The following is a 144,179-nucleotide window of genomic DNA, read 5'->3' as shown; positions in this document are numbered from 1 at the left end:
CTGAGCTCCTGGCTAATTGTAACCAATTAAGGTAGCTTCATGATGGCAAGGTGTCTGAGAGACTTAGATCTATGGTGGTCAGGCTCCTTCTTGAAAGCATTCCTAATGCTCCAATATTCTCTTTAGTTACGGATTGTGTGGTTGCCTCTCAGCAGTCATTGAACTGCAGTCGGATAAAAGCATTGGCACACCATAGCCATACAGTTTGAGGGCCTAAAGGCACAAGGAGTCACTGCAGAACAGCCAAAAGATACATTACAGGTAGCGTAATAAATTTAAAGTTACTCAGATGTAACACTTTGTGGTGAGCAATTAGATGGGATATTACCCGAATACCTTTCCTAATATCACCACAAAGGAAGAGATGGACATCTAGAGAGGGCTGGTGCTTCATGATATTCTTGAAGTGGGGGGATCTCCTCACCCCTGGTCCATGTGGCTATGACCCTGGGCTTTGATCAATTACCCTCTGCAATTGGCAGGCACAGCCAGATTCTTCAGTGGCTTCTGAAAGCTATCTGCATGGTTGGAGAGGGGTACAAAAGAGCAGAATATCCCTTGGAGCACTTTGCATAGTAACAAAAGATCACGAGGCACTTGTCATATAGAATGCAAAGGTAGAGACCGTGCTCGCTGCCTCTGATCAGGCCAGTGAGAACCAAGATGGCAGCGCTGACTCATGGCAAGTGAGCCCTGACAGGAGTGGGGATCAGTCAGAGAAGACGATGCAGTGAAGGGCCCCTCAATTCATGATTTGGGCTCATGATGCTATTGGGGTGGTCACACATGTTCTCACTTTCAGTATTGTTTGCTCCAGCAAAAGTTTTGAAGTAGGCACACTGCTTCATTTCCATTCAGTGTATACCAGCTCCACCTGGTACACAGACTGAGACCCTACCTGCCAGACTGTCTCGCCAGAGTGGTACATGCTCTAGTTATCTCTCGCTTGGACTACTGCAATGTGCTCGATGTGGGGCTACCTTTGAAGGTGATAAAGAAACTACAACTAATCCAGAATGCGGCAGCTAGACAGGTGACTGGGAGTGGCCACCGAGACCACATAACACTGGTCTTGAAAGACCTACATTGGCTCCTAGTACATTTCTGAGCACAATTCAAACTGTTGGTGCTGACCTTTAAAGCCCTAAATGGCCTCGGCTCAGTATACCTGAAGGAGCGTCTCCACCCCCTTCGTTCTGCCCGGACACTGAGGTCCAGTGCCGAGGGCCTTCTGGTGGTTCCCTCACTACGAGAAGCCAAGTTACAGGGAACCAGGCAGAGGGCCTTCTCGGTAGTGGCACCTGCCCTATGGAACACCCTCCCACCAGATGTCAAAGAGGAAAAACAACTACCAGACTTTTAGAAGACATCTGAAGGCAGCCTTGTTTAGGGAAGTTTTTAATGTTTAACAGACTATTGTATTTTAATATTTTGTTGGAAGCCGCCCAGAGTGGCTGGGGAAACCCAGCCAGATGGACAGGGTATAAATAATAAAGTATTACTATTATTATCCTACAGCTTCATTCTAAAACCCAACCAATATTTATTTTTGTCTCATTTAAGTCACTCAGTAGCCCCTCCAGATAGCAATAATGTGGCACCATTAAATCCACCACTCTTATTGTGTCAATAACATGTTGCAGAATACATCTGCCAAAAAAACCCCTCAACACACAAATTTTGAGAGGCCCTTAGATGCACAAAACAATTTGCTCTACAGTGAAGTGTGCTCTTATGTTCCAGCCACTCAGACCTTTGTTAGCTGGTTTCTGTAGCTGGCTTCCTTGAAAACCAAGAGATTCGTAGGATGTTTAACATTCACAAGGATGTGCTGTCTTGTACAAAATTCCCTTAATCCTATGATCTAAGTATATTAGTGTTTGGTTTGGGAACAAGGTAAGATGATTTCTGTGGGATAGCAACCAGGTACTCACCGCTAGAAAATATTTTACCCCCTCTTTTCCTAAATTAAACAAAAGCCTGAGGCATTTTGTTGCACTGTGGTAGATTATGAACAGATTCAGAATTGTGACAGACCAGGAAATTTGAATGGAATAGATTGCAAAGTCAATGATTTATCTTCTTTGCGGTGTCCCACATTTAACAAAACTAAGATCTGAAATTGTCACTTTGAATTTGCTTTCAGTTCTTTCCAATTCTAAGACTGTTTTGACTCTAGCGCTTGGCTCTAGGATTTGGAGACATTAAAGAATATTCTGTATGACAATTATAAAATATTTTCCCATATTTTATCAGTCAATGGGCACATAACATGTAAAAAGCAACTGACCATCTGAAAGTCGTTTGGTTTTGAAGCTCTGGAAGCTGTTTGAAAGCTCTAGAAGCAGTGCTGTTTTCTGAAGTTTTATTTCAGTGTTTAGCTATCTGTCATCCAGAAGTGCAATGTTTACTTAAACGCTACAACTTCAGTGTTGCAAATTAACAGGCACTGTCGTAAATTAGAAGCGTTGGCTTTAAACAGTTGCGTTGAATGTTATAATTAAAAACAGCTCCACAAATGTTTTTCTCTTTGGGACCAAAATTGCAGAAATATCTATATTTAAAAAGTCCCCAAAAGAAACAGTCAATATGTACAATGCTAAATGTCCAAAAGGGTTATATTATTGGCCAGAGAAAAATGCCGAATAAAATTTAAAGTGCTGAAAAGTTTGAGGATTGTTACAACTTTTGTTCTGAGTTTCTCTTTGGATTGCAGAGATGATGATGATGATGATGATGATGATGATGATGATGATGAGAAAGATGCTGCTGCTGCTGCTGCTAATAATAATAATAATAACAACAACAATAATAATGGGATATCTTGGTAGAATTAGTTTTTAACTGATGTTTTAGTGTGTAATCAGATAACCATGCCAATTATTTCTCTTGAGTCCTGACCTAGGGATACTTGTATGCATTGGTTGAAGTATTAGAATACTCATTGTCATTGACACTGAAAAATGAATAGCAATGCACACCTTCATCGATACTGGCTGTCACACTGAATGGATGTTTGTTCATCCTTTCCTACTGGTCTGAATGCACACGCGTATATGTCTTATAGAAGATGTTCTCTGTGAAATGGCATTTGCACAGAGTGCTGCCTTAGGCATTCAGAAGGTGGACCTATAGGCCCAAATTTCCTCCTTGGTAGGGTGGGATCCTCTACTTACGTAAGTGGAAAATTTATTCCATACATGCAATGTTCATTCCATGCAGCTGAGGCAATTCCTGGATAGGCATTTGGATGATTGAACAGCCTTCTACATGATGCTCAGGTTGCATACACACTAGGACATCTGTAGCAGAAAATTATATATAGTTTTTCTTCATTTTGGAATTGTTCATCCTTGCCCTCAACATGTTGGTTTCAGTCTAGATTGATTCTAGATCTAGATCCTGTTGGATGGTGGTTTTTGGTTACTTGATGCATTTTTGAAAACTCTGCCCTTGATTATATTATTCTTTCTTTCTTTTTCTCCCTGTGCATGTCCCAAGTGGATGAAGAAGGAAGCAGGGACTGTCATCTTGCTCACCCACAACATCATTGAGAAACTGGGCCTGCCTCCATCTGTGTTAATCTGTTTTAAAATGGACACACTGTAGGGAAATGCAGAATCATTCTGCAATGAGATTTTGTTTTCACAATGTAACCAGCTTCTCAAGAAGCGCTTAACCGGAACAAAAAAATCTAGATTATGCATGGACTGAATAGGGGGGGAAAGTACTCAGTCTCCATTGATTCTCTAATAAAATGTCATATGTATGCAGCTGATGGGTTTTGTTTCTACATAATGATTAAGATATCATATCTAGCTAAATACAATAAAGCCATCAAGTGTGGCTTACTATGTGGCCACATGAAGTGATTTTAAATCAGCCTCCATGTGGTAAGCATCACGTGTAAGCCAGCCCTACATCACCACAAGCTAACTTTAACATGTCAGTTTTAAACCATGGCACATATGTCATCCGAATGTACCTCCACAGGGTGATATACCTTATGTAGTAGGGCAGCTCAAAGCCATGTTTTCAGTGTTTCATCCTGGTGTGTTAAATGACAGATCTTATATTCAAATGAAGTATTTGTTTAGCATATGTGTTTCACATGATAAACTATCCTATAGTGACTACATTTAAAGGGTACATTTGATTGTAATCATCAGCAGGGAGGAAAATGAGGTTTAGCAGTGAACGCAGAAGAAATATATTTGATTTAATTTCTACTGATTTGATTTCTGTACTGCGCAGCATTACAAATCCTTGAAACAGTTTACAACATTAAGAAAGACATGAAAATGCTATACAAAGAGCAAATACCATGTCAAAGAGCCAGTTGTACATGTCAACCATCTTCCAACTGTACTTCCTCTAACCATCTGGAAAGGACCCATTGGTGCTGCAATCAGTGAGCAGCTGCCCCGTGTGGTGAGTCACTGAACTGCAGGTGTCAGCTTCTCATTGAAGGACTATATGACTTTTGACTGGTTGGTCAACTGGATCCTCCTGGACAGAAAGTATTGTAGCTCTGTGAGGGGGGGGGGGGCGAACTACCATTCCCAGGATTCTATGTGGAAGATGTGCTTTAAATGTGCATTGGATGTGCTTTAAATTAATGGCGTGGATCTATCCATTATGACTCTGAATACTGATTGCGGGCTATTGCCTTCATGTCCTGCTTTCCAAAGGTATGTGCTTGGCCACTTTGAAAGAAGGGATGCTAAGCTAGATAGCCATTTTTTGTTGAATCCTGTTGGGAAACCAACTCATCCACCCACTAGTTTTGACTTTTGTTCATGCCAGTGATTTGTTCAACCCCCTTTCTGGTTAAAGGTAAGCTGATTAGATGGGGCCTGGCGTTCTTGGTTCCCTTCACCACAATAGGACAATTCAGACAAACCTCCTTGTGTGATCAAAGAACACAGGGGAGGCATTCTATCCTTGATGTATTACAGATGTGCAAGTTGAGTGTGCATTGGCTTGCTCTGCAGTGCAAAGTCTACACAATCAGGAATATTGCAGCAGGTGGAGTTACTGAATGTGTGTTCAGTGCTAATATGCATATATAACTGAATGTGTTATAGGCTCTGCTCAGACATGAAGCATGGGGCCAAGGGGCCAGGGGTTTGCCCTTGATCACCCTGCAGATTCCATAGTGTGTGTCAAGTACAGTGGTACCTCAGGTTAAGTACTTAATTCGTTCCGGAGGTCCGTTCTTAACCTGAAACTGTTCTTAACCTGAAGCACCACTTTAGGTAATGGGGCCTCCCACTGCTGCTGCGCCACTGGAGCACGAGTTCTGTTCTCATCCTGAAGCAAAGTTCTTAACCTGAGGTACTTTTTCTGGGTTAGCGGTAACCTGAAGTGTATGTAATCTGAAGCGTATGTAACCCAAGGTACCACTGTAATGTCTTTATCAATACAGACAGCCAAGCAAATTCATGGCGGAAAAGCTTATCACTTGATGAGTCATTTATTTGTTTGGGACTGATGTCAAAGAAGTATCTATGGTTTTGTCTTAGCATTTTGCCCGCAGTTATCACCATGGTGTCTCGGGCGCTTCAAAGATATTGTGTAAAATACACAAAGGCATACTTTTTCTTCTTCACTTGCAAATTATGTGTTAGAGGTTTGGGATTGTGGATATTTTTAACTTTTTATTTGGAGTAGTTAAATTTAATGGATGGTAAAACCCATGGTCATTCTCAGCTCCTGAAGAAATGAGTTCCATACTCAGTTTCTCCAATTACTGCACTTCAAGTTAGCTATAAATTCTTATGGTGAGATTCCTGTTTTTGGTGGAGGAAAGTTGCTTCAATTAAATGATCAAACTGAGCTGATGGGGTGAGTGTCTTACATTAAATGTGCAATCAGAGAAGTCACCGCCATGTGTTTGTTGTACTTTTTGGGGGGCGGGTAGGTCTTTTCTGTTTTGCCGCCCACCTTGTCATTATGCAGAAGATTGGATCAAAGTCTGGAGGGTTTTGACAGGAGGCAGCTAAAACTTTTGGAACTCTGAGAAACACAAGAGGCATGGAATGTGGAATGTACAGGCAGGTTAAATCTTTCCCATAAAATGATAATGATTAGCAGCAGAGGAGGTAGGGTCAATATCTGCATTCCTGCTATTGTTAAAATTGTCACCTTTAACAGTCAGATTACAGTTTGTCTTTCTGCAGGTTCAGGAAGGCATTGTTGCTTTGGCTATATCCTTTGTACAGGTAATACATGGGTTAAAAAAGAAACAAGTACATAAAGCATCTGCATTTTAAAATTTTGAAGTCACATCATAGTGCCATTATGGCCATAGGAATAAAATGGGAAATGTTTTTTACTTGAGAATATTGTCAATATTACAATATTACAGATATTAAGGTAAAGGTAAATGACCCCTCGATGGTTAAGTCCAATAAAAGGTGACTATGGGTGCGGCGCTCATCTATCTCATGTGTGACTAAACAACTTTTGGCGCAACAGAACACTGTGACAGAAACCAGAGCACACAGAAACACCGTTTACCTTCCTGCTGCAGTGGTACCTATTTATCTACTTGCACTGGTATGCTTTTGAACTGCCAGGTTGGCAGAAGCTGGGACGGAGCAATGGGAACTCACCCTGTCGTGCAGATTCGAACTGCTGACCTTCTGATCAGCAAGGCTCAGTGGTTTAAACAACAGTGCCACCAGCATCCCCATCAACCTCAGTATTGTCTACACGGCCTGGCAATGGCTTTCTGGGCATGAGACATGAGATGCTCCCAGCTTTACCTGGAGATGACAGGAATTGAACCTGAAACCTTTCACATGCAAAACATGTGCTCTATCACTGAGCCATCTCCAAAAGGATGTTTGCGTGACCTGCTGGGCACTTTCATGCCTGTTTTTGACTGTATGATGTTGCTAGGCCTCTCTGCCACTGCCCTAGTTACCTGCTGCTCTCCAGGTGGCCATTGGGGGGGGGATGTCCCATGCCCTGTGGGACCCTGGACTTCTCACCTGAGGTCCAACCCTAGTTGCACCATTCCTACCCTTCCTTGAGGTGCCAGACATTGAACCTGGTACCTTTTACATGCAAAGTGAATGCTCTACCATTGAGCTATGGTCCTGTTCCATGCATTAATCTGGAAGTATAAATTAGGTTGGTTCACTTAGAAATGTGGACAGAACAAAATTACCCTGGTAACAGCTTTCAACTCTTTTAAAAGCTCTTGACTGTCTCCAGCTTGTCTAACTCTTTCCCAATCAAACTGAGGAAGGTTTGGTTCAGAAATTTCTGCTTCCTGTCTGAGGGGTGGGTGGGAAACCTACCACAAAATTTCTCACCTAATCATTTCATAATGACCCATCATGAAGTCTTCATCTTTTTCAGAGAGCGGAACTGACCTGAGGACCATTGTTTGAATAAAATCGACAGACTAAAACTACAACGCAGCTTCTTTTACAACTTGTCCCTTATGCTTCAGTTATCAATAGGAGCTGATTTAAGACAGCAGGCAAATGAGAAACATGCGTGCTACATTGTGGTGAGTGTGGTGCCAATTAAAATGCCATCCTTTGTGAGACTTCAAAGATAACAATCCGTTCCCAGCCCACAAAAGCATTATTAGAAAATAGAACTGAAGTCTCACTGAGGGGCTCATTGAGATGGAGGCTGGGACAGACAAAATGGCCGCTTCAGGACAGCGGCTTTCAATATCTTGGCTGATCCTTCTGCCACAATTTATGTTTGTTTGGTGTTGATGCTGTTGGTTTAGATTTTGTTATTTCTTTTTAAAAATGCTAAGATAAATTAATTTAAAAACAGTATATGATTTGCTGTGCCCAGGGCCATATTTTAGACCTCAAAACATGTAAATTTTGAGAGGTTGCATTCTAAAATAAACACAACACAAATTATGCACAAAGCTAATTGAATAATTAGCATTTTCAATTAGAAGTGCAAAGAGAAGGCACCTGCCAGATTTATCTAGGATGGAAATTGCATAATGAACTGTTTTAGTCCTGTTTGTCTTGTCCAGTGCAACTAGACACTCTGAAGTCTGAATCTTATTTACCACACATTTTTGAAGTGCTTTTTTGAGGTCTAGGACAGTCCAAAGAAGTAGACCGAATGTCTCCAACTTCAGAGGGGCTACTTCACATCCCATATGTGGAAGAATGGAGAACAGTTTCACTACCAAACTCATGACAAACAAGTATTATGAATAGGAATTTTTTTTTAAGAGAACATTACCCCAAAATCTAGTTGTCCATGGCCCACGCCTTGAGCTGAAATTATGTTTGACAAATGGGTAAGGAGAGACAAAGGACAAGTGCTTTTGAAAACAACTCCAGAAAATTTAGATGCATAGAGATCAAAGCCGAAGAAATATATCCATTGCCCAAGCATCGGGAGTTTGTGTTCTCTTTTCAGAACTTGAACATGTGTGGCAGAGTGTGGTTAAAGCTTTTAAGAAAAGCAGAGGACTCTTTCCAAACAGTCCTTTTATGGAGGAAGGCAGTCGCATGAAGCTTGCTCTGAAGAAACCCAGACGCACCAGGGTCAAACCACATAGGATGCTCAGTTGCATGTAATCTCTCCTCAACCACCACCCTAATATTTTCTCTTTCTTGTTTTATCTCCTACAAAAACCCTTTTTGCAAAGGCCGCAATCTGCAGTGGAAGATTGGTGTGGGGCGTGAAGGGTTTCCTTTAACCCTTTCCCCTCAGCCCCATCTTTTGATGTGAATCGCTTCTCCCAAGCTGTTTTCCACGAAGCGACAAAAACACCAGGGGACCCATTATTTTACATGAAGGGAGGCAAGTAGCTTGTGTGGGACAGGCAGTGATTTTTAGCTGCTTTTCCATTGCAGGTCATAGTCTCAACATCTGTGTCTTGTGAAAAAGAAAAGAGCACAGCAAGACAAAACCAAGTGACTCATTTAGCTAGATCATCAGTATTGCTACTTTGGTCCAGTACAAAAAGTACAGGGTCCAGAGGCTTTACCTTGTGCCCGCCCCCTGCCAATTTTTGCCAGTCATGCAGCTTTCTAAAAACAGGAGCTTATGAAGCAAGCCCCAAAGAAATGGGGATATCTCTCCCCACTCCCACCCCTATAATTCAAGTACTGTTCCAGTGCTTGGCAGTCTTTATGTAACATGGATATTGTGCTTGGTAGCACATAGGAAGCTAACATATACTGAGTCTGTCCACTGGTCCATCTAGCTCAGAATTGGGTCCACTCACTGGCAGCCAGATTTCAGTCAGGGTCTCTCCCTGCCCTACTTGAAGATGCTGGGGATTGAACCTGGAACCTTCTGCATGCAAAGGCAGATGTTCTCTCACTGAGCTATGTCCCTTCCCACAAGTGGAAGGGGATGTTATGTCCCTCAGTCTTTGCCCATCTTCCATGCAGATACATTTTCAGGACTCAGCTTTACACTGAGGGTCAAGCTAGAAGTGAAGTTAGTTCATATCATTTTGGTGATGTGAAAAAGCAGCGATGGGGCAGCCTGAGCAACCTCAATACAGCAAGGATAGAGTGAGCAGGGCTGAAAACTTCCCATGAAATGGCCATAGCTATTTTAGAGATGAGACTTGTATGGGGGAGAGAAAGAAGAAGAGTTTGGATTTGATATCCCGCTTTATCACTACCCGAAGGAGTCTCAAAGTGGCTAACATTCTCCTTTCCCTTTCTCCCCACAACAAACACTATGTGAGGTAAGTGGGGCTGAGAGACTTCAGAGAAGTGTGACTGGCCCAAGGTCACCCAGCAGCTGCATGTGGAGGAGTGGAGACACTAACCCGGTTCACCAGATTACGAGTCTACCGCTCTTAACCACTACACCACCCTGACTCTCTAGAATGAAACTTACTCACTCCACCATGGTATACTGGAGGAAGGCGAGAAGCATCAGGGAGAGTGGGACAAAAACCTGAAGTCTTAATTCTCCTGGTGCTGTGAGCATCATTATCCCACTGCTAACACCAAGAGAAGGAAGCCTGTATGGAAGCTGAATGAGAGAAGCACTTTTTCCCTTTTGTGTCCACCCCAACTCAACCGACCACTGTCAAGAGAATGAAGCCTGTGCAGAACCTCAGCCGGGACAGAGCCTGGCAGTCAGGTGGATGACTGAGTGGCTCCACCTTGAGACCAGGAAGCTTCCAGCCCTCCTGAAACTGCAGAACCACCTGGGAGGGGAGGGAGATCTTTCACTTTGTACGACCCTCATGGATTGGCTGAGACTTGCTTGTGAATGGAGGAGGCACAGTCCCCTAGGCACAACAGCATACACGGCAAGTGTCTCATTTTAAGTGGGACATCCCAGATCACATAAGCCTCTGTTTGGATCCCAGATTGTCCTGGTTTTTTGGTCCAGTGCTCTGGCTTGGGTCCTTCCAGTCCAGCACTCTGGTGATCATCAGCAGGGTTGCACCAGAGCACTTTCTTTCCAGTGCTCTGGGATGACCCTGCAGACAATCACCAGAGCACCAGATCGGAAGGCATCTGCCCATTTGGGGGATGAAAATATAGGGGGGAAATATGCATCTGAGGGGCTTATTCTTGAGGAAACAGGTGAGGCAGTGCAGAATGTTGCTTCTTACTGCAAAACTTTTAGCCCTGGGTCCATTGAGCTGGATCAAGGAGCATCAACTCAGCAATGCTGCTATCAGCTGAATTGGATACTAGTTTTTGGGTATGTTTTTAAAGTATTAGTTTCCTTATGCAAGGTAGGAGCTCTTTCACCCCATCCCATGCACGACTATTTCAGTGATCACAGGAGCAGACTGTCAGCCAGTTCTACTGTCAGCTGAATGAATAGCTGCTGCTTCTCTTTTGTGCGATTCGTGGGTCCAATTTCCAAGGAGTCGATAGTAAGGCCAAAGGAGGAAGGTGGGAATTCTTAGAGTCTAAGACTAAGACCCTGCCAATGTCACTCAGTTTTCAGGCAACCGAAAGCACGGAAATTACAAAAAGATGTTCTTACAAGCATAAGGAGATAGTGCCAAAATTACACAGTCAGCATAGCAAATGACTGTAATGGATTTTGACACGAAGGCTACTCAATCACTGCTTCACCAATCAGGAAGGAAGAAGAATGGGAAACTTCTGCATGTTTCGGGAGATGTTCACTACGTTCTGTGAAAAAGAGGGGCTGGGAGCCCCACACCGCTGACATATTTATGGCTCTTTGTTTCACACATGTGTGGATATTGGCCCATAAAGCGAGGCTGTATGTGCATGTGTGCAATTTATCTGGCTTCTGGTAAACAAACAAATAGGAGATTCCTGTAGCTTTATCCCTTGGCTGTGATCCACAGAGGCAGTGGTCAATGGGGAGTGGGGACTTAATCTACGTAATGGATCATTGCCTCTCCCCCCACCGATAAATATCTCTCTGATTGCATTCACTATGGAGACAAGCAGGAGTTGGAGCAGAAATTAGTTATGCTGAAAACATGCGAGAAATGGAGAGCATCGAACCATTAAGGCAGCCCTTTCCATTTAAAATGGCCTGCTTAGGGCCCATGTATAAATGAATTATATGACTTAAGGGAGTTAGTACATTTAGATATCGGTTCCCATATACATATTGCAGAGAAGCAAAGAACTCTCTCTCTCTCTGTCTCTCTGAACTGGCCCTTGCAGAAGCCCCCCCTTTTTTTTAGGGAAAACAGACATCAGCCTCATGGATATGCAGTGGGTAAGGAAGAACTGTCAAACCATTTTTAATTCTTAAAGTCTTCCCTTGAAAAAGTAGCCATTTGACCTCGACTGTAGCAGGAACATTCTGAAGTGTGAGGTAATGGAGTTACTGTCATTGAGACTGGAACTGTTTTAGCTGTTGTCGAACAGCAGATATCTGAAGCACCTTCATTTCCCAAAGAGAATAGCCCTGACCAGATTGATAGGAGGACCTCCCATATGAAATGAATATGCAGAACTGCCATGTACTGACTCAGAATATTGATCCTCTGTGTCCAGAGTTTGGGAAGCTATGCCACTCCAGATATTGTTAAACTACAGCTCCCATCATCCCTGACCATTGGCCATGGGAGTTGGAGAGTCACATAGCTGGAGGACCAAAGGCTTCCCAACCCTTGATCTAATCCAATACTGGCTAACCCAGTGTGCTCAGGGCTATTTTTCTAGGAAAAGAGGTGCCAGAGCACCTCCCTAGTTCTCTTGGATTGGCAATGGCACACACCTGAGAGCCACAACTGAGTTCCAGCAAATTCTGGCTCCAAAAAAGCCCTGAGTGTGCTCCCACCACTGGTTTGGGAAGCATTATGACTTCAGAACTAAGTGTGTGGAATTCTTGTTTCAAATAAATTGCATTATCTGTTTAGGGAAGCTTTTAATGTTTGACAGACTATTATATTTTAATATTTTGTTGGAAGCTGCCCAGAGTGGCTGGGGGAACCTAGCCAGATGGGTGGGGTATAAATAAATTATTATTATTATTATTATTATTATTATTATTATTATTATTATTACTATTAGATCATATGAAGAGCCTTCTGGTTCAAGCCAATGGCCCATCTAGTCCAGCATCGTGTTCTCACATGCTTTGTTTCTTTACACCTGAACTGACCACCCTGAACTTCTATTCAATGAAGCCGTCATCTGCACATGTGCAACAGCTGTCTGAAATGTATACACCCCAGCTTAATCACAGCTTGCATTTTCAAACTGGATGGATGCTGCTTTGAAAGAAAACACATCAAACTTCAACATTTCTCAGAAAACTGCAAGGTAGATATGGATTGTGGCTAACAGCATGTGTACTTGGCCTCAGACACCAGCAGTGGGAATGCACTGGAGCTGGAGTAAACAGTAATGTGTACACAACCAAATGCTCACTCCCAACACGTGACCCATCACTGAGCATTAAAAGCAACTTAGCTGCTTGCTGAACCAATACCTATTTGTGTCTTCCGGGATGAGGAATTAGGCAACAATACCATGGGAACCCCAAGGCTGGGAAATAGCATTCTTTTTTTTTTTTTTTTTTTTACAAGAAATGTGATATTTGACATTTAAAGGAAATGCACATGGAAAACAAATGCTCAAAGCCCAGACACACGCCATACTGATTATTATCATATTGGACTAGTCATCTACAGTTTGTTTATTTTAGGGGGAAGGTACAGAGATTCAGTCACATGTTATTGTCGCACATTGAAGCCAGAGCGGAATAAATTCAATGTGTCTAAAATTGAGTGAAAACCACACTGGCCAACAATAACAGCAGAAAAGAATTAGGACTGATCTGGGGCAGCAGAATGGTGGAACTGACTGCCTTGTGGAGGTGCCCTAGCGGTGATTTTGTACAGCTCTGTAACTGCTGGGTGTTGAGGAGCACTGTGAATGGGCCTTTGCGAAACGCAATGACCAGCTGGTCCTTGGCACTTGCAGAGTGCTGTTCATGGGACTATGCAAGATTTGATGATCGGCTGATGGCTGGAGTCTGCAAAGTCCCATGCACAGCACTTATCTTCACGGGCTGTAGCTTTGCCTGCACAGTTCGATCGCAAATTGTGTGGACAAAAATGAGTTGCCTGACGTGACAATGATCTTTGGTGATTTACAGGTGGGTGACTCTGCCCACCTGTCAAGCATGGCCCACAGTGGGTAGGGGAATTACAGGTAGGTAGCTGTGTTGGTCTGCCATAGTCGAAACAAAGTAAAAAAAAAAAATTCCTTCCAGTAGCATCTTAGAGACCAACTAAGTTTGTTATTGGTATGAGCTTTTGTGTGCATTCACACGTATCTGAAGAAGTGTGCATGCACACGAAAGCTCATACCAATAACAAACTTAGTTGGTCTCTAAGGTGCTACTGGAAGGAATTTTTTTTAGTGGGTAGGGGAGACAAGGATTCAGTCTGCTGACCAGATTCGGTTCTCCACAATAGAGATTTTAGGCTAGGGGTGGTGAACCTATGACCTAGGGGCCCAGGGGTGGCACATCCCGTTTCACTGCTTGAGGTGAATTGGAGCCTTGCCTTGTTCTGCTGCTGCCACCACCTTTTCCATACTTGCCACCATACTTGCTGCTAGTGCCACCTTTTCTGCCCATCCTGCCACCTCTGCTACTGGTGGAGAAATGGTGCTGGCTTTGACACCAATTTTAGGTGAAAGGTGGCAAGGCAGGCAGAGCTGTCACTTGAGGGCTTCTGCCGCCTGAGGCAACCTCCTCAGTCTGCCTAATGGCAGAGCTGGCTCTGCATGGGTCCTATCCAGCTAATTCCATTTGGCTTTTGGTGTTCAGCAGACCCCAATGTCACACCACGTGCTTCCTCTGCTCATCCAGCCTCAACCCATAGGAAGGCTGGGTAGGGGGAGGGTGTGTTGGTTCCTGTTGTCTAAATATGCTCCGTGTGTTCTTCGAGAGCCAGTGTGGTGTAGTGGTTAAGAGCGGTAGTCTCGTAATCTGGGGAACCGGGTTTGCTTCCCCGCTCCTCCACATGCAGCTGCTGGGTGACCTTGGGCTAGTCACACTTCTTCGAAGTCTCACTCACCTCACAGAGTGCTTGTTGTGGGGGAGGAAGGGAAGGAGAATGTTAGCCGCTTTGGGACTCCTTCGAGTAGTGATAAAGCGGGATATCAAATCCAAACTCTTCTTGGAGAAGCCAATGTTTGTTCCCTCCCACACCAACCTTTCAACCTGGAAAGGCTTGACTAGAGGAGGGCATATTGGTCACCACTGCCTAAAGGCACTCACCTCTCCAATGGGTAATAACACCCAAACATGTGTACTCCCCCTCCATGACTGAAATCCAAATAAAAGGCTGGGTGGGAGGATGGAGATGCCTTTGAAAATGTGGGTTGGTCCAATGTCAGCCAGCCCAGTTTGCTCGTTCAAATGCCTGGATTGCCCCGAGTCCTGCTTGAGGTGGGAAGGAGAGAGGTGGATGGGATGATAGGGAGGGAGGGCAGTGGAAGCCTGAGGAGAGCTTTGAAGATGCAAAATGAACCAGCTGACCCTGTCAATGGTGTACATCAAAGCCAGCCAGACCCTGACTGACTGTGTGGCCCCCGATTGATTTTAATGTGGCTTAATGGCCCTTGTTAGGAAAAAGACCCCCTAAGTCTGCTTTAAATTACAATCCTGTAAAATGTCATTTCATTTCTCTCTTTCTTTAAAGCAACACAAGTCTTTAGTCTTCATGGCTGTAGAGCAAAGCTGAATCACATTATTTTGATGTGTTTTCAAAAGCTTTCTCATAATTCTCAGGCACCGTCTTATGATTTTCAACTTTAGAGTAGATCTACTTTCCTTGCAGCTGCACACCTCCTTATAAAAGGCACTTCTGTTGGTGTCACAAAGGGCCACAACCAATTCATCAGAAAATAAGTACTCTATATTAATGATACTGAAAGTCAAACTAGATATGAGGGTGGCAATTCCCTCTGTTTACATACAATGAGTAGCAGCAGAAAGGGTGATGGGTGAGAATCCTCCATACGTCCGTTGTTGCAGCTTATTTTGCTTCGTCTCTGCTAATGGAGCAATTAGGTAACTTTAGAAGCAATTCTGACTTCCATCTGGGAGAAGTGGAGTGAAGTGGCAGAGCTACCACCACATTCAAAACTCTGTTGCTAGTGCGAACCAGAATGTTTCCCCCTCATTCTTTGCTGTGCCATCTCCAGGCTAGTGCAGCAGATGAACCTAGATCAGGCCCATTGCCGGTACCTGGACAGGCTTAGGAGCCAGCAGATCCTTGGCTGGACCAGGTCCACCTCCTCTCCACTTCCATGATTTTGGAGGTTTACACTGGTTACCTGATGGCAGCAATCCACCTTCACACCTCTTCTGCTGTGAAAATTGGACCCCAATTTCTTTCGTTGTCTATGCAATCAGGGCAGTTGCACATTTAACTTTGAGGAATGACCGGGCAGCTGCTCTGCTCAGATGCTCAAGACCATTCTACAGTGCCTCCATATGATGAGATGCTTTGAAAATGGGAGATAATGGGCTTCAGATGGAAATGGATAGGTGCTTCCAACCAGGTAGACTTCAACTCATTTGTCTGAAAGTCCGTGTTAATTATGCATGCATGGGATGTGTCTTCCTGGGCCGAGATGCATTTGTAAGGCAGCCAGCAGTGATGGATGAAATGCAAGAACAAGATCTAAACAGCCCCATTAGATTGCTTCTATCAGATCGTTTCTACTCTGGGGTGTTTGGAATGTGGGCTCTGGCTCAAAACTTCTGCTAGCAGTCCAAGCATATGCAGCTCACAGATAACTTTTAGGAAATATTGTTATATACCAACAGGTAATAAAGAAGGGAGAAAGGAACATCTTGAGTCAATCAGACATAGCTGCCCCCCCATATCCAACATGTGCCAGCATCTTCATGTGTGTGCAGTCTAAAAATATGCAACTGTATGTTCATAGTTTTTCCTCCCTGCTAGTGGGGAGAAAGCACTAATTGTTTACAGTCATAGACTCATAGAATTGTAGAGTTGGAAGGGACTATAAGGGTCATCGAGTCCAACCCCCTGCAATGCAGGAATGTTTTTGCCCAATGTGGGGCTCAAACCCATCACCCTGAGATTAAGAGTCTCATGCTCTACCGACTGAGCTACCCTATATAGGCTCTATCTCAGGACAGGGGAACCTTTGGGCCTCCAAATGCTATTGGACTTCAGCTCCATTCATCCCTGACCATTGGCCATACTGGCTGGGGCTACTGCTGTGCTGGAATCTGTCCTACCATTTTCTCAAAAGGTTCCCTCTACTCCAGGAAAAAGGCTTCCATTATCCTGCCTCATTCTCAGGACAATTGGGGATTTCTTTAAATTTCCAATGGATTCAGGGTTTCACTTACTTTATCATGCACAAGGAAAAAGCTGGTGGAGTTTTTTCCCCCCCTTTCCAGCAAACATTTCCCCAGTCTCACTGAAGCCTTCCTGGCTGCCTGCACTTCCTGATCTGAAAAAGCCCCACAGGATTGTTGGAAGTGCCACAGCAGGGATCATTCAGTCTGCAACTTAAGGGTTATTTTTGTTAATGTTAAAAACTAGCCCATAGGGGCAGACGTGCTGCTAAGCAACCAAGCAGAGTGGAATGACTTTCACTGAGGCACCATATTATAAATACACAACCAACCAACCAACCAACCAACCAATAAAATAATAAGCAAATTTGAAGAACCCTCTTACAGTATGTAGAGAGATTTGGTAATTTGTTTAATGACAGAATTTTAGATGATTTTAGTCACTTTCGAATAAGGACCCTGGACTTTTTTTTAAAAATGCTACATTGTACTGTTCTGTTGCTTCCTTGTAAAACAAAATAAATAAAGTTAAGAAATCTGATAAGTATACCCCAATCCAAATAAAGCATGGCTAGCTAGTGATTAGTGGGTCATATTTGTCCCACAAAATGATTTGTCCTGGTCCCTGGGAGGTGTTTCATAGCACCATTTTCATTCCATGATGATAAGCTGTTTCCTCCTCCAAGAACAAAGGTGGCTAATATGGTGCCCTTCGTTGTTGAACTCTTACTGCCATCAGCCCCAGCCAGCATGGCAAATGCTCAGGGATTATGGGAGTTGCAGCCCAACAACATATGGATGGTCTCATGTTGGCAGCCATTGTTCTGCAGCAATAACCTCTTTCATGAGTTCTTAATGGAATGATTCCAACCCGCTAGGGTACCACTCCTGCCATCTCTGTCTGGGAGCATGAATGAAGAAGCCATAAGCAGCTGGATACTAAATTACGTTTTCTTCCAGGCTTGGGAAGTCAGCTCTCTCAGAGCCAAGCCATTCATAAGAACAGTCAACATCACTGGACCTGCCAGAAGATAGTTAAGAGGGGATGCTATGAAAAATGGTTGTTCAACTGGACAGGTCTGATGGACGATTAGGGCAAAAAAGAGGAAATACATGATATAAAAGAGGGCAAAAATGGACACAGTTTTGCATGCCATCTGCATGTGCTAATTTATATAGACGGGTGCGATTTCTGAAATAATTCCTGTAATTTAAATAGGAATAAAATGGCGTAGACTGGAAGACTGACCTGGTGATCGGAGTGCCTCCTCATTCTGCTGTTCACGGGCATCTTCTGGTCTCCCTTCACCTATATTTAAACTGAACCTGGGCTAGGAAGCCCTTTAAGCAGGACACTGTCCTCACACAGTCCTCAAAATAGATGATGGCCTCTGTAAAGTAGAACACATGACAGCCCTCCTACTGGGAATGTCAGGGTACACCATGTCATTCAGATCATTCCTTTAGAAAAACCATTAGCCTCTGCTAAGCAAATCCCTTTTGAACCCCATTTTACTTTAAAGTTGCCAGTCTGATTAACCATGGTCTTTGACAGTCGCTTGGATGTTATACCTTGGAATCCGTTTCCCCCGCACTTGTCACAAACATTTCAGTTAACATTTCTCAAGGAGGCGGTCTGGATTTATCATAGTAGGCAGACATTCCTAATTTGTTTTTCGGTGGGATGTCGGCAGCTAATTCCTGTCTGATGTATTACCTAGCTATCTGAACAAGGAAAAGGAAATGGGTAAGATTTGTACATTTTCTGTTCCTCTTAATTGCGCTGTGGAAGCAATCTATCCATATATATTTACCACCAATTATTCAAGAACATTAATGTGAATTACAGCCAACTAAAATACAAGTTTATTAAAATCAGTATAATGGACTGCAAGAAGATCAAACGCATCCATTCTTAAGGAAATCAGCCCTGAGTGGTCACTGGAAGGACAGATCATGAAGCTGAGGCTCCAATACATTGGTCACCTCATGAGAAGAGAAGACTCCCTGGAAAAGACCCTGATGTTGGGAAGGATGGAGGGCACAAGGAGAAGGGGACGACAGAGGACAAGATGGTTGGACAGTGTTCTCGAAGCCACAAACATGAGTCTGACCCAGTGGCGTAGCGTGGGGGGTGCAGGGGGGGCCGGCTGCACTGGGCGCAACATCTGGGGTTAGGGCAAATCCACAGGTTAGGGGGCGCAAATCCACGGGTTAGGGGGTGCAAATCCACGGGTTAGGGGGCGCAAATTACATGCCTTGCCCCGGGTGCTGACAACCCATGCTACGCCACTGGTCTGACCAAACTGTGGGAGGCAGTGGAAGACAGAAGTGCCTGGCGTGCTCTGGTCCAGGGGGTCACGAAGAGTCGGACACGACTAAACGACTAAACAACAACAACAACAACAACAACAATGTTAAAAAACCTATAATAAATGCATATTAATAAAAACAACCATGACTCTTAGCATCCTGAACAAACTACAGTTGCCAGGATTCCTTGGGAGAAGCCGTGACCTTTTAAAGTGGTATGATGCTGCTTTAAATGTATAGTGAAAATGGGTACTTATTATTTTATGCCGGAGGACCTTTGGCTCTCCAGATATCGCTGAAGTATAATTCTCATCAGCCCTAATAACCATAGCCAATGGCTGAGGCAAAATTGTAGTCCGATTTGTAGTCCAAGAGCACCTGGAGGGCCAAAGCTTCCCCACTCTTGCTTTAACACAAAAGAGAAGGCAATGTGTTATCAAACAGCAACGCTTCTATTGGCAAGGAGTTCCACAGGGCAGAGCATGCCACACTGAAAGCTTGGCCCTAGTAAAGGCCAGCTGAACTACAGGGTCAAGTGAGACTACCAAAAGTGCCCCACCAGAGGACCTCAGCAATCAAGGCAGGACATAAGGAATCAAGCAGCCCTTAAGGAACCAAGTTGTTTAACACAAGAGTAAATTAGTAGCCAGTGTTAAGTGCTTCTAGATGTCATTTCTGCATGCCGCCTCCAAACATTTCAGTATCAATGTGTATGGTATTCAACTGTAGTCCTACTCAGAGTAGACTAAGTGAAGCTAATGCACATTACAGTCATACCTCGGGTTACAGGCACTTCAGGTTGGGTTTTTTGGGGTTACGGACCTACCGGAACGGGTTACTTCCAGATTTCGGCAGTTGCGCATGTGCAGAAGCGCTAAATCGTGCTTTGTGCATGCGCAGAAGCACTGAATTGCAACCCGCATGTGTGCAGACACGCCGCTGCGGGTTGCGAACATGCATCCCGCACAGATGACGATCGCAACCCGAGCGTCCACTGTATTAGATTAGGTTCACTAATTGCAGTGGGTCTCCTCTGAGTAGAACTTGAACCTACTTTGCTTATACTGGGGGGAAACTGTATGTGTTTCAATGAAGACAACAACCTTCTACGGCAAAGTGCTGCAGCAATGAGGGGCTTGACTGCAGACCTCGCACAATATCCTTTTGTGCTCTTTCCCAGAATAAATCTAACTACTTTTTGTGTTAAATTCAGTGCTTTTCTTCTAGGAAAAAGGTGCTGGTACTGCATACCCTCGAGTACCCCCAGGGAAAAAAAGCACTGGTTAAACTGTATGTTCTAAGTGTGTGTGTGTGTGTGTGTGTGTGTGTGTGTTTTATAAAAGAAAAAGAATTGTTTCCTTTAACAGCAACAGAAAGCCTCCTCTCCGTCTGATATTAACGTTTGATGGCGGCTTAAGATCACACAATAAAAGTCAGGGTGGGCTCCATCAGAAAAAGTTGCGTTTCACAGAACATTTGCTATTGATATGTTGGGAAAGTGGCAGACTTGGTGGGGTGGGGCGGGGTGGGGGCTGCTGGGGAGAGCTTGCATGATCCATTAATAAGAAACAGTTTGGCACACTAGATTACTAAAGCATGGCTAATCTCTCAGCCAAAACCCACGCATTCTTCATTTGTGTTTCCCAGCCTTTTTTGAGTGTGTGTGTGTGTGTGTGTGTATACACACACATACAATACAGAGGAACTGGCTAATTAAATCTTGGAAAGTAAATTCAGGTTTCTTTAGTCATTTCTGAAAGGGAATTAAAAACACAGTGGATTGGATTCATAGAGGATGTGCTTTCAAACAGCAGCGCAGAAAGAGGAAGACAATTGCTGTCTTTGTTACGAGAGTGCATGTTTGTAGAAAAGTGAGGAGGTGTTCTGAAATATGATGAATATATGGATATATACTCTGGAAACAATCGAGGACATTTTTGTGTTTCAACAAGCTTTTCCAGCTGGATGAAAAGGTCTTTGCCTTAGATGTTCATTTTGTATTGTTTTAAAACCTGTCTTCAGATATATATATATATATATATATATATATATATATATATATATATGAGAGAGAGAGAGGGAGGGAGGGAGGGAGGGAGGGAGAGTGGGAGAGAGAGAGAGAGAGTTATAGATGGGGGAACCTGCATAAATCCTAGAAATTAATACCGTAAATGGTAGGATTTTGATTATTTGTAGTATTGAAGGGAAGATTGGAGGCCAGTGGAAAAATACCAGCTGAGCTTCCTTCCAAGCAAGTGCCTCACCTGGGATAGAGGCAGTGCTATTTTTATAGAAAAAGAGGTGCTGGAACTTACCACCATGAACACCTCCCTCATTCTCTTAGAATTGCAATAGCACCCACCTGAGAGGTGCCAGAACTGAGTTCTGGCAAGTTCTGGCTTTTTAGAAGTCCTGGATAGACACATTAACATGACAAAAGGTGTTGACACCCCATCTAAGAGGAATCTTGGGCCTGGGCAGACAGAAGTTGCCATGGTGATGGGGGGTGTGGGAAAAGAGAGTCTTTAGAGAAAGGTGTGTTGGGAAGGAAAGGGGGGGAACAAAAGGAGGGGATCCATCTTGGGCAGACCAGCTGAAGGCTGGCTGGGAGAGATGCTTTGCAATCCAGTGCAGAACTGCTGTGGAGAACAAGTCCCTCTCGAAATGACCGTGCTGTAAGATCTGGACTCCCTCCATGCAGACTGAAGGTACAAATATGTGAATAAATCCTATTTCTTAAAATTATGACAGCCTTCACACCACACCTTCAATTCTCCAAAGGTGTACAAACTCTAGGTATTCACCTGGAACCACCTGGAACCTTGCTATCGCTTGGCAGAGAGTGGCGTGGCACCCAACTTCTATATTTGTAAATCGTTTTGATGCACGTATACAAGGTGATCCATAAATGTATAGTTATTGCTAATAATATTGATGATAATAGTTTGCTGAGTTGCTGCTCACACTCCTTTCTTTGTTCGCTGACCTCAGTTTCTTTCATATCAGAAGAGGTGTTTGTTGGCAGCTGGAATTGAAGCTATCAGAACCAACCATCATAATCAATCAGCATTTTCCAGGGACGACAGGCAAAAACTGACCAAATCGCTGGGTTTGGGCTGGAGACCATTTTTTATGACAGTTCTCCTGCCTAGAATTTGTGTTTTCAACATACTGTGGTGTTGGGTGGAAACAGAGAGCTAATAAGCATTTGCTTTGCTTGGTTTAGGAGCAATTGCCATAGTGTAGAGAGAAATTGGTGGGTTGGCGGAGCAGAAAGCGTATTTCCTCATTTGTATTTCATAATGTTGGCATATATCAAGGCATGATACCTTACTTACAGGCTTCCCTTCCCCAGGTCTTCCATTCAAATGAATTACTGGATGTCTTTGTTTGCCATAAGAAGTTAGACTTCCATGAAACAACTTTAACATGATTTACAGAAGCATAGCTATGTTAGTCTATTATAGCAAAAACAATAGAGTCCTTTGGCATCTTAAAGACTAACAGATTCATTGAGGCATAAGAGTTTGTGAACTAAAGCCCACTTGGTCGATCGGGGGCCATGGGACTCTTGGTTGTTGTTTTCTCTTTTAAAAGTTGACATTGAAAACTTGTCTTGTTCTTTTTGGGGCTTCTGGGTTTTAGAGATGTAAGTCTTCAACTTAAGCCTTCCATCCTAGGGCCTTGCAAAGGTTTTGGACTCCAGATCCCATCACCACCAGCCATCACGGTCAATGGTGAAGGATCATGGGAGTTGTAGTTCAAAACATCTGGGCAGTATCTACCAGGTTGGGGAATGTTGGTTTAACTGGTTGGGAAGCATTGTGAAAAATCACATCAGATGTATATTGCAAGGGTATTGCTTTGCAGTTTCTTTGCTGTTAGCCTTTGCATTTCCCAAAATCCGTAACGGTTTGTTTGGTGCCTGTAGCAGAAGTCAAGCTTGCCAATATGAAGGTGCAGAGTATCAAGTGAATGTTCTCTGCCAAGCGCAAGCTCAGGTAGCAGGGTTTATTTATTTATTTATTTATCTATTGCATTCACATTCCCCACCCCACCCCACCCCCAAGTTGCTCAAGGTAGCATATGTAGTTGTCTCCCACCATTTTTATCCTCACAACAACCTACACAGGGATCCTAAAGAAAGAACATGGAGGTGTGGGAGGAATAGTACTGTGGGAGCAAAGAATTTGGGAAAATAAAGGGAAGGCATAAGTTCTGTCAATATAATAGAAAAATAGGATATAAACATACTGGTATCCAACTTGTTTTCCTTTTCTTCAGTGTTTGAGTGGTCTACTAGTCTCATGGACTCTCTGGCAAGTTTCCTGCATTCAGCTTTTTTTAATTTAAGGGGAAAAAATCGTATTGTTCATTTTTATGTCTTTTTTTAGCTGGTTACACCAAAAAATTCCCTCTTGACCAGCTTTTTTATAGGTTTCCCCCCACCCTTTCATTTAACTTGCCAGAGTTTATGCTCCCTTCTGTTTTCTTCATTTGGACTTGACTTCCAGGATATATATATATATATATATATATATATATATATATATATAATTTGCTCTAAAACTTCTAGTAACACTTCAATTTGCTCCTAAACCACATCTTTCTAGACTGATGTAAATTGGTCCCTTTCTCCCTGCTCATATGGGTCATTTCCCCAAACAGGCAATTCAGACAGCCTTCCCCGATGTCTCGTTCGTTTTATTCTTTCAGAGGACTGTGAAGAGCAATGAGCAAGAAAACATGGAAAGATGTACTAGAAGAAAGCATGCAGAAATGCGGAAAAGGCGAAGGAAGTGTAAAGGGAGAACACAAGGGAGATATTGCAATAATATTGTCCTCTCAGGACCCAAATCACTGCTTGACTCTTTAGGCCTCATGCCTAGATCTTTAATGTTCATTACTCTCAGGCTGTTGGCTGAATGATGTTAGGAGACCTGACCCATCTTCTTGCTTGGCCGGGTTATGCCATGATACAGGTCTCATTCACACACAGCCCCAACATGTTTCCCAACATGTGGTAGGCACTGAAGAAAACCTTCAGCTCATCTATATTTCTGCTATCACCCTGCACCTTTAATATGAATTGGAGTCCATATTTAATATGTGTGAAGGTTCTGCTAATGCAGTCCACCTACTCTGTAGGTTGGGTGGTATCTGAAGAAGAGCTACTCTGGTAGACACTTTACTTGCACTACAGCCTTCTAGTTGCATTGAAGTCAGAAGCAGCTAATGGCCTGGTGCTATGCATGTTTATTAAGTCAAGTAAGTGTGCAAGAACTGAAATCCATAAGCAACTCGATTCAGAACACTCCATGGTTCGGTCCATTCCCTTCAATACAATAAAGACTCAGAGTGGGCAACAGCACACCATGTGCCACATTCAGCCCTTGACTTACTCTGTGTGCCCCCAATGCTCCCCCCTCCAACATCTTCCAAATCTCCCTTTGATCAAGTACCAGCCGACATGGCAACTGAGCTGCCTATGGAGAAATAGGTTGCCTTGTTCTTGCTCCAGCAGATCACTTTTCTTCCCTGCTAAGCTCAGAGAAAGAGAAGCCTCTTTTTCTGCTGCTAGGATGCCAGTGGAGAAACAGATCGTTCTGTTCTTGCCCTAGCATCTCACTTTATTTCCTTGCTAGGCTGGGGGGAAATGGAGCTTTGATTCCCTCACTCATCATGGAAGGAAAAGAGAATGGGAATTATGTGATTATGTGAATGGGTGGGAAAGAAAGTGTGGGATGGAAATGGATGATGCTCAGTCAATAGAGCATGAGACTCTTAATCTCAGGGGTGTGGGTTCAAGCTCCAGATTCCTGCATTGCAGGGGATTGAGCTAGATAACCCCAATGGTCCCTTCCAACTCTACAATTCTATGATTCTATGAATGTGTGTGTGAATTACCGTATTTTTCGCCCTATAGGACACACCGTCCCATAAGACGCACCTAGTTTTTTGGGGGGGGAAATAAAGGGAAAAAAATTATTTCCCCCCCAGGCGCGGGGCTGGGGCGGGGGAGGCCTGAGCTTCCCCCGACCCCAGCCCCCAAACAGGCAGCTCTCCGCAAGCAGCGGGAGCGCTCCCGCTGCTTGCGGAGAGGTCCGCGAAGCCTGGAGAGCGAGAGGGGTCGGTGCGCACCAACCCCTCTCGCTCTCCAGGCTTCAGCGAAAGCCTGCATTCGCCCCATAGGACGCACCCAGATTTCCCCTTCATTTTTGGAGGGGAAAAAGTGCGTCCTATAGGGCGAAAAATACAGTAGTATGAAAAAGAGAAATGGAGAGAGGGAAGGGGGTGGTGAAGAGAGAGTCTGAGGGAGAGAAAGAGAGAAGATGCTTCTTTTTTTTTTTACTGTGCTTTGTGTGATGATGATGAACTGTGGAGTTTGTATATATGGCTCTGTATTTGTGTGAATGTAGATGGATGGATGGATGGTAAAAAGGTAAAGGACCCCTGGCCGGTTACATCCAGTCAAAGGCAACTATAGGGTGTGGCTCTCAACTCGCTTTCAGGCCAAGGGAGCTGGCGTTTGTCCACAGACAGCTTTCTGGGTCATGTGGCCAGTGTGTCTAAACTGCTTCTGGCACAATGGAACACCATGACAGAAACCAGAGTACATGGAAATGCCATTTACCTTCCAGCCACAGCTGGAATTTATTGACTTTATTTATTATTTATTGACTTGCACTGGCATGCTTTCAAACTGCTAGGTTGGCAGGACCTGGGACAGAGCAACGGGAGCTCACCCCATCGTGGGGATTTGAACCGCTGACTTTCTGACTGGCAAGCCCAAGAGGCTCAGTGCCACCCGCATCACCCATGGATGGATGGATGGATGGGAGTGAGAATGAGTGCATGTAATGGCTGGATGAATGAGAGATGGGGTGCTTGCCAACTTTTGACACACCTACCACTACTTTGCGTCCCCTGGCCACTTTCCCTTGAGGGTACACTACCCCAAAAGCGAAAAAAAGATTACCCACTCTTGAAAACACTGTGATCCTAAATGAGTCCCAACAGCAGCAACAACAAAGCTTCCATTTCCAAGTTAGCATTTAAAACTAATGTTTAGTGCACTCATGCTTAGCTGGCTTATAGAATGGACAAACTTCAGCATAAGTATGGCAGCCTAAATTATGGATTGCACTATGGTTAAGATGCATAGTCAGTCAATGCACTACTCCTGTTAGTAGAATGACATTATGAAGCCTTGCCTTTAAATGTTTGAAGTAATGTTACTGTTTTGTTAGACACAACATTTTTGATGCAAATAATTGCTTTTGTGTGTGGGACAAGTGTCATTGATTGTATTTGTCAGAAATTCCTAGTTTCTGACCAGGAATGATGGCAAGAGAACAATGCTGCCTAAACTGTCCCAACCATCCCATTTTTTGTGGGTGTTGTGGAAGTTCCTAATGACAAATCAATATCCATGCCCATAACCGAGTGACACACATCAGGGAGAATCAGGAAATTGACCATCTTTTTCATAGACTGCAGTGTGAGTAATGTGGCCTGATTCAGAAGGCTGTTGATTAAGGAAGCCATTTCGTATGAGCCATAAATGGAAACGTATCTGACATGGGTGCAGTAGGAAAAACGGGGAGGCAAGCACAACAGATCCAAAAGTAGATGTTTCTTGGGCTGCTGTTAAATAACTCAGAATGCCAATAAAGAAGTGGGAGTCCTGATGGTAGTTTGGTCTGGCTCCAGAGGCAATGAGGCTCACCAAGGAGGCACAGGTGATGGAACTGGGCATCCCCCTTCCCCAAACTTCATTCCAGCTTTGCTAGTCACATAGAAATTTCCTTCCTCTTCCCTGTAAGTAACCAGGACTTCATACTCTCTTCACACACTTTGCTTGGTCCACTGTTATTATGGACAACCGGGGAATGTCTTTATGACCTACAATATATTTTTCAATTGGTAATTAAATAAAACTGCGAAGGGAGCACTTTGGGGAGAATACGTCAAGGGATGAGCTCTTACTATATATGGCTTATAAGAGTTGCTGAATGGGATGTCAGAAATTCATTGCAGCTGGAAAGGAAAATTGTAAAAAAGACCTTCAGAATCACTGAACAATACACCTTTATTTTTTTATACAACGTCTTTCATTCAGTCATTGTCTCTGAAACTTCACAGAGAATGAAAAACAGATTTCATTTTTTAAGAGCAGGTAATGTTGTTTATTTAAAGGGGGAAATATGCAGGATCTGAAAAAAAAGAATGACCTCATGGTTGTGTAAGTCAGGTATGGTTGCATTTAAATGATTTGACTTCCTAATGGTAATGCAGCCTAAACCAGAGTGAATCAACAGAGTGATCACCAACATTAGTCATACTCTGAGTTGGCCCGCTTAAATGACTGGACCATTGATTTCAATGGGTCTATTATGACTATGATGTTTGAATACACCCTCCCATGAAGATGTGTGTGATGCTGAAGTCCTATGGTGGTATGCTGGGCAGGGAACTTCAGACCTGGGGTAGGTGAGTGTCCACTGTATCTGGCCCTCAGAACTTTCCAGGACAACACCCTCTCTCTCCAAGGCCACACTCCTAACCAGTCCTGCTTTTCATCCTCCCCTAGTATTTGCCTGCCTGGAATTAGGAGAAGGATTTGATTCAGTTCACTGATCTAATTCACAATTTTTTTTGAGACCAACCATGAACCAAAACACAGCCATCCTTTGAGATTCACACTTCTCTAAATGTTGTAGTGCAGTTCTCAGGCCCGCTAACGTGAGCAAAAACACATATACATGAGTAACTTGTGCATAAGGTAAAGGTAAAGGGACCCCTGACCATTAGGTCCAGTCGTGGCCGACTCCGGGGTTGCGGCGCTCATCTCGTTTTATTGGCCGAGGGAGCCAGCGTACAGCTTCCGGGTCATGTGGCCAGCATGACTAAGCCGCTTCTGGCAAACCAGAGTAGTGCACGGAAACGCCGTTTACCTTCCCACCAGAGCGGTACCTATTTATCTACTTGCACTCTGACGTGCTTTCGAACTGCTAGGTTGGCAGGAGCTGGGACTGAGCAACAGGAGCTCACCCCGTCGTGGGGATTCGAACCGCCAACCTTCTGATCAGCAAGTCCTAGTCTCTGTGGTTTAACCACAGCACCACCCACGTCCCTAACTTGTGCATATAAAGCATATATTAGTGAAAATAACATATAAAAACACACACTTTACGTTGGGGAGTGGAAAAATGAGACATTGGCATACTGTAAGTTGAAATTGGCAGATTTGCCCATCCCCATCTGAAATGTGTCCTTGAACTGAGATGTTGCATCTTACTTGCCTAGATAGAAGATAAAGAGATGTATGTTGTTGTACATGTACAGAAGCATCTGTGTTGCTAAAGCAAAGCCTATTATAATAAAAGACATGTCCCATCTGACCACAGACATGTGGCCCTTGCAAAGTTCCCTTGGGCTGAATATGTTTCATCACTCCACTTCAGGCTGCATAGGAGGCATTCAATTTTTGAATGTTCCCCCGAAAAGGAAAAACACCCCAATGCATCTCTTTATAAGTAACAATCTAACATATCAAGGGGAAGACTATACTGAATTCTTCTCCCTGACATGCTCATTTCCTACATGCAGGAAGTTGTTTAATGTAACAGTAATTCAGAAATGGTATTTCACATCTGTACCCTGAAGTGCAGCCTATAGTTCAGAGACTATCTCTGTCTCACCTGAGTCTGGTCTGCACATGCAGGAGGAGAATGCAATGATTGAACAGGGATTAGAACCCAGATCCCGTCAGGCCTGAGTCCAACTCTTTCTACACTATATGTGTGTGTAAAGATGGTAAAGGTAAAGGTAAAGGTACCCCTGACCATTAGGTCCAGTCACGGACAACTCTGGGGTTGCGGTGCTCATCTCGCTCTGTAGGCTGAGGGAGCTGGCGTTTGTCCACAGACAGCTTCCGGGTCATGTGGCCAGCATGACTAAGCCACTTCTGGTGAACCAGAGCAGCTCAAAGAAACACTGTATACCTTCCTGCTATTTATCTACTTGCACTTTGATGTGCTTTCGAACTGCAAGGTGGGCAGGAGCTGGGACTGAACAATGGGAGCTCACCTCATCGTGGGGATTCAAACCAGCGACCTTCTGATCAGCAAGCCCTAGGCTCTGTGGTTTAGACCACAGCGTCACCCGCGTCCCTTATGTGGGTGACAAATGTCAATTTACCAGTACTCAGCTCGGAGGCCTTTTCTGATCCCATTCCACCTCCTTCTCAGCACAGCCTGCATCTGGCTAGGATTTGCTGCTAAAGTTTTCAACTGTTTCCCTGTAGCATCCAATAATGTCGATCTTCCTCCTGATCCAATCCCTCACACTGTCTTAGAAATTTAGAATGCCACCCCACATTCAGAAATACTTAGAAAGCATTACTTTGTAAGATGTTTCTTACAGATGGTCAGATGCTCTTCAGAGGAATTCACCCTCCAGAGCAGGAAATCCTTTCTGGAGGAAAAGGAATTTTAAGGCTCAAGGACTCTTGGGAAGCTACTTAATCTGCTGCATCGTTTAGATCTAAGCGCAGAAGAACATAGGTGCCTATGGAGGGCACTTGGGCAAGTGATTAAAATTCACTATTGGGGTTCCATTTCCACCGCTTCTCGGAGCTGAAGTCTTTGTCTGAAGAGAGTAGATAGAGTGAATGAGATCAAAGGAATTCACAGTCTTTAAGTCCAGAAACAGTGTAAATAAAATGGGGTAGCATGCTTTGGACACTTCTTTATGGACAACCTCTTCTGGCAGATATTTAATAGAATCACAGAATTCTAGAGTTGAAAGGGACCCCAAGAGGCATCTAGTCCAATCCCCTGCAATGCAGAAGTCTCAGCTAAAGCATCCATGACATGTGGCCGTCCAACCTTTGCTTAAAAAACTCCAAGGAAGGAGAGTCCACAACTTCCCAAAGGAGACCGTTCCACTGTCAATTAGCTCTTATTGTCAGAAAGTTATTCCTGATGTTTAGTTGGAATCTCCTTTCTTGTAGATTGAAGCCATTGGTTTGAGTTCTACCCACCAGAGCAGGAGAAAACAAACTTTTTCCCTCTTCCATTTGACAGCCGTTGAGATATTTGAGGATGGCTATCATATCTCTTCTCCGTCTTCTCTTTTTGAGGCTAAACATATCCAGATCCTTCAACCGTTCTTCATAAGGCTTGGTTTCTCAGACCCTTGATCATCTTGGTTGCCCTCCTCTGCACACGTTTCAGCTTGTCAGAATCCTTGTGCCCAGAAATTGTGGTGCTCAGAATTGGACACAATGTTCCAGGTGTGGTCTGACCAAAGCAGAATAGAGTGGTACTCTCACTTCCTAGTTGCAAGGCATCTTTTGAGTGGCTTTGCTCAGTTTTGATGAGAAGGCTCCTTTGGTGGTGGAAAGTGGGTCAGCCTTCCTTTTTTTCAGGAGCTCCACTCCAGTTCCACTCACTTCCACTCAACATATATGAGACACTAGGTGATATTATGGATAGCTATGGAGCGCTTGCCACTGCTGTGAGCCAACTTTCATCTTTTCTTAACACCCAACCCACTACCCTCAGTTCTTAGACAGTGTCCATGGCCGTCACTATTTCTCCATGTCTGGGAACTTGCTGTATCCCAGAGGTCTGTGATCCTGTGGACTTTTTCCTGTGACCCTCTGAGGCCCTCCTCAAATCTGTCCATTAAAAAAGAAGTATTTAATTAAATTGAATTGCTGCTGTCATAGCAATAAGTTAAAACAATGATGCCCAAAGGGGTTTCTTCCCCAATTTTCCAATTTCTTTTCAAATTTTAAATATTTTATCGATCACTTCCATGTGCCCCCTGCTGTGATTCTGTGATGCCAAAAGGGTATTTGTGACCTGTCATAACCTCCCCATCTTGAAATTTAACATCTCCATGCAGAATATAAGAATGATGAGAACAGCAACCATGTAGAATATTGAAACCATCACTCACATTTTGGTGTGGTTTAGATTTCACAAAAGCCTAAAACTAGTGAATAGATTTGCATATATCTAAGCCAAGTTGTTATGAAAATGTTTCTCGATCTTCCCAGGCCAAGTACACTGTTTACTACTAACTAAGCAAACTTTAGCTGATACTCCCTTTTCTGTAAATAAATACATCTGTCAAATATGAATCAAACATCCTTGTCCTTCACTATGAAGCCAAGGAACTTTGAATAATTAGAGGAAGTTGCCTTACGCTACTCAGTCTGCTACACTGATTGGCTGCAGCTCTGCAGGGCTTCAGAGGCCATTTTGGCTGTGTGTCCTGGAAGACCTGCTCCCTTGTGTTGCAGGACTTTCTGCAGCTGGTCTGGAAGGGCAGGGCCCTGACTCCAGCTGCAAAAGCTGAGGACTCTGAACAGACTGTTGGGCTGTAATGTTGTTTAGTTTGCAGCTGTCATTGATACTACTATGCTGTTATTGATACCCATAGCATAGGGGTTGTTTTTTTTAGCAATGGTATCAAAGAACTTTTTTTTTTGGCGGTGTGTGTGTGTGGAGTAGGAGATGAAATATATGCAAAGGTGTAGGGAACATTTGATATTCCAGATGTTGCTGGAATGATGAGTCCATCATCCCTGGCCATTACTCCACTTTCTGGGGCCAGGAATTGGCTATCTTTTGCCTGGTAAAGAGGAGACTGAGAAGAGATCTGATAGCCTGGAGGGCTGTCTCATGGAGGATGGAGCAAACTTGGTTGCTCCTGCTCCAGAGGCCAGCATCCGGACCAATTAATCCAAGTTACAAAAAATGAAAGTCAAACGAAACATCAGGAATAACTTTCTGAAAGCAAGAGCTGTTCGACAGTAGAACAGATTCCCTCTGGAAGTGGATTCTGCTTTCTTGGAGGTTTTCAAGTAGAGGTTGGATAGCCATCTGTCATGTATGATCGAGCTGTGATTCTTTCTTTCTTTCTTTCTTTCTTTCTTTCTTTCTTTCTTTCTTTCTTTCTTTCTTTCTTTCTTTGGCGATCACTGGTAGCCAAGTAAGATTGTCTTCCATAAACACGGTTTTAACAGTGAGTCCATAGGTGACTGTGGAGGCCAATTCTGGATCCACACATCCTTCCACAGTGGTTTCCAGTCAGGAGTTGATCCCTCAGGGTCCCTTCCTACTGGACAAATCTATTATTCTTCTGGCTTACACAGGGAGCAGATAATGGGGGACATCAGATTTCTTGGTTACAGGGAGAGTGTATGGATTTGTACTACTTCAGACTGCTGGACACATGTTCTCAGTACTCCCCAGCTGTGTTAGCTGGGACTGATGAAAGCTGTAGTGCCAAACATCTGGAGGGCACCAGGTTGGCAAAGGCTGCTGGAAAATCTCCCACCCCCGCCTTGAGGAAGATTACATTTCCCCAGGCCTTCCGTGTGAACTTTTTCTGCCAGTCGAAATCTTTTCCACTCGATCACAGCAGGAAGACTTGGAAGTAAATCCCAGTGACTTCAGCGGAATTTACTCCGAAACCCCATCAAAGAAAAACGTCGAGATGTCCCTTGTTTGTACATCGGCGCTCGAGTCTCTGCCTGGCTATCTTCCTTCCTGTCGGTCTCAGCTGGAAAGAGCCCCTCAAGTTATCAGTCCTCTTCTAGGCAGATGAAACATTTCCTTTTCGTCTTCAGAAGGTGTTGGTTGTGTGAGAGGCGCCTACACACAGAGAAGCATAAACTCCCAGATAAGTAGAAATTTTTGATTGTGTTTCGGGGCAGGAACTCCGGAGCGCCACGTTCCGCATAAATCTTTGCAAAAGGATCGCGCCCCTTAGTCCTCTTTCCTGGGAGTAAAGACCATGACCATAGAGGCACTTAAACCTAGTCTGTCTGACACGTGTAAACCATCAGTCCATGGGACTACCTCAAAGGGTGTCTAAATGCCCCCCCCCCCAAAAAAAGGGGGATTGGCACCTGGGTCCTTTTCATAGAATCAAAGAATTAAAGAGTTTGAAGGTATCTCAGGGTTCCTAGTCCAACCCCCTGCGTATCTCCTGCGAAATTTAATAGAACTTTCTTCTCGCTGCTTTTATGCTGCAAACCAATACCCATTTTCTTGGGAGTAAGCCCCGTTGAACTCCGTGCACCATCTTTCTGAGTAGGTACGCTCTCAGCCTTCTCTGGACACGATCCCATGCGTGTTTACTCAGAAGCAGATCCATCCCGAGCAGATCCCATGGGGAGAAGAAATTTGATTCAGATTCGCTGCTTCTGGTTGATAGCAAATTTCTTGCGCCCAGGAATGGGGGGGAAACCCGTTGAAAGCTAATGTTCAGGACCATGGAGCCACCTCAAAAGCACCGTCCTGCGAGGTTGTGTGTGTGTGTGTGTGTGTGTGTGTGTGTGTGTGTGTGTGTCCTCATATCCTCAGATCGAGATTTCCTGGATCAAGAGGATTCCTATGCTGCCACTTCCCTGAAGCAGGCGAATCCGGAGGAGACCTCCAATGCCCGTAGCTGTACCTACTCAGAAGTAAGTCCTGTTGAAAATGAGGCGTACTCTCAGGTAAGTGGGGTTAGGAGGATACCCACTCACTTCTGAGCAAGACACCTATAAGGTCGCACCCTTGGTGCCTCTTTAGACAGGTAGGAAAGAAATTGACCAGAAAATGCAGCCTCTCCGCTCCTTCTCTGGGTGATCTGAAGTAGACCGGCAACAAGATTTATGAGCCTTGTTGCTTAACAAAGGGCCACACACACTCCGTTAAAAGAAAGGACTGAAATGAAGAAAGCTGGAGCGGATTTTTGCGTGGAAGAAGGACTTGAACTCAGCTCAGTTCTGCAGCTCTTATTCCTCGGATCAGAATACGTTCGTCCCAATGGATGTGTCTTGCACCTGGCTCCATTTGGGGGATCTAGTAAAAAAGAAAGCAGCTGGAGGCTGAAGTCTGCCCGCCCTCCTCCGGATCCCATCCCACTCCATATCGCAAGGACAGTAATCTCTTAGAACATATATTCTTATTGATTTATTGCGTGTATATCTCATCTTTTCCTCTAAGGAGTTCAAGGTGGTGTACATGGTTCTCCTCCTCCGCATTTTATTCCCCACAACAACCCTTTGGGGTAGGTCGACCTGACAGGCAGTGACTAGCCCAAGGACACACAGGGAGCTCTATGGCCCAGCGGGATTTGAACCCTCGTCTCCCAGATCCTCGTCCGACAGTCTTAACCACTCCACCATCGCTGCCTATAAAGATATTTTGAGAGAGAGGAAGAGGAAAGAACTTACGGCAACAGCAAGCAGACAGGTCAGTCCAATGGTCCTTCGGACCTCAACCCCCTTGAACTGCGGAGTCTATTATATTTGTTGGGACTACTACTCTACAGCTGCTTACCGGATGGAAGAGGAGCGCAGCGTTATAGCTCTGGGCAAAGGTGTCCTTGACTTTCAGAGATCCAGTATCTTTTGCTGCCTTGGACCCAACCGTGGTACACGTGAAACAAGCGGAAACTCCAAAACCTGAAGTTCACCAGCCAAAGATGCCGCAGAAAGCGAGACAAGAACTTATCAGACAAGAAGTTTCGCAAAGCAAGAGATGGAGGGGGCCAGGGTTTATTTTATTTTTTTAAGTACCAAAATTAGAAGGGTGCTGTAGCATGAGATCGTCCAGGCTCTGAGAGAGAAGCGTGTTTCTCTGAGCACATGCAGAGAGCCCTCCCCGCCTGGACAGGAGAGCTCCCCGTGATTAAGAGCTCAAAGAATCATAGAATTGTAGCGGTGAAAGGGATCCGAGGGTAATCTAGTCCAACCCCCTGCAATGCAGGTCGGGAATATATTAAATAAATGCCCATGGGGCAGTGAGATAACTTTCTAACAAGGGCTCCTCAACCTGATCCATACAAGCCCGCCGAAGCAAAGAATGGAAGCGTTTTGAATTCAGCTCAGCCAAGAACAGGGGAAATATTTTGATGGATTCGAAATCGTGGGTGGTGGGTTCTTTTTCAGGCAATGGGTGGGGGTGGGGAGAGAGGCTCAGCTTGGCTGCACCCAGCAATAAAAGCCAAGGGTCTCCTCTGGCGTCAGAGACAAGACCCAGTCCCGTCGGTTCTGTTGCAGCAGGAAAGAGCTACAAGGAGTTTGGTGGCCAGCAGATTTGAACGCAGCGAAAGCTTCGCAGGGCCGGAGCGCACTTTGCACGGCATGTATGACTGGCGAGCCTCGGTTGGTGGTTGATATCGAAATATGCCCTTTGCAATATCAGGTGGAATGCGAGCAATACTGCCAAGTCCTGCTGATGTGAATTGCCCTATTGCTTAAACTTGGATACATTTTACAGGTTGCAAAATAATGGCATAGACTTATATCATTTGTATTTCATGGAGGTCTGGTCTGACTTAGAGCGCTCTCTCTCTCTCTCTCTCTCTCTCTCTCTCTCATCTTCCTCCATATGTATATATGGCGAGTGATCGCCAAATAAGAAGGTATATATACTATGAAACGCGCCAGGCAAACCTATGAGTTTCTCAGGTGCCTCCAGTCTCCAGACGCCTAACAGTTTAAGCGCAACTAGAAAAATCCTCACGCCCCACCCCATCCGTTTCGGATTCCGGAGCAAACTGTGCAGTGTGTTCGCTGGCGAGAAAATTATGTGTCCAAGGTTCGCAGGCTTCCGGTCTCGCACAGAGCTCTGAGCGCAAAGCGGAGAAGCGTTCTGTGCCTCCCGATGCCTGCCAATCCTGACCGGTCCCCAACATTTCTTAGAGGCGGGGGGGGGGGGGTTCCATTCCCAAAAGAAAACGAGGGCTCTAACCTCCCTAAAAGCCCTCTTACTATGAAAAGAAAGGGTTTTTCTCTGGGGTAGGGCGAAGAAAGATCGCATCAGAGATGAGTGCGAAGGCGGGAAGGTACTCTAGACCCGGACAGAGACAGGGCAGACCGTTTTATTTATTCCTTCTGTACTCCGAGGGCTCGAGAGGAGGAGGAGGAGCAGGAGGAAGGCGCCGGGTGGGACTTGGGAGGAGATGTGGGGAGTGGGAGAGAGGAGGGCGTATGAGTCAGCTTCCCTCCCTGTCAACTCGGCTCGGCTTTTGGGGGGCGGAGGGAAAACTGCGCCGGGGGAAGCTATAAAAGCGAAGGGGGTAGGAGGAAAGCTAGGCGAGTTGCCGGGGACCGGGCTGGAGCGCGGACCGACGGGACGGACGAGGCGCTTGAATCCATTTCTGCCCGGCTAGGCGCGCTGGGTCCTTCTCCCCCAGCCACCCACCCAGGACTTTCGCCTGGCCTCCCCTCGGGATGTCCGGGACCAGCTAACTACAAGCGCGAAGGAGGCGAGCGTGTGTCCCTTTTTCCCCGACGGAAGCGCGAGCGAGAGGGCGCTAAGCCCGCCCGGCCAGCCATCCAGCCTTGCCTCGACCGGGAGCGGGTCGCCTTGGAGTTCGCCCCGCGGGCTGCTCCGGCAGCAGCTAGAGGCGGAGCAGGCGGGCGGCGAGCAGGGACTGCCTTCCTTTCGCTCCCTCCTTCTCCAGAAGCGCAGCCGCTGCCGCAAGGACCGAGCCGCCCGCCAGCCCGCCCCCTCCAGGGAGCGCTTCTCGCGCCAGGCTCCTCGGAGTCTTTTCCAAAATGCCATCTGGGGGGCTTTGATGTGCATCGCCTGCGCTTCCGTGAATGAGAAGAACATCACAATGCAATAGAAGCAGAAGCAGCAGAAGGTGCTTTGAAATATCCATATAAAACGCACCAGTCAAGCCAAGAACAAGACCCACACCCCAAACCCCGGAAAAGAAGCGTCAGCCTTCCTTTCTGGGGCGAGGGGAGATGATCATGCTGAGCTGGAATCAGTTCTCCACGTCGCGCCCTCTACTCTTCCTGGCCGCGCTCCTGGTGGTGGAGAGCTCCCAGCTAGACGGCACCAAGGTGAACTCTATCAAGTCCACCCTAATGGGCGAGACGCCGACGCAGGCGACCACCAACAGGTCGACCACCTTCCACCAAGGATTGGCTCTCGGGAGCAGCAAGAAGGGCAAAATCTTGGGCCAGGGGGGCAAGGGGCTGAAGCATTATCACCGGCAAGGCGAGGTAGGACGCCATCCCTACCTGCTCCCTCCTTCCTTCCTTCCTTCCTTCCTTCCTTCCTTCCTTCCTTCCTTCCTTCCTTCCTTCCTTCCTTCCTTCCTTCCTTCCTTTCTTCCTTCCTTCCTTCCTTCCTTCCTTCCTTCCTTCCTTCCTTCCTCTCCCCCCCCCTCTCTCTCGGTAGGATACCTGCCTTCCTCCTTTCCCATCCGGTTCGCGCAGCCCGCTCCTCTGCTTGCGACCAAATGCTCTGTATCAGCCACATGATGCTTCAGGAACTTAGCTCTAACCCTCCTTTCTTAAAAACAAACAAACACCAGTTTCAGGTTTAGGGGGAGCTCCTTCCCCTCTCAGGTCCGTCCACAGCATTCAGAGATAGACTGCTCCTGAACGTGGAGGGTCTCTTGTCTAGGGATCTCTAGCTAACAGTGGGTTGCAGCCAAATGCTGGTCTTACTCAGAGTAGACCCACTGAAATTAATGGACTTAAGGTACTTGGCTGATTTGAATGGGCCTACTCTGCGTAGGACTTGCACTGCACGCAGCCCAAAGATAAAGAAATAAAAACATGGCAACCAAGTAATGATTGCCAGCTCTATCACAGTGTTTTCTCTCTGTTGTGTGTGTGCACACAACACTTCGCAGGGGTGTTGTGAAGATAAAATGGAGGAGAGTGGGACTCATGAATGTTGCCTTATGCCCCATGGAGGAAATGTGAGATGTATTACATTTTACACAGTAGTAGAAACAGTGGGCGCTACTAGGAAGAATGATAATTTCTCATTGTTTTGCTATTTGTTGTGTGGCATTAGTGCATCCAGTTGGCAGAGGTGCAAAACTGCAAAGTTGAGCATGAAATCAGAACAATGTAAGACAGTGATCCTAAGCCGGCTTGATTGAAATCAGTGGGACTGATTGCTAAGTGCTTAAGGATCAGGACATAAATGTGTCTCCAATTATAGGAGAATAGTGGTTGCTCTCCTAAGTGAGGCTAAGGGCATCAATGCTCACTCTCATAATAGAGGCCAATAGCTGGAGAGCCCAGGAAACAAATTCAGCTCCCTGACAGAACAAATCTCCACCACATACACTCACAGTAAGAAAGACATTAGTAGCTGTGGAAAGAAGACTGGTTTCTAGTTTATCTGGAGGGGGGGGGGGGTTGATACAGGAGCTGCAACTCTAACTTCCATTCCACTACTGAAGTGTCCCCACACCACCAGATCAGTTGCTAGCCAGGGTTTGGGAGTCAAAACGAAGGTAATTCTGGAGATCTGTGATCAGATCTACCGAAACTGCTCCCCTCCATAATAGCTGCTACTAGTTCCACCTCTCTAAGCCCTGGTGCAATTTGTATACACCCCAATAGCTGTTTTTAATTTATTTATTTTTAAGTGTGGAGATCTGATAATGGATCTCTTGCACCGCATCTGTTTTGGCCCTTAGATGTTCATAATGGAAGTTGGCATTCTTTTTGGTCATACCTGGTGTGGTAAGCACAGAGGAGGTGCTAACTGGGTGGTAACCCATCCAAGTTTGCTAACTGGGTGGTAAGTTTGCCTGACAATAAGGTTTCTTTTCCTCCTGTCCCATCTTCCCAATACTCAGGAGATTATTAGGGACATTGTACTCTTATTGAGTCATGGGATTTCTCCCCTTGCCTCCTGACTTGAATAACTTTGGTGTTCTGCATTGCACAAAAAAAGCAAAGGGCATAGAAATTTGTGTATTGGTGGTGATCTGCCCAGACAGTATTTGGCTGCTAAGGTAAGGCTGTTTGATATGAGCCACAAGGAGACAGACAGTGCAGCAACTGGACCGCTAAGATTCAGTCAACAATGAAAGGGGCACTGGGTACAGTCCCTCTTTATCCTTAACAGGCTTTTTAAAAGAAAAGTTTGCTAAGTCACTTCATTTGCTGACCAAGTGACCGGCTCTCCTAACATTTTAACGGTACCTTCTGAATAATAGGATGTACGGTAACAGTTTATGATGGAATATGTGGTTACCAGGTAGGAAAATTTATAATATTTGGGGAGGGGGTGAGTCACAGATTCATTGTCTGAATTTTGACCCCTTTCCTCCATTCTGTTAACTGCAAACCCGTTGGTTAAAGATGTTAACAAAAGATGTTACAGCAGATTACATTTTAATGAGATGGTATGAAACATCTGCTGCCATTCACAACTGAGTGTAATTGACAAAGTGGTATCCTCAAGGAAGGAATCTTTCGCCAGCCTCGGATTTAAGATGGATAGTAAGTGGAGACAGGCACTTCTGCCATGAGGGATTGTAATGCCAGCTAATGGGAGAATTAATGAGCATTCTGGCTTGTTTGTTTGTTTTTACCCATTGAGAATGTCGGAAAACAATGCTGGAATTTAGCCCAGACTATAGACAGTTACACTAGATCAGTGAATGAAGTTGTCACCATGTATTTGTGATCATTTGCTTTGCAAGGGTTCTGCTTCATTGGTGGATTAGGTAGCAAACACAGGTATTGCAAAAATAGTTTGATCTTGTACCACCCTAATAATATGCACTATATTGATAGGATTTTCTCCCAGTGGGGTTTCCAGTGAAGTGTGTTTTATAAAATAAAACCCCCAAATAATATAAAGAGGGTCAAAGCCATTGAGCCATCCCCTCCCTTTTCTTCTTCCATTTCTATCTCCATGCCTTATACCATGCTGCCCCATGTGGTTGGATTGATCTCCTTTACATTCAGCAAATGACTTATGAATATTGTAAGCGACATTATACAGAGTCAGTCCATTGATCCAGCATGACTCAGTCCATCTGCCCAGAATCTTCAGGGCCAGACAAAAGAAAATTCCAGCTTTGCTACCTGAAAATCCTGCCAATCGAGGTCTACCTAAAATATCGCTCATTCCCTTTAAGCTCTTCACTGATAATTAATGTTGAGCCAAGCCCTCTCTAAAGTTCCATCTTAGCCTTACCCTCACTTTAACCATGAGGGTCTTCTATTCTATTCTAATCCCCTGCAATGAAGGAATTTTATGCACCCTGCACATTATTTACAGTGCGCATAATAACAAATAAATGAATACCCAGTACAGCACAGTAGTTGGGACAGAAGTAAGAGCTACGGCCAAGGTTGCTTTTCATTCTGTTTAGTCACTGTCTTTTCATTCTATGAAAGTCAGTGTCTGGGATGCCATTGAACACGATTTTAAAGGGTCAAATAAAAAGACCTAGAACGGCATGACATGCAGTTTGATGAAGTTCCACAATAATAGCGGAAAACTCATTTGCTACTAAAAATGAGGATGGCAAAAGCCTTGCCTTCAATGAACTCCTGTAAACCCTTTTCCATTTGCTTTTGCCTGGAATTTTATTTTGAAATAGTTATAAATGCAGACAATGAAAAGGAAGAATGCATTTAACAATACAAAAGGTCCACTAAATTAAGGGAAATTGACTGATTGCACTCCTTAGTCCATCATGGGACGGCGAGAGTAAAACAGCCTGAGGAGAGGCTGATTAACTATCAAGAGAGTTTTCATGTGTAAGTTAAGTAGCTGAATCACGGAGTGGGGCGAATATACAGACATCCGTGATCTGCTTGATAGATCCTTGAAGGTCTTCCATTTAGATGATAAGTGAAAACCATAGTACTGTAGCATCTTTTCCTTTCAAGTTGAGTTTCCTTGCTTGTTGCAGTTGCTGATATTTTTGTCATCTCACAACTTCACCGCTGTGTACAATTGCCTAAGAAGGTCTTTATGCAGCAACCAGGGTTGCTTGGTTTAAAAAGGTGATGCGAAAGTCGCCTTTAATGTACAGCATCCACAGGCGTTAGGTTTAAAATAATGCCATGCAAGAAAACTTTAGTACATGACAATTGCCAAACGTTATGATTTATATGATCATTTCAAAGGCGTTCTTCTCCTAAGGAAACACTGTTCAAGTCAGTGCTGTTTTGGAACTGGGGTTTCAGACAGTGAACAAAGATTCTAGCTAATGGTATTGGATCTCCCTATCATTGATGTAAACTGGGGTCAGTTCACCCAACAAAAGTAAGTGGCAAAGTCTGGACTCTTCCACGAAAGGCTTCAGGAGGGATATGATTCATTTCATTTCTTTATTTATTTTAAAACTGTATTGCCTATTTCTCAAGGGAGACTCAGTGAGGTTAAAGGTAAAGGAACCCCTGACCATTAGGTCCAGTCAGGGATGACTCTGGGTTGCAGCACTCATCTCACTTTATTGGCCGAGGGAGCTGGCATACAGCTTCTGGGTCATGTGGCGAACCAGAGCAGCGCACGGAAACGCCGTTTACCGTCCCGCCGGAGCGGTACCTATTTATCTACTTGCACTCCGTGCTTTTGAACTGCTAGGTTGGCAGGAGCAGGGACCGAGTAACGGGAGCTCACCCCATCGCAGGGATTTGAACCGCCAACCTTCTGATCGGCAAGCCCTAGATATAATCACTAAAATGTATACATTCAATTTTTTTTAAAAAATTGAATAGTATCCAATCCCAGCACAGCACAAATGCAACAGAACTGAGCCTGCACAATTAGGCAGTTATGCTGCCTGAAGCGGCAGGGTGATGGAGGCTGATAAGCCTCATTTGGCAAGGCATTCCATAGATCAGTGGTTCTCAGAGGGTGTGGCAGATGCAGATTTGGGGAGCACGACTGGAATGCTTGTATTGGGCGCCGAGGCAAGAGGGTGCTGCAAGAGGCACTGCAACAATGACTTAGAATGGAAGGCAAGAGGGCACCAAATTTTGACACCTCGCAGGGCGCTGCTGAAATTTGAAAGCCCAACATCTGCCGCTGGGTGTGGTGCATCACTCTGGTGTGGCAGGAGAGGATGGCAAGCGTGGCGGGAAGATTCAAGGACAGTCAAACTCAATGAGTTCTTATATACTTATGGTACATATCTAAGTGGCTTGTTTATATTTTGGGAATGATTCATGTTCTTATATAGCTGCATTTTTTTATCCTTCCTGGATGTCCCATGATCTTATTATAAAGTGGTTGTGTTCTGTGTTGTAAATCAAGCATGGCTAGGAGCTGTTTCTTTTGGTTTTCCTGCATATTTCTTATCAATGAAAAAGTTGGTGTGGCAGGAGCAAAATTTTATTCTCAGAAGGCACAATGGAAAAGCTTGAAAGCTTCTCCTCCAATGAATACCCCCCCCCCCGGTACCTACAAACCTAGCATGCCAGTAGAAAAGCTCATTCCACTTTCTCCTTGCTTTCCTCTCTTTCTATGTGCAGGGAATTTTCTCTTTGACATGCTGCTTTTCAGTGTGCAGAGAGAGCATTTAGACATTATCCTGAAGCCTGAAACCACACAGTCTGGAAAGAACATAACCATTTGTTTCTGCTAAACATGTAAGCTATCCCTTTATCTCCGCTATGAAGCAACTTATAGCAACAGAGCGGAAAGCAGTAGGGGCCTAGAATGATTATACAACGCATCAATTTTATTATGCCTTGTTAACATGACTTGCCTAATCACACAGACCACTTACTTGAAAGTAAGTTCTGCTGAAATCAGTTGGGTTTATTTCCTCGAAGTTGTAGTTCTGAAGCCTAGAAGGTTCAGAAAAAGGTGGACAAAACTGTCAATGGGATGTAGCAACTCTGTGAAGAAAGGTTGTGCCATTTGGGGTTAGGAGGTGACGTGATGGAAGTTTTCAAAATTCTGCACGGGATGAAGAAAGGGGGTAGAGAAGAGTTTTTCTTCCTCTCTCGTAACACTAGAAATCGTGGGCTTCCAAAGAAGTTGAATGTTAGAAGATTCAGGCCCAGGCCCATGCAGAGTGTGTGCCAGGGGCAGCCAGGTACACTTGCCCCCAGGCCTTGGAGAGTTAAACTGGGGTGGGGGCTCCTGCCAGGAGCCCTTTGGACTTACACCACCATCCCAAGAGTTTATAACCTTATTCTAACAAGACTCCTGCCCCGTTCACTGTTCAGGACAGTGAAAAGAAAATATGTCTTCACACAACTTGCTCCCGCAGAGGGAGTGATGCACACAAACCTAGAGGGATTTAAATGAGGATTAGAGAAATTGGTGGAGAGGGCTACTGAAGGCTATTAGCCATGATGGTTATGCTCTGCTTCCACAGTTGGGGCAGCAATACGTCTGAATACCAGTTGCTGGAAACCGCGGGAGCATGAAGTTTTCTTGTACTGAAATCTTGCATGTGGGTTTCTCACAGCTACTGTGAGAACAGGATGCTGGACTAGGTGAGCCATCCAGCAGGCTCTTCTTACGCAAAGGACATTTCCAGAGTTGCCCATGGCAAGAGGGAGAGCCTGTGATGGGACACAGGAAATTCATTGTCCCCTACAGAATTATGGGAAGTAAGTTTTATAGACAGACTAGAAAGACTAGTTTGGAGGAGCCAAGGAGTAGCGAAAGTGTTTATTATACGAGCAACTATTTAATCTATGCTATTAAGACCAGACCGTAATATACCTTGGCTAGGATCTGTGTTTTGGGGGTTCACCCTAAGGTTTTCCTGGGTTCCATCCTTGTATGGCTTGACACTCCTTCAAATTGTGGCCAGTATGTTTAGCCCTGCAAGTATCTGCAGTCATTATCCTTTTATGAACTGATAATGATTTTCTTCTTCAGCTGATCATTTGCTTTGATGGCATTAACGATTTCAAAGCTAGAAGTCTTGCCTTTAAGAAGAGCGGTGTCATATATCCTAAATAATTAGCACATAACAGTCAAATATTTTTTGTTTTAAATGAACCTTTATTAGATTAGTACTTCTCCCTGACTTGTTTAGACTACAAAATATTGTTTGGAGGAACACAAAACTCTGTTTGTTAAAAGAACAAGGCTTCCTTTTTTTTTTTTCATTCTCTCTCTCTGCCCACTTTCTTTTCCTTTTCCTTTATGACATTATATTTCTTTGATACGATTAGTTTCTAAGATGGTTGCCTCCTTTCATAAAGAGAGAGAGAGAGACTTTGGAAAAAGAGGCAAAGGCACAAAACGAATGGCATAAAGTGGCTTTGTTTGCTACTTGTAGCTATTAGAAAGCTACCAAAAGCGATCCCATTGTAAATTAATGGATCGCAGTTGGAATGATTCTGCCTTGCACATTAAAAATGATTCCAGGCTACACAAAAGAACAGTGTCCAATGTGTGTTGGGTTAAGCCAATTAACCAATTTGCCTTCAAAATACCTCATAAATAAATAAATAAAGGCTTCAATCTTATGTGCACACTTCTTGGAAGTAAGCCCCATTGAACTCAATGGGGCTTTCTTCTGAGTAGACATGGAAAGGACTGCACTGTTAGGGTGTGTCCAGAACAGCAGTTTTTCCATGTGATTTGCTACTGGTTATCCACATCAGAGCAGGCCAGTTTGTAGTGCATTCCGTTATAGTTTGCATTCCTGTTGCACACAAACGTGTGGGGGCCATTTCATGCCGTGTGCAATGAGACAAATGGGTTTCCCACCAAGTGTATACACAACCAGGAGCTGCACTCAATTGTGGCTTTCTAGAAGGTGTATCTGTATCATGCAAGAGTTTTCAAACTCCTGCTTGTCATATCCATACGTTGCATTTTTAGGTGTAAACTTTGCAATCCAGGCATACACCTTGAAAAATAACATGTGCTTTGGCCATGCCTATTTTTGAAAAAAAAAAAAAGGCCTGAGTTTTTGCACAGCTGGTCTAGAGACTGGACTTGTGGTTCTTCTTTTTCCTGGCAAGCGGTGTGTGCTCCATTACACAGCGCTTTGAATTTTTTGCCAGAATCTGGTTAAGGTTTTCAAGCGTACCCCTCCTGATTCTTGACAACAGAGAACCATCAGGTTGCCCTGAAGGAAGTGCCAGCCTGGGCACTGATTCCTTAGTCACAAAACCTAGAATCATAGAGTTGAAAGGGACTCCTAGGGTCATCTATTCCAACCCCCTGCAATGCCTAAAACTTGTGTGTCAGCAGGATAGCATAATGTGCTCCAGTGTAACTCTGCCCCAGTCACTCTGGGGAATGGCCATTGCTCAGTGGTACGAGGTCCCAGGAGAAAGACTTCTTTCTGAAATCCTGCAAAGCCAAAGCTGGTTAGAGTAAGCTGGACTGATGTGGCTTACAGCAACTTCCGGTGCTCTACCACAAGCAGAGTGTGCAGGATATGGTTAATATGCCTAAAGGGTGCTTGGGTGGGGAGTGTTGCACTCCCTGGTTTGCTTCTGTTACCTCTGCCACCTGTCCTCAAAAGTCCCTTTTCATGCCGCCAAGTTTGATAGTGGACGCTACCCAAGCTGGGAGAAAAATGCTGGCACCACCATTGGGCAAATGAGGCATTTGCTTCAGGCCGTTGAGAGTGTGCGCATGTCACCTGCCATGCCCTTCACCCTCTAAGCTAGCCTGCTGACTTTGGATACAGTTGAGGACCCTGTCTCATTGCAACCAAAGCATAATTGAGCTTCCAGTCTGGCCAACTTCTATAGGTGGATGGGTGAAGGCAGTCCTGGTGGGAAGGGACCAGAACTTCTGCTTGTGCATTCATTATGTGCATTAAATCACATCCCCATCTTCTGATATTATGGAGGACTGCATTTGAAGTCGGGTACCTGTTTTTCTTTACAGACAACAGTCTGATTTAGGCCCGGTTTAATAATACAGAACCAGAAGATGGGAGAGCAGCGGTCTTGAGATCAGCACCTGGACAGCAGACTGAACCTGATCACAGTATCACCTGATCACAGTATTCCTCACTAGAGTGATACACATCGTATTTCTATTTAAATTATAGCAATCAATTCTAATTTTGAGGTCTGGGCTGAATGCAGCTATTCCACTCTTCAATGGTGGGACATTTATTGAGACGCTCCACCCTGGGAGAACGATGGAATCCAACGGATTCCTGAATGCTCTGGAGGTATTTCCTCTGGAGGTATGACCTGCCTGGTGTTCCCGTTGAGCCTCTTCTCTCACTCTGGAAGGGTGAGATGGGAAGAGCCATTGACATAATTGGTCCTGAGTGCCCTTGTCATTGCTTTGGAGCATGTAAGTCACCTTGGTACTCTAGTGTCCTATGTGAGATAAGACAGTAGGATCAGCAGTTAGAGCACAGGTGGTGTAAATCTTGGTCCAAAAACTGACCAAACATGGATGAGATTGCACCAGTGTGCCTACCATGTGTTGGTGGCAGAGAAAGCTAACTTCTTCACAGCCGTTATATCTGCAAGTAGTTGTCCAGAAGAGCATTTCTGAGTGGTGAATGGGCTTTTGTCACCTGGCGAAGAGAACATTGCTCTGACACCCTTGGAGGTCAGATTTGGAGAGATTTGGAGGCAACCAGCAGAACCATCCATAGTATTGTCTGTACCATTTGTACTGGATCACTTTCAGTGATTGTGGCATGAGGAGGCAGACAAGCTCCTTGAAGAAATGAAACCATTCACCTGTCCCTTGCCCATCTTGGCTTCTTAGAGCTAGTTCTCTGTAGACATTGACAATGTTAGGTAAAAACCAAGAAAATATGTGATGCAGTATTTTGATGGGGTATAATCTGAGATCCTCTTTTACATTTATCAATCACTTGATTATCGTTGCAATTATTATTTATTCACTCGGATTTCTAAGGAAGCTCCGTGGGTGGAGAATTTAAATCCAAACCAGAACATTTCTGTTTGGGTCCTTTGTGTACAATTTCCCCCCTGGGCTGGAGCATACCATTAAAACTGAGCTTGTCACATCCCGAGAAGAATCCCTAGCTGAAGTTTCATACCAGTGGGCAAATAAAACTGTACAACACTGAATAATTGACCACAGTATCCTGAAGGCACAGCCATAATAGGCCCTCTTGAACACCAAACATGTAACCACAGTATCTTAAATAATTAGTAACCCAGAGAATTCCAAATCCTTAACCATGGGACCTCAGCAAAATTTCACTATGCAAACCAGAAGCAATTGCAGTTCTGGACGAGCAGTGAGAGCTGTTTGCCATTGTGCTTTGCTTTATAAAGTCTTAAGTGTTTATTACGATGAAGCTTCCTTGCTTACTGTTGGTGTTCCTATTCGCTTTTCCTTCCAGGGATTTCATCTTGTCATGTGGAGGCTCCTTTGATTTACTGCATTTTTAATATGGCAACTTGAAAGAGGGGAAAATACCATAATGTATTTTATTATCTCTACTATAATAAGCCCCAGCCTGTAGTCGAGATGAGCCATGTACAAAAACCCACCAGGATAAGAGCATCCTTGATTGGATGATCTTGTAATTCAAACCAGTAATACAGCGAAGCTAGGAAAGCATTGGTATGATAATGATTTCCCCTGTATAACGGCCCTCCATATTTAGAATGCAATTCCACAAGGGGATGGGCGGGCGGGTGATGGGACAGGCATAGACAACCACAGCCTTCAAGCTTTGATTGCATAGATTAGTTTTGCTATGATGTCAGATATGGATGCTGGTCTTGTTGGTAAGCATTGTTGCAGGACCTCCTATGGTGCACCTCTTGACTTGCACATGCAGATGCCTCCTAATGCTGGAGGTTGATGGGTCAACATGTATTTGGTAGGAGATCCCCCCCCCCCCCGGGAGCTGAAACTGCTTTGGCCACACCACCATTATGGATTGTATAAACCAGGGATGGGGCATCTCAGGTCTGGGAGCCAAATGTGGCCCTCTAGGCCTCTCTATCTGACCTTTAGGATTCTCCTTAGCTCACAGCCTATCTTCAGCCATACCCCTGACCTGCCTTGCTTTGCATCCAGTGTTTGGCTAAAATGTGTTTTTGAACTCCGATAATGCCTCTTGCCTGAGAGGGAGAGAGATGTGCGAGCAAATAAACATTAGTTGCTCAACCAACTTTTGACCCACCACCAGCATATGGTCCCTGGAAGGTTACCCAGAAGGGAATATGGCCCTCAGCACAAACAACATTCCCCAGTTGTGATGTAAGCACTCATTTGCACTGTCCATAGTGTTCCAGAACTTGCAGCATCTAGAACTTGCAACACTGAGTAGATGCATGGTGACCACAGTATAGACAGCCATGTTGTTGTTGTTGTTGTTGTTTAGTCGTGTCCGACTCTTTGTGACCCCATGGACCAGAGCACGCCAGGCACTCCTGTCTTCCACTGCCTCCTGCAGTTTGGTCAAACTCATGCTGGTAGCTTCGAGAACACTGTCCAACCATCTCATCCTCTGTCGTCCCCTTCTCCTTGTGCCCTCCATCTTTCACAACAATCTGTTGTCCTGTCTCTAGCTCTTTTGCAAACAGTTATCCATCCAGAAAATACTTTGCTCTTGCTAAAGGTTCTCCAGAAAATTATTATGACAGAACTGATTTGAGAATTCACACCTAAGAAGAAGACAATATGTTAAAGAAACTGCTCAGCTCCCGCTATTTCTTTTAGAGAATTAGTACCCAACTAAGGAAATGAAGGTTTATGGAGTACTGAATAAAGAGATCTTGGAAAAAGAGGGAAAATGTATATTTTGTGGTGGTGGTGGTGGAGAAAGTGTATAAATGAGATGAGGGTTTTGTATGGGACATTAAGCAGGCATGGCAGGCAGATTACTCTCCAAGGAAACAGAGCAACTCTGCAAGCCCTGAGAAATCATTTCATAAATATATGCACTGTACCATTGTTGTAGGATAATATTATTAGTTATGTGTGAACATATGGAAGGAGGCCTTCAGGTGTACAGAAATCCCAGATGTCTTGCAAAAGAAGAAGAAGAAGCTCTCTCCCACCACACGCACACATTTTGGCACGAGTATTTATTTAGTGTGCTGGAAGTTCTTCAGCCAGTCTGGGAGCAGATGTTACACCACATGACTGCAGTAACCAATGGGAAGCCCCCAGATGCTGAGCCTCAAGTAGATGACATACAACAGTTTACTATTCACTCATGGGCTGAATGCTTTTTCATCCAAGGTTTTTGGGGGATGCGTGCCAATAACAAATGAAACAGTAGAGATCAGGATCTGGTCACGAAGGATCTGGGGACTCCATTTGTAACAAGCATTATTTACAAAGAAACAGTTCAATTAGCATAGCACTGTTCTGAGAGAGCTTGTGCTGGGCTATGTATAGGGTGTGCATTTGTAGGGAAACCATGGGTTGTCCCCCCCCCCCCCCACAGAAGTGGCTTCCAGACAGCTACAAAGCAAAACTGGCCACCAGCCTTCCTTTCTATGGTTCCCAGAGCAAATCCGAGTGATACATTTTACCTCATGTGCGTTTTGTTAAGGGTAATGTGTTCACTGAAGCAGAACAGCTGTCTGTCAAAAGCTAAGTTAAAAATTCACTCGATATTAAAAGTTTCATTGGAAGGGCTCCTTAACTCAGTAAAAATGTTTTTTGGGTGTGTGTGTGTTTTTGGGGGTTTTTTTTTTGCAATTGTTTGAATTAATATAATGCTTCCAAAATGCTTTTTAGGAGTGCTTGTAAAATTCTGGGCTTGTTTCCCCCCCACCTTTGCTATCTTCCAGAACTTCCCTTGTAAGGAAATGGCTTTTTAACCAGAAGAATCCTCTTGAAATTATAATATTTTTTTTCTTCCAAAGGGGTCCTCGGCACAGCAGCTGCAACAAATTGAAAGTGAACTTTACTCTCAATTGGTGTTTCAGATTTAAAAGTATGAGTGACCAAGTAATTATGATTATTATAACCTGCAAGACAACTTATTGGGAACTGGATCTTTTTTAAAAACAAAAACAAAAAACCCACCCCAGATTCTATTAAAATAAAGCAGGTAATACAAACAAAACAAAAAGCAGCAAGCATACATAAAAAGCAGTGCAGGGGGTTTTGAGAATAGTTTATCAATAGAAAAGTATTGTACTTGAGTCTATCAAGTTAGCCAGATTTCACATTCTATCGCAGAGGGAGTCTTGTGTAGCTATGTTCGAAGTATGCAAGATAAAATCCCACCAAATAGCACGACATTTTTCAGGATTATCTGAACTCTTAGGAATTGGATCTTTTGATACAGAATTTACCAGTGAAACAGAACAACAGGCATTATTCACAAAACTATCCCTGATATCTGATGTCTAGAAATATGAGGGAGATGCATCTCTCAGTAGAATTCAGGGTTATTTGCCCCTGTTTTGAACCTCATCTTCTGTGAGATGTTCATACATTTATATTTCCCAAAATCTATCTTTCTTTCTTTCTTTCTTTCTTTCTTTCTTTCTTTCTTTCTTTCTTTCTTTCTTTCTTTCTTTCCCCACCCTTGCCTGTCTCATAATAAAGCTCAATGTGATTTAATACAAGGGAATGAAATCATAAATGTATTGTGATGCTTGTTTCATTCTGAGACACGACCTTGCCACCTGGGGCACTTTCACAAGCTCTTTTGACTCCATAAGGAACATAGAAAGCTGCTTTACATTCAGCTAGACCAGGCATGTCCAAAGTCCATTTTGGGGGCCTAATCCAGCCTGCCGGTAAAAAAACTCAACAACTTCAATCCTAAAAAAGGTTAACAACTTTAACTTTGGCTGGCCCTTTGGTCGGCCCTCACAGCCCTTCACTTCATCAAATCTGGCCCTCTTTGAAAAAAGTTTGGACACCACTGAGCTAGACCATTGATCCATCTAGCTCAGTATTGTCTACACCAGGGGTTGGCAACCTAAGGCCCATGGGCCACAAGTGGCCCACGGGGGTTGTTTAACTGCCCCCCGAGTCACCCCCGAACCAAACCGCCAGCTTGGCGAGTCTCCACGCATTGTGCTAGACCGGCACAGCGTGGCGTGGGGACTCACCAAAAATCGCATCTGCATAGACGCAGACACCGGAAATCGCATCTGTACATGATCCGGCCCATGGAGGGATATCCGCTGGAGTGAACCGGCCCAGGCGAGGTAAACCTTGCTGACCCCTGGTCTACACTGACTGGCAGAGGCTCTCTAGGGTTTCAGGTGAGGGCCATTCCTGGCCCTACCTGGAGATGCTGGGGCTTGAACCTGGAACCTTCTGCATAAAAGGTAGAGGTTTTACCACTGAGCTATGGCATTTCCCCCACTGCAATGTGCTGTTAATGTTGCAGTGCAGCACTATGAGAAGAGACTGCTACTTACAACCTCTCTCTCTCTCTCTCTCTCTCTCTCTCTCCCTTGTGCTTTCCTTAAGCTCTCCATTCTGTGTCACTTTATGCAGAGTCATTCATACATTCCCAGGAATTTTTATGTAGATTACGGTGATGCTTTATATGTGTATTCCAGACGATTGCCAGTCTGAGGCCTGTAGCCATCATTCAGTAGCAATGAGATCAGCACTGCACTGACAATCTGAGAGACAACTGCTGGGCAGGATGCATTTCATCTGCATGAAACAACCCTTTCACCAGCAACCCATAATCCTTTATTCCTACACTGATCTAATGCTTTCTATATAAAACTGGACAGGGATGCAAGGATGTTACAAGCAGAATTGTGCCTTTTTCTTTTCTTTAATGAATCCCTTCCTGGCCTTGCCGACGTTTAGAAGACAAACTGGTGCCCCATGTGTTCTGCAGCTGGGAGAGCCGTGCCAATTCAGATCGGCAGCTCTGCATGTCTGTTTTGATTTTGCCCTTCCAGAAGCTCAGGCACCGCGTTGTTCCCCAGAAAAGCATCTAAGCGATTTCCCATTGACCAGGAATATGGTGCTACTAGTGGTAGAAGCAGTGTGTGAGGTGAGACTCCCTAAATTCAGAATGAGGAGAGCTCTCTCTCTCTCTCTCTCTCTCTCTCTCTCTCTCTCTCTCTCTCTCTCTCTGTGTGTGTGTGTGTGTGTGTGTTAGATGCAGACTTAACTATGGCCAAAATTCTGGTTTTGATTTTCCCTCTTTTGTTGCACGGCATTTCTGCCGCTCACCTTTCATCAATCAGCATTTTGGCTGCCTGATAGGAAGGGCAGAAGGTCAGCAGCAAAATACAGAGGGATCCTCTCTATAGAAAACAACGGCTGTCAGATGAACCTGGTATATCATGTATTATTAAGACATTTGTGCCTCACTCACTTACTGACCCAGAGGGTATCAATAAATTGCTGGAGCATTTCCCCACCAGACAGAAAGCTGTAATTTGGCACACATGCATTCCGAAACACTGCTGCTTTGATGCAAAAGTCTAAAAATGGAACATTTTTACATCCTCTGTTGAATACCTGCAATGTGAGGCTTTCTCCATAATAACGGGCAGAATTCTAAGTGTATTCCCAATTCTCTCCTTCTTTCTTTACAGCCCTGACTTTAGCTGGGGCAAAACAAAAAAAATTCCTTCCAGTAGCACCTTAAAGACCAACTAAGTTAGTTCTTGGTATGAGCTTTCGTGTGCATGCACACTTCTTCAGATACACATGCACACGAAAGCTCATACCAAGAACTAACTTAGTTGGTCTTTAAGGTGCTACTGGAAGGAATTTTTTTTTGTTTTGACTATGGCAGACCAACACGGCTACCCATCTGTAACTGGAACTTTAGCTGGGGCAGCCGAGGAAGGTTCCTGGCAGCCATGGATTGAATGCAAGACGCAGATTCTTGCCCCAAATGGGGCTTGCAGTCTGCATTGAATTTAATGTGCAAATCTACTTTGGCAGAGATCAACTCTACTCAGGGGTTCCATTCAGAAGTTCCAGAGTAGAACAAATCAAGTGGGGTTAGTATGAGGCTCTAAAGATGCTGGGTCCACAATTGAGAGCACACTTGTTCCTGCCCTACATTTGGTGTTTTTTTGGGGGGCGGGGTGAAACCAAAATCTTGCTTTAGGCCACTGGGAGTCATTGGTCTCAGTACATGCATTAATAATGTCATTCATTCATTCATTTCTGCATGTACGCCTGGCCTTTCTGCTGAATGGAACCCAGAAACAAAACAAATAGGATTTAAAAAAAAATTGAGATAAAAAGCAGAACTTAGCAATTCACCAAGCAGTGGACTGAATCTACAAGTCAAACTAAACATGTGAAAATAAAATGAAAAGCAAATAATAATAATAATAATAATAATAATAATAATAATAATTATTTCTACCCGGCCCATCTGGCTGGGTTTCCCCAAACAATACAATACATCAGGGGTTTCCAACCTTCCTGTGCCCCTAAGCACATCTGGAATACCCAGTAACTGTCATGGGCATCACAACATGGGCAACACCTGATGCAGGACACCCATGTTATCCAGATCAACTCTGGTAGAGAGAGAACCAGTTCACTCAACATCTCCATGGATATGAATGAAAGGAATCTCTAGTCCCAACCTTCACAGGTGGATTGGAAGCTCTGAACAGAGCCTATATGTATACAAGTTGTAGAAGCATTTTACATGGACCTTGGTTGGGCAAATATTATGTGCAAAATCTACAGTGTGTGTGCATCAGGCTAGGGGTGTGGAACCATTTATCTCTCAAGGGCTGCATTCCTCAGCCTGGGAATAAATTCTGAGGGCCAATAGTGGGTAGGGTCAAAGCCAGTGCCATTCTCTTTTCTCTCTCTCTCTCCTCTTACCCAACCAAGTAGGCTTGTTGGGAAGGAACAGGTCGCTCTTGTTATAGACCTGGACTGCCCACTAACAGAGAACTTTCCCCCTTCCATGCTTCCATCACCTCATCCACATGGGCTTCCCCCTATTTCCCTTCTGGTCCTTCTCTCTTTGTGGTCTCCCCCATCCATGTGAAGTTGTAGGTTGCCCTTGGCTAATCTAGGCTCTGTTCAGAACTCTGGATGAAGATATGAAGGTGGGTGGGTGCAAGTACAATCCTGCTCCTGCCAATCTATGCTTCCATATACAAAAGGAGTGGCTCATCTGGTGGGATTGAGCCACAGCCAGAGCTCCTGGCAACAGTGTCACAGTCACTTCCCAAGACAGGTGAGGAGGCAAAATGAGGGCTCGCACCAGTGGAACCAATCTGGCCCTCCAACAACATTTCTGCACAGTTGTAAATGCACCACCAGGCCGCAACTTGTCCTCCTGGTAAGCTGCAGTTGTGTTGCTATCATGAAAGGCTGTTGCCACAGCTCTGACCCACCGGAGCCTCGTAGGGTGGGAGTGGCAGCAAGGCAAATGGCTGACCAGGGCATTGGCCGGTGAGATAAGTGAGTTGGGGTGTGTAGGGTGCTAACTGGCTGCCTTCTGTCTCCACTGTTTGAGGAAATTGCCTCAGTTTGCCTCACAGTAGCACTGGCCTTGCATATGAATGGGACTATTGAGGTTTCAGTGCATGAGGACAGCTCTCACATTATTGAGGGATTTGGGAATTATCTTCCACACATGAGGAATGATATGTGGGAGGAAGGGGGTGTGAAGGAAGCATGCCTCAGTATTGTTCCCAATCTCAACTCATGTGGAAGTATGTCTGCTTCATGGGGAATGTTGCCCAAACTGATCCCCGGAGCCAGAAAGTTAGGTGGGGAGGGCCTCTCCTCTATTTTTAATACATTCTTAGGGAGCCTTGAAGAGATTAGAGCCTGAGTAATATGTTTATTTTGTGCTGGGTAGTCTCTTAACAACACATCTGTGGGGACAGAGTTCTTTGTTTAAAGAGACTCTTGACGGGGATACAGCAATTTCAACCACACCAATGAAACACGCTCCAAATCAGAAAGGCATAGTTGACCTCATCACAACTGCCTTGGGAGCAGACTCGGGATTCGGCTTCATTGAATGACCCTGCATATTCTCCCTCTCTCATATAATACTCCAGTATTATATAACCCAGGGTTATCCAGCAATTCAGAGCAGAGGGGAAGAAGTATTTTTTCAGACAGTTAAACTATTGGATCCGCTGCCACGAGATGTGGTGGTGCCCACAATCTTGATTGGCTTTAAAAGAGGAATCAGACAAATTCATAGAGGATCAATGGCTAATTTATTTATTTATAGCAATATTTATATATATCTCAAAAATTCATTAAAAAATATCAAAGTGGTGCATAAAACCATACAATAGAAACCATATATATATGAAAATGAGAAATCAAGATAACTCTACAGCTCTGTGATTCTATGATTGTGAAGGTTTTCAGCAAATGTCGAAAATGTGACAATGTTGGGGCTTGCTTCAGTAGTAAGGGAAGTGAATTCCGGAGAACTGGTGGCACAGCAATAAAAGCATGAGCTTGAGTCGCCACATGCTTTACCACACAGGCATGTGGCATTGCCAACAGATCTATAGCCACATACCTGAAGAACCAAGATGGGATGTAGGGAGAGAGGCCACTTCTCAGATACCTTGCAAGCTGTAGCACAGTGGGGAAGCCACATGTGTTGCATGATGAAGGTCCCATGTTCAATTCCCTACATCTCCAGGTCAGACTGGGAATGTGCTCTGTCCAAAACCCTGGAGAGCCTCTCCCAGTCAGCACAGACAGTGGTAAGCTGGGGCGACTAATGGTCTTACTTTGATAAGGACTTACCGTATTTTTCATAAGACACACCAGACCATAAGACGCACCTAGTTTTTGGAGGAGGAAAAAAATATATATTCTGAATCCCAGAAGCCAGAGCAGCAAGAGGGATCACTGCTTTCACTGCGCAGCGATCCCTCTTGCTGTTCTGGCTTCTGGGAGAGCTGCACAGCCTGCATTCGCTCCATAAGACGCACACACATTTCCCCTTACTCTTTAGGAGGGAAAAAGTGTGTCTTATAGAGCAAAAAATACGATACTTTGCAAGTCCTAAGTTCCTATGCAAGTCCTGCTTTCAAGCTTCGCATAGGCATCTGTGGGAAGAAGGATGCTGGGGTCACTGGACCTTTGGTCCAATTCAACAGGGATCCTCTATGTTGTGTGCACCAAGTTTATCCCTGTTCTCTGCTTAAGGTTCATTATGGCCCTGGATTACATGGGTTCCTCATGGGATACAAGGGGATTCTGGGGGAGGAGGCGTTGCTGTCTTGAGCCAGGACTAAATGGTCCAAGTTCCCTTTCAGGCCTATTATTCCATGTTTTTTTACTTAAAGCTGCTAGAGCAAGCATGCAGGAAGTTTAAGAATGCTAATAAAAGGTTACTATAGATTTGAAGTAGACCTTTTGTCCACTTTGATGTTGAATCAGAAAGGTCTGGCTTCCTATGCCGGGTGAAAGCAAATGCTTGCATATGGTCTGAAGAAGGGGGAAAAAACCCATTCTTTTCATTCCCTCCCACAGCTGCAGTTTCCTGTTACAAGTTGTGATTTAATAAATATATTTAATAATGATTTTTCTTTAAAAAAAAATCATTTTCTACAATGCCCTTCCCTTCCAGCTGGAGTCACGATAAATACATATGTTAATTTCTTCTTCTCCCCCTCCCCAAAGAAACTAATAATCGCCATTCCACCCTAGAATCCCTCTCCCCCTCCCCCCGCCAACATCCCAGCTGCAGATTTCCAGCCCCATGGCATTTTTCCTTCCAGCTTTTATTTACAGAAATACTTCATTGAAAAAAAGGGAAAAACCCAAACTCTCCAAGCATCTCTCCCAAGTGGTCCTCCGTTGCTTTTTTACACTGCTTCTAACTGCTTCCAAAACAGGGCAGAACAGTTGGGGGAGTCAAAAAAATCCCCTAAGGGGACCTTCTTGGATGGTAGAAACAGTCCCCTGGTGAGATAGACAATAATAGTGTTGCAAATTGTAACAAATGTGGCAAGACCCACAGCTTTCAACTGCGTTTGATGATCGTAACTCATGGTTTCTATCACACACATACAATACACCATGCCTCCTACGTTGCTTTGAAGATTCCTGCTGGGCTTTGGGTTCCTCTGTCCCAGAGTACAAAAAGAACTTCTCATCTTAGGGCATCGGCTGACCTCTCTGTGTGTCTGTACAAGCAGGGAGTTCTGCAACGCTGCCTGGGGTATAGCCAAGGATTTGATCACTAGCCTCCTTCTGCCTGTTAAAATGTGTTCAATGGCTGATCTCTGAGGGTTGTTGCTTCGTTTTCCGAGTCAGAAATAAATATTCATGTGGAAGTATGGGAAATACATTTGAATTCATAACCCAAGAGCCTTATGGTAACAACGGATTAAGGAACAAACAGAAAATACCCATTAAAATGCAGTTATTATTCAATTAAATGCTTTAAACCATAACAAATGTTCTGCTGGCTTCAGACCAGCATCCCAAAGACAGGCCTAGACACCATTCAGTGGGAACACCTTCAGTAGTTATTTAAATTATTGTTTTGTTTTTACTCACCTGGCTGGGCACCGTTGGGATTGCTAGTTTTATTAATGACCTGTGCTGGTTTTGCTCATAGATACCCAAAGGAAAATGTGTTGCAGAAGTTCTTACACACAATAGGCTTTTCCCACAGAGGTGCAGTTCCATTAGGGTGGCAAAGAATACATCATCTGGGTGGACAATACTGGGTCCAATGCAGTATAAGTCAGAACTATATTCAGGCTAGATAACTGCTTATCACATTTCTTAGGGGATCATCTGTTGGGGGCTGAATTCAACAATGGGAGGGGCCAGACAGATCCACCTTTTTTGCTTCCTCTCTGCCACTGACCAGCAAGCTGCTGTGAGTGGGTCAGGGAATTCATGCCATAGGTCTGAATTAATCATTTGCAGTGGGCTTTTGAGGTCAAGGGCTGCATGAACTTAAGTCAATAGTTGCCAGCAATCCTAGGGCCTCAGGGTTGAGGAAGAGGAATGTACTGGCATCACTTGGTCTGTTTGAAAATCAAGGGAAACTAATCACGTCGAATTGCTCCATCAATGAAAATGTTAGCAATGCTCTTTGTGGATTTTAATAGTGTTCTATAAAAATGAGCAGGCAGTCATATCTTTCTAAATTTCAATCATGTCCACTAACAAATCACTGCATGAAAGAGGTGTGTTTTCTAATATCCCCTTGACTGAATGTACAGAAGAAGCTAGTCTTGTTTTTGTTTTAATGACAGTGACCAGCCTGGTTCAAATCCTTGTGGGATTTAAAATTCTTGTCTAGTACTTGCACATTTTCACTATGTCAGCTAGGGGGTGCACATGCTGAAAATAACAGGGTAACAAACACCAGCTAGAACACACACAGTAAGCAAAAAGGCTGTTCATTTTTTTAAAGAGAATAAGGCTTCTGTCCCTACCTTCTGTAGAAAGGTAGCATTCAGCCAACACAGTTTTGTTTCATTTTATTATTATGGAAACCTGTATCAGAAAACTCCTGATACATGGACTTTTATCTGAGACCAGCACAAATTGTGTATTGGAATTTCGGTGGGGTGGAACTTGCCTGGAACATCTAAATTGATGTGTTCTCCTTAAAATGTTATTCATCTACTTGGGTCAGAACAAGGAACTGACATTCCAGACAGTATCTCTGTGAACAGATTAGTTTTTCCTGAACTGATTGCTTTCTTTGTCTTAGAAATAAGACAGTTTATAAATCAGAACTGTCCCTAATCATTTTCCATCACCAGCTTAGAACTAAAACCAACATCAAAATAAATAATAATGGCCGAAACTGAAAAAGGCAAAGGCATTCTAAAGTTGTTTGTTTGTTTGTTTGTTTGTTGTTTTGTTGTCTGAAGTGCCTAATTAAGTGGTCTTGCATTTGGAAATTGAATCCAGATTTTTGTCTGCCGAGTGGACTAAAAGTTCCATGTCAGATTCAGGGACAGCCTTTGCAAAAAGCAATAACCTCAAGGTAGTACTACTTACTAACTGTGTTTTAAATTTTAGATCTTATTCGTCTTGTATTTGAATAGTGTTATTTTTGCCTTGAGATCCAAAAGTTAGATAAAGTCATTACTAAGTCTAATGAATTAATAGTAATTGGTGCAATGCATTTGAACCCCAAAATAGCAATAAAACTATTTGTGTAGGTCTATTGGAACCTCAACAAAATTGTGGATTGGGAAAGGCTAATTTCTTCCACCTAGCTTATCTATTTATCAGTTAAATTTGTATCCTGCCTTTCTGCCAAATAGTGCTGCTGAGGACAGTTAACAGTAATAATAGCATTGTTGTTGGCGTTAATCTGTCAAGAGGCAATGGATGAAGTCAAACTGCTGTGTTAGCAGCACTAAAGTAACCTCCTTGGGGTGCAAGCCTGTGTATTGAGGTCCTGGGCTGCCTAGACAACAAGACCCCACTCTTGGCTTCACTGATGTGGTCCAAAGGAAAGCAGAGCAATACGTTTGGCACCAGCTTTGCTGCATGAGTTGCTGGAAGGAGGCATACAAGGCACATCCAACTGTCTTAGGGACTCTAGCTTTGTGTAGGGTTTACTCCTTAGCCTTTTCTTCTCCCGAAGATATCCCGCCAGGCAGATGAGGTTTAGGATCAGAGTTTTCCTTCTCATAGATGGACTACCTTCCCAGGTTGACGACCCCCATATGCCTCTCATAATCTTCTACAACGCATGCAGAAACCACTGTTGACCATGTTGAAATGTTTTGTAGTCCAGGTAGTAACTTATCTCAAAGGTTGGTAAATAACTCATACAGAATGCATGTCACTCTGAGTAGTATCATTGTGGTCAGCCTTATAAGATGGTGCAAGCCAGCCCAGATGATGGACTTGGGTTTTCAGGTGATGCTTTTGCATTTAGTGATTGCCTCCTCTTGCAATAAGGCAGTATCAACAGTTTCTGTTAAGCATTCCATGTTCATTCTCAACAGAATATGATCTGGATTTTCCATATCTTTTCATCTATGTCCTTTGCTATAAACTCTCTGCTGGCTCTAAACATGGTAGCTCTCACACCGAATGGCACCAGTCATAGAAATGTTAATGACCTCTCTTAACTCCGTAAGCTGACAGCTTCTAGACCAGGTCACCTTGGAATCAAATTCTTTTCTAGGATTGTTCTGATTTTACTTCGTATTCTCATTTCTGCTGGGATACACTGTTGTATCAGTGGTGTTGGCCCGTAGCTTAGAAGACCAATATGTAGCTCGTTCTGCCTCAGGATTTTCTTTGCAGCCTGTACTGCCTTCTCCGCCGCAGCAGTAATATGGCAAAAGTGGTAAAATGGTAGCAGTTACTGGAATTCTGTTAGTCATGAATTCATCTAGATGGCCAAAGAGAAGAAAGGTTGTGCTGCAGCAGGTAATGTCAGAGAAGGTTAATGCCAGCATCTTAATATAGACACAACTCCATGGCATTTTCTTGCACATATTGACATGGACCACATTCCCTTCTGGGCCTCTTTCTAGGGAATGCATGCCAGTGGTGGGCAGTGATAGAGGCAAAAGTGGCAGATCAATGGATTGAAATTTTACTGTTGTACAGAAGGCTAGTCCCCGCCCCCCTTGACCTGCCATTTAGACAAGCTAGAGTCATTACCAGGTTTCCAGGGCAAATACCAGCCACGCCAAGGAGGGTGCGAAGCAAGGCCCGTGAGATGTGCAGTCTAGGGGACGTATAGTGGCTGGGGAAGGGGCAGACTTTGGTCCTTCAAATTTCAGGCACACCCTGTGCAAGGACAGAATTTGGCACCCTGCCCCCCTCACCTTCTGTTCTGCTCAGTTCTCTACGTCCAGTGGTGTGGGAAGTGGGGTGTAGAGCGTGCAGGCCGCCCAGGGTGTCATCACTGAGGGGGGTGACAAAATGGCAAAAATGTGTGTTTTTAAAATAAGAAATTCCCATCACAAAATGTTAAGTAAATAAACCAGAAAACAATACTTGCAACTGTAAGTATCTTATTTTTCCTTCTTTTAATACAGTGGTACCTCGGGTTACAAACACCTCAGGTTACAAAAATTTAGGGTTATGGACTCCACTAACCCGGAAGTAGTACCTCGGGTTAAGAACTTTACCTCAGGATGAGAACAGAAATTGTGCACCGGTGGCAGCAGGAGGCCCCATTATCTAAAGTGGTACCTCAGATTAAGAACAGTTTCAGGGTAAGAACGGTTAAGTTCGTAACCAGAGGTACCACTGTAATTTCAATGTGTGTGTGTGTGGGGGGGTGACAAGAAATTTTCTGCACCAGGTACTACCTGGATATGACCTGGGGAAAGTACCAAGGGCCAGATAGAGAACTATGTTTTCCCCCTGGGCCTGATGCTCATCATCCCTTACCTAGATAGTTCACCTTGTCCAGAAAGCGTTTTAGTTCTGTTGTGTTAAGTAGTGCTATCAGCTTTGTTATGGCATTGACCTTCTCTAGCCATGGCTTTGTCCCATGTTGTGTAATTAACTATCACAAGAATTCTCTTTTGCCTTGGCAAAGTTGACCTTTTTTTCTGTGATGCAGTATTGTTCACATGGGGCATCCTGTTCCAGGAATGCTGCTGGATTGCTGGAGGCAGCTGAGTTGCTGCTTCCAGCTAAAATTAAAAAAAAAAAAAAGCACATGTATGCCATTGAAGGTGACTGGGCTTACAACCATAGAATTGTTGGAGTTGTAGGGAGCTTTGAAGACTATCTAGGATGCTCTCTGCAGGAAACCCAGGGCTAGAGCCTCCCTCAAAATATGGGAGGTGCCCAGCCTCTCACAGTTTTCAAGCAATGGCGGAAAATGCTCCCCAGGTATAAATATAATTAGAATTGTAATTATTTATATCCCACCCTTTTCCCTGTCAGGGTCTCCATGCAGCTTATAACTAAAATAGAAGCAGGTAAAGGTAATGAACAGCACAATCCTATGCCCAATTACTTGAGAGTAAGTCCCATTGAACACAGTAGGACTTATCTACTCATAGAACTGCCATGTAAAAGGTTAACATTGGCTGGACTGTGGTCTTAGCGTTTAATATTGGCATTCCTGCCATTAGTAATTCTGCTTGATTAAAAGGAAATGCGGCGAGACTAGCATTGTTCTAAGACTGCCTTTGTGAAAGCACTCATGAGAAGTTGTGGAATAATAATCAGTGCACCGGTGGAAGCAATTGCTGCAGTTGGTCTCCCTGAGTAAGTGAAGCAAGCTTTTGCATGCAACTTCCATGCTGGGTTGGTAACTGATCACACAGAACAGTGCTGTGCATATGTTTCAGATGATTCAGTTGCTTGCACCCAACATCTGGATATTGTTCATGCAGTCCCTCGATCATCAGGGCTAGCCTGAGACTTTTTACTCCCTGAGGCAAAGGATAAGATGGTGTTCCCTTCCCAGTCCACATACAGAAGCTGACCAGATGGGGAGTCTAATCATTTGACACTGGCAGCATCCTTCACAACACCTGGGGCAGCAGGCTAGCTTTTGGAGGGCAGAGGGACAGGACACTTCTGTCCTCCAACAGAGAGGATTTGGGAGAACAGCTTGGTTGCGGCTTCCACTGCCCTTGAAATCTGTCTCCCGAAGTCGTCACCTCACCTTGCTTAATGGCAGACCAGTGCCTCATAAATGGATGCACATACATACACAAACCTTGTGGTCAGTGCTGTCAGCTTCTGTAACATCAATACCATGTTTAGAGGGTGGAAAGACTGAATTCAGCCCTCTTTCTTCTCACTCCTCTTTTAAGAGGTGATGGGCTCCAACCCATCTGGTAGCATCAACCATTTCTAAGGTTCTCACATGCACTAATGCACACAGCAGGCTTGTTTGTGTAGGGATCTTTGAATTACAGCCTGCAAGTGTTGAGGATGGGGTGATATAAGCTAACAAGATGCCTCTGGGAAGCAAAGGGCAAAACATCTCTCCTGAACTTGTTCTCCACAATTGGTATTCAGAGACATGCTATTTCCAATCCTTGAGGTAGTATATAGCCTTATGCCTTTCCTCAAACATGCCTCATTCTCTTCAAATGCCAACTAATTTGGTGGCTATCACCACATGTCATGGTAGCCAACTCCACAGGTTCACTATAAATTATATGAAAAACTGTACTTCCCATTCATTGTCTTGAATCTCCCACCATTCAGTCTTTCTTGGATGGCCTGAGGTTCTAGTATTGGGAGGGAGGGAACTTAATGTCTCCTAGTCTAATTCCGCACTACCATACATACTTTTATATATCTCTATTACGTCTGCCCCTCCACTTAACCTTTTTTTCTGAACTGAAAAGCCCTAAGCATTCTAAACCTTTTCGTAAAGGTAAAAGACCCCTGGAAAGTTAAGTCCAATCAAAGGTGACTAGGGGTTGCGGCGCTCATCTCGCTTTCAGGCTGAGGGAGCTGGCATTTGTCCACAGGCAGGTCATGTTTCCAGGTCATGTGGCTAGCATGACTAAACTGCTTCTGGTGCAATGGGACACCTTGATGGAAGCCAGAGCGCACAGAAATGCCATTTACCTTTCCGCTGCAGCGGTACCTATTTATCTACTTGCACTGGCATGCTTTCGAACTGCTAGGTTGGCAGGAGCTGGGCCTTTGGTGCAACCCCTTGATCATTTTGGTTGACCTTTTCTGAAGCTTTTCAGCAACCAGAACTTGATAGTATCAGGGCACCAGGGCTGCATCACCAGTTCCTCCTTGGAATTTCCCGTCTTGGCCATGAGAAAGGGCATGCAGGGCATCAGTTGTGCAGGAAATCTCCCTACTCCAAGGAGCAGAAAGTGGTGGGCATATTTAACATGGTGATTAAAAGTACCTAAAGCACATTTCAGTCCTTCTTATTGCTAGAGTGCACCAGCACACAAGGAATCGCTGGTTTACAGATTTCACAATATGTTTTGCCTAATATTTAACTCCTACCTACATTTTCATGTTGACTTTTCATCAAGTAATGGTAGCAACCGAGAATTTTATTTCTCCCCCCTTTAGCTCTGTGTAGGACCCTCACATGCTAGGCTGCTGGCAACATGGAGGAAAGGAAGTTGCATATGCATGCTTTGCTTTTTTAGGATTAATCATATGTCAAAATATGTCATATGATGAACAAAACCAGCTGAACTAAATCTTTATACAGTAATTTTTTTAAAAAAGTACACCTAAATCTTTATACAATATTGAAGCTAAAGAGCTATAATCATGCCTATGCGTTGTATATATTGATGGCCCACTTTTCATGATGGATGCTCTGTAGATTAAACATCAGGGTTGTAATTTTCCATGCCTCGTGTTCTACCAACGCTCAAAATATCTGTCGCAACCGCGGCTTTGCAGTTTACAACACTGACACAGAAAAATTTCCTTTTAAAAAGACATCGTGCTATAGCTTGAAAAGTAATGGTCCTAAAGTTGTTGTTTTCAGAAATAATTCCCAGAAACACCAGGAAAGTCAGAGGGACTTTCAAGTTTTTCTGGAGATCAGTCATAAAAAACATGTTTTGTATGGAGAAAACCCTGGATTCAACGCCTGGCATTGAATGAAGAGGATCAAGTGAAGAGGATCAAGTAGCAGCTGATGAGAAAGGTTTCAGCCCAAGTCTCTGCAGATCCACTGCCAGTCAGGGTGGCAACACTGGGCTCCATTAAGAAATGGGCTGCTCTGGAATAAGGCAGTTTCCAATCTTCTTAGCACAATGCATTTTTAGGCAAGCAGGTTAAATAGTACGTTGAGCCAGCATAGAAGCATTTCCGATGGGGTGTAACTATTCCAGCACCAGCACAACACTTTAATATATGGAATTGCTTGGACTCTGCAAACTGACTAGTATCCCGGGTCCTATCAGCTGTACCACTCAGATCTTAGCAGCAAGGAGTCAGCAGCAAATGGCTACAAGCCACCTTCTTATTCCTCACAATGCCTCGGAGTTATGTTACATTGGGGGAATTGTGGAAAAATTCAAAACATGGCTCAAAAACCCGGCCATCTTATGGTGAGTGGGTGGGATTTAGGGCAGGTTTTAGCCCTGGTGGGTGGTTTTTTGTTTGTTTTTTACATATTTTATGTATTGTGACTTGTTATTTTAATTGGTTATAGTTTAGTAATGATTTATTGAAGTGGTTGAGAATGAATTTCTGTTTAATTAGTATTTGCTGATATTTTGAGGGTTATTTTTTATTGTGTACTATTATAGTCCATGCCTGTTGTCTTTGTCCATGGAGTTTTCTTGGCAGGGATACTGGAGTAGCTTGCTGGTGCCTGCTCCAGGTGGATCACGTTTGGTCAAAACTCTCCACTATGACCTGTCCATCTTGGGTGCCCTGCTCGGCATAGTTCATAGCTTGAGTTATTCAAGCCCCTTCGCCACGGCAAGGCAGGGGTCACGAAGAGTTGGACACGACTAAATGACTAAACAACAACAACATTATAGTCCATTGGGTTGTTGAATATTGTTTCTGTTGCTTATTTTCAAGTCATATTTTTTATTATGACTTATTTGTATTGGATCAGATTGTAATAAGGTGTGCGATCTTTGTTGCATCCCTCCCGCTTGTAAACTGCCGTGTGTATAGCCATACAGAAAGACAGTAAGTATATAAGTTGAAAGTGAAATGAAAAATGGGTTATTCTGGACAATTACCTGAAGCTGCCAAAAGCTGACAGCAAGGGATACTAGCAGCATAGTGAAAACAAAGATGCCATTGATGGCTGAAATGGCACACACACTTCTCCCTGGGCTTGATGGATTAGTCTTCTTAAAGCATTCAAGGAGATGATTTTATTTGCAGTCACCTTTTTCAAATGATCTTCCTCTTCAGAGACCATCAATCTAGCTACATTCACATTGGTAGCATGGATATTGCTCACGTTTCTAAATTCAAAATTCAAAGCTGCAAAAGATGAAGTGATCTATTTTAGTTACATCTCTGCAAGGATGTTGAGATGCTTCTGCAGAACTGGAGACCAGTTTAAGTACAGAAGGAAGGCCTGACCTTGACCAAGGACACTTTAAAACCCTTTTGCCAACCAGCTAGTTTTCTCCTGTCTCACCTACTTAAATTTTCAAAAAGGCTTTTTATGTATGGAATGTGCTCTGGATCATACTTGTTCTCGAGAAGCCCTGACAGCTTTCAGAGATTGCCGGTGACTCCCAGATGATATGTAATACTAGAAACAGCAGCCTGATGCTAAACATCCCCACCTGTTCTCCATTATCTTCCTTCAAAAGAAAACAATGTTTGGCTAAAGTTACAAACTAATGGAAACCATTTTCACTAAATAGGTACATTTGGTCTTATGTAATTTGGTAGCTCATAAAAGGGAAAAAATACATAGAAAATGGCTTCGAACAGAGAGAAGGAAATGAAATGGGGGGAAAAAATCCTACGGCTGTGATCCTCATCCCACTTACTTGGAAGTAAATCCTATTCAAGTCAATGGGGGTTATTTCCAAGCACATGTGGTTGGGGTGATGATGAAATAAAATCTGTATTTAATATGCAGGGCATGGATGGAAGAATGTATTGCCAATTTGACATGGTGCACATAAGGTTGAGATTCTGCCCCACTCAGCTTCACCTCCTCCATTCAGCACAAGCTCTTTTGGGATATGTGCTAAGCAGCAGGGGTGTGCACAGACCACAAAATTCAGTTCAGACCCTGATTTGGCACCAGTCACAAAAGAGCTCCCTGTTCTTTCTCTCCTAACCCTGCCATTTTTCTTATATGGCAGCCTTGGGGAGAAAGATTTCTGTTCTGGCAGCAGTCTTCTCAATGTCTAATCCTCTGAAGCATCCCAAATTGCTTCGCAGACCCCTGCAGGGTGCTTGGGAAAAGCCTGCTTTGGTTTGGACCAGGTCTGAATCTGTCTGAAGATTCAATATTTGTCCAAATCTGATGTGCACCCCTAGTGAGCAAACCCAGAAAGGAAGCTGTTATGGCAAATTGAAGAAGGGTATTTTCCCTCACTTCACGTGCAATATGTACTTTATATATTTCCTGGGGAAACCCCCTAAGCTTTTGCACCTCCTGGATAACAAGGACATAGAAGTTGTCCCACACCAAAATTTAGAGCTGCCATTACAACATATCTGGCAACAACAACAACAACAACAACTACAACAAAGTTGTTAATCCATTTAAGCCAAGCTGTGGAGAACATGCAAGAGAACAGTTTTCAATGGCTCATGGATTCCATTTTCCCTGTGGATCAAGTCACAGTTTTAGTCTGTGGTGTCCTCACCTACAAAGTATCAGGGCTTGAAAAGACACTAGTAGGGTTGTCATACATCCAGAATTCCCCTTCTATAACCATGCAGCTCACCCTTATATTGGTGGAGGCTCCACCCCCTTCCCTGCTCTCTCTCAGGCCCTGATCTATGCAGGTGTTTCCATGTGATTCCATTTCCTCCTGAGGAGCCTGAGGAGCAGCTAAGGCACTTTGGTGGTAGCTCTGGCATTCCTACCTGGCTTGTCATCTCCTCTTGCTCCTGCAGCCTGGGGTTGGTCTAAGAACCCAAGAACCCAGGAACCCAAGACCTCCAGACCTGGGACCAAAATATTCAGATCTATTGGATTGTCCGAGTAACTAGCAATGTGGAGCTCTGTGGCAGGGTGCATCTACGCTTGCTTCTCATCTCAGGAGACTTCGGGTTCAGGATCTGAGCATAGCTGAACCTTAAACACCACCTCTTTTCCTTTCATATATACAGTGGTACCTCGGGTTAAGTAATTCGTTCTGAAGGTCCGTTCTTAACCTGAAACTGTTCTTAACCTGAAGCACCACTTTAGCTAATGGGGCCTCCTGCTGCTGCTTCGCCACCACCGCACAAATTCTGTTCTCATCCTGAAGCAAAGTTCTTAACCCGAGGTACTATTTCTGGGTTAGATGGGGCGGGGGGGAATAAGCATATAAAGGAGTGTGAGATCATGAAGTATCTTAAAAAATTTATAATTGTTATTGCTTTATTCTCTATAAGAACTGCTCTATGTAACAAGACAGAGCAAGAGATACTTTATTCTGGAAGATTTCATCACTGACCATTGCCCCCCCCCCCATAGATGTAATTCACTGCCCATTTTTGTTAATTAAAAAGACTCCCAATGATTCTAAGCCCCCAAATGGCAATGCTTGCTTTTGAACTGAACATTTCCAAGTCTATCCCTTTCTAGCAAATTAATGCTTCCAGGTTTGAAATATGGTTGGTGTTCTTTACATTTTTAGGGCTGTAAGCTGTTATCCACACGAATGGGCTTTGCTTGTATTGCTAGAACTCATTAACTTACCCTATGGAAGCCAATGCAACTGGCTATGTTAGGTCCAGACCATGACTCTTTAGCTTTTTCCAGGGCTAAGTCAGTTAATAACATAGTTTTGATTTTGGCAAGGTGAGGTCCTTTTGTTGGTCCACTACAACTTTTCCATTCATTTGTATCATTTCCCTCCCACCAGGATAGGCAATATAAGTGCTGGCCTGACTCTATAGAACAAATTATTTCCCAGAGTTTCTGCAAGTATCCAACAGCTGTGGATAGCCTCATCATTGTTTGGAAGCAAAATTTGAGTCTAATGGATTCTCATGAAAGCCATTGTTTGTTGCTTTTCTTTTGAGCTTTCCCAAAGCTCTTCTTAAACTCTATGCGATATAACAGATAAGGATACTACTGTGCATTCCTCAATGAATGTGTAACCAACGAGCATTTTCAGTGTCTCTGTGTGCATAAAATAGGAGGCCAAAGTGAAAATATCTGAGAGGAATGTTCTTTACACCAGCTAGATTGTTGTAATGGGTCTCTAGATCTAAACAAAGAGATTCTGCATCAGGGAATGAGATATGGGATATGTCTTCACAGTACAGTGAAAAGAGTGACCAGAAACAATGACCAAACAGAGTGAAGGCAGCCCTGTTTAGGGAAGCTTTTAATGTTTAATAGACTATTGTATTTTAATATTTTGTTGGAAGCTGCCCAGAGTGGCTGGGGAAACCCAGCCAGATGGGCGGGGTATACATAATAAATTATTATTATTATTATTATTATTATTATTATTATTATTAGTCCTATTCTGCAGAGGACTGTCCTCTATTCAAAGGTGTCTTCTTTTTGAAAGGCTGCCTGTTCCAAATCTGATTTAAATATAAGGAACCATTAGAGGGAAGAGGAAGTTTGTCCCTAGACATCTACATTAGCAAATACAATTTTTCTACAATTTATCAGCCACCATTCTATGTCCACTGATCCTGCTCAGTTCTCACTGGTTTGTTATGGGTTCCCCCACTGTATCACGGATGTGGGGTGGGATAATTCTCTATCACTGCCAGGAATTGAACCTAAGACCTTCTGCATGCAAAGCAGATGTTCTACTACTGAGCTCTCTTCCTGTCCCATCCCTTTGGAGCATCTAGCTTGCAAGCTGGTTGATGTATGAAAGCAGTGAAAGGTGACACTTAGACAAATGAGGGACACCTGGCTTGCTAATAGTACATGCAAAACGGATCTAGGGGTCTTTGTGGACCACAAGCTTAACACAAGTCAACAGCTATTCTAGGCTGCATCAACAGTAAGTGTCCTGTATAGTGTCCAGATCTAGAGAAGTGATGTTGTTGTTGTTTAGTCACTTAGTCGTGTCTGACTCTTCGTGACCCCATGGACCAGAGCACGCCAGGCACTCCTGTCTTCCACTGCCTCCCGCAGTTTGGTCAGACTCATGCTGGTAGCTTCAAGAACACTGTCCAACCATCTCATCCTCTGTTGTCCCCTTCTCCTTGTGCCCTCCATCTTTCCCAACATCAGGGTCTTTTCCAGGGAGTCTTCTCTTCTCATGAGGTGGCCAAAGTATTGGAGCCTCAGCTTCACGATCTGAAGTGATAGTTCCATTCTATTCTGCCTTGGTCAGCCTACACCTTGAATACTGTGACCACAATTTAAGAAGGATATTGAAAAGCTGGAATGTGTGCAGAGGAGGGTGACCAAGATGATGAAGAGTCTGGAAACCAAGCCCTATGAGGAATGCTTGAAGGAGTTGGGTTTGTCTAACCTGGAAAAGATGAGACTGAGAGGAGAGTGATAGCCATTTTCAAATATCTAAAGGGCTGTCATGTGGAAGAAGGAGCAAGATGGAGGTTTTTAAGCAGAGGCTTTATTTATGTTTATTGTTTTTATTGATTAGATTTATATCTACCCTTCATCGCAAGATCTCAGGGTAGTTCATAACATAAAAATACAAGGTAAAGGCACAAATAAATAGTCAAAACAAAAACAATAACTCCTCTCTCCCACAAACACATCCCAAAGGCCGTAGATTGTTAATCAGCTAAAGGTTGGATGGACATCAGTCATGGATACTTTAGTTGAGATTCTTGCTTTGTAGGGGGTTGGAAGAGGGGTCCCTTCTAACTGTACAGTTATAATGCTTCTATGCTTCTAAACCTTTGTACCGTGTGTTGCCTTAGCCTGCGGTTGTGTTAAGAGCACTGAGTTTTGAGGACCTTCCCTGAATATCAAAGAGCAGGGACCTTCAGGTACTTTATCAATGAAGCGAATGTGGGTTCTGCCCGCCTGCCCCCAGAGCAATCAGTGTTTCACTCGCTTTGTTACACATACAAAGTGAGACGGATGTCTTACAATATAACAAATCATTACTAATGAATCGTGATATCTGACACTCAGTGCCGAAGAAGGATTTACAGACGTGCCTCTCAGCAGCAGCCGTTTCCTGTATTAGGAAGTCTGACTTTGTAGCAGGCCTTCCCGTTCATTCAACTATCCCAAGAGTGTGAAATTTGGAATTAGCAGAATTTGGAAGGAAGCTATCGGCTGCACTTGTGCCTTGGGCACTGAAAGTGAGAAGTCAATGTGTCTCTGGGGTTTGCGTTCCTTGACAATTTTCAGAACTGGCAAGAGAGTTCATAATCAGTTGCATCAACTTTTATGACCTTTTGCCCCTTTTGTAATGCAGAATTAATAGTCAGCAGAGGAAGGGTTGGAAGGAGACTGGAATTTGGTCACTGGCTTCTCTCCCCCATATGGTCAGGATTACATAAAAAATAATAATACAATGAATATCTTCAATTCGCTTCTTACTGAAATTGTTGAAAACCATGTGGGTTCCAGCGCAACACTTCTGCTGATCTCAGCCATTTAGTCCATAATAATTATCATTTTTATATTCAGTAGATTTTCAGACCATGGGAATATAGACATTTGCACAAAAAACCATGAATAATGTAGAGGAGGATGATGATTTAATTTATTACCTGCCTTTCACCCTGAGGTCCCAGGCAGGTTACGACATTAAAACACAACTTTACAACACAATATTAAAAACAGTTTAAAACAACTTACAGAAATAAGGTGGTTTCTAAAAAATATACATCTCAAGTGTCAAAAGCCAGGACAAAGAGGTGTATTAGATGTATGTTATAGTGTACACTATCACAGATGTACAGCCCAGTCCCTTTCTATTAACAGATAATTTTATTGAACATCTACTGTTGGTGTAGACACAGTGGTACCTCAGATTACATACGCTTCAGGTTACAGACTCTGCTAACCCAGAAATAGTACCTCAGGTTAAGAATTTTGATTCAGGATGAGAACAGAAATTGGGCAGCGGCGGCGCGGCAGAAGTGGGAGGCCCCATTAGCTAAAGTGGTGCTTCAGGTTCAGAACAGTTTCAGGTTAAGAACAGACCTCCGGAACGAATTCAATATTTAACCTGAGGTACCACTGTACTGCAATACAGTGTGGTCATTTATAGAATGTGCAATGCTGCATATAGTACGAAAAAGTACAATTTGTGTGAGCTGATGGTTCAGAGGAAAGGATATTAGGTTGGATCTTCTGAAAAGCTCCTCTAGAGTGTTGAGGAATCATCCAAAACAGATAGTTATGAGGGGCTTCAGGGCAAGGGGAAATTGATGAAAAATTCCTGCCTCTCCATACATGTCCACTCACAGGAGCCTCTGCAGGTGGCAGGATTCACAGTAAGCATTTTAAAATTGGTCTATTCAATGATAAGAGGAGTAGAAATGGGGAAGCCCTGGTTGCGGACTAAACAGGATATTTAAAAGGCCTAACAGCCTACTTTCCTCATGCTATACTACTGCTTGCTTTTGTGATGTTAAAACTCAGCTGGGGTCTCTCTCTTGCTGGAAAGTGTGTTTAGCCCTGCACTTTAGATCTAGGGATCCAGCCAAATCTTTTATTAATTACCTTACACAGGTGATCTATATACACTTTCCCTCACAAGAGATTGTTGTAAGAAATGGAGGGAGAAATATGGTTCACTCTACATTTAAAAGCGAGTGACCAAATTCACAGGTCCTGGGCTTGTATGTGGACCAGAAGCCAGCTGTCAATTACTTTCTGAATTCTACAGGGCATTTTTAGTTTAAGGAAATGCACATAAAATTCTAGGGTTTTTACCCAACTAAGTCCAGTCCAAGTAAACCAACCGAAACGAGTAAACCTAAGTAAGTCATTCATTTCAATGGGTCTGTTCTGAGTATTACTGGCATTGAATGCAACACATATATTTTACAGAAAAATGCATACAGTAAAATATCTTTTATGGGCAAACACACTGAAAAGCATACAAAAATACATATTTAAGGAAAGAATGCAAAAATTAGGGAAAGGCAAGTAAAATTCAAGGTGGTGCTGTGGGTTGTTGTTTTTTAACAATCTGAAAAAGAAGTAGATGGAATGGATTTATGGAGCTACATAAAACTGGCACAGAATGGAAAGAGGCTGATCTCGCCTTCTCTGATCTGTTGTTTCCTTGGGGATTCATAAAGCAGCACATTTGAATGAAATTGCATCACAATAACCTTTCCTTGATTTTGAAAAATGCGGCAGTTGAGTTCTTTCAGGCAGTGTTGTCTGAGGGGTGGTAAATAAGCACAAAAGGATGAATGGACAACTGGGCCACCCACCGGACAATAAGAGTGACCAGTGTGAAAACAAAAAAACAACAACGGATATTTATTCTACAAAGGAACAACCCTTGTTCTGATGTTGTGCCAAACCCAGAGGATTTTGTGCTTTTTTAAAGAAGAAATGACTGAACGTTGACTAGTTTCAAAGACATCCAAGAGGGAAGACGAGGTTCCCAAACGGAACTTTCAAGGAATATTGTTTTGAGGAAGTCAGATCAAAAGGCTATTGTAAAAGAGCAGAGGCTGAAGTGTACTGAAAAAAGAGCCATTGCAGTTGAGATCAGAATGCGACATCGGGCAGTATTTCCACATATTAATTCATTGAATGTATTTGAAACACCCTGGCGCCTAAGGACAGGCAGTAATGCTTAAAGCAACCCAGTAAAACTTTGCACTTAAAAACACTAATAAAAAAACAAACCAAGAAAATATCTAATAAAACCATGGCAATTGAAATGCAAAAATAATTATTATAATTAGCATTATTAACATAAAATTAAAATGACCTGCATTTAATTATTGCATTTATATCCCAGTGTGGGCTACCTTGGGCTAAGAAGGGCTGTAGCTCAACAGCAGAGAACATGTTCTGCAGACAGAATGTCCCCAGCCTCTGCAAGTGTGGCTTTGAAAAACTCATTTCTGAAACCCTAGATAAGCCACTTCTAGCCAGTAAAGAAACTGAGGCAGACAGACCAGTATTCCAACTTGTACAGACGTAAAATATATACTTATTGCTCCATTCACTTCTGTCTCTGGCCCCACCCAGCACTGGCCCCTAGTATGTCGTTCAGAAGGGAATGTGGCCCTTGGGGTGAAAAAGGTTTCCTACCCCTGGTCTAGTGTCCGACTCTCAGCCATGAAGCACAGTGAACAACCATGAGCCAGTCAAAATCTCCCAGCCAAGCAGGGCTGCAATAGGAATCAATGGGTAGAATTGCGTAGTATGCTGCACAGAGCGCCGATAAACATGTGTGTGTCAGTTTTGCTGCTCTTTAATTTCAGAGTTTCACTTATCTAGCTGTGATTTCTCCAAACTACGTTCTCATGTTCCCATTCCACCTTCATTACCTTGCCAAAAAGCTTCACCACCAGACTTGATTATGTGACAACAATCTCCCATGTGTACAACTAGCCTGGAATGCATTTTGTGAGTTCCTCTTGTTGAGAAGCAGGGACAAAGGCCGTTGTGGTTTCATTTAGATTTCTGTTTCTTCCATCTATCTATGCCTAGCTAAATAAAGGTGTCTGAGGAAAGATTTTGTAGTGTTGAAAAGTGAAATGCAGCACTGCAGACTACAGAGTGGAAGAGCATAAGCAGTGCCAGTATGGTGTAACATCAACATTGTGATCTTGCTATTCTTCATTTTGCTGTAGAAGATTGTTGAGCTTCACCTCTTCATTAAAAGGGTTTAGAAGGGGTAGGGGTTGAGTGTGGCCCACTAAGTCTTTCTAGCTGCCCCTCGGAAATCTCATACCCCTCAACCTCCATGATTTGAGCAGGACACCCCAGAATTACAGAAACCATCCAGGCTTCTGATTGGATCCCAAAATGTCCTAATTTTGGTCCGCTGCTCTGTCGCAAGCCAGCTGGTTTGCACCAGACTGCTGGACCAAACAATGCTCATTTTTGGTCTCACACTTTTGTGTGAATCAGCTGGCTCACACCAGAGCGTTGGACCAAAAGATGGTTGCTTTTTGGTCTTGTGTGCTCCCACAAGAGCTAAGGAACACAAAAAACTGAGCACCCCAATTTTGATCAGTGGGATGTTGGAGAGCATGAAATCTCCCCAGGCCACACCTTTCATTGGTGCTGGTTTGCACCCCAAGAGTTTTTGCCTGACTGGAATATGCCCTTTGATCATGCTGCTTGCTTGTCTGGATAGAGGATGGAGATGGGTGTGTGCAGGCATGTACAACACTAGCTACTGCACACACACAAAATCCACATTTGTTGCTCCACCTGATTTTGCCTCTGGTCCTGCCCACCACCACCATGCAACCCTGGGCCCAGTATACCTGAAGGAGCATCTCCACCCCATCTTTCTGCCTGGACACTGAGGTCCAGCACCGAGGGCCTTCTGGCAGTTCCCTCACTGTGAAAAGCTAAGCTACAGGGAACCAGGCAGAGGGCCTTCTCAGTAGTGGCGCCCACCTCGTGGAATGCCCTCCCATCAGATGTCAAAGAGATAAACAACTACCTGACATTTAGAAGACATCTGAAGGCAGCCCTGTTCAGAGAAGTTGTTAATGTGTGACATTTTAATGCATTTTTAATCTTTGTTGGAAGCCGCCCAGAGTGGCTGGGGAAACCCAGCCAGATAGGTGGGGTACAAATAATAAATTACTATTACTATTACTGGGAGGTTGTCTAGAGAGAAATCTGGGCGCCAGGCTGAAAAAGATTTCACATTATAAAAACTTTGAGTTGTCCGAGGACTTTTAGGCCATCTTGTCCAAGAGTCCAGCAGAGGGTGGCCCATGGGGGGAAATGGGGCACTGCCCTACTGACTTCAGCCTGCCCTCGGCCAGTCCCTACTTTCCTGCCTTCTTACAATCAGTCAAGGTGTGTGTGTGGGGGGGGGGGAGGTGGCCATGCATAGCAGCTTCCTTCCCTAAGTCTCAGTGTTGCTCCTTGTAGAAGTCAGCAGGGAGGATGGTGGAGAAAACTGAATTGGTGTTGCCCTCCCTGCCCTCCACCCCACCAGTCTCCATGGGCACCAGCCGCCACTGCAGCAGTCTGCTCATTGCAGGAAATCCAGAACTAAAGCATCTCCAGCAGACTGTGGTCTTGCCTCTGCTTGAGAGCCTTGTGCAACAGCGAGCCCATAGCCCCTTTAGGTAATAGGTTCCACCATAGGTTCCACCCTCTCTTATTGTCAAGCCATTTCTCCAAACATTCAGCTGAAACCTACCCTTGTGTAACTTTAAGCCCATTACATATTATCATAAGAAGAGTCTGCTGGATGAGGCCAGGGGCCCATCTTGTCCAGCATTCTGTACTCATAGTGGCCACCCAGGGCAGATCTATACACAGGGGGTGGGGAGGACGGGGACTATAAATATGCCATAAATTAAATCTTTATAACAAAAGAAAAAAACCCTATGTAAAATCGCATAGGAAAATTTTGTGCTCTACAGCACCATCTGGTGCCGCAGGTTTATAAAGCATTTAAAACACTGTTTTTTTACTAATGTAGCTGAGTCCCCAGATACCTATGAGAAGCCTGTAAGCAGAACCTGAGCTCAACAGCAAACATTGAGTATTGCCTTCTGGGGGTAAATGAGGACAGGTCTTTGTGCTATCACATCCTTTCTCTAGTTTCTCCTTTCCAGACTAAGGACACCCTGTTCCTTTAAAAAACAAAACAAAACATTTTTCCTCATAGGATTTGTTTTCAATTCTGCTATCCTCATCACCATCTTCAGGATCCATTCCATGTTGCTATATCCTTTTTAAAGTGAGGCACTCAGAACTGGACAAAGTAGCCAAATAACAAATTATGTCAAACATAGAATTGTAGAGTTGGAAGGGACTGCGAGGGCCACCTAGTCTAATGCTCTGCAATGCAGGAATCTCATGCTCTACCAACAGAGCTGTCCCAGCTTTCATTATAAGGGCAGCTAGATGGGGGTACTCAGGGCTTGAGCCCCATTGAGAGCATCTTGCCTAAGTACAGTGGTACCTCGGGTTAAGTACTTAATTCGTTCCAGAGGTCCGTTCTTAACCTGAAACTGTTCTTAACCTGAAGCACCACTTTAGCTAATGGGGGCTCCTGCTGCTGCCGCACTGCCGGAGCACGATTTCTGTTCTCATCCTGAAGCAAAGTTCTTAACCTGAGACACTATTTCTGGGTTAGTGGAGTCCGTAACCTGAAGCATATGTAACCCAAGGTACCACTGTATTCTGCAAAACCAGGAACTGATGCTGACTTGATGGCTTGACCTGATATTTGAGGGGAGTTCTACTGTTCCGTAGGGACACGGGTGGCGCTGTGTGTTAAACCACAGAGCCTAGGACTTGCCGATCAGAAGGTCAGCGGTTCGAATCTCCACGATGGGGTGAGCTCCCGTTGCTCGGTCCCAGCTCTTGCCAACCTAGCAGTTCGAAAGCACGTCAAAGTGCAAGTAGATAAATAGGTACTACTCCGGCGGGAAGGTAAACGGCGTTTCCGTGCGCTGCTCTGGTTCGCCAGAAGCGGCTTAGTCATGCCATCCACATGACCCGGAAGCTGTACGCTGGCTCCCTCGGCCAATAAAGCGAGATGAGCGCCGCAACCCCAGAGTCGGTCACGACTGGACCTAATGGTCAGGGGTCCCTTTACCTTACTACTGTTCCATGACTATTAGTCCTCATTTTGTATACTTCTCCAACGCTAGTCACTGGGGAACAACATCAGGGCTACTGACTTTGAGGCCTGCCTATGGGATCCCCAGAGGCATCTGGCTGACACTGTGGGAAACAGAATGCTGAACTAGGTAGGCCTTTGGTTTGATCCAGCAGAGCTGTCCTTTCATTCTTATGTTCTCCCAAAGCGGCATGCTGACTGTTCAAAATGCCAGATCTAACTCAAGGCCAGATGATAAATAACCACTCAGAGATTAAACTAAAAAGCTAACTAGCAGATGGGGGATGGGTGGGAGAGGGGAAAAGCAGAGATGAAAGACCAGTAAGATTATTAAAAGAAACAAAACCTGGATGGGGAACAAAGTGCACAGACAAGCTTCATCTTTCAGTGACTCTTTGGTGAAGCACTCAGACATGACATAAAATTAAGTGATAAAGTCTTCTTGTCACAGTGGGTATTAACAGAGCATTATGTGACTGTCGGTGACAATGATGGTGGTGGTAGTTGATGCTTCTAACAACATGCGCTGTACAGACATACTCTGAAAACGCATCCCCAAAATTGTGATCAGCTCTGCAGAATCTAAGGGACACATAATTTCGCTCCTGATTGCTTTTTCTCTTGTTTTTCTCCTGGCCATGAATTATCTCCTGGGAGGATTTATTTAGGCAACCCACTGCAAGAGGAGGACTTCTCTTGATTGTCGTCCTGATTGTCCTCTGGAATTAAGTCATAGTACTAGACATGGGCATTCAAGTAATTATCACGTACCACTAATAAGAGTTAGACAAACCACAGTGGTTTCCAGTCAGTTCTTTTGTGGCTCAGTAACTATGTTATTTCCCTGTACGAAAACCAGGAAATAGCTGTGTTTTATCAGAAGCAATGTGGTCTTGTGAGAGGAATAAATGTCCACCACAGGCAAAACTGAGATCATCAGACTCATTTTCACTTGGTACTTTGTCAACATGTCACCTCCAGTCTCCAGAAACCATTAAGCACATTCCCTACTTTTTCCTATAATAAGAGGCAAATTCATTATTATTTTATATTCCTTTAAGAAAACTGATTAATAAGCTGCCAGATCTTCCAAGTGTCCCTATTTTCCAGGGACGTCCCTGATTTAGAGAAACCATCCCAGTTTCTGATTTGATCCCGGAATGTCCCACTTTTCCTTAGGATATCCCTATTTTCATTGGAGAAATGGTGAAGAGTATGGAGTTATCTGACCCCTGAGCCGTCTGAAGGCAATCCTGTACAGTAGTACCTCGGGTTACAGACTCTTCAGGTTACAGACTCTGCTAACCCAGAAATAGTACCTCGGGTTAAGAACTTTGCTTCAGGATAAGAACAGAAATTGTGCAGCGGCGGCAGCGGGAGGCCCCATTAGCTAAAGTGGTACCTCAGGCTAAGAACAGTTTCAGGTTAAGAACAGACCTCCAGAACGAATCTGTGTCCTCTTTCTTCTTATTGTTTTTGGTGACACATTTCCTCTTTTTTGGCGATGTGTACATGGCTGTCTTGGGATAAGAGTGCAGTCCCATACAGTGGTGCCTCGCAAGACGAATTAATCCGTTCCGCGAGTCTCTTCGTCTTGCGGTTTTTTCGTCTTGCGAAGCACGGCTATTAGCGGCTTAGCGGCTATTAGCAGCTTAGCGGCTTAGCTGCTATTAGCTGCTTAGCGGCTTAGCAGCTTAGCGGCTATTAACGGCTTAGCGGCTTTAAGAAAAAGGAAACAAACTCGCAAGAACTCGCAAGACGTTTCGTCTTGCGAAGCAAGCCCATAGGGAAATTCGTCTTGTGGAACGACTCAAAAAACGGAAAACCCTTTCGTCTAGCGAGTTTTTCGTCTTGCGAGGCATTCGTCTTGCAGGGCACCACTGTACCGTGGTATCTCGGAAGTCAAACGGAATCTGTTCCAGAAGTCTGTTTGACTTCCAAAATGTTCAGAAACCAAGGTGCCACTTCTGATTGGCTGCAGGAAGCTCCTACAACCAATCGGAAGCCGCGGAAGCCGTGGTGGACGTTCGGGTTCCAGAGAACATTCGCAAATCAGAACACTCACTTCTGGGTTTGCAGCATTCGGGAACCAAAAAGTTCGACTCACAAGGCATTTGGGATCCAAGGTACGACTGTATGTCTACTCTGAAATAAATAGCATTGAATTCATTGGGACTTGTTGTTGTTTAGTCATTTAGTTGTGTCCGACTCTTCGTGACCCCATGGACCAGAGCACGCCAGGCACTCCTGTCTTCTCATTGGGACTTACTCCATGAGTATAGGATGGTGACCTAAGTGGGGATCAGAGGCGGATTTAGGGCAGTGTGACCAGTTCTGCTGCACTGGGCATTGCAACTATGATGTAGTAGATTGAGCAGAACAGAATGTAAGAGGCAGGGGGCGTCAAATTTTGGCCTCACACAGGGCGCCGCTGAAATTTGAAAGACCAAAGTCTGCCCCTATGGGGATAACTTGTAATCTAATCCATGAGGAAGCCTTTACACAGCTCACATGATTCTGACTTTTTGGCTGGGTTATGGTGAATGGGTGGGTGGGGAGCTCTGTGACTTCACCCTGAATTCACTGTTCTTGCAAATATGCTTTCTTTCACTGCAAGCTCTTTATAATTGAAGTATGTTGCAAACACTCCTTGTGTTCTAGCAAGGGAGACAAGACTCCAACATCTGATTGTTTTAAAATACAGATACGAAGTGAAAGCTTTCCAGGGAGTCTCTGGGGAGTTTTTCTCTCATTCTGTGCCATGGCATGTACTTTTTGGATCATTCCTCAAGGAATATTGTGTGCCAGCCAAGTCATGAAGAGACCTAGACATGAAATGAAGAAGGGGCCTCTAGCAATAGCATCTTAAGTTGTGCTTGCAATATCAAGGGCTTTGAATGAACCATAAGGATACCCCAGGGAAATTATAAAGTCATAAGGCAAAGCCAGAAGTCCTGGATGCAAGCAGCAGCCAGTCTGTGGTAAAATGAACCAATCTATTTTCCATTTCCAAATACTAGCAATAACAACAGTTGGATTTGTTGGAAAAGATCTCCATGAAGCTCAAAAGCTTATGTGTTCCCACTAGCAGAACTTGTAACCCACCAGTCTAAGAGAGTTGATTTCCTAACACATCTCCCTCACAAATATTTATCTTTCCACTTGGTGTCTTTATCATTCCATAGATATTTTCAGGTTTATCTCAAGTGACCTGAATGGGAAAGGTCTGCCACAGGGGATAATCTTGCCATGTCAAGAACAGGCATGCCATCTTTCTGATCTTTCTAATTCTGACTGCACAGCAGTGGTGGGAAACCTCTTTCTGCTCAAAGGCCACGTATCCTTCTGGGTAACCTTCTGAGGTCCACATGACAGTGGTGGACAAGGGGAAAAATGGGTGGAGAAATAAACATGAATTTTACCCTAGGCAAAAACATTCAAGGAAGGTGCAACACAGGACCAGGAAAGCAGTGTAGCATGGCCCTTCTTATGGTCTTATCTGGTTGCATGGCACACCGCTCAACTGCCCTAGGAAAACCATGACATCCTCTCTTTTTCACGTGAGAGCATGGCAGCCATTTTGGGCACCACAAACTTGCTCCGAAAAAGTGCTTTTTGGGGGGGCACAATCTTTTATTATTATTATTTGGTTATACAAAATTAAAATTATAATAATACCACAACAGGGACGCGGGTGGCGCTGTGGCTTAAACCACAGAGCCTAGGACTTGCCAATCAGAAGGTCGGCGGTTCGAATCCCCGTAACGGGGTGAGCTCCCGTTGCTCGGTCCCTGCTCCTGCCAACCTAGCAGTTCGAAGGCACGTCAAAGTGCAAGGAGATAAATAGGTACCACTCCGGCGGGAAGGTAAACGGCGTTTCCGTGTGCTGCTCTGGTTCGCCAGAAGCGGCTTACTCATGCTGGCCACATGACCCGGAAGCTGTACGCCGGCTCCCTTGGCCAATAAAGCAAGATGAGCGCCGCAACCCCAGAGTCGGCCACGGCTGGACCTAATGGTCAGGGGTCCCTTTACCTTTAATACCACAACACATCCACAATTAAAAGATCCCTCTGAATCTCTGGAGTTCCCACCTTCCCCTCCATGGTTTCTGTTGTTAAACCTTTTCTTCTGCATCTTTTTTCAATAACCCATACTGCAATACTGCTAGTGTTTTCAACTGCTTACAGCGGTCTCCAAGATAAATTATATTTCCCCCCCCCCTCATTTCTTATTAAAGTTTTGGTCTTCCTTATTCCTGAGCTTTCCGGTCTCTTTTGCCATTTTGGCATAGTCCAACAATTTAATTTGCCATTCTTCTCTGGTAGGGACTTTATCTTCTTTCCATCTCTGGGGCAGGCGCAGAGGAAGGGGGGTGTGGTGGGTGTTGTCCACCCCATGTGTCACCACAGCGGGGGGTGACAAAATGCCGGGCGGCACTCACCTTGGGGCCTGCAGTGCGCCCGAGACACGCGTTTCTTTTGGGGGGTGCTGCCCAAATGGTCCGCCCGCTGCCCAGCTGTAGGGCAGCTGAGTGGGAGGAGGCAGGCAGACTCCTAGGAGGCCCCACGCTGCACCCTGCCCCTATGGGCTGCTCACCCCACCCTCGCCCCACCCCAGGCGCCCAAGCAGCTTCCTCCATGGCTGCTCAGGCCCCCCCAATCTCACCTGTTGATGGATCTCAATCAAAATTGCTACCTGCTACTTAGTCTGTGTAGTCCAGGATGATGACTCAGGAACATAACTTGCTGAACTGTAACTTGATTTGTATTTGCTTTTATTATATACAGAGTATAGCACAGATTTGTAGAAGTTACTATATACACAGACTCGATACAAACTCTACACGCCAACCTCTGAACTCCAAAACCAAACTACTGTGTCATGCTGCTTATAAGGGCAAACTTTTAGCCAATCATCACCTGTTGCTAGGCTTCCCTGTCTCCAAGCAGACTTTCTCACGTACCCTTGCTTAACTTGGCTTCTTGCCAACTCACTAATTGTCCTCTTCAAAGCTGCAGTTTCTCACAAACCTGCTCAGGCCCCCCCCCCCCCAATCTCACCCAGGTCATGTGGCTCACATGAGAGCACAGTCCCGGAAGACAGTGCCCTGGTTTGTCACCTCGTTGACACCTGTGTTGAAAGGTATGGCATGGGTGTCTTGTTTGTGTGGAGTCCCTACACAGGAGCAGGTTGGCATTTCTCAGCAGACAAGCACACTCCACTGGCAGAAAGAAGTTTCTGTATTGGGGACAGGGCTCAAAGTGCTGTCTTGCTCCATAGTCACCGTGGAACTGCCCTACATGTGAGTAATAGAGTTTAAAGAGCACAACAAAAACCAAAACAACAGGATGGTGCTAAATATTCGATAGAATTAAGTTTATATAGTCACAGAGAGCCCTTTCCCAATATTGCCACACAATTTGCAGTGTGATCCTAAGAGAAGAAAATCTTCTCGAATTCAGTGGGGTTTTCTCCTCGGTACATTTCCAGCCATAAAGTTAGTTATGTGAACCCATCAGACAATAACAGGGCAGTGCTTGCTCATTTATGGTTATTGAGGGATGGACAGACAGACAGACTTTTTCACAATTTATAGCTTTTGATGGCTGAGCTCTTGTATATGGACTGGTTCCTTTTGCTGCATGAGAATATCAAGATGCTTCATGAGAAATTAATATATTCCCAGTAGTTTGAGACACCACCAAAGAACAGCTGGTTCTCTTAAATCCAGCATCTCCAGGCAGATTGTTGGAATATAGATCAAACTCCACCCTTTTAAGAGGGGGGGGGGGGTCATAAAGTGACACAAACCAATGAAATCTGTAATGTAAATTTAAGGCCCCCCCCCCCGATATTTTTCTTTCATCCATACACACATTTTTAAAAAATCTATCCATCTAGTCTTTTCAGCTTCTTGAGTTAATGACAAGACCTTGCCAACAACCCAAGAAGCTACAGTAATTAGATTATTTTTTATAAACACTCTATTTTTAATATATATATTTTTAAAAATGAATCTTCTGGGTGTCTCTTACACTCTCCTCATAGTGTTTCCTGCTCGCTTCAAATTAAGAAGCACCCTGCTGGGATTCTCATAAGCCCACTGGTTCTCATTGCCAAATTTTCTAGATCAAAGACACTGTAATAAATTCAGATAAGTGTTTCAACTTTATAATGTTTTGCCAAAATGGGGCTCGTTGGTAGAGGAGGAGATTTATGTGAGAACATTAGGAGGCATTTCCATGTACAGAAACTGAAGAGGGTAAAACGCTGGAACTTAACTGATTAATAACATTTTCTATGCAACGTTAATAGCTTTTAAGTACTCATCTATGAATACAAAGCTTTTGTGGTTTGTCTTTTGTTTCTAAATGTAGATCAGGGCCAGCTAGGATCAACCATGTCAAATACACAAAAGAGAAATCTGATTACTTACGGTCTTTTAAATGATAGGCATACTGTATAATGGGAGCTCTGTTAATTTATCCAGATATTAAAGATTTGTGGAAAAACTGTAAGTTGGCTTCTTGCTATCTTCCTGCTGGCAAATAAATAGTAAATTTCATAGTCAATGTGTGTGGATATTGCCATAAAATAGTTTAGTCACCAGTTGCTCTGTATTGCTTTATCTGAATACTCAGGTATTGTTATCTTAGTCCTCTGTCTGAAAACGATGATGAATAGATGAGGCTAAATGATCTGAAGCTGAATCAAGACACACATGAAGCTGATGGGAAATTCTAAAGCCTGTGAATGTATTGTTGTAATGTTTGCACAGGGTGGGGCGCTCAGGGGCGGAGGAAGGGGTTGCGGTGGGGGCGGTCCACCCCGGGTGTCACCTCTGAGGGGGATGACAAAATGGCGGGTGGCACTCATCGTAGGGCCTGCAGCACGCCTGAGCCACACGTCTGTCCTGGGAGTGATGTGTGGCATGGGTGCCCGCAGACTCCGCACTGCCCCAAACGGTCCACCTGCTACCTCCCTCCCAGCTGTAGGGCGGCTGAGTGGGAGGAGGTAGGCAGACTCCTCAGAGGCCCCATGGAGTGTCCTGCCCCAGCTTGCCCCACCCCACGGGTGGCTGGCCCCGCCCCTGGATGCTCACTGCCCCAGGCGCCCGATCGGCTTGCTCCACCGCTGGGGTTGCTCCCTCTGTCATAGGAGGTTCAAATCCTGAGGTTCTCCTGGATCCTACTTTGCTCCTGGGAAGCTAGGCAGCATAAGTGGCCAGGAGTCTTTGGGATAAAATTATTGCTGGAAGCCAAATGCTCTACAAGCTGAACAAAGACTGAAAATTCACACACACTTTCCTTGGAGTAGGGACGCGGGTGGCGCTGTGGGTAAAAGCCTCAGTGCCTAGGGCTTGCCGATCGAAAGGTTGGCGACTCGAATCCCCGCGGCAGGGTGCGCTCCCGTTGTTCGGTCCCAGCGCCTGCCAACCTAGCAGTTCGAAAGCACTCCCGGGTGCAAGTAGATAAATAGGTACCGCTTACTAGCGGGAAGGTAAACGGCGTTTCCATGTGCGGCTCTGGCTCGCCAGAGCAGCGATGTCACGCTGGCCACGTGACCCGGAAGTGTCTCCGGACAGCGCTGGCCCCCGGCCTCTTGAGTGAGATGGGCGCACAACCCTAGAGTCTGTCAAGACTGGCCTGTACGGGCAGGGGTACCTTTACCTTTACCTTCCTTGGAGTAATCCTGGTTGAATACATTAGGACTTGCTTCTGAGGACTACATACAGTATAAGGCTTCATGGTTGCTAGGAAAGTGTGGCATATCATTCTAATGTCCCTTGTCACCACAACTTAGTTTCAGTGGGACGTGTACAATTAACTTTCTTTTTTCCTGCCTTTAGGGCCAATGTAGTGGGAATCACCTTGATCCTGCTGTGTATTGCACGTGCATCCCATGCCTTCATGCATACAAAGAAATCTGTTCAAATGTACTGTACATAGGGGTAATGTTTTATCTTTAAAGTATAAGCAATATGAAATGACCAATACAACTTACATTTGCAACACCTGTCCATGTATGTAACCTGGAATGATTTTCTTCCTTATATGTCTTATTCTCTGAAATCCACTTGACACTCTCTGTTTACCCTCCATGTACAAATTATCAAAGCAAGCCATGAGATTTGAGTTTGAATCAAATAGTTAGAAACGTGTGAAATTTGCACCATTTATTCCATTTGAAGAGCATGGTGTGTGTGTGTGTGTGTGTGTGTGTGTGTGTGTGTGTGTGTGTTTAAGGATAGGACTCTGAATTCCCTGTTGTCATGTTCTGGTTTATATGGATTTATTAACTGGTGACTAATTCTGAGAGCAAATGAGTCTTGCCACTTGACAAGATGCTTTCATCCCAAGTTGTCTGCCTTCCATTGGTTGGAGAAACACAAAGGGACACCAAAAATCTTTGTGGGTACATATTTTCAGTAAAACAGCAATCCATCTGGCCCTGAATGGCTTTCGGATCCAATGCAACTTCCATATCTCTGATATTCTTTTAATACATGGGATACTTTTGGACTGCAAGTTTTTGTGCCATCAGTTATGACCAATAAAGATTACAGGGTCATAAATTGAGGACTTGGAGTGTCATTAAACTTTTACAGTTTGAATGCCATTCAAGTTTAACATCTGGAATTACCCTGGGTTGTACTCTAACTTGTTTCTTCATTTGTTCCATTTTATATTTGGCAAGGTATTCTTAATGAATCACTGCATTCTTTTCTTCCTACCACCCAGGCTTACCCTTGCACCAATGACAAGGAGTGTGAAGTTGGGAAATACTGCCACAGTCCCCATCAAGCGACGTCTGCCTGCATGATTTGTAGGAGGAAAAAGAAGCGTTGTCACAGAGATGGCATGTGCTGCCCTGGGAACCGCTGCAACAATGGTATCTACTATATGTACCACTTTGATGCCCTTTTAACAACATGAATGGCTCAATGTATTAACTGTCAGTTGACGCTCAGCCCACATACTCTAGAACTGCACAGTCAATAAGTAGGGAAGTCTAGAACCACAAAAACGGATGTCTACAGGATCGATCGGGCAGTCAGTGTTGATTATGGCAAACAGCCAGCATATTAAACCAGAATTTCTGCATAACTCTCTACATAAACAATAAAAAATGATCAATATGGGGTTTTACAATCAATATACTAATTAAGTGTACTTGAAATACATGTGACTACAGGATCTGTCTGTGGATTCATCTAACAATTGTAGAATGTGAGGGCTAAAGTGGTTAGGGGATTGGGTGAATGCATCAACCCTTCCCCCAGTACTGACAGGTGAGTCTCCTTCATCCCTGACCTTCACTTATTTAACATGAAGGTCTGAAAGGGACTTGTAAGCGCATTTGGCTAATCTCCTCCGTATTAGAAACCCTGTTAAGGCAGGGTTCTCAGTGGCAAGGAGGCAAGAAAGCATGTTCTCTCAAACTGGACTTAGGGGAAGGTTAAAATTAACCTTTTAATTTTTTTTTAAAAGGTTAGCTTGTCAAATTTGAAATACCAAATATAAGCACCTATGTATTCATTATTAAATGAATCAATAGACAGATCCTGTAGATCTTAATGTTTGATGCTTTACTGTAGTTTTATAATTGTTAGACGCCTCCCAGAGTGGCTGGGGAAACCCAGTCAGATGGGCAGCATTTAAATGAATTTAAATGAATTATTTAAATACATTATTATTATTATTATTAAAAATTAAAATCTCATCTCAGTCACAAACTCATGAGGTTGACTTAGGCAAGCCTCTCAATACCCCAACTGCCAGATGGGAAAAAATTATACTGGCCAGCATTTACAAGACTGGGTGAAGCACTGTGGAGATACCGAATACAAAACGATCTACCATACCAAGGGTAGTCAACATGGTGCCCTCCAGGTGTTTCAGACAACATTAATACTAAATAACGCTAAGCTGTCTGCCATGTTAAAGAGACCTGACTGGACTTAAACTGGACTTCAATTGGGGATTTAGTGCCACCCGTCTCATGCTGTGGAATACTCTTCCAGCAGATATTCAACGGGCATCCTCACTTTTGTCTTTCAGGCGTCACTTGAGGACTTTTTTATGCCTTTGCAGCTAGCTAGCTATTTATTTATTTAGCCAGTCAGCCAGCCACTTTAATGGTTATCTGTAGGGTTTTAATGGTGTAACCCTGATATTTTATGATTCCTATACTGTCATATAAATAAATAAATAAATAAATAAATAAATAAATAAATAAATAAATAAATAAATGACAATATAGGAAAATAAATAAATGAATAAGTAAGTAAGTAAGTGTACTTTCTTTCAGCAAAGAGGCTCTTCTCTGTGTCATTCTGTGAAAATTGCCCTCTGCCATATTATTCCCCCAAGAGCCCTTCCATTGTAACTCATTCTGTTCCTCTTTCTAGGTATTTGTATACCAGTAACTGAGAGCATTCTTACTCCCCACATCCCAGCCTTGGAAGTACCTCGCAACAAGAAAAATAATCATTATCCCACTAAGGACTTGGGATGGCAGAATCTTGGGAAAGGGCAGACCAAGCTGACACACACAAAGGGTAAGGCCGTGTTGTCCATAAACTGCCTTGAGGAGGTGGTCTTCTGAAAAGCTTTTTGCTGTGAAATGTTTAACACACACAGAGAGAGAGTGCAGTATGGTGTCTAGTGAATCACAGTCTGATCCTGTGGCCTTATCTGGCTTCCCATTTTGTTTGTCCTCTTCCTCTGGGACTAATCCTCTGGGACTGATACCAAGTCAGATCATTGGTCCACTGAGCTCAGTGTTGCCCTATCTAGTGGCGGGCCTTTTCCAGCTCTACCACTGAGCTGCTGCCTCTTCCTCTGAAAGGTGAAAGGGAAGGCGAACATTGGCTCCCCCTCTTCTACCTTTCTCCTGCCACTGTTTACTTACTCAGAGACAGCAAGTAAACAAACAAGTAAACACGGAGGAGGAGCATCAGGGTGAGGGCATGACATCAGTTGGCAATGGGTTCCCTTGAGCAGGTGAACCAGTGTAGCTTTGAGTTCAAATCAAACTCGATGAATGGTCTTGGGCACTTGCTCATATATTCTATTTAATTATTTGAAGCATTTCTATCATTTATTGAAAAAATTGTAGCTGCATACGAAATTATTAAAGACAATGAATGCAATGACAAGCAATAATTCAAAGATTAGTAAAAACTATATTGCACGGTAAGACCAAAAGCAGGTTAGAAACAAATCAATTTAAAGAAGGGGATAAAAAAAAATGCCATTGGAAGAACACGAACAATGGTGAACTACTTTTTAGGGGTTGTTGTTGTTTAGTCGTTTAGTCGTGTCTGACTCTTCGTGACCCCATGGAATAGAGCATGCCAGGTACTCCTGTCTTCCACTGCCTCCCGCAGTTTGGTCAAACTCATGCTGGTAGCTTTGAGAACACTGTCCAGCCATCTCATCCTCTGTCATCCCCTTCTCCCTGTGCCCTCCATCTTTCCCAACATCAGGGTCTTTTCCAGGGAGTCTTCTCTTCTCATGAGGTGGCCAAAGTATTGGAGCCTCAGCTTCACAATCTGTCCTTCCAGTGAGCACTCAGGGCTGATTTCCTTCAGAATGGATAGGTTTGATCTTCTTGCAGTCCATGGGACTCTCAAGAGTCTCCTCCAGCACCATTATTCAAAAGCATCAATTCTTCGGCAATCAGCCTTCTTTATGGTCCATCTCTCACTTCCATACATCACTATTGGGAAAACCATAACTTTGACTATACGGACCTTTGTTGGCAAGGTGATGTCTCTGCTTTTTAAGATGCTGTTTAGGGGTTAGCCAAGCCAAAAAGAGACATCTGCCCCCAAAGCCAGCTTTGGGGGCTCAAATCCTTAGTAACAGCTTGTGTTGTACTGATGTGAACCCTCTTAACCATGCAACCTTTGAGTATGAAAGCTCATACTGTAATAAACTGGTTAGTGTCTAAGAGGAGCCAAGGAAGGGTGAGTGCACACCACAGAATTTGGGTGGTTGGAAATGTGTCCACAATGACCTAAAAGTGCAGTCCTGCAATGCAAGTGCATTTATTCAGAAGAGAGCCCTGATGCATCCTATGGGGCTTATACCCTGAAATGTGAGCATATGATTGCAGTTATAGCCACCTATGTAACTATTTGCAGCCTTTTGTTTAGGCTAGGATTTTTTTTCTCTCTCTCCCTTCCCATTTCCCCATGTTTCTGTTCCTCTGTGTACTTTTAAGAATTAAAACAGCATGCTCCCACTCCCTCCTTTTCAGTAAACGGTATTTACTGTGGAAAAGTCGTGCAGCACATTGCTTGAAAGGCTCAAATGACACATTTGTAATGCACCTCTTTGGTACATAAACAAGACACCCACACCAAACAAGAGAGCGATGACTTGGAACAGCCCAAGGAGTGCCGCTGCAGAGACAGATCTTAACTTTGTGTGGCCACCTGATTTGAAAGAAGACTCATCCCCACTTTTATGAAGTCCCGTGCCTTGGCAATGGAAGCTTGTTTGTTTGTTTATGAGTGTTGCATCCAACGATAATCCAATTCCAAGAAGATTCATTGAAATTAGTGAACCTCAGTCACGTCTAGTAGTTTCAATGCGTCATCTCTCAGTAGAACTAACTTTGGCTACAACTCTTTATATCCCATACTTCCATGGCAAAAACAATGTTCGGGGTGGGTTATAACATATTTCTCAAAACCCCAAAATGCCATGTGAGTGTTTTGCAATGTGCATTTTGTAATCTTTCATTTCACAAGATGCAGAACTACTCCATTCTAGCGTACTGAATTAATCAGATGCTCATATACAGCGATAGCAATACATACGTTCAGCAATGAGTTTCCTTCATAAATATGACTGGAAAGAATGAGGTCCTTTTTAATTGATCAAAGCTGCAGTCCTAAGCACACTTACCTGGATAGAAAGTTCTACCTCTCTTTCAAATCAGAACCAGTGAAGGCAGTGAATGTCCTGTGTGAGTGTCTGGAGGTGGTTGGAGGATGGATAGCGGCTCACAGATTGAGGTTGAATCCTGACAAGACAGAAGTACTGTTTTGGGGGATAGGAGGCGGATGGGTGTGGAGGACTCCCTGTTCCTGAATGGGGTAACTACGCCCCTGAAGGACCAGGTGTGCAGCCTGGGAGTCATTTTGGACTCACAGCTGTCCATGGAGGTGCAGGTCAATTCTGTGTCCAGGGCGGCTGTCTACCAGCTCCACCTGGTACGCAGGCTGAGACCCTACCTGCCCGTGGACTGTCTCACCAGAGTGGTGCATGCTCTGGTTATCTCCTGCTTGGACTACTGCAATGTGCTCTATGTGGGGCTACCTGTGAAGGTGACCCAGAAACTACAACTAATCCAGAATGCAGCAGCTAGACTGGTGACTGGGGGCGGCCGCCGAGACCATATAACACTGGTCCCGAAAGACCTACATTGGCTCCCAGCATGTTTCCGAGCACAATTCAAAGTGTTGTGTTGACCTTTAAAGCCCTAAATAGCCTCAGCCCAGTATACCTGAAGGAGCGTCTCCACCCCCATTTTTCTGCCCGGACACTGAGGTCCAGTTCCAATGGCCTTCTGGTGGTTCCCTCACTGTGAGAAGCCAAGTTAGGGAACCAGGCAGAGGGCCTTCATGGTAGTGGCACCCACCCTGTGGAACGCCCTCCCACCAAATGTCAAGGAAATAAACAACTATCTGACTTTTAGAAAACATCTGAAGGCAGCCCTGTTTAGGGAAGTTTTTAATGTTTGATTCTATTTTTAATATTCGGTTGGGAGACGCCCAGAGTGGCTGGGGAAACCCAGCCAGATGGGCGGGGCATAAATAAATAAATAATAATAATAATAATTAGTGACCTACATGCATAGGACTGGACTAGTAGGTTGCAGTCTTAGACACACCAGCATTAAAGTCTGTGTCACCTTTGAGTAAACTTGCCTGGAACAGGTGCTAAAGAACATAAAAAGAGGCTGCTGGATCAGGCCAATGGCCTATCTAGTCCAGCATCCTGTTCTGACTGTGGCCAAACAGATGCCTGTGGAAAATCTGACCACAAGAGCACACTCTCACCATAACCATCACGGCCAGGAGCCATGAATTTGTCTAATCCTCTTTAAAGTCATCCAAACTGGAGTCTTCCCATTGGTGGGTAAGCCTACAGCACAAAATTTCATTGCTGGTCCCATTTCTGGCATTGTTTCTCCCTAAATTGTATTGTGTTGCTAGTTTTGTTTTTAGAATGCCCATGTTTGATTCCTTTCCGTGCTCTTCTTCCCTGTATATTAACTATGCAGTTGTTTTCTTTAGGCCACGAAGGAGACTCCTGCTTAAGGTCTTCCGACTGCACTGAGGGCTTTTGTTGTGCTCGCCATTTCTGGACCAAAATTTGCAAGCCCGTCTTGCACCAGGGGGAGGTGTGCACCAAGCAGCGCAAGAAGGGGTCCCACGGCTTGGAGATTTTCCAGCGATGTGACTGTGCCAAAGGGCTGTCATGCAAAATCTGGAAAGACGCCACTTACTCTTCAAAAGCGAGGCTTCACGTGTGCCAGAAGATCTGATGGTGGATTGGGAGACTGTCATTCACAGGCCGTGAAGAACTGGCAAAATGTACACATCGCAGCATCGTAGAATGCCAGGATTGTAAATAAGAACCAAATGGCCGAAGTGTCCATTGTTGTGGGAAGAAACAACATCCCAAACTGAATTATATTTCTGCCCTGGAGGTGAATACGGTGGCAGCTGGCCTTTGATTTGTGACGTGGTGCCTTTCTGCCAATGCTGCCAAACATTTGTGGAAAAGCGCCGCGCCAATGACATTTGACATTTAACTCATGTTTGACGTATGGCTTTGTGAATTCTCCACATTGGTTGTGGTTAGGTCCCCCCCCCCCATTATGATTGTAAAATATTGCTATATGACATATTTACAACACAAAGCAGTGCTTTGCCAAATGACTCTTCTATCGGCACCTTCTTGGGTACTGAACAAAAAAACCATGTTAGTAAACTGAAGCTATCAGAGGCCAAGGGAAAAATAACCATACATGTCTTTATCTGTTAACATTACCCATGAACAACCCAAGGCTGTCACTTGAATGAGAAATCTTCTCCTGCCAAACAAGGGCTACATATGGAAGACTGCAGTGCAAATGGAAAAATATCATTCATTTCACACACACAAACACACACAACACACGTGCCTGGCAAAATCTGCCTTGAACAGAGGTAATAAAGCAGGGATGATGTTTTCGATTTGCAGACTGTTAAGCATTTGGACCACAAAATCCAAATCATTTCATCTTCATAGCCAATGGCTTCTTTTTGTCTCACTATACTGCTAGCACACAGGGGGCTAACAGAGAAAAAAGCAAAGTGTCCATGAATGCATTCTGAGCAGAATTGTATGCTGAGCTGCTAGCTGTAAATAGGGGGGGATTGTGGGTTGTGTTGTGAACTATTTTTCAGCTTTGCCTCTGGTGGAGGCATCCAGCGTCCATTGACTGTGTGTACTACTAAATAACAGCATCAACAGGGCTTTCAGTACAGATCTTCTGTGGTTTGAAGAACTTAAAATGGAAGCATCCTATGCCAGCAGCAACAGGGGAGAAATGAAAGGAAAACAAGATGGACATGGAGGCCCAAAGTGTGATCAGCAAATGACATCACATGATACAATATAACAACTCAGACTTGCAAGTATTTGGAATGTGGATAGTATCAATTGCTACTGGATTCCCATTGACTGTAGTGGATACCAGTGTTCACTATCACCGCCACAGTATTAATGGACTGACAAAGATGAATGGTGACCTGTTCAATCATTCCACCATCACCCTTCTAACACTCTTGCATTTTCTTTTACTATACTCACTTATTTTTCAAATGTGTTATTTGTGTAAGCATCGGAGCCTTGAAAAGAGGTAGGATCACTCTCCAGGAAATATTGTTGATTGGAGAAGAGAATGGTATTCCTTTTTTAAATGCTACTCGGAGGCGGGGTGTGTGTGTGTCTGTGTGTGTTAGACTGAGTTTTTTCCTGCTACCATGTGCCATTTGCAACAGCAGTGTGATTGATTGTATCTATGTGAAAATGAAGTATCTGAAGCAGTCTAATGAAAAAGGGGTTCCCTGGCTATCTCACTTTCCACAAGCCATATTTTCCCGGCTTCCCATAGCCACCTTATGACATTGTGCCATGAAAATTATGGTCTATTTGTAACCAGTATCGAAATTTCTCAGTAAACGCAAGCCTTATGCTACATTTTCTTTATCTCTATTTTTTTTTAAAGTAACTCTCATATATTTGTGAATAAGGAGAATGATTTATCATGTCATTATCAAACCACAGGGTTGGAAGGTACCTAAAATTATCTAGGAGCAAGTGTCTACACTACAAATAGAAACTGGATTTGAACCAGTCCATCTGCCGTGGCTTCTTCACTAACTGTCCTTTAGGGAGAGTGCTGAAAATTATTCTAAGATTCCACTTTGATGGACTTCAAAGAAAGCCATGACAATGAAAGAGTTTTAAGAACATAGTGCAGTCCTGGGTCCAGCCCTTTGACCTCAGGCCTTAGTATCAACACCTATGCACAATATTCGGGATAATGTACACTGTCTCAAGCAAGGGCAAGGAACCTGTGGCCTGCATAGTGCTACTGGACTACCAGTGACCATCCTCCTTGACCCTTGGCCATGCTGTCTGGGGCTGATGGGTGTTGAAGTCCAGCAACATTTGGAGGACTAGAGGCTTGGGGAGCATATTGAGTGAGAAAACAGTGGTGGGAAAATGGCAGACTGACCTCTCCCTTTCCATGCACAACTTCATTCGAAAATTCAGCCTTCTGGTTCTGTTTTTCACTGAAAAACAGATAGGTCTTCATTTCTAGCATTTGTGTACAACATGCAGTTTGCCTGTTGATAGCAACATATAAGTAGCTAAGAACAGAAGCAAACTAAGATTAGGCCAGAGGGATTATGCCCGTGGTTATATTTTTCTAAATAATAATATTATTTACAAAGGACTATGTAAACTCTAAAAGCAAAGGCTTAATTCTGTATCTCACTGGGACTTATTTTAAGGCAGAGTACAGGATACTGTAATTGGCTTACTTTAGTGAAGAGGTGGGAAACCTCTTCCACCTCTCTTACCATTGTCTCTGTGCTGCCTAGGGGTAGAGAGCCCCAGTTTCCTCCCTACTGCACCACATGGAGAACGACAGGTTTCCGCCACGGCTCTATTGCAATGAAAACAAGACTAAGGCTGGAAAAATGTACAGTTTCAATAAGACATTTTCATTTCTGACCGCCCTTAAGGGATGGAAGTGCGTATCTGAAATCCTTTTGCCTCTGTGAGACTACAGGAAGGAGTCGGTGTCCCTCAGCGCAGCCAAAGTAAAGCTCCCACTCATTTAAGCGTTATCTGATGGCTTCTGCATGCCCTTCCCATAACTCTCCTGCAAGAACTAGCATTTGAAGTAATTTATTTACAGGAAATGTTTAATGAGATGTATTTTCTTATAGAAGATATTTCGTACAGAAAGCTTTTTGCAGCAAACTATACTTGCAACTTGTCGACTTTGTAATTTAGAAAGAAATGTATAAAAAGATTAAATATATTAAAATGTCCCTTTGCCCACATTTGTCTTTGCATTCTTTGCTCGTTTCCTCACATTCGGGGCGTTGCCAATGCAGCACCTGAGGCCCTCCCTGTACTCACAGAGTCCTCTTCCACTGCTGAAACAATTAAAAAACAAAGATCACTTGAGCTGTCAGCCTAAAATGGGGTTGCCGGTTGGGGAGGAAGAACCGAAAGTGGACAAATCCATTGATTTACTGAGCTGGTTTTGGCAGGGTGGAAATGAAACGAAAGGAACAGCCTTCCTCTCTTCTGTCCTTTTCTGGTTTTCTTTTGTTTTAATCCAGTTTCTCTCCCACTGAGGAGCAAATTATGCCAGTCGTCAGCAGACTTTTAACATACTCTCTGCAGAGGAGGAGTGAGGGCCTTTTCCTTTCTCTGATCTGGCCCTCACATCCTTTCCACCTCCCTCCCTCAAATGCCCCACCTAGAAATGTGGCTGCCCCATCTAAATAGGAAGTCTGAGCTGGAAGGCTGAAGCTTTCATTGCTTGTGAAATTCCTCTTGGCAGTAGAGCAGAGTGGACAGGAGTAATATGCTTCCTACTGCTGTTGTTAATTCCCAAACAAACACGGACTTCCTTCAGATAACCCCAGTTGCACTGCAAATAAGCAACCATCATATATTGTTTACCATCTTTTTAAGTGGACCCCTGGGCTCAGAATTTAAGCATGTTTTAACATCAAGGCCAGGGAAATATTTGTGCAAAATATTTGTACAAACAACCACCCTTATCTTTGCACCTCCCAGTATTGCCATATGGAATGCATCTGATTCCGAAGCAAAGGGGCCTTATTTCTTTCTGACTTCAACCCACAAGAGCAAGACCCATCAGGATTTAGCCCACAGGCTGCACACTTCAAACAACTCACAATCAGATCATTGAGACTTATCTTCTCTCTGTGTCAGGCATCATCCTCCCTCCCTCAAACTGAACCCCCAAGTTTCATAAAAGCTGTGTTTACCTTAAAAAAAATAATCCAAAATCCAAAACATACTATTTGGTTTGGGAAGATCATCCCCAACACAGACTGATTTCTACTAATTTGATGAAGATGAGACAAAGAGAAATATTACAAGACAGCTGTATGGTGAGCAATAGACTGTGCAAACAATATACATCAAATTTATAATACTAAGTGCAGATAACTTTTGTCTGGGGCCTGTTTTTCAGAGGGTGCAACTGACACCATTCAAACTGCACTGGCATTTCCAATCACAATTCAGTGAATTGAGTCCCTAGCTATATAAAGTCATAAACTCTGGGTGTGGGCAACTTGGAAGAATTGCCTTCTCCCATGTAAGTTTGGTCAAAAAGTACAATCATTATCAGAGCTTTGTCGTATTGCCATTTCTCAGATGGCTGGAAAATGGGACAGGACCTTTTCAGTTTTGGCACCCAGATTGTGGAATTATGTTCCACAAGAAGCCCAACCGACTCATTATTCACTGGCATTTTGCTGCGTTGACTCATTCAGTGTTCTTAGTTTCTTTCTCCCCTTCTGCAATCTTAACATCTGGTTGTTGGTTTTCATCTGGGTTCTTTGTTTTAATCGCTTTACCAATTGTATGTTGTTTTAACTGGCTTTTGTGAGCCATGTTGGAATGGGGCTGAAAATATAAATATTTTCATAAATAAATTTGTTTCCAGCAATATGTCTCTGCTCATTTTCAGCTCGGTGGCTGGGGGGGTGGGAGGTGGGATTCAAATTTTGTCACAGTTTTTTTAAGCAGTTCAAATTATATCAATTGCAAGGAAGATTTAGAAGAGAGCAACACCCCCCCCCCCCCCGATATCTTGGTCCTGGTCCTGAAATGCAACCTATAAAACACATTTAAAATGAAAATATTTTGACTTGAACATTTGAACTTACAACCTTATTGCAGAGAAAACAGAAGCCTTGAGTTCCTTTAATCATTACAGCAGACTGTTAGCCCTCAAGTGGTTAATATATTTTCTGTCCGAACACTAAGTGCTTTGTGAACAATAATTGCCCCACACATTATGAAAATCTTATGTGTAAAGTCATTTCTGTGTAGGACATTTCACAACTGCCATATATAAATCATCAAATGTGACAGTCATGTAAATTACTACATGAGCACATAACACTTTATAAATATGTAAAACCTGATGATATATGTGTGGGGATTTCTGATTTTTGCTCTGTATGAACTGACCCCCAAACCGCTGTCCTTGTTTTAATGCTTTAAGCAACCCATCTTGCGCTCTATAATCTAAATTACAACCAGATTATATGCATATTTACTCTGAGATCCTACTATGGTCAAAAGGGCTAAACTTAAGAACAGCATTGCAAAATCAGTTCTAAAATTGTGGCTTAAGCTGCAAACCTATAAACACTTAGTTGGGAGTAAGCCTCAATGAATTCAGTGGAGTTAATTCTGAGTAGACATGAGCAGCATTGCACTGTAAGGATGCAATTCAGTGCTTACTTATTGTGGTGTAAGTTCCAAATAATAACTTTGGCTAAACATGAAAAGGATTGGACCACACAGCCCCATTCTGTTGCTTTTATCACCTTGGAATGGTGTGTATCCATTTCCTGTGGCTTGACCTCTGGAGAAGGCTAAGAAAATGGCATGAAATTGACATGAAATTGATATGCATTTTTAGACACCGTGCTGGCACATATCTTTGAAACAATTGGAGCTAAAGGTGATGATAGGAAATAGCTAACATTTAATACCAAATGACTTCTGAAACAGCCATGAACTTGCAGTTGTCCTTTGTTCCTTGGAGTGAGTAGCCAGTGCATTTTCTATAAAGGGTTGAAGAAATTATGGCCTGCTCCCATCAGCCCCAGTCAGCATGGCTAATGCCCAGTGATATCTGAGGGGCCACACATTCCCCATTCCTGCTATAAAAAGCTACCGGTACTTCTCAACATTTAGTCTGAGGAACCCAACATCCTAACACTTTTGACTGCAATCAGGGAACAGAATCCAAGAAGCAATACAGATGAATGGCCAAGCAGGAAAACTGGAAATGTAGCTTTAAACCTGGCTCCCTTGCTGGTGGTATCTCACCCTCACACAGTCACACTCCTGTTGCTAACCACCACTAGGTTTGACCATGTCGCATATATGCAGAAAACCACATGGTGTCCCCAGAGGCAGATATGGGGGCAATGTGAGAGCCAGTGTGGTGTAGTGGTTAAGACAGCTGGACTCGTAATCTGGTGAACCGGGTTCGCTTCCCTGCTCCTCCACATGCAGCTGCTGGGTGACCTTGGGCTAGTCACACTTCTCTGAATTTTCTCAGCCTCACTCACCTCACAGAGTGTTTGTTGTGGGGGAGGAAGGGAAAGGAGATTGTTAGCTGCTTTGAGACTCCTTAGGGTAGTGATAAAGCGGGATATCAAACTCAAACTATTCTTCTTCTTCAATGGTAGAGGGGTCAGCAGCACTGGCTGCCTGAGGGACAGGTTGCAAAATAACTGCATCTGCTTGCACGCCATGTTTGTTTATTTTGCTTCTGTTTGAAATATGGCAACCCTAGTTTCTGCAGCTGTCCCATCTTCTCCTTAACCACCTAGCCACTTTTGAAACCCAGGAGTAATTTCTTGTGTGATATATGATTTATTAACTAGTGGGTGGACATAGCAGATGACACAGAGATTTCTCCAAGTAGTTCTTTATAAGTAAGCTGGAATTGAACTGAACAGCAAACAGCTCAGCCGGCCTGCTTTTATAGGCAGCCGGCTGTCAACATTGAAACAACAACAACCCAGGGTTTCCCCCCTAAATTAACTGATGTGGACCTGAGTGAAAACTATATACACGATACCCCTGGTGGCCAGGGTGAGAACTTTAATACATAACATGGTTCGAGGCTCAGGGCATTCTTGTGGGGTGGGGGAGCAAGTGTATGAAGTACAGGTGGAATATTTTGTGTGCCTGGCTAGTGGCCAAGCCCTCATATCTGCTTGAAAAAGAAGATAAGAGTGGTGGCCATCTATGACCCTGACAGATTAACCCCAAAAGGAATGTGGCTATCAACAAAGAAAAGTTCCACCAGCCCTGCTTCACGAGTTAAACCAGCTGGCATATAAACCTGGGACCAAACTATAAATGAAATGAGGGGGAAATACAGAATCTTAGCAGGGCAGTGGGGCTGATTGGAAAAATATCAAAACAGGGGGGGCGGGAATAAACAAATCTCTGGCAACACAGACTTTACCAATTCAGCCTTTGCATCCCATCCCTGTTGCATAACTATTTTTAAAGTATAAACAGCAGGAGATATTCCATGTTGCATGCAGTTGGGCCTTCACGCCTTCACGCAGGAGAAAGGTGCCATTCAGTGACCATTTCCTTTAAGATACAAACCAATGGACTCACACGCACACACACACACACTTCCTAAGAACAAAAAGAAAGAAAACCAAACCAAATTGTGGAGGGGTTGGGCATTGCCACCACCATGGCTTCCTTTGTGTCAGGGCTAGGTAAAGGTAAAGGGACCCCTGACCATTAGGTCCAGTCGTGGCCGACTCTGGGGTTGCGGCGCTCATCTCTCTTTATTGGCCGAGGGAGCCGGCGTACAGCTTCCGGGTCATGTGGATAGCATGACTAAGCCGCTTCTGTGGAACCAGAGCAGCGCACAGAAACGCCTTCCTGCTGGAGCGGTACCTATTTATCTACTTGCACTTTGACATGCTTTTGAATTGCTAGGTTGGCAGGAGCTGGGACCGAGCAACAGGAGCTCACCCTGTCAGGGCTACCCAGGGATAAAATGTGGAATCTGTTTCCAGTACTGACTCCTGGAGTATGTGAGAAAAAGTTCCTCTGAGCATGGGGAGAGTGCATATTCTCATTTTTGATAAATTAGAACTTATTCCCCCTGTTCTGGAAGTTTCAGTTATTTAGAGAGTTTGTCACCGTTGCATGAGTGTAATTACTTGCAAAGCCCTCCTAGAAATAAATGTCTGTGTCACCAAATACAAGTCCACTATTAGTTGTGGGGAATTTACTGTTGCATACAGTTTCTCCTGAAAGAGAATATGATCTTGAATCAGAGAGACTACTTTTTAAGTAAATAGAGGAGGACCCACATGGATAAAAAAAGATGGCAGAAAAAGTAATAGTAGGCAACAGGAAAATAAACAGTAGTTTTTAAAAGTTCATCTACTCTTTTCTGGACAGCTCTTCATATTTCCTATTGATCTTAAAAGTGTTACGAAACAATGAGGTTGCCAGAGAAAATGGGTAGTTGCTGGAACAGATAGAGAAGGCAACTTTATTGCTATATTTTTGCAGCATCATAATAGCAGCATGTGAATTTACACTGGCTTGCAGCACAATATAAAATACCACAGCTGAGCTTTAAATTTTTATTGTCAAGAGAAGGAGGGCATGAACTGTTCTGATGGATAGTTCCCCTTTTTAAAAGATTTATACCAAACCACAAGATTTGGTTTGGAACCCAATTTGGTGCTTTGGAAAACAGCTTGATTTGGTTCAGGCCAGTTCAGAAGATGAGTGATTTGGTTCAGATCCAAATCACAATTCAGAAAATTCCAGTTGCATGACTCCGCATTCACCATCATGGGGAATTTTTTTAATGGCTATTTTTTCACTGTTTGACAAGATTGGATGAAATTTGGGGTGGGGGAATGCAGGCATTTTAGCTTCTCTAGGGTGGATGAAGCCTGCTAAAATCCAAACAATTAAAAAAATAGCCAACTTTAATTTGTCTTTAAAACAAAAACAACAAAAACGGACCAAATTGGATTACATTTGCAGACCTCCTACATGGGAATGAATTCTGCCATATTTCAGAAGGGTAGTCACAGTGATTTTCCTGCAATGGCAGCATATACAGTTTTGAGGTGATTTTTAAAAAAGACTAAAGACTAAAATATATTGTTTTGTGAGCAATATGTATGAAAAGAGCACACATCAGAGAGGTGCCCCTAGGTTAGAAATTTGCAGTGTTTCAGAAGGATAGATGTCATCCTACCTCCCCTCTACACACACACACACACACACACACACACACAGTTCTAGTCTCAGAAGTTGACTGAATTGATGCAGTGTTCAATGATTCAGTTCAGGGCACTTCAGATAGATCCTGCTTTGGCTTGAACTAGCACTGATTTGTTCCCAAGTGTCCCTCTTTGGCTTCTGATTTTGGCTTCTGATATCTGATTCACACCCTTAATTTCTATATACAGTGGTACCTCAGGTTACAGACCATAGCTGTCAAAGTTTCCCTTTTTTAAAGGAAAATTCCCTTATTCCGAATAGGATTCCTCGCAAAAAAAAGAGGGAAAAGTCGACAGCTATGTTACAGACGCTTCAGGTTACAGACTCTGCTAACCCAGAAATAGTACCTCAGGTTAAGAACTTTGCTTCAGGATGAGAACAGAAATTGCGCGGCTGCAGCGCAGTGACAGCGGGAGGCCCCATTAGCTAAAGTGGTGCTTCAGGTTAAGAACAGTTTCAGGTTAAGAACGGACCTCCGGAACAAATTAAGTTCTTAACCCGAGGTACCACTGTATCATTTATCTGAATATTAAAACAGATCCCATGGTGCCATAAACTCAAGCCCTGGATTTAATCATATCAACATAACTCTCTCACATCCACAATTTTTCCAAAAACCATAAGCATCTGAGCCTGGACTGGTTAAGTGAATATTGTTAAAGGACATCGCCATCTCTTATAGGGAGAGATTTTTCTTTTAGCCTAGATAACCAAACACCCGTACCTGATAAAGTCAGCTTCAAAGCTCATTTCCCCATTGATTGGACCCAAATGTACAAGTGCCATTAAGCTTCATGCCTCATCCTTGCGTCAGTATTTTCATCCCTCCCATTGCAAGGATCACCTGATCATGTTGTTTTACTTTCATCCTGTGAGAAAGGATGGGGTGGAAGCTACTCTTCGAGACTTCCATCTCTAGTAATGCAAGACTTTTCCTTTGACCTGCCTAGAGACAGGATGGCTGTATGAGAGCTGCTTCTCTCGTACATGTTTGTTATGTTCTTTTATTTGTTTAATTAGGAGAAATAAATTAGGTATGCTACAAAAGCTCCACAGCTTTGCTTCCGTTTACTCTGCTGCATTTGGGTGCTCACATGAGCAGATGTGAGTCCACAGCACCAGGACCTATTCCTCAGGAATGGTGTGTTGCTGTTCCTGCGTTCCTGTGATGGGAAGGTCAGAGAAGGTGCTCCCGTCACCCAGCCCATGCAGGCTCTGAAGACGTGGGCTGAACATGGGTGTATAGAAACCTTGATTGGCTAAGACTCCCAAAACAAAGTTCAGCTTACCAAAGGGTCTCAGAGAAGCTCTGAGAGCAGCTCCAGACCTCTTCACAAAAGACCAGAGGGAGAATTCACTTGACTGCAACTTCCATCATCCCTGACTATAGGCCATGTTAGCTAGTACTGGTGAGAGTTAATACCCAGAAGGCCACAGGTCCCCCATCACTGTTCCAGATGATATGTGAACTGTGTGATTATAATCCATGTGTGTTTATGTATGTGTTTAATTTCTTAAACAGCACCCAAAGGGAAGTCCTGCCCCCTGCGTCATGGTCCCAATGAACATTGTCTCCCGATCCCCTAAAGCTTCATTTTCTAGAAATTGCTGAAACATATGTATTTTTCTGTCGGTATGCATGCATGCATTAATGATCAGTGGTTTCTCTTCAGAAATGGACCTGTTGTTTTACAGAACAGACCAGGGAAGCCTTCATCCTGTCCTGCTGCTACCATGAAGTATTGATGGGCCATTGAATGCCTAGCACTGACAGTTATGATATATTCTTTACCACATTGTTTTCATTTCACTGCACCTCTTGACTTTCCAGTTCGAGCCAAAGCTATAGGTGTGCCAAAAACAGCTCAGGGAACTCTGTCTCTTCATAGTATTTCCAGTCGGATAGAAAGATAAAAATTTCCAAACTGAAGATGAATCTTAGAAGGATTCATATGAATGACTGAGTCCAGGGATGGAGAACCTGTGGCCCTCCAGATGTTTCTGGACAAGAACTGCCATAATCCCCAACCACGGACTATGATGGCTTGGGCTACTGGGAGTTGGGAGTGTAGCAACATCTGGAAGACTACAGGTTTCTCTTCCCTGATTTAGTCCTACACAGGTGATTTACTCACGCATTGTGCCATGTATAAGAATAATAACAACAACAATTTTATTATTTATACCCCACCCATCAGGCTGGCTTTCCCCAGCCACTCTGGGTGGCTTTCAAACATATAGAAACATAATAAGATGTTAAACATTAAAATCATCTCAAAACAGGGTTGCCTTCAGATGTCTTCTAAAAGTCAGAGAGTTGTTTATTTCCTTGACATCTGATGGGAGGGCATTCCACAGGGACGGCACCACTGCTGAGAAGGCCCTCTGTCTGCTTCCCTGCAACCTCACTTCTTGCAGTGAGGGAACTGCCATTAGGCTCTCAAAGGTGGACCTCAGTGTCCGGGCAGAACGATGGGGGTGGAGATGCTCCTTCAGGTGTACTGGGCCAAGGCCATTTAGGGTTCTAAAGGTCAGCACCAACACTTTGAATTGTGCTTGGAAACATGCAACTCTAATGTCATTGTGCTGACTAGCCACATCCCCCAATGTTTATTCATTCGGTCCACACATCAGCAGGGAGAGAGCTTTCAGGTTTACAGAGGCTTCCACACAATTTGAATCCCTGAGCAACTGGGGTTCCAGATCACATGCAAGCCTCCACACATGCAATTGTTTGTGTGAAGTCTCCCTGCCTGCAGATGTTTGCACTGTGTGCAGCTGTGTCTGCAGATGCCAGGGGTTGAGGCTAGTGACATCAAAGGTGTGGCTGCTTAGCATGGCTCCATTCCTTGCTCATGTATTGGCAGCTGTGATTGGCTACACATTCCTGCTGCACACCCACTCCATGTTTGGATACCTAAATGTATTCTTCACAATTTATGCATTCTACTTGGCTAACACCAAGGTACTCAGGGCAGCACCAAAACTAAGAATCAGCTCTAAGTATCCCATCTCTTGTGCAAAAAGTTGTGCTCAAGCACCTTGATTAAATAGTTGAGTTTATCAACTGCTGGGAGCTCACTGGTGAAAGTCACTGATTCTACAAATAGATCAACACATTGACCAATACGCAGATAAACTCTGGGGCTTTTGTTTTAGCTCCAAACGAGACATGATGTTATTGCATTTTTTTTTTGTTAATAACAGCCATGAGGAAGCCCAAGCAGCTTCGATACCATGGGAGGTAGAAAAGGGGAGTTTAACTCTTTCTCTCTCTGCTACAGTCCTGACAACAATCTCCTCTCTGGACCAGCTACTTCTATCTCAAGGGAAGCTTCTATTGGCACCAAGGCACCAAGGGGAACCTCTCATTACTCGTGACAATTATATTTACATAGTTCATGCCACATATAGCTTTAGTTTTACCACTGTACCAATAGATAGTGCTATGGCTCATCTGGTAGCTACCTTTAAGCAATGGGTACAATAACTTAACAGAAGTCAAATAAAAACTTCAAATTGCCTCTAGTACTATGTGAACAGCTGGTTGCAAAAATCACAGGATATCTGTCAGTTAGACAAAGATCTGAAATGATACTGTGGAGTTTGTGGCCAAAACTGAAAGCCAGAAACTTGTGTTATTGGTTTTCTGGCAGCCTCCAGAACCTCTCTCCCCATTAGTTTATCTGATCCTATCATTTCTCAAGTCCAGCACTACATCTAACACTTCCTATCATTTTTCCTAAGGTTGTGACCTAGAAATTTGCATTGGGCTAAATTAAGGGAAGTCCAGAGTGCAAAGAGGAACTCAGGGCAAGAGTTTCAGTCAGAGCAAAGGCAACCATGTGCAACGTGATCTTCTGTATCTCCCCTGTACAAAATGGAAGCTGACTTGGAGTCATTTGAAAAAATAATAATCTTGCATTCAGTAAGCCCTTTCATTCTTCTTTGCAGTGGCTTTAAATCTAAGTTCATATATAGCTAACCTTGTGTTTTCTGAACTCTTGCACTGGACAATTCAAATGTCATCATCATAATTGTACATGTCAGGAAAGCAACACAAATAAGAGGCATCCATCCAGTGCTTCAAATCTAATCAACATTTTCTCAGTCCCAGTTCAGGTTCCCTTTTCTGGTTTATGGTTTCATGAGACACTCCTAGCCACGGCAGGACTGCAACCCAATCTGTCTGACCAAGAAACCTGCAAGAACTGAATCAAAGTCACTGAAACAAAAAAAGGGGGGCCAAGAGAGCAGTGTTTGCTAGATGCATTCTTGGATTACTGAATACAGACAGTTTGGCCTAAACTTCTAACATTCCCAGGCCTAAACGCATTGGCCCTGGTCCAGAGAGAAGAGATCAGTGCCCGGAAATAGGCTTCTGTGCACAGATCCCTCCTAGAACACATGCAAGAGACTACTGCAGGAAGGGAAAGAAATTGACCACATCCATCATAATAATGCTTATCATTTATATAGCACTTCAGTGTTCAAATTGCTGCTCTGTGCTGAATATTTCTCTCCCTCTCTCCCCTTTTGAATCTGGCATCACCCCTGGTAGCAATGTGTGATGTGTTGTTAATGTTTACAAGCTGCAGTCAGCTAGTCTATAGGCTTGCTTCTTCCATATTTCTGCTCCTTCCATGGAGAGGTTTTTCCATCAGCAACAACTGAATCATCCATGCTGCTCTCCACGGGCAAGAATTCATCTGCAATTACCTTGGGGACTGTGACTGCAGAGCAGGGTGCTGTACCTGACAGCTTAACACAGGGATTGACAAAATGGCGCCCTGGAGGTCTTCCCCTGGTGCCCACAAAACCTCTGTTCCCCCTAATGTCTCCTTGGCCATGAGATGGTGTGGGCTGCTGCTTTCTTCTCCCTTGAACAGTAAATAGAGCTGAAGGAGGAAATTAGAAGAGTGACACTTCCCCACTTCCTCTTTCAGCTCTGTGTACTTTTCCAGGTTTGGACTTACAGTGGTACCTCGGGTTACAGACGCTTCAGGTTACAGACTCTGCTAACCCAGAAATAGTACCTCAGGTTAAGAACTTTGCTTCAGTATGAGAACAGAAATCGTGCGGCAGCAGCAGCAGGAGGAGGCCCCATTAGCTAAAGTGGTACCTCAGGTTAAGAACAGTTTCAGGTTAAGAACGGACCTCCAGAACAAATTAAGTTCTTAACCCGAGGTACCACTGTATTCTATTAGAGGTGGCTAGAAGGGGTTGAACCCATGGCACGCCCTAAAAAAATTTCAAATGTGCCCACAGGTATGAACAAGTTGTTTAGCATCTGTATCCTTCACACCTTCTACAGTTAGAGGGAGAGAACACACAGAATGAATGTACCTACAGCAAAGGCAGACCAGTAATCCTAGTGTTACCCAGCAGTTGGAAGGGCACCCTTGGTGTCTTCTATTGACCCTGCCTGAAGTGTATTAAACAGAGATGAGCAGTCCTGGAGAGAGGCCACAGCTCAGGGACAGAGAATATGCATAGTTTCAGTCCTTGGCACCTCAAGTTCAAAGGTATCAAAATGGGGGAAGACCAAGGAGAGCTACTGTCAGGGAACTCCTAGGCAAAAAAAAAAAAAAAGTCCAATGGTTGAAGCCAACAAAATCATTGCACTCAGGGGATGATGTCTGCTTGTGCCACAGAATGTCCCCTCCGTCTCCTCCCTGCATGCACCCCTCCCCAAATCTACTTTGAGGGGTTCTCCCACTCTCCAGAGCATATGGGGGGATGCATACAGAAGGAGGGGAGAAGGAGGACGGGAGGTCTAATGCAATATGTTCCTTATGACCCTATTCCTTATGTTCCTATCAGCTGCAATTCATTGGAGCATCCAGGGGCATTCCTGTTAGAATTCCTGCTCCATGATTGCAGTCATAGGATTGTTGTCTATCACATGATGGTATATGTTTTGACTCCACAGAGTGGGAAGTGACGGAGACAGGATGTTTGTGTTACTGTGTTCCGTGAAGTGGGACTATTGTCCTTTCTTCATTTTCTCTTTGCTGTCTGATGCTAGAGAGAGAGGGAGCCATGCTGCAGTGCTCTGTGTGTGTTTATATGTAAATACAGTGGTACCTCTGGATGCGAACTGGATCCATTCCGGAGCCTCATTCGCATCCTGAAGCGAATGCAACCTGCGTCTGCGCATGCGCAGGTCGCTATTCACTGCTTCCGCGCATGTGTGTGACATCATTTTGAGCGTCTGCGCATGCGCGAGCGGCGAAACCCGGAAGTAACGCTTTCTGTTACTTCCATGTCGCCGCGTAGCGCAACCTGAAAAAGCTCAACCTGAAGCATATTTAACCTGAGGTATGTCTGTAAAGTAGATTAGCCAAAATGCTGAGTTGCTGAGGTCTGTCACGCAATGTGTGCAAACTCTGCAGATCCCTAAGTGTGCTGGTGTCAGTTGGCATCGGTTGCTGTGATGTTCGGGCTGAAGAAAGCTTATGAAGCTCCCAAACGATCGACCAGGTGAGAGGGAAGATGCCAGTAGGGGCATGTGTCTCTGCCAGGGTCCTACTCGAGTATAGGCCAAACTCCTGACAGAGATACAACAGTCTCTTCACAGATTACCAAGAGTACCCGTAGAGATTGAAGCCTTCAACCTTTGCAGACAAATTCTACTCTCATGTGATGTTTTCTCTTGGTTAGAGAACATACCCTTTTCAGGATTTATCAGCTGCGTGGGCAGATTCTACGAACTGCTTTCTGAAGTTATGCTGAATGAGCATAGGAGACAGGGGACAGGACAGTGGGTGTGCTGTGCTTCCACACAACCGGCATTTATCAAATTGTATGAAGATGGCAATGGTCTCCCTTCATTTCTCGGTCAAACTGGACCACCTGGCGAATGCTTGCCCTCTAGAGGACAAGATGGTGCAATATACTGGAAAATAAGCATGACAAACAGGCAAAGATGTTTTTCAGAATATGACCGAGCAATTCAAAGGTGAGTCTATGTGGTTATCCATTGTGGATTTCAACCTTCTCACAGGTTTAGTCAGTCTGCCAAGCCTTCAGCAAAACTCACAAGCTGCTGTTGGCCACAGCTGCAGATTGCACTGTCCCAAAGGTGCAATTTGTGGTCATGTGCCGTATACCACCCTGGCTCAGTTTAAAAGTCCTGGCACCAGTTGAGAGCTTTGAGGATCAAGCTGAATGCTTGCCCAGTTCTTAGCAGCCTCCATTCCCACCACATGACACCAGATGCATTTAATATAGCTGGGATTCTAAAATGATCCTAAAGTGCTGCCATGATTTAAATTGCATTTGCCGGACCCAGCAAGGAAGGTGGAAATGCTGTAGATGGGACTTCCAGTCCCCATATTTCAAAAGAAATGATGCATGATAGTCATATGCTAAATATGGTTTGGAATATCACTTTCAAGCCATTGTCTGGAAAATGTGAGCAATCCACCACTCGCCCTGTTGAATGAAGACCAAGAGCTTGTGAATTAAACTGCTGTCAGTTGTCGAAGGGTGAAGACAGGTGCAATCTTGACCTGCCAGCTGCAAACAGAGCAAGTTCAGTGCTTGCAAAGGAGCAGCCCAGACCACATTGCGATCATCCATTAAGAAATGGAAAAGTAATGGAGTGCTTTATAAAGAGAATGGGTGGCTTTTCACTCAAATCATCCTGGTTTGAATCCAGCCTCAGTCAAAGAGACTAGAACTTAATTTGATGATGTGATGGTAAAATATTCAGCTTGTATGACGCTCAATGGCCCAAGCCATACTGCCAGAAAAAATAAAACTTCCCGCACAAGTCAACTTTGGTCCAAATGGCAGACTTTTATTTTATTGGATGGGGTGAGGAGGTCAAAAATGGGTGGGTGGGTGGGGGCTCAAGAAGAACACACATATTGGCTGAAATAATACTACTAATAAAGTTCTCCTGAAGTCCTATTGAAATGAATGAGACATAAATGAGTCACAACTTGTACTAACTTTCTCTGGATTTGAGATACCAGATTTTGGGTTGAGAAGATCAGATAGAGAGAGAGAGAGAGAGAGAGAGAGAGAGAGAGAGAGAGAGAGAAACAGGCAGACATGGAGACAGGATGAACCCCATAGAAATTTGAAAGTACTGCTATGGGGAAACTGGTGCCCCAGTATGAAGAAGCCTTCAAGGAATTGTGGGTCAACCTGCAAATGGAAAAAAGGACTCCTAGCCTCCCAGGCTTATCAAAGTTGAAAAGCAGGCTCTCATGAACAGAACATTTATCACTCGCTAGAGCAGAATGATTTCATTTATGACCCCTACAACACAGTCCACAAGGAGATGTGATGAATAAGCTGAGACATTCTGTTTTACAGACCTGTTGACTTTGCATTGTGGGGAACACTGAGCCAGTTGCAATGCCGATTAGAAACTGCACACCTGCACATTCTTAGACAGACAGGGAAATTCTGGGACTTTAACTCTCTGATTATGCCATTTTCTGAAAATGGGGTTTTTTTTGGTAATTTTTATAACACTTCCCCAATGAATGTGTATTATTATTATTTTTTGCAGGATAATAATTCTTCATAGTAGTTTGCAGCAGAAGATTCCACAGAAGGCTTTAATTTTCTTTTTTAAAAGTATTTTAACAATTAGTTTACAATTAATCTTTATTGCATTATCTAAGGATGAAAAAAATAATAATCAAATCATGAGATTAGTGATCAGATTTTCTGCCTTCCAACTCCACCTTTTCCCAATTAACCCTCCCCCCCCCCCAAGTTGCTATGATGAAAATGAACAGGTAACATACCACTCTCAGTGCCATGACTGGTTGTGCTAAGCAATTGTGTTTTGGCTAAGCATTTGAGTGATCAAAACAGAGGACAAATGACCTGGACATGCCAATTTGTAGAACATCTCTAATAACAACCTTTTGCATCAGATTAATTACTAATAAATCCAAATGATTTTGCACAATATAATTTGGATGGAGAAACATTTTACAATGCCCAATAATTAATTAGTATAAAACAGGATCAGGCTATAGGGTATAGTGCAGTGGTCTTAAACTTTTTCAGAATCAAGAGTCACCTTTAATCCCAACTTTCAATATGTTTAATCCCATATTCCTCCACTTATATTTTGCTTTCCAACTTCTTACCGCTTTCTACCTTACTCAACTGAGCCAGGAGTTCTTAATCACCCAGTGCTGAGCACAAGTTCTCAGGGGGAGCCATTTTAGATTCTCCCACCCCACTCTCCATATGATATGACCTCCTTCTGTCATTGTGCTGGGAGGAAACTTAACATGTATCCAGTGCTTTTTTCTGGGGGTGTGCAGGGGTACGCATACCCCTAAACATTTTGTGAATCTTTGTACTTTTGTCCATTTGCTGTATTTATTTTCCCCGGTCTGAACTATAAAATGGTGATTTTCTTAAGTCAAAATGAGAGTACTCCTAAACATCTTTTTTAGGGGGGAGCACTGCATGTATCTCTATATCCCTCTTAGATAGGTTTGATCAAGAATGAAGCTTTGTGGTGCGAAGTATTTGACACCACAGCTAAAGCATCCTGTTGATCTATACAAGGCCACTTGGTACCTTCTCAGTCTCCTTGTTTCTCGATTTCTCTGTCCTCGAACTGTACCTCCTACTCTCATAGGGCTACTTTCCCTTTGTTAGTACCTGCAACAGGCACAGACCTGGTGGGTTTTTATGCTTCTGGCAGGACTTCAAATTGCAGAGCTTCCCTTGCTTTTGGCCCTCTCCAGTCCTTGATCAAGAGCTCCCTTGTGCATCCAGATCGAGATGCCTGTTTAACTTCTGTCCGCAGCATTTCAAAGTCATTAGTCAGGTCCTGGATTGTGGCCATCGGAATATGATTTTTTTTTATTTTTTATTTTAAAAAAGCACAGTTCCTCCCATATTTTCCTCACCCTCCGCATCTGGAAGACAGATAATAACTCCCCCAGTGTCTTGCTTCTCCTTATTCTATATTAATTTCAGTTACGAGGTTAAGCTAATAGCTTATTGCTGGCTGGTGACTTGAGGAAAGCAGAATGGGATCCATTGACTCATTGTGGGGCAACTTAACCACAGAGGGCCTTGAGAGATGTTAAGTGACCACAAAATGGCTTTTGGGTGGCAAAGCCCCAAACTGGTCAAATAGTAGACCTGTGTTGTCAAGCTTTTAACCATACCTTGAGTTTCCTTTACAATTAATAGCTTTGGCCATTTCCAGTCCAATAAGTCAGTCTTGTGACAGTCTGAATTACCTGTAAGATAATTGCTGGCCAACTTTTTGTCAGTGCAAACTTCCATTACTAAAGCCTACTAAATCCCTAGGTTTTCTAGCCTCCAGCTGCATTGCCATAAATAAGTTGCTTGCACTCCTGAGGAGCTCAACTGTTAAACTCATCTGTAGGTGCACTGTGCCTTCAACTCATCACTGCAAATTCACCGGAGTCCATCTCTTCTTCATTTCAGATTATCTCAAGTTTCTTCTCTCGAGAGAGACCTAACACTTACATCTCTAACTCCCTCTTTCTAGGGAGGATCGCAGAAGACCCGAGCTTGTGAAAGGAATGAAGACAGGCAGTGAAAACTTCAGGCTTCTCATCCTGTCAGTAGCAGACTTGAGATATCGTTGTCTTGGTCTAAGTGTTTGTTTAATGTTCTCTCAGCAGCAGACCTTTCCAAAAGCTCCTTTCACATTCTCTGGCCGTCTGTCACGCAGGATTGCCATATATGTACAAATCATAACATATGTTCTTTCATTTTAAAGGACTCGCTCAAAGATGTTTGTCTTTCCGTCAACGAAATTTGTCTTCCTTGTGATGAAATGCACAGAAACTCCACTTTCGGGCTGCACGTCGCACCATCAAATGCTTTTAAGAAATTGAAATCTTCTTTTAGAGATGTTTGTTATTGAGTGCACATCCTTTCTGACCACTTAGAGACACGCTTCCCTCCCCACAAATGCATCCTCTTTTTGTTGTTCTATTTGTTCAGTAATTTGAGCATTAGCAGAAGTTAAGCAGCATTGCTCATTTATTCCGCCTGAAAATGCAGCTCCAATAACGTATTCCAATAATGCAATGGGTACAGTCAGTGCTTTTATTCTGGGGCTACTCAAGCATACACAGTACCGGTACCAGTGTATCATTACAGATTTAACCTGTTCATCTTTTGTATGCTGGAATTTTGACCCCCCCCCCTCAATAGTACTCCACTTGCAGACTATTTTGGATAGACACAAACACACTCTGTCACCCACCTGAAGATCTTCTTCCCATTGATCCCTTTCCTTCCATGCTTGTGACACAAATGTGTGACTATGACAAGGATACTCCGTGCAGATACTGAATTGTTTAACTTTCTTCTCATCTAAAAAGTGGGAAGAAAAGGAGGACACATGCTTTCAGCATAAAGTGCCCATCTCACAAATCATATCATGAACATAGTGGAGGCAGTTATAGTCCAGGATCTTTGGTGCAGGTAAAAATGTCAGAAGCTGCCTTATGTTTCTCTGCAGAACTGACTTCTTCATTTATCAGAAAAACAACAACAACACAGTCATCTTTTATGTATATAATCACTTATCCTGACATGAAAGAAAAACCCGTTAGTCTTGGCATGGATTTTTGACTCCCTGACAACTAAAGTCAAACGAGACGAGGATTCATAATTGGGCCCCATGTCTATTTCAATTTCAAAATAAGCTGAGAGAATTTGATTCAGACTAGCAGTGTCTGAAATGCTCTGAATATGGAAAATGGTATGGTATGTTAATTCCCATTTTCACTCTCTCCCATTGCTGCACTTACAAAGAATTGTACAAGAAGGTCTGGTGTCTCACGTGGTTTTTCTCCTTTTCACCCTCTAGCAATCTGTAAAACCTGTGGCTCTGCAAGTGTGGCTGGACTCCAGCTCCCATCATCCAGTGTCACGCTGACTGGGGCTGATGGGGGCAGGAGTTCAAAATCTGTGGAGGGCCACAGATTCTCCACTTCCGTTGTAAAAGTAAAACAAATGCTATAAGGTAATGGGTTGTAGGAGCATTGTTTAATTATGCACATCAGAGAAGGAAACCACCAACACCTTTCTCCCTCTCTCTCGCTCTCACACACAGTCAGTTTGTATGGGGTGGAAGTGATAAAAATAAACAACACAACAGGAAGGCAACAATTTAGCTGTGTGTCGGATAATAAAGACGTTAACAATCAAAGCCCAAAGCAGACAGTATGGTGGGGGAGATCGGGTGTGTGTGTTTGTGTGTGAAATACATTTGAAACATCATCCTGTGTGAAACATTGTTACTTGGCAGTTTATTGAGTGATTTTTATATTCCACTGGCCAATTGTTCATCTTTGATTAAATGTTACAAGGATTTAGAGCTAGTATATGGCCACTAGGGGGCACCCATTTTGTTTCGTGTAAGCAATTACCATTACATTATTCTAAAGAAATATATTAAAATACACAATTTGAACATATTGCTTTTCAGAAAGTTAGGAATGGAGAAAGCTGCCATATACCTAGTCACACCAATGGTCCATCTCACTCAGTGTTGCCTGCACTGACTGGCAGCTGCTCTCCAGGGTTTCAAGCATGGAGTCTCTCCTAGCCTACCTGGAGTTGCTGAGAAATGACCCTGGGATCTTCTGCATGCAAGGCAGATTCTCTACCGCTGAGCTTTGACCCTTCCCCAAGCAGTTTCTGTTGCCTCTTCTTGATTTCCTAACTGAATTTTAGGAACGAGCTTTTGTGAACAGCAATACCTCACTATAGAAAAGGGGAATGGGCTGTTTCTCCTCCAGCACAAACCCAGGTTTTATCTTCCACCCAAGCACAAACCCTGTGTGTAAGTACAGAAAACCATAAGTACATAAATGGGGAACGACAACACATTAGCCCATTACTTAAAAGTGTGCTAAACTGCAGCCAATCCTGTGTTTTGCATTAGTCTGTGGTTGCTGCAGTTGCATCCTTAGTTACTGGCTTATTCTATGAAAGGAAGGAAGACTGGTCTCTCCATGCATTAGCACAAGGTTTTGTCTCTACTCTCAACTTTTTGTCTAGGGGACTAGATGGTTAATCTGTAGAGTTTGCCTTCAAACCTTGTTCATACTGAAAGTTGTGTTCTCTTAGGTGGGAAGAGTCTGACTTTCTTTCTTTCTTTCTTTCTTTCTTTCTTTCTTTCTTTCTTTCTTTCTTTCTTTCTTTCTTTCTTTCTTTCTGTTGTACTGCTTTGAAGTTTGTAAAGACATCCATTGACTTGTGTGAGATTTCTCATCTTAAAAACAATTTGAATCAGATACCACACACAGAGCTATAACTTCAGGTAAGCAAAATATTAATGGCACCTGCCAGTGAGGGACAACATTCCCCCCTCCCCCAAATAATGCTCTTTGGAGCAGTGTTATGTCATGATGTAAATATTATGCTGTGCATTTTTCTTTGAAACAACAATAGTGGCCAAAACTCACTGATGAGTTTTGCTGCCACCCCTGAAACCAGCTGAAATAACCCACCAATTTTTGCAGCCTGCAAACTTGCATGTGCAACAAGGGCTGTCTCTTTGCCCCTCAGTTCCAGTTATATGTGTTTATGAAAAATTCAAAAGCAATCAGCAGTATAAAACTAACCAAACTTTAAAACGGCAGGGCACCGAGCATAAAAAGGCTTAGTGATTTTTCACTGAAGGCAGTGGAAACAATCTTTCGCTTGTGAAGGAATTTACAACGGAGCTGGCATTTATTGAACAAGTAATCAAAAACATCTGAAATCACTGCACATCCATCAAGAAGCTTCATGTAAGGAAGTTTGGAGCATTTCTCTTTGTCTGAAATAGCTTCTCAGCGGCGCCCGGCCTTGGAATGTAAGCTTACCTGAGACGATCTGAGCCGCTCTGCTTTCTGTGGCTCTGGCCTTCCAGCAATAGCAACCTCTGGAAAAGGGAAAAGGAAGAAGAGCCCGCTGCTGGCTAGGGATGGGCCAATCCGCCCATTTCCATTCACATTTCCACATTAGTTTGCAATTTTTTTATTTAAAAAAAAATGTCCTCATGAGAACACACCAGCATTTTAGTTATCCTAACATGCACATTTTGCTTGCAATTTTGCCCAACATACACAGTTTTGCAAAACAGTTTTCCTGGAGACTGCCATCTCCCCCACCAAGGGCACCATCTGCAGTTGCTGCTGGGGGATTGCCAGCCGTTTTATTCAGAGGGTGGGGTTGTTTTAAATTGCTGTTAAATGTTACATGTTAATTCAGATTCTTGTATTTGTATTTGCAGGCTGGAGTACTGTTTAGGGCCTTTTGTTGGGGAGTGTATTGTTTAGTCACGGTGTGTATACATTAGTATTGTTAATTGTTTTGATTATTTTTGATTAAGTTTTTATTATTTTTATTTTGTGCTTTGTATATTGTAACTTTTTGTTGTGAACTGCCCCAAGACCTACAAGTATAATTTATTACACATGTAATAAATTATAATGATACCTTGGATGTTAGTATATTATTTTGGCCACAGATGCTTTCTATGCATTCTTTATAGCAAGATGGCTGCAGTTAGTTCATGTATTCAAGCGGGAATTAAGTAAGTTCAGTTTTGGAGCTCTGGAGATAGTGGGTAAAGCAGTATTTTTGCTTAATTTGTTTGCTTTACACTTCTTTTATGGCTTTAAAAAATGCAATTGTTTTTATGCTTAATTCTGTTAACTGTTTTTTAAAATGTTCTTTATTAACTTTCGGATTTTTAAAAGTTGCAGTCGAAACAAGTGGACAAAAATGTGTTGTGGAAATAAATATGTTCTGCAGCATGAACAAATGCATGTATATCCCGACTTTTTGCTCCATTGAATTCGGTAGGCTGAGCCATACACCCGAGGAAGCACATAGTATTCCATTCATCCTCAGAAGTCTGGGTGAACATTTTCTGTAGCAGCTGCTACATTATGGAATTCCCTCCCCACAAAGGTATGTCTGGCCCCTTCATTGTACTTCTTTCATCATATACTGAAGACACACCTCTTTAACCTGGGCTTGGACACCTGAGTTATATATTTTTAGGACCCACTCTAGTTGCGAGCGTAGTTTGTTTTAAAATGTTTTAATGATGTGTTTTATATTGCTGTAACCCACCCTGGGACTTTCTAGTGAAGGGAAGGTAAATAATAGTAATAATAATAGCAATCCTTAATTGCTGTCTAGTATGAAAATGAACTGGTACCACTGAGACTGTTAAATCTTGCGCAGTTAATTGGATGATTCAATTTGGCACAATCACTTCACTGGATTTCCTCCCCTAATGAGCAGATTCCCTGTTCTCCCCAAATGGATGTAGCAAACTACCAGTAATGAAGTCAACCATCCCATGCCAGAAAATGCAGATGTGCTGGGCTTTGCGCTAGTGACTCCCAATGCCGAGTCCACGGAAAGCTTCAGCCAGGAATAGGTACCACGCCCAGAAGAGCCACAAAAGCTGTTCTTCTTGCTTACGCACAAAGCAACACTAAAGCATGTTGAACCTTCCCAACACTGGGACAGCATTCATATCCAAGCCAAGGAGACCAACAAGAGCAACTGGGTGGGAAACAAGGAAAAATATGAATACACCATGAGTATACCCTTCTTCCATGCTCAAAGCAAGAAGCCAGCCATGAAATTCTGGTCTTCCAATGATCCCCTCAGGTGATTATAGAGGATGGGACAAAGGTAGGCTGCAGGCACTAGATTCATGGAAACATTGCACCCAACTCCCTAATGATTAAGCTGTGTGTGGTCTGCACTAAGACTTCAGTACTGTAGCTCAAGGTTCAGTACGACATCCTGGCTTTTAGAAGAACAAAGAACGAAAAAGTCTGGATTGAGCTACAGTGTGACAGCCATTATCAGAAACTGTTTCTGTGTGTTTCCTAGGACAACTAGGACAACATTTCTGTGTGCTTCCATAGCAACATAAACGTATTATGTCATAATGCAAAATACATTCACTATATAGGGGGGAAATTAAAAATGGCTTGAACAACAGGACAACAGGACACAACTAGGAATCACGGTTCATATCTAGCGGATTTTCTCCTGGAATACGTGTAATGTCAACCAATACATAAAAGGTATATTGCTTAATTAACATTCATGGGGATAATGGGTCCCCCCCCCCCCCGTGGAAATAAAACTCATATTTGGTTCTGGTTTCTACATTTCTTTGTAGTTATAATAGACCTTATAAGACATATTCATTCTTTACTTTGCCCTCTCCATATGCACCTGAGATGCATCAACATCTGTCATCACTGGTCATTACAAAACTTGTTGAATGTCTGCTGTTATCATTTGGGAGGGTGCAATGCCAAAACTGTAGAGCTGCCAGTATCCATTGATGCAAAGAGGTTTGAAAGAATTATGTGGAGAAGAATGCAATTGTGACTGAATTTGGCTTCCCAAAAGGAAAAGGAACGTCTGTATGAGTTTCTGGAAATGTGATTAAACTTGATTGCCTTGATTAAACTTTGGTGACTGTTTAATGCGATTCAAAATTCCACTTGTTCTCCTCAAACAAGACATAATTGCACCACAAGGTTCTTCATTGCATCTTGATCAGCTTAGTACTAATTAGCAATAATGTCTTATTTTATTATTTTAACACTACTATGCCACTTCCTACACCAGCTCCAAGGCAATATACAGCCCATTTAAAAATACGTATCCAACACTCAAACCAGAAAAGATAAAAGCAGCTGGTAACTCAGGGCAGTGTTTCAAAGCACAGTAATTTGCTGGAGTCAAGCACTTGCAAAGGCTTGAACTACAAAGTAATAATAATAATAATAATAATAATAATAATAATAATAATAATTTACTTTTAACCCACCTATCTGACTGGCTTGCCCCAGCCACTCTGGGTGGCTTCCATATGTGTGTGTGTGTGTGTGTGTGTGTGTGTGTGTAATGAAACATCAGACATAAAAAACTTCCCTATACAGGTCTGCATTCAGATGTCTTCTGGAAGTCGCATAATTGTTCATGTCTTTGACATCTGATGGGAGGGTGTTCTACAGGGCTGGTGCCACTACTGGGAATGGCCTGTGCTAGTTCCCTGTAACTTCACTTCTTGTAGTGAAGGAACTGCCAAAAGGCCCTCAGAACTGGACCGCAGAGTCTGGGCTGAAAGATGGGGGTAGAGACGCTCCTTCAGGTGTACATGTTGACAAGGGCTGAGGAGGGATGTAGTTCAAAACATCTGGAGGGCACTAGGTTGAGGGAGGCAGCCCTGGTGGATTTTTCAAGTAATCCTCAAGGTTTCCAGCAAAACTATTCTGAAAATCATAGCAGTAAATACACACTGAGTGGATGCTGGGCAAATAGAATAGTTTTGTAACACTCCATGCCAAACTTCATCCCTGTTCACCATTCAATCGTAATTTTGCCATGAATATACTTTAAATTAGATCTGGGACAACACCAGTACATTGGTCTAGTCTAAAGTGACTCCATTGGAGTGATATCATTTCAAGAAACTATCCTTCAGGATCACTTCAGCCCCAGAGCACTTTCAGAAGAGAATGAACTCCTATATTTCAGAATTTACCACTGAAATGATTTACCAAATGGTGGCATGGATGGGTCTCAGACCTCATCTATTCTCTCTCCAAAATTGACATGCAGGGCAACCGCAAAACATTTTCTACCTCTGAAAGCTTATTTCATGACCTTTTCTTAGAATAATCTTGCTGGTCTCAAGATTGTTGCTTTTTGGATCAAAATTCATAGCAGCAGAACTGGTAAACATTTTCTTTCCCTCCCTCCCTCTTTTTCCTTACATAAGACAATTCCAAGATGATTTCAAATTAAGGTAGATTTTCTGCCTTGCATTGGAGTTGTTCAAACTTGTCTAAATAACTGTACTCTTTGGCTCACACCATTTTAATAAGCCCCGGGTGTATTAAGCCAGATTATATGACACATGTTAAGGTTCATGTTTGATATCAAATTAAGTATCTGGATGATTTATGGAAAAGACTTCACCTCCCTTTCCCCCACATGAGGTTTAATACTAATCTTCAACTAGATCTTCCAACACTTTCTGAATTTAAACCTTCCCCACTCGAAACTGTCAATGTTGTTTTTAATTTCACATGAGACTGATACCCAGCCTTGCATCTGTTATTATTCCCTTGACTTCTCTCTCTGGGAGTAAGTATGAGTCTAGAGTATATCAGTGTGATTACTGGAGGCTGCTAAATTCCTACGGTTAAAAAAAAGGAAAGGAAAGAAAAATGACTTTCCTTTGTCTCATAGCAGGATTTGATTACACTATTACTCTCTGCATTAATGTGCTATTTGGCTATAAAGGGAATTGCTGAAGAGTTTGTCTTCAAAATCCAAATGCATTCCTTGAATATGTGGAAATCCATTATTAGCTCTTACCCACAAGAAGGAGCAAATCAACTAATATTAATGTCAACAAAGCTTCACCTGGATTCTGTTTTGTTGACAGAGGTAGAACTTCCATCAACTAGCTTTGCCCCAACACAAGGTTGTTTTACTGAAGTCTGGTTGCATGACATCTTTTCATTCATGGCATTTGAAAACAAAACAAAATGGGAAACATTCAGTTTTAAAAGCCACCTGTGGAAACTCAATATTTCCACTTTTCAGCATGTTTGGTGATTTTTGACCATTTACTTTTTTTCAGAGCTCGCTTGCAATCCCTTGTACTTGATGCCACTTCCGCAGCGAGCAGAAACAGGTGTGGGGTTTTCATCTCCTTATGCAATTATGCGAAACGACCTCTTGGGCCTTTTGTGCACCATCTAATGGGTTATTCTATTGACTTTTTTTTTTTTTGAACAACCACAACAAAAGAAACTACAACCAAGTCTCATATATTTTCAGAAAAGGTGTGTGACACAGCTTTCTGCATGTGCAAGAAAGGTGCAGGTGGACGTCTGGGTTTGCATAAGCACCATGATGCTCACAAAGATCACACTGAACTGGAGGGATGCGACTTCTAATGCAAACAGGGGTGCAGCTTTCTACCCAGCACTCTACCAGGTGATGTGATTATATGTCAGGGACTGGACTGAGAGGGACGAGACTGAGGTGGAATGGTGGAGACTGCCCCCCCTCCTCCTGAACTTCCCAGGGAAGAGGAAGGCAGTATTGAATTACAGCAGTGGTTTGAGGAAGGTCACAGCTCAGAGACAGGTGAACAGAAGAGTTAGGAGGGGTTGGGAGAAGAGAAGGGGGAGACAGAGACAGAGCAGCCAACTGACACATTATCACTGGAGAGCATTTCTGACCCCCCCTCCTCCCAGAATTCAACGTGCATTGAAAGTGAAAGAGCGAAGGACTCTGAGACAATTAGCCCCTGGTGGCCACCATAAGGGGATGTGCTGTTGCTAGGAAGGGAGGGGGGGAGGAGCTCAGTTGGAGCAATGCCATTATTTTAGAGACAGCGTTCTTTTGTCTCTCTCTGGGAATACTGAATAAATCACATGGTAAGAACTCTTTCGGTTATCTGCCTTTTGACTGTCACCAGGGGGAGGAATCATAATTCCCCGAAGCTTTGTCATTAGAAGACCAAGCCTGCAATCCTAAACACATCTACATGGGACACAATGGCACTTGTGGGTAATGTTGTATGTATGACACTTCCTAAACCAGGAGTGGGAGCACATCGGATGCTAAGTAAATGAGTGTTCACATAGCCATAATGTATACCTTACACTCGCATCCTTAAAAAAACAAAACAAAACCGTGGATAGCAGGTGCAGGACACATAGGAAGCTGAGTTGCACCATTGGTTTGTCTAGGTCAGTATTGTCTACACTGACTGGCAGCAGCTCTGTAGGTTTCCAAACAGAGGGCATTCCCAGCCCTTTATAGAAATGCCAGGGATTGAACCTTGGACCCTCTGATTACAAAGCAGGTGTTCCACTATGGAGCTAGGGTCTTTCCTCATATACTGATTTCATCAGAACCACAAAGGGGGCATTTTTCCTCAGGGCCATGATGGGAAAGGAAAAGGTTAAGCTTCCCCTTTCCTGCTTGCTAAGGTTTTAAGGATAATCCTGGGGGCCTGCGCACACACACACACACACACAGTGACATTTGGTTCAGCCCTAAGGACTGGGTCAATATTTGAGACACTTGTGGCACTTTAAAGACTATGAAGCACATTGTGCCAAAAGATTTTGTAGGCTCCAGCCTGCTCTGTTTGATGTCTCAGATGACCTGGAAATTTAAGGCTTATTTGCAGAAGAATCTGAGTTTTATTTGTTCTAGAGCTAATCCAAATCCAGCCTTTTCATTTGTGTCCGGTGCCAGGTCTTATAACTGGAGTATGAGAAATAAAAATAGCTGAAAGTGCTACTGTACACAGCATTCAGACCCCACACATCACAAATTAGAGGAAGAGCTTTCGGACAAGTGAGCTGGTTCCCCAGATAAATTTAAGGCCTTTAAGCCCTTTGTGCCTGATATGAAGCACTAATAAGAAAAGAAACAGCTTTGCACACTGAGACTGTTACAGTAGAAGGGCTTCACACAGGCCCATCCAGAGACTACATGGAGGGAGCTGCAGGGCACATGGGGTTGTGTCTGCCCCTCTCAGTATTTCGCCAGCAGACATCCATGCATTTGATATCCCTCTGAAAGAGTTTTACACAGACACACATGGACACTGATGTGATTTCTGCAAGATGTGCCCTCAGCTCTGGGAGGATGGAGCCCTGGCTGATTCTGTTGCTGCTAAAGGTACCAGAGACTATATTGATTTGAGTCTGGAGTCTGGCGTGTTCGGGATGCCCAGAAACAAGCAGAAGTTGGGTGGCGTTTAAGAGTTTCTGTGTAGAGGAAATACCTGGACATATATAAGACTCCTTACTAGAACACCTTACAACATATAGTACATCAAAAGCACAGCTCCTGTTTTGGAAATGTGATGTTCATTGTTCTTTGATTTAAATGTCAAACAAAATATTATTTTTTTAAAAAAGGAAGGAAAAAGAGAAGAGAAGAGAAGAGAAGAGAAGAGAAGAGAAGAGAAGGTGCAGAGGTTGCGAGAGCACTGTGGCAGTGAGAGGACAAGGATAGCCACTGCAGGCCAGCAACTACAGAAGGTGGCTGGCTTCTTTTTCAAAGTAAACAGATATATTCTGGTTGTTTCCTAAAGGGCACAGATTGTCAGGACTTCACCTTGCTTAAAGAAGGATCTTTCCATCTCAAAGTTCCTGCATTCCTCCTGAGACACTTGCGAGATACCTGAGACACCTACCGATGCAGAAACTGTCTGCTAGGGATACTCTTATGTATATATCATTGGGACTGGAGCGCTCCGAAAGCCTGTTCTGTATCCGAGGCCATTAGTAACCCGGAAAGAGCAGGCAGCTGTCATCACTCGCAAAGCACTGGCTGGTAAAAGGATTACGGGAAGATTTTGCTTGCTGAGTGAGCATCATTACTATGGACGGTCGAAAGCGTCAGATGGAGGCAGGGATCTTGAAGCTGAAGTGGCAGAATCCTTTCTTGTCCATTGTGCAAGTTGCTTAAGACGGCATTGTATCTTATTCCATGTTATCAGTCCCATATACACAAGTGGGCTTGTATGTCCGAGCACCAAGACTCTTTGGCACTGTATTCAAAACACACACTTTTGTTTTTTTCAAAAAGGGGTGGGGGAGTGAAGTTTGACATCTCAAAGGAGGGGAAAATATATTAGACATTTGCAAGCCCCTGTGTTTGTTTAAAATGGTCATTAAATCTGTATGTGTTTGTGTGTGCCACATGGATGGGGGCAGCATGTGTTTCTCCTCTGCTCCACAGCCCCAGGGCAACTCTGTTGGAATGGAGTGTTCAATTTTTGGCAGAGAGAGGACAAGGGGAAGAGATATTATCTACCCTCCTGCTACTTTTTCTCAACCCTATAGATAGGGCAAGGATGGTCCTCTATGGAGAACGGTTGCAGCCATAGCTGTCAACGTTTCCCCCTTTTTAAGGGGAATTCCCTTATTCCAAATAGGATTCCTTGCAAGAAAAGGGAAAAGTTGACAGCTATGGTTCCAGCATTTGGGATTTTTTAGTTTAGAGAACAGGTGAGCAAGAGCTGGCATGACAGAAGTTTATAAAATGATGCATGGCATGGGGAGAGTGGTGAGATGCTGGAACTCAAGACTAACCAAGGAAGCTGAATGCTGGAAGATTCAGGGCAGATAAAAGAAAGTTCTTCTCCACACAGCTCAAAGTTAAACCATGGACCTCGCTCTCCCAGGAAGCAGTGATGGTCACCAACTTGGATGGCTTTAAAAGAGGATTGGCCCAATTTTTGGGAAATAAGGAGACCAGGAGCTACTGATTTTGATGTCTATGTTCTGTCTCCATGGTGAGAGGCAACAAGAAACCACAGGAGGAGAGAGGGCTCTTGTGTTCAGGTCCCACAGTCATCTGGTTGGCCATTGTGAGAACAGGATGCTGGCCTGATCCCAAAGGCTGTTCTTATATTCTTACTTAGTTTATTATATTTATGAGTCAACCTTCCTCCTCAGAGCCCCAAACCATGTATAGCACAAGATAAGCCAACAAAATGCATCCCTAAATAAGTCGCTAAAACCCTCATTAAAATGGCAATCACTTAAAAAAACCCCACCAAATCCAGAAAATTCTATTAATGATAACATTACATTATCAAGGACACGGGTGGCGCTGTGGGTTAAACCACAGAGCCTAGGACTTGCTGATCAGAAGGTTGGCGGTTCGAATCCCCGCGAAGGGGTGAGCTCTCATTGCTCGGTCCCTGCTCCTGCCAACCTAGTAGTTCGAAAGCACGTCAAAGTGCAAGTAGATAAATAGGTACCACTCCAGCGGGAAGGTAAAATGGCGTTTCCGTGCACTGCTCTGGTTCAACAGAAGCGGCTTAGTCATGCTGGCCACATGACCCAGAAGCTGTACGCCGGCTCCCTTAGCCAATAAAGTGAGATGAGCACTGGAACCCCAGAGTCGGCCACAACTGAACCTAATGGTCAGGGGTACCTTTACCTTTACATTATCAAACTTAAAAGACCTGGGTGAACAAAAGCACCTTCAGTTGATGTCAAAATCCCAGCAATGAAGAATGCAGATCAAACTCCAGGGCGTGATCATTCCAAAATTGAGGCCCTGCTATGGAGAATGCTCTTCTAACCACCCTCTCACCAGAAATCCCCATAGAGACCATGAGCAGAGCACATACACACCAGAATCTTATGGATCAAGTCACTTGGTATCAGAGAAGATGCTTCTGCAGGTACTTGAGCCCAAGTATCCTGCTGTCAGGGACTGGGCAGAGGAGGAATGGTGGAGACCGCCTCCCAAGCTTGACCCTTCCAGAGAAGAAGACTGTTCAGAATTGCAACAGGGGGTTGAGGGAGGTCACAGCTCAGAGGCAGATGATGGAGAAAGCTGGGAAATAATGGGAGAGGAAGCACCAGGAGAGCAACAGCTGACAGACACTGTGTCTAGAAAGCATTCCAGACCCCAACCCCAGAACCTGGCGAGCCTTGAAAGTAGTAGAGCAAAGGGCTCAGAAGCAAAGGGCCCATAGGGAAGAAGGTGACGAATGAGGAAGTAGGAGAAAAGGGGGGGGCAGAGATTTACTCAGGACAACGCTATTATTCCAAGAGATTTCATTCTCAAGCCTCTCTCTGTAAATATTGAATAAAAGCAGATGGTAAGGACTTTTCCTTGTCTTATCCGTTCCTGGCAACGTGTTGTGAGGGTCAGTTCCTCTGCCTCCTGGCACCTGCATACACTTCTCCTTGCCACAATGTTCTTCCTTGGAGGCAGGTGCTTTCGACTCTCAGAGACCCTTGGTCTTTGCGCTGGTGGTACAGGCACATGTTTCCCATCAGCTCTGCAGTGCCTGGGCAACTCTCACATATTTTATAACACTGTACCCACAGTTTAGAAATGCCCCATTGGCTGCGTTTCACCACATATTTCTGTTAAACAGACTTGCATAATTTAGATTTATCATTATCTTTTCATGTCTTTCATTTCACAGGCAAATTCCCCTTAGAACAATAACCCCCAGTAACTATATTAACCCATATGTGTAACCAAGAGAACTTTAAAGGACAGCCATCCTGCATACTGCTGCTGCAATATAGGTTAAGAATTGCAGATAACATTTTATCTGTTTGTAAAGAACTGCATACATTCCATTAATCTGCCGCTGAGGATCTAGTCATCAGCAGAGCATTTTTCAGCAATCTTATTTTAATGAAACACGTTTGGAATCTTGTTTTAATGAAACACGTTTGCCTTTATATGCGGAGAAATAAAATGGAAGGGTTACATTCTTCCCTTCACAATATCACAAGCGGGGTTTTTTTAAATCACACACACACACACAAAAGGAAGAGAGGGATGGAAAAAATCTAAAAGTGAAGAAAAATAAGAAAGCAGTAGAACCACCTGGACTCCTAACTGTAGGTCTCATCCCTCTTTCATTTCCTCTGGTTAACCGTAAGTCACTTTATATCTCCCCAGATGAGAAATTAGAGGAGAATATTTCTTATCCTTTGCAATCAGGGCTTAATTTTAAACACAGCATTAGAGTCTGGATAGATTATAAGTGACCAAAAGTAATTTCACACCGTTGCTCTTTTAGTTAATGTTGGTAGCTCTCGAACGGCGTGAGGCTTAAGGAATTTAAGACATTTCACACTTGCTAAAATCCCTTTGCACCTCCGATGTCAGAATCAGAGTGGAGTAATGAACATCAAATCCTGTTTGCTGCTTTCATAGATTGCTATGCAGTGGAACATTCTTTAACCTCCTCAGGACAACCATAACCCACCCATTTCCCAAGCAGGAGGATGAAAGATACCAAGTGTGCTTGAAAGAAGTGAGGTGAGGGAATGCACTCACCACATGATTCAAGAGCCCAATTTAATGCTTTGGAAAATAATGCTCCTTAGTCCAAGGCACTTCATGGACTGCCTGATTTGGCCTGGGGTCTATTTAAGCTAAAATAGAGCGGGTGGCTCTGTGATCTAAACCACTAGAGAGTGGGTGGCATTGTGGTCTAAACCACTGAATGGAACGTCAGTGGTTCGAATCTGCACGATGGTGACAAGCTCCTGTTGCTCTGTCCCAGCTCCTGCCAACCTAGCCAGTGCAAGTAGATAAATAGGTACCACTGTGGTGGGAAGGTAAATGGCATTTCTGTGCACTCTGGTTTCCATCACGGTGTTCCGTTGTGCCAGAAGTGGTTTAATCCTGCTGGCCACATGACCCGGAAATATGTCTGTGGACAAATGCTGGTTCCCTCTGCCTGAAGCCCGATGACCCTTTGACTGGACTTACAGTGAGTAAGAAAGGAATCACTTAATCTCTCTTATTGCTTTGTGGAGAAGTACTGTAGTCTGAAAACTGTAGAGATGAGAGATGTGCCCCTAAATTACAAACAAATAGGTCCAGGGCCTTATATACTAGAAACCTTTAAAGTTTTTTTGTGGGGGGTGGGGTGGAGCAAGAATTAAAAAGGATTTGCTTTTCAAGTAAAATAATTTCCCCTGTTTACAAGCTCAGCCTGTCAGCTCTCTCCATCCACCTTCTCCACCCTCTGGTAAATATGGCAAGCTTTGAGATATTACCTCAGCTTTTAAGGAAACACTTTTCCACAGCAATTTTTTTACAGTCAAATTATTGAAGCATTGTCTGATTTTTCGCATTCATTGGGAAACTGTGTTGTTTCAATGCCACTTGGCCCCAACTTATTCTCCTGCCTGTTGCTTGATCTCAGCACAATTATTATTCTTATTTGCCCTCTCTGTCCTTTCCCTCGTTTGCCCTCATTGGCATTTAATCTCCAATGGTGACCTATGTTATTTTCCGGGTGGAACCTGGGACGCGGGTGGCGCTGTGGTGTAAACCACAGAGCCTAGGGCTTGCCAATCGGAAGGTCGGCGGTTTGAATCCCCGTGACGGGGTAAGCTCCCATTGCTTGGACCCAGTTCCTGCCCACCTAGCAGTTCGAAAGCATGCCAAAGTGCAAGTAGATAAATAGGTACCGCTCTGGCGGGAAGGTAAACGACATTTCCGTGTGCTGCTCTGTTTTGCCAGAGTCATGCTGGCCACATGAACTGGAAGCTGTCTACAGACAAACGCCGGCTCCCTCGGCCTATAGAGCGAGATGAGCGTGCAACCCCAGAGTCGTCCACAACTGGACCTAATGATCAGGGGTACCTTTACCTTTACATATTATTATGTTATGTATTCTTGATTTTGTGTTTTTTATGTTGTAAACTGCCCTGTCATTTTCGGATGAAGAGTGGTATATAAATGTAACAACAACAACAACAACAACAGATGATGTCGCAACTGCTAGTACAATACACTACAGATTAAACAGTGGTAAGGACAAATGGGATCATAGACAGTGAAGGAGGAGAAGTTCAGTAAAGAAGCCTGGGAAGGAAGGGTTGCCAAACAGCACTGAAACAACAAGAGAGCAAAAAGTTATGTAACTACCTTTTCTAGCAACTAGTTTGGCTGTAGACAATGGGCTAATTTCAAAGCAAATATTATAAACTGACATTAGGGAATATTTAGTATAGCCCTAATTGTTTGACATGGTTTTGGCCGGAGTTAAGGATGGTTTGCTGGTTCTTTCTGCATGGACAACTCTGTTTTTTTGTGTACTCCTGTGGCAGCAGTTATACCAGCGGTAGCTAATATGGTGTCTGCTGGACTACAACTTCCAGCATCCTATAGGTTGTGCTGGAATAGGACTGGACAGGCACCATGTTGATATCCTCTGAGTTATATGGTCCTTGTGCATCTTCTACTAGCCCACAGCATCTTGGTGTATGAGGGAGAATCGTGTGTGGGGGGGTGGGTCAGTCACAACTATATAATGTTTCAAAAAGTATGGAGAGTGCCATTTGTGCCATCTGAAGGTTTAATGGAATTCTTCCAGTTTGTGTCCAGTTAGAAGCACAGATCAATAAATTCACCCTTTTGCAAAGTCTATCATCCACTTTCAGCATAAGTGTCATTTTACTGTATTCACAAGAGCTACTCCCAGGCTAACTGTTAAACAGGTTTGCAGTTTTAAGACACAGGGCCTAATTGGGAGAGTGCATGAACTTGCTCACCATATGCGCCATTTAGGTATGGATACAGCTGGCCAATGATGCTCTATTAGTTTGTAAGCATCCATGGATCATTAGTGAAAGGGCTTTTCATTCTGTTTCCGTTTGAGTCCTGGGTCTGGCATCTGCAAAGGACAAAAGGCAGTACCGTTGCACTTAAACCAGGGGGGGACTAAGACGATTTAAATGCAAGGTTTATGTGGTATTCAGGTTGTGCTAAGCTAGTTTATTCTGGGTGCAATCCTGCACTTCTAGGAATCAGTGGCAAAATCTGTGGATATTAATGGAGCAGGATTGCAGTCACTGGCTTTTGCATCGAAAGTCATGCATATTCCCTTAATGCAGCTTTTGGGACTCCTTTCTCCTTGCTCCATTATCCTTATTGTTCCAGTACATTTTTTTCCAAGCTTAAAATATGTAAAAAGTACAGTGCAAAGGAAGTCTGATGTACATTAAAATGCAAAGGAATAAATCCACTGGAAAATCTGGAAATAGGCCCACTCTAGTTATCAAGAATAAAAGCAAATGAAAGTAATTCTTATTTAACCAAAGCGGTAGAATCTAGCATTACAGCATTCCCATAGTCCCTTGCTAAAACACATGGAAGGGCCATAGCTAGTGGAAGAGCATCTGTTCTGCGTGCAGAAGGTCCTATTTTCGATCCCTGGCATCTCCAGGTAGGCCAGGGGGAAAAACTCCATCTGAAATTTTGGAGAGGCACTGCCAGTCAGTACAAACAGTACTGAGTTAGATGGACCAGTGGTCTCACTCTGTATAAATCAGCTTCCTATGCTTCAGTGTTACAAGAGTCTTGGGCTGCAATCCAATGCAGGCAGAAGGCATTATAACTATTTTGTGGTGTGCCATTAAATATACGGTTTCCAATAAGTGCTAAACATAGACCTCTTGGACAAGGGGAAATGCTTCTGAAAAACTCCTTCAAAGTTGGTCGCAGAAATTCATTCTCTTCCTCTTACGTCGTGCAATGAGACATCGCTTTGCTGCAGATTTCAGCTACACACATTTCCTTGTTTGTTACATTCCTGCCTTTCTCTGAGGACTCCAGAGTGGCATACATGGAGCTCCCAGGTGATCTCACGTCCTCCAAATATTGTCCAGATGTGAATCAGGCTACATCCTAGAGAAGGTGTGAAACTTTGAATGTAGTGAAGGGGGGGGGCAGCGACAGCTTCTCCCATTGGATTCTCCCTCTGATCCCATCATCTGCCTGCTGTACTGACTAGGGATGGGGGTGGGATTTAGTTAAAAACACGAATCTACCTAATTCAGGCTTCCTGAAATACACAAACCAGAACACAGCTATCCTTTGAAATCCTCACTTTTCTGAATTTTATGATGCCATTCTCCAAGCAAATAAAGTGTTTAAAAAAAGCATACGAATGGGGAAAGTGTACATAAAAATGCATAGATTAGTCAGAACAACATGCAAAAATGCATTATATTATGTTAATGGTATAACAAGAAAATTGTGACTGTATAAAGTATGGGTGTATTGCAATATGGAAGGGTTAAAGCGTGTTCTCACTAGCAGAGAGCACGTGTTGCGGTTGGGGAGCAGGCCACCATCATGACTAGGCAAATTTGGGAACCCAAGTAGGAAAAAGGGTTAACTGGGTCACTGGGGAAATTTGGATGTTGCAAAGTTAGAGGAGGGGTTTAGAGTCTATATATTGAGGAGCTAGACCTGGGGACTTCCTCTTGGCCGTTTTGCATCGGATCACCCGCCCCCCTCCCTTTTATAGGGTGGTTCTTGGGTTCATTTGACCTTGCTATGCCTGTCACGGGGTCGTTCGCCTTTGAGCGGGGGCCTGGTAGGAATTTTGCCATTTGGCTGATTGGCTTGCCACTTGGTTTTTGCCTACTGCGTAGCAAATCGTCACAACTTGTAAGGTTGGCGGTTAGGCATTGGTTAAATTGGTGATTGGAGGGGTAAGGTGCCTATTCCTCCAAATGATGCGAATGGGAATTCCGTTAAAGGAATCCAGGGGCTTGCCATCCTTTTGTCCTTGTCCGTGGAGTCGGACCTGGGCCGGGCAAGACCCCACCGGAACATGAGGGTGAGAGGTGTTGGACTGTATTTTACCCAGCCTCATTTCTCCCCAATACTTGTTTCCCACGCTGGCTTCCGGTGGTGTCCGGAAGTGCCAGCTCTGTCCTTGGGGGGCAAGGACAGATAGTCATAACCAATGCCTAAGCAACCACTCACATTTTCTGTATTTAAATAAAGTTGTGGCCAAAATTGTGCCAAAAACCTTAAACAAAAATTAACGTGTGCTGTGTGAATTTTTGGGGGGTGGCACTGCGGAACTCAACACGCAAATAGCATGACTGTGTTCTATTACTGTTATTTATTCATTTATTGAATTTACATTCTGCCTCTGTTCCAAGGAGCTCTAGCTGGTGGACATGGTTCTCCCTCTCCCATTTTATCCTCACAACAACCCTGTGAGGTAGGTTCGCCTACCTAAGGTACATAAGGTAACCTAGTGAGCTTCTTGCCTGAGCGGGGATCAGAACACTGGTTTCCCAGGTCGTAGTAGATCACTCTGCACCACACTGCTGCACATATGCATATAAACACACACACACACACACACACACACACACACACGTATAAAGACTTCTCTGTGGATTTGGGCAAAGACTACAATCTTGCTCACAGCACCATAGAATTTGGTAAGGTGGTATCCAAATACCAGCTTTTGATTGTGCAATTGAACTTCTCTTCTGCTATTCACCCCGTGCTCACCCCAAAATTTGTTCTGGGGTTTCCTGCAGCCCTCTTGAACAGGGAGGACACAGGGGCACATGGGGAGAGGAGAGGAAGGGGAAGCTCCCTTGTGCAGACAGAAATCCCTAGAAGAGGTACTTCATTGGGTACTGTCCGTAAGATTTATCTCTATTTAATTAGAGTGAAAGACCCTGGAAAAGACCCTGATGTTGGGAAAGATGGAGGGCACAAAGAGAAGGGGACGACAGAGGACGAGATGGTTGGACAGTGTTCTCGAAGCTACCAACATGAGTTTGACCGAACTGCGGGAGACAGTGGAAGACAGGAGGCCTGGCGTGCTCTGGTCCATGAGGTCACGAAGAGTTGGACACGACTAAACGACTAAACAACAACAAATTAGAGTGAGGGCTGCACTCACAAACAATACCAGAAAGGCTATTTCCATAAGGTTTGAACAAATATGTAAGAGCTATTCATCTTTTTTTTTACTTTAAACATAATGCTGAGTATGTTAAGTATCTTAGCATCCAGGGCTCCAATATAAGCAGCCTGATCTGAGTCTATTACATCTTTCATCTTTCTTTGTCTGCATCCAGATGGCTTACAATGACCTATTAGCATTGTGCCAGTTCTGTTCAGGTCTTTTAAATATCCCCATGGCTTGGAAAATCATCAAATGCCTGCTATGAAATAATAATAATAATAATAAGACGCAAAACATCCGAATGCTCACTGCTGAACATGCTAAATGAGCTAAATAATGGGAAACATATTTACAATGCACTTTAGTAGTAAACCTATCCAATTTGTGATTTAAGAGGTCAAACTATTGGGGTTTTATTTTATTTTCCTTTTTTGCATTCTTGGTAATTTTAGAAGAAGCAGGCTAGGAAATCTGCACTCGCAGGCCTTATAAAACTGCCTCCCTTATTTTGAATAATAGACATCGATTGTAAAAACGGTGCGGATGGACCCCCTTCCTTCCCCTCCATCCTTCCTTTCATTCACACATTCTGGCTGGAGAGTCTGCCACCCGTGAGGCTTACAATACAGATGAAACTTTTTCTCTTTTGTTTCTCCCTTTTCTTGGCATCGATCATGGAGAATCCAGCCACCTACTTGCTCCATGAATCAGGGCCAGAAGAGCTGCTAACAACAGATGCAAACATTCCCAAAGATGAGTGCCAGCCTTCATGATCTGAGTTTAACTCAAGAATGTGAAACCAATTATTTCCAATCACCAGGCTGCCCAGAGTTGGGAGTGCAACAGCAGAGATCATTCAGTCTATAACCGAAGGGTTAATTCTGTTAGGCTCAGTATACCTGAAGGAGAGTCTCCACCCACATCGTTCAGCCCAGACACTGAGGTCCAGCGCCGAGGGCCTTCTGGCGCTTCCCTCACTGCGAGAAGTGAGGTTACAGGGAACCAGGCAGAGGGCCTTCTCTGTAGTGACACCTGCCCTGTGGAACACCCTCCCATCAGATGCAAGGGAATAAACAACTATATGACTTTCAGAAGACATCTGGAGGCAGCCATGTTTAGGGAAGCTTTTAATGTTTGGTGTTTAATTGTATTTTTTATATTTTGTTGGAAGCTGCCCAGAGTGGCTGGGGAATAAATAAATAAATAAATAAATAAATAAATAATAATAATAATAAATATGTCAGTGAGCCAAGACAGGGAAGGTGGAAGGTGGCAACCTGCTATGTACAAGGTGTGACCTAAGAAAGAACTAACCTCTTTCTTTCTCCTCAAATTATACACATTCTTATTCGGTTGGCTCAGTAAATTTTTGTTTTGTTTTATTGTTTGGTAGATTTGCAAAAAGAAAAACATGCACGAATAAATAAATTAGCCAAGAGTAGATGTGGATGCAGGAAAAAAAAATCAAAACTTCTTGGGCTCCATTCCTCCTTTCTTCCTGCCCAGGGTGGCCCTGCCCTCTGCCAGCTGGGCCTTAGTGGCAGCAGTCTCTCTTGCTCCTCACTTGCACTCCAGCAGCTGCTACAAGCTGTTCAAGGGAGGAGGCTGAGAGTTGTGGCCATGGAGAGGCAAACGGGTGCTCCCTTGCCACTGCCCACTGCCACTGCCACTGCTCATCCTCCTTGGCGGCGGCACGGGCAGGGAAAATAGGGACATTCCTGGATCGACTCGGAAGCCAGGATGGCTTTCATAATTCCAAGACTGTCCCTGGAAAATAGAGGCGCTTGAAGGTTATGCTGAAGTGAACCACAAAACAGTGCCCCCCTTCCCCAGCAGTGAAGAAGGGGGTGAGTGAAGATGTACATTATAGCGAGGAGCTGAGCATAAAGATCTACATTGGGATCTGCTGCCTCTGTGGATCCTGCCACCTGAGATGGTTGCCTCACCTTGCCTCATGGGTCATAGTCACTTTATTTGTGTACTGTTTCTCTATACAGTGGTACCTCGGGTTAAGTACTTAATTCGTTCCGGAGGGCTGTTCTTAACCTGAAACTGTTCTTAACCTGTAGCACCACTTTAGCTAATGGGGCCTCCTGCTGCTGCCGGAGCACGATTTCTGTTCTTATCCTGAAGCAGAGTTCTTAACATGAAGCACTATTTCTGGGTTATCGGAGTGTGTAACCTGAAGCATATGTAACCTGAAGTGTATGTAACCTGAGGTACCACTGTATCCTTAAACTCAAGAGTGTCGCCATGCCTGCCACTGACTGGAATTTGGTTCTTGGAATATTGCTCCAAAGGGAATAATGCACCCCTCAGACTGCAATGTGTTCCTCAGTGACATAAAGTGACATAGCAAGCTTGTGGCTGCCGTGAGATCTGAACCAGGAACCTCTAGGTTCCCATCAAACACATTTAGCCAATGCATACTATTTCTAAATGGCTGTTACTTTGGGGCCCTTAGTCAAATGACTGCAGCGTTTAGAAGGGGTGAATGAAGATAATAAAGTGGAGCTCTGTGGATGTTGCCACCGACTGGCAAACAAGGAGAACTTCCTGCCACCCAGGGCCGTCTTAAGCATATCCGGCACCGTGGTGCAAAGATCCCTCCGGCGCCCCCCCCCCATTTCCCAGAGTTGTCAACCTTTTCCCAAGCCTCTGCGGGGATCACTCTCCTCCTGCATGCCCACGTGTCATATTCCTAACGGGGGGAGGGGGAGCCTCTCCCACAACAAAGTGACGGGAGCCCTTTCCTTTCATTTAAATCACACCCGACACGTTTGAAGCACACGCCTTCAAAGAATCCTGAGAAGTGGTGGTTTGTTAGAGGGAGCTGGGAATTGTAGTTCAGGGATTGTAGTTCCCAAGATTCTTGGGATGTCGAGCCATGTTCTTTCAATGGGGGGGGGGGAGGTCCTGATCAGCTGCCACGTGTGTGGATCTGGATTAGAGCACCCTGAGACACAAACCCCTCTGGGGAGAAGGGAGCCCAGGACTTCAAGCTGGGTCATGATCCAGCACCCAGCACTGCGTCCTCCTCCTGCCGTGTGAATCACCCAATGCCGCAGGCCACATCAAGCGCTGGGCGCACAGCAGCCACACCAACCAGTTCTTGTACTTGGCGATGCAGCTCTGCGTGTTGCCAATGTAGAGCTGCCAGACCCGCACTGTGCGGCCATCGGCGTACTGGTCCAGCAGCCCCTCGGCTGCCACGCCCAGCGAGCGGGTCTGGTAGATGCTGTCCACCATGGCAAACACACAGAGGCTCCTGCAGGCACCAACAGATGGATGGGAGAGCACCCACGAGTGAGCGCCTAGCTGCTGCTACTGCTCCTGCTGCCACCAGCCATATAGTTGGCGGGGTGCAGCTTCCATCCTAAGCCTTTGCAGGGATCGCTCTCCTCCCGCAGAGGCCTGGGAGGCAAGCTGCATGCCCACCAGCCATATGGTTGACGGGGCACAGCTGGCGGGTGTTCAGGGAAAGGGGAGGCCGCCAGGAAAGCCGTGCAGCTCCCCCACTCATTGGGGCGCCCCTGAGAGGCCAGCGCCCTGGTGCAATGCGCCACTAAGCCCAATAGGAAAGACGGCTCTGCTGCCACTACAGTGTTAGAATTAGGTGCAAAATCGGTATGTCGAAACTGAGAGGCTCTGGTTTGCAGTTTTTAATGCACACCTTAATCAGCTTTATACATTTCTGCAGTCTAATTCGCATACAGAAGACCCCATTCTGCCTGATGTTTTCTTAGCCCAGCGATGAAATCTTCATGCCAAGCCCTGGCTCTCTCGCACACCCATCTCCTCCCATTCCTACCTCTGAAGCTGCCAAATTTGCATTGCTCTGAAGCCAAAACTAAACAATATTATTGTATTGCACCTTGAATAGCAGCTGTGACTCTCTCCCCCCCCCCCCCCACTGCATGGTGATTTAGGAATAGTAAAGTTAAGCAACTAGATTTTTTTTTTTAAAATCCCACATGAACACACAGGTGTTTTAGCTCTGTAAAATTGAAAAATACCTAACTTTGAAAAAAGTTGTGACATGATTACTTATGCATAGGAAACCCACGCTAGGTGGTTTTGGAGCGATTAGTGCATTTGCTTTCACTCTTATTATATTTATTGCTTTCAGAGGTTGAGAGCCTAATTGGATAATAATAATAATAATAATAATAATAATAATAATAATAATAATAATAAATATCTTTATTGTCATTACCCCCTCTCGGGGACAACGAAATTACTTGACTGCTCCATAAAAACCCTAATTAAAACAATACAGTATAGTACAGCAAGGAAGATTAGATGACTTTCAAAGTCCAGGCTTCCCATTCAGGGCCGAGATCGCTCTGGAGAAGAAGCTGTTCTTAAGACGGCTCGTTCTTGTCTTCATTGTCCTGTATCTCCGTCCCGACGGCAGGAGCTCGAAGAGGCAGTGACCAGGATGCGATGGATCTTTTACTATGTCCAGTGCCTTCCTATGGCACCTTGTGGCATAAATCTGCTCTAAGGTGGAGAGTGGGCAGCCAACAATGCTCTCTGCTGCCTTAACAACTCTGCACAACCCCACCCTGTCCTGGGTAGTACAGCTTCCATACCACACACATAAGCCATAAGTGAGCACGCTCTCAATGGCACAGTGATAGAAGGCAAGCAGCAGTTTCTGCGGAATATGGTTTTTCCTTAGAATTCTCAAAAAGTACAGTCTCTGCTGCGCCTTCTTCACAAGCCCCCTTGTGTTGACACTCCAGGACAGATCCTCTTTTAATTTAATGCCCAAAAATCTGAACGTTGTTACCCTCTCCACACAGACCCCATCAATCAAAAGTGGCTGGACATTGCTCTTCTGTCTCTTGAAGTCCACCACAAGCTCCTTTGTCTTCCTTGTATTTATGAGCAAGTTGTTAGCTCTGCACCACTCTGTCAGCCGCTCCACCTCATCTCTATAATCCGTTTCACCCTCCCTTTCAGGGATGAGCCCAATCACGGTTGTGTCATCTGCAAATTTGAATTGGTGCCACATTTATGTGGTCAGCGGCAGAGCAACTGCTTTCCTTGCAAAGGGTCCTTGGTTCAGTCCCTGGAATATCCAGGTAGAACTGCAAATTGTCTGAAACCCTGGACAGCTGCTGCCTGTCAGTGTAGGTGTCATGTGTGGAGAGTCCTGTCCTCCCCTGGTAACTTCATAGGCAAGAATCACAAGCAGTTTGTATTTTATAGTCGTTTTTATTCAGTCATCTGGTTGCAAAGCAAGAATCCATATCTCTCTGCAAAGAGAGGTGTTGGCTACTCTGAGCCCTTCCCCTTCCGCCCCCAGCAACATCCTGGGCACCAACAGGAAGTTCCGCCTCTCCGCGCTCTTTGTTCCCTAATATGGAGAGACCTACAAGCCTGAGGGGAGGAGGGGTCGCCCAGGCTCTCTAGGGATGTCTCTGCTGGCTGTTCTCTCCCTCCCCTCTCCCCTTCCACTATCTCATAGCTCAGTAACTCCTGTGGAGGCTATGCAGTATTCTCCTCTCTCTCTCCTACTGAAACTGCTGGGGAGAAGGGGGGTGAGTCTCTCCCCCCCCCCCCGCTTTCGGAGAAAGCTGATCTGATTGCAGATACCCTTCCCAATCCTCCTGTTCGGACCATTCCCTGACAGTAGACAATACTGAACTCTATGGACCAAGGCTGGCCCTACCATTGGGCAGAGTGAGGTGGCTGCCTTGCGTGGCAGATTCTGCTAAGGGTGGTAGCACTAAGGCAATGGGGTGCAAAGCTCTGCTCGCTATGCGGCCTGCACTAAATGTGCAGCCTAAATTAGCTTGCTTACCTGAGGTGTGCTGGAGGGTCTTTTCCCATCATCATTGTTGGGGGTTCCTTTAAAGAAACTTATTGCTGATCAGATAATTGTTGACATTCCATGCTGTAGCAGCTCCATAGCAGCTCTTTGGTTCAGAACTTGAACATGAAGGCTTTCGCTTCTCATTGTTTTACATTTAATTCTAATTTAGGAATTCAGGGTTTTAATAGAAGGATATCTGGACTCTGATGGGTTAGAGGAAGTAGATATTTAAATACCACTGTCTCTCTTCATAACAAATGCCTTTCAACCCCCTGATGATGAAATTCCAGATAATTACCTGAAGGGCTTTAATGTTTGTGCTGATCAACAGGAAAAGAGGTGATATGCATAGCAAGTGGGACTCCCAAGCTGCAGAAGACTTCATCATATCCAGGTGACGAATTAACATTTTGATAATTAACTCATCCAACAGAAACAATTTAGCAGTTTCAATGTGCAGCGTATTTCTTTTCTGATAACAACCATTTAAACATATGTGAGACCACAAAGAGTCAATGCTGAAGGAGTCTCTGAGCCTTAAATTTCAGTGCCAAAAGGATTGTTAATGGTGTAGAACTAGTTTTGGAATGGCGAGTATTGATGGCTAAAGGCAGGCAAGATCACTCCTCACTAATCCTTGCTTTTGGTTCTTTTTCTCATGGGCTCTCCTATCTAAGAAGGACTCTGTACTGCCAAGACAATGTCATCCACCTTGCAAATCATAGTTGTGTGAGTAAAGAGTTTTAGAACTAAGCCAACATGTGCAGTGGGATAAGGGGAAGTGTCATATAATTCAATATAATATCACATAACAGAAAATGTAGCAAGTTTTAATTTCAGTTTTCACTGCACATAAAACACTTTCTAGGTTGAAGTTTCTCATCCTTTTATTAAAATACACGCATGCATACAAACACATTCTCCTACAATTTACTGTTAGCACAACCATTTTTGGACTGCTCCTTTGATTTGAAGAAGTTACATTTTAAAAAATAATAACATTTCGTTTGGGGTATATTTAATTGTTGTTTGTTTCCCTGACAAGCCAAATCAAGCTTTTATGAAGTGACCGCCAGTTCTAGGGATGTGTACCAATCACAATATTTGGTTTGGACTGCATTGGTGCTTGGGAAACAGCTCAACTTCATCTGAAGACGTTCAGAGGCTTCTTGGTTAGACTCAGAATTTGGGTCCAAGTCAATTTCAGGAAGAAAGAGGGTTCATTTCCCCTCCTCCCACTCCCTCTTTTCTTTTGACAGAAGTGAATGAAGTGTGTGGCCCTTACAGAGTGTATGAAATCTGCCAAATTATAGGCAGATCAGTGTGGAGGTTTTCCTGCTAGATAACTTTACATTTTGATAGAAAATTTTAAAAAAGCTTTTTCATTTTGAGGGCAGGTTTGGTTTAAATCTGAAGGTGAATTCTGACAAATTCCAGGAGGAGGGATGCAGTGATTTCCCCAGAATTTCAATCTTTACAGTACTGGAGAGGAGACAAAAGTGAATCACTTAATCTCCCCTAGTGTTTTGTAAACAATTGGTCTGAAAATAACAGGCATAAGACAGATGCTGCCAAATTTCAGCCAAAAAGGTTTAGGATTTTTGTGTGTGCTAGAAACCTTTAAAATTGATTTGGGGGGAGGATTAAAAGCTGCTATTTTGGTTCTGGAGACCAATTCAATCACATTAGGCAGGTATCCCTAGATGGTACGCTAGCAATATCTTTTGATTCAGGAAGTAGACTGATGTCATCACTGGAAATTTTCATCTCTTGGAGCCAAACGTCCTCCATTCCAAATTCTCCATAGTCATTTTCCTAATCTGAATCTGCTTCAGCTTTTAGGTGGTGGTGGTGGGGCACCCTTCTTAGTCTTTCTCTGCCTTGCACACCTCTCATCATTTCTGCTTGACTTCCCTGGCTCTTTTCTTCCCCAAGCAAAAGTACTGGGGCCACCAGTGCAGACATAGGCTGCTGGTGTAGCACTCTGAATGCTTTCCCCTTATCAACTTCTTCCAGGAATACAGGCACGGATCCACTGCCAGCTCAATGGGATCCTAGGCTATGCTCAGCCGTTTAGTCCCACTTCTGGTGTAGGCTCCAACCTGCTGCTGCTGCATATAATCACTGCCTGCAACAGTGAAGGTGTTTTCTGAGCTTGGGGCAAAGTGAACTCAGAAAGCCAGCGCTGCTGCCACATCTGTATTTTCTCCACACACTTGGGCACTCTGGTCTTGGGAGTGCCATGTGGGTTTTTTTGCCAGCAGTGCATACGTGGCTCATGATCAGACAACAATAATGACTCGATGAGGCAGACCATGACCAGCCAACAAAATAAATAAAAATCACCTGGGGCAGACTAAGGCAGGGTTTTCCAAACCTGGGTCTACAGCTGTTTTGGGGCTACAACTCCCATCATCCTTAACTAGCAGGACCGGTCAGGAATGATGGGAAATGTGGTCCAAAAACAGCTGAAGACCCAAGTTTGGGAAACACTGGACTAAGGCGTCCGTGTGAAAAAGTCAAACACACACACAAAGTGCATGGTGATGACGATATTAACAGCAACACAATAAGACAGCCTATGGTTTGGCAATAAAGTAAATAAAATTACCGGGGGCAGACTAAGGTGCCTGCATGACAAAGCCACAAAAAGAATGGAAGAGGAATTTAACTACTGTTACTACTACTAAATAAGGCATGTATTAAGGTATGTATTAAAAAGCTATACACAAAGACTGAGAATTTAATAATGGGTAATACTGCCCCATCCTTTCTTCCTTATCTTTTTATTGTTATTACATTTTATTGTCAGGGCTGCTGGGTTGGCATGTCCATGGCTACAGATGTTCGTTTTATTATTTTTACTTTAATACATATTATCACCTTCTACAACAAAATGGCACTTCCCCGCAAGTAGACGCATTCACTGTCAGGTCTAACCAAGCCCCATTTTATTCCTGCAGCTGTAATGGTGCTACGATTTTATTCAAGTTTAAAATACAAAACTACAGCTGCACAGAGTGTTACTTTTTAAATAAAAAAGAATCAGGGTGGACAAGCTGAACTCTGTCTCTATCTCACACACACATCACACACACACCAGGAATATACAGTTGCGATGCACGGGATTGTGGTTGGGGATCCATTATGTGTGGGTCACCATTATAGTATATTCACCAGGATGGCTAGGTGAGGGTTAATATGTTTCCAATGCATATGGTTCCTGTCTCCGTTGTGAGATCAGTTATAGGTCTCTGGCCAAAGATAACAGCTAAAATGTAACAGATGCTGGATCCTCCACAGCTGAGGTGAAGTATTTCCTTTCATCCTAACTAGTCATTGATAATGTCCCCACAGTTGGAAACGTCAAGGGCACGAGCAGGTTATTACAAAATTAAATAAATGAACTGCCTAAAGTGAGTTAAGATCAACAGATACGCTGTTCATCACTCCTTTTTGAAAGGCATCAAAATTAAAAGTAAAGTAAAACCCTGCATTTCTATAGGAAGGTATCAGGCTTATTAAAACCAAAGCTAAACATGCCTTGGTTGAGTAGCCCTACTGTGTGGCTGAGGCCAGCCCTACCTATCGGCAGAGTGAGACAACTGCTCAGGCAGCACATGCCAGGGTGCAACAGCACTCGTTCGCTCTGTATTTCCTGCACTAGACTGCAGTTCTCAGCTGGAGAATGTTGTCCCATCAACAGGACTGAAAGACGTTTTGACTGTCAATCCAATCCTATTCTCTGTGTTGTATCCAGAGTAAAACCCTCTGAACTATGGGCCTTACTGTCAGAAAGTTCTTTCTGATGTTTCATTGAAATCTCCTTTCTTGTAACTTGAATCCATTGGTAGCGGTCCTACCCGCTAGAGCAGAAGAAAACAAGCTTGCTCCATCTTCCATGCCTTTTAGATATTTGAAGATGGCTGTCATATATCCTCTCCGTCTTCGCTTTCCCAGGCTAAACATACCCAGCCAACCAAGGCTTGGTTTCCAGACCCTTGATCATCTTGGTCACCCGTTTCTGCACCCATTCTAGCTTATCAATATCCTTCTGCTTAATATGCCCCTTCAAGTATCTGTTAGGTTACAACCAGGGCTCACGTCAGATGGATGAGGATGGGGGTGGATTGTGTACCTCCCTCAAATACACCACCTGCAGGCTCACATGCTTCAACTCACTAGCCAGCAGATTGGCATCTTCTTACCCACTTGCTGCTGCCATACAGGGGGCCTCTGTAAAAGATCCCAATTATTGGGTAGGATTCTGCTGTATTGTATTATCTGAAAAATATTACAAAAGTAAATCTAAATCTAAACATAAATTGCTTTCTGTTCCCCCCATGAACAGTATTTCAGCATTCAGGTTACATTAAAACACAATATATTCTACAAGTAGGACCAATAATCTTCTATTTAACATAGTATTTGATCTACTGTGATATATAATTCATTTTTTCATTTACAGTGTTCATTGTTTTTGATAACCTATAATCAAAACAAATGATTCCCTTAATTAGAGCCACATTTCAAGTTTCCTCATTCATCTAACCCTCCTCTAGTTGATCCAATTTTCCCTTTAAAAAGGCCAAATGACTTTTAATGAAGTTGGAACCGATCTACCAGATTCCTGCCTCTTTATAAAATCAATAGATGAACGCCAGCCTGCCAAAAGCTTGTCCATTTTTGTTTGAACTTGAAGTCTGTGAAATAGTCATTCCACAAGAACTATTCGCTTTATTTAATCCACCAATTTTCCAGATTCATGAATCCCCCCCACCGTTTACTTAACTATTGTCATTCTTGCTACAAAAAGAAGATGAGTAATCAGTTTCCTTTGCCTTAAGATACTATTTATCATCCTCAGATAAGTTCAGCAAGGCCACAATTTTTTTCTTGCTTTACTGATCTATTTTATTTTTAAAGCATTTTTACTTCACTTTTCAGCCAAAAAGGCTTCTAGGGCAGCTTATAGATATATATGTTTTATTTTAATTTTTTTAAGGCAGATAAAGTGATCGTTCAGGTAAGTCATTGTAGGTCAAAAGCTGCACTTTGAATTGTGTTCAAAAATAAATAGGTAGCCAATGCACACTATGCAAAAGCCTTTGACTGTATCGACCACAGCAAACTATGGAAAGGTCTTAAAGAAATGGGAGTGCCTGATCACCTCATCTGTCTCCTGAGAAATCTCTATGTGGGACAAGAAGCTACAGTTAGAACTGGATATGGAACAACTGATTGGTTCAAAATTGGGAAAGGCGTACAACAAGGCTGTCTATTGTCTCCCTGCTTGTTTAACTTATATGCAGAATTCACCATGCAAAAGACTAGACTGGATGAATTCCAAACTGGAATTAAGATTGCCGGAAGAAATATCAACAACCTCAGATATGCAGATGACACAACCTTGATGGCAGAAAGTGAGGAGGGATTAAATAACTTTTAAATGAGGGTGAAGAGGAAAGTGCAAAATATGGTCTGAAGCTCAACATCAAAAAAACTAAGTTCATGGCCACTGGTCCCATCACCTCCTGGCAAATAGAAGGGGAAGAAATGGAGGCAGTGAGAGATTTTACTTTCTTGGCTACCATGATCACTGCAGATGGTGACAGCAATCACGAAATTAAAAGATGCCTGCTTCTTGGGAGAAAAGCAATGACAAACCTAGAAAGCATCTTAAAAAGCAGAGACATCACCTTGCTGACAAAGGCCCATATAGTTAAAGCTATGGTTTTTCCAGCAGTGATGTATGGAAGTGAGAGCTGGACCATAAAGAAGGCTGATTGTTGAAGAATTGATGCTTTTGAATGATGGTGCTGGAGGAGACTCTTGAGAGTCCCTTGGACTGCAAGAAAATCAAACCTATCCATTCTGAAGGAAATTAGTCCTGAGTGCTCACTGGAAGGACAGATCCTGAAGCTGAGACTCCAATACTTTGGCCACCTCATGAGAATAATAATAATAATAATAAATTTTATTTATATCCCGCCCTCCCCAGCCGAAGCCGGGCTCAGGGCGGCTAACAACAGTCAAATAGTCAAACAGTCAAATTCTAAAAACATTCTAAAAACATTCCATTATAAAAATTAATTAAAATCAAATTGTTGGCAACCGATTAGGCAAAATTCTGTGCAGGTTGCCAGAGGAGGGAGTCAGGCTGCGCCCTGACCAAAGGCCTGGTGGAACAACTCTGTCTTGCAGGCCCTGCGGAAAGATGTCAGGTCCCGCAGGGCCCTAGTCTCTTGTGACAGAGCATTCCACCAGATTGGAGCTGCCGCCGAGAAGGCCCTGGCTCTAGTTGAGGCCAGCCTAACCTCTCTGAGGCCTGGGACCTTGAGGATGTTGTTATTTGCAGACCGTAGGTTTCTCTGTGGGGCATACCAGGAGAGGCGGTCCCGTAGGTACGAGGGTCCTAGGCCGTATAGGGCTTTAAAGGTTAAAACCAGCACCTTAAACCTGATCCTGTACTCCACCGGGAGCCAGTGCAGCTGGTATAGTACCGGATGAATGTGATCTCGCAGCGAAGACCCCATAAGGAGTCTCGCCGCGGCATTCTGCACCCGCTGGAGTTTCTGGGTCAGTTTCAAGGGCAGCCCCACGTAGAGCGAGTTACAATAATCCAGTCTGGAGGTGACCGTCGCATGGATCACAGTGGCTAGATCAGGGCGAGAGAGATAAGGGGCTAACTGCTTAGCTTGGCGGAGATGAAAAAATGCCGCCTTTGTTATAGCTGTAATCTGCGCCTCCATAGAGAGGGAGGTATCGAAGATTACACCCAAACTCTTAACGGATGGTGCTGGCACTAATTGCACCCCCGCAAGAGATGGGAGTTGCCCCCTCGATCCCATATCGTCCCGCCCCAGCCAGAGGACCTCTGTCTTCGAAGGATTTAACTTCAACCGGCTCCCACGTAACCATCCAGCCACAGCTTCCAGACATCTGGTCAGTGTGTCTGGGGCCGAGTCAGGATGGCCATCCATCAACAGATAGAGTTGGGTGTCATCAGCATACTGATGGCAACCCAGCCCAAAACTCCGGACAAGCTGGGCAAGGGGGCGCATAAAGATGTTAAAAAGCATTGGGGAGAGAATCGCACCCTGAGGCACTCCACACACTAAGGAGTGACGCGATGACAATTCCCCCCCAAGCGCCACCCTCTGTCCCCGACCAGAGAGAAACGAGCGCAGCCATTGAAGGACTGTGCCCTGGATCCCCACGTCGGCGAGGCGGTGGTCCAGAAGTTCGTGATCGACCATGTCAAAGGCTGCTGACAGATCAAGAAGAATCAGCAGCCCCGACCCGCCTCGATCCAGCTGCCTGCGGAGATCATCTGTTAGGGCAACCAGAGCCGTCTCGGTCCCATGCCCAGCGCGGAAGCCGGACTGGAATGGATCCAGAGCAGATGTTTCATCCAGAAACCTACCG

General features: G+C 43.9%; 1 protein-coding gene across 1 annotated transcript; it reads left to right on the top strand.

Annotated features, from left to right (window-relative positions):
• Nucleotides 1–36,160: 36,160 nt before the first annotated feature.
• DKK2 (dickkopf Wnt signaling pathway inhibitor 2) lies at nt 36,161–94,635 on the top strand. Its single transcript, XM_028744214.2, has 4 exons — nt 36,161–37,114; nt 85,732–85,882; nt 87,402–87,551; nt 91,305–94,635. The coding sequence occupies exons 1-4, from the start codon at nt 36,854–36,856 to the stop codon at nt 91,553–91,555; spliced, it is 813 nt and encodes a 270-aa protein (XP_028600047.2). The 5' UTR covers nt 36,161–36,853; the 3' UTR covers nt 91,556–94,635.
• The last annotated feature ends 49,544 nt before the right edge of the window (nt 94,636–144,179 follow it).

Source organism: Podarcis muralis, chromosome 9 (genome assembly GCF_964188315.1).
Source record: "Podarcis muralis chromosome 9, rPodMur119.hap1.1, whole genome shotgun sequence".
NCBI classification, from domain to species: domain Eukaryota; kingdom Metazoa; phylum Chordata; class Lepidosauria; order Squamata; family Lacertidae; genus Podarcis; species Podarcis muralis.
Note: the sequence above shows the minus strand (reverse complement) of the source record. Positions and strands in the feature narration are given on the sequence as shown.

Coding starts and splice junctions, on each gene's coding strand:
- DKK2 (XM_028744214.2), top strand. CDS start 36,854: ATGATCATGCTGAGCTGGAATCAGTTCTCCACGTCGCGCCCTCTACTC. Junction 85,883..87,401: donor TGGGAACCGCTGCAACAATG/GTATCTACTATA, acceptor TCCTCTTTCTAG/GTATTTGTATACCAGTAACT. Junction 87,552..91,304: donor CAAGCTGACACACACAAAGG/GTAAGGCCGTGT, acceptor TGTTTTCTTTAG/GCCACGAAGGAGACTCCTGC.